General features: G+C 43.2%; 1 protein-coding gene and 2 pseudogenes across 2 annotated transcripts; all 3 read left to right on the forward strand.

Annotated features, from left to right (window-relative positions):
• The first annotated feature begins 33,253 nt into the window (after positions 1 to 33,253).
• LOC147429367 (uncharacterized) lies at positions 33,254 to 37,126 on the forward strand (annotated as a pseudogene).
• Positions 37,127 to 38,856: 1,730 nt separating this feature from the next.
• LOC147429368 (uncharacterized) lies at positions 38,857 to 98,871 on the forward strand. 2 transcript variants are annotated; one of them, XM_086495557.1, is made up of 6 exons: positions 38,857 to 39,074; positions 74,664 to 74,763; positions 76,009 to 76,242; positions 76,350 to 76,463; positions 97,831 to 97,963; positions 98,048 to 98,871. In XM_086495557.1, the coding sequence occupies exons 1-6, from the start codon at positions 38,952 to 38,954 to the stop codon at positions 98,532 to 98,534; spliced, it is 1,191 nt and encodes a 396-aa protein (XP_086351683.1). In that variant the 5' UTR covers positions 38,857 to 38,951; the 3' UTR covers positions 98,535 to 98,871. The 2 variants fall into 2 exon arrangements, with proteins under 2 accessions (XP_086351683.1, XP_086351684.1); XM_086495558.1 differs by having other exon boundaries at positions 97,834 to 97,963.
• On the forward strand, positions 45,962 to 48,404 carry LOC147429369 (uncharacterized; annotated as a pseudogene).
• Positions 98,872 to 144,179: the final 45,308 nt, after the last annotated feature.

Genomic DNA, 144,179 nt, shown 5'->3' on the forward strand with positions numbered 1-144,179 from the left:
GCATCTATTCCCCATTTCTCAAACGGACCATATGAGATGATAGGAGTCTGTGGCTCATAGGTTAGTGTGCGATCACTGGCCACTTGACAAGCCTTGCATGTTTTACACCAATGATGTACATCCGTGTTCATACTAGGCCAAGAGTATCCTACCTGTAGAATCTTCCTACTGGTGATATCTAAAGCAAAATGACCGCTGTAGACACCATCATGGCAACTTGAAATTACTTATGTGATCTCACTGGAGGTTGGCACTCGCCTGAGAATCTGATCCTTGCCCTTACAATACAAGTGGTCGTTTACAAGGCGGTATCTGGTAGCCTTCCTTACCAGCCAATGTTTCTGGCCTTTAGTGAACCCTTTCGGACATTCTTTTGTATCTAGAAAGCTAATGATATCAGGCATAGCATCACTACCTTGAAAGAGGGGTAGTTTCAGTTTGATTGCTCCTATGGGAACGTCTTGTGTTCTTTCCTTGGCTAGAGCATCTGCCTCCTGATTTTCTGTCTTGGGGACATGAAATAGTTGCACTGCTTCAAACTTCCTTAAAAGATCCTTAACTTGGCGTAGTTGACCAAGTAAAACTTGATTTTTACAAACCCAGTGCCGTTTATTTTCTTTATCAAAAGTAAGGCATCGCCAAAAACATTTAGGCGCTGAATCCCTTGCAAAATACATTACTCTAACCCAAGAATTAAAGCTACATACTCTGCTTCATTGTTGGAGTGGGAGTGTAATAGCTGTCCGATGGAGATTACCCTTTCCTGTTGCTCATTGAAAATGACTATGCCAGTTGCAGACTGGTCCACTGTTCTCTTGTTTGCTCAGTCAAAGAAAAGAGAGTGGGTTCTTTCTAGCTTAGGACTTTCTACCATTGGTGTCTCTTCTTTTGCTTCCGTGTTGACCTTCAGCTTCTTCTCATAGTGGCGATGAATAAGAATACCTGCTAAACTAGCCCTGGTGGAGTTTTCTACTTGCATGGTGTAGTCAAACGCTTGTAATCTAACCAGCCATTTAGAGATCCTAGATGAGACATCCATGTGTCGCATTACATACGGAAAGACCTCCTCCATTGTCAGAATTACAAAGGGTCTAGGCAGAAGATAGGAGTGGAATTTTGTGGTAGCAAACATTAGTGCGAGAACCATGTGTTCTACTACGGTGAATCCCTTTTTTGATGGGATCATGACACGACTAGAGAAGTAAATAGGATGCATGAAAGAAGTTTTGAGGGTCCTTTTGCATTAGTACGGCTCCGAGTGTATCACTTCCTACACTAGGGTTCATAAAATTTCTCGTCCCATATGGGGAGTGAAATGGTGGGAAGCGTAGCTAGGATTTGCTTCACCACGGGAAATTGCTACTCATTTTCTTCACTCCATGAGAAGACATCCCTCTGGGTGACTTTTTGTAGAGGGAGAACCACTTGAGATAGCAAATGGATGAACCCGCTTAAGTATCTTACCTTCTAAAGGAAAGAAACCAACTGCTTAGCTTTGGTGGGTGATGACAAAGATACCAGAGCTTGAATCTTGCTAGGGTCAGCCTCAATCCCTTTTGCTGAAATTACATGGGCAAGGAGAGTGACTTTGCTTTCACCAATGTGACACTTATCCACGTTGAGCTGGCCACCCAAGAATTTGGTCAGGCCATCATAGACTTTGCTCAAATGGAGGGAGCATGAACTATAGATGCAAAAATCATCTATGAAGACCCGTATTGACGTTCCAAAGTATGGTTGGAAGACAAAGGTCACATAGCACTGGAATGTGGCCGGAGCGTTGGTGAGGCCAAAAGGCATCACTCTGTAAGCAAAGCATCTCCAAGGTGTTATGAAAGTTGTCTTTTTCTGGTCTTCTTCCACAATTTTAATATGAAAGTATCCTGAGTAACCATCACATACTGTGTAGCGCTCATGACTTGCCACTTCATTGAGAATTTCATCTTGGAATGGGAGGGGAAAGTGATCCCTCTTTGTGGATGCATTGAGAGGTTTATAGTCCACACAAACTCTCCACTTGCCATTTTTCTTTGGTGTGACTACTACTAGAGAGACCCATTCTGAGTCTTCGACGGGGTAAATGAAACCTGCCTGAAGCAAATTCCTCACTTCTTTGAGTAGTGCCTCTTGTTGGATTACCCCAAGTCTTATGAGATTTTGCACTACGGGTTTACTTCCTTACTTGAGTTTTATGCGCTGTTGTACTACTGTGATTCCTGTGATCTTATCATAACCATCAATGAACAATGTAGTGAAGTTACCTAGCATGGAGACATACCTCTCCTCATCGGTTAACTCATTGGAGAGCATCCGAGGTAACTTACTTGTATCCTCTAAGGATTGCGTACTTGATGGTTCCTCTCGGTTTGTCGACGGTGCTTCAGATTGTGTCAATCTTTTCGGGTCTTTAAGGATGACCCCCATCACTTCGATGCTACTGTCACTCTCTTCAATTGTTGTTGTCTCTTCTCCTGAGGTGGACGAATAGTCACTAGTGGACTAATCTTTTGAAGCCTCCAAGATCATGTTGCGTTGCTTCCCAGTCCTCATGTCGTAGAATATGGACTTCCCTTTAGCGTTATTCATCTGGATCATTCTGGTACTCCAGTCTTGCTTAGCTTCCATAGCCATGAGCTAGGGTCTCCCAAGAATGATAGGGTAGCCCTCTGCTTTGTGTGGCATGACAAAGATGTCTACCTCCACTTCTGTATAGAATGCCTTTACTTTGACCGCATTCACAATGCCTACACATTTCACTCTTACATTATTTGCCATTTTGGCTAGGCAAGGTGCCGGCCTACTCACCTCTAGGCCTAGATGGTGCATCATTTTTTCACTCATGATGCATATTTGCGTGCCACCATCTATGTAGACGTTTGAGATTCATTGCCCCTTGATGTGGGCATCCATGGTTGGTAGGATGTTGTCGAGATCCCTCCCAGAGATAGCCCCAGCTATCCTTGGTCTTGATTTCCTTGTACTTACCATCTTCGTCCATTGCCTCCTCATCCTTGGTGCAAGGTGGAGTAATTGGGGCCAAGTTATCTTCGGGCCCTGCATCAGCACATCTTGAACTAAGTCATAGGGTTTAGCATACTCACCTAGTGAAAAATCCACGATGTCTATCTTCCGTCACGGCTTAGATTCCTGCTTGCTAGACTCGCCTTTCCCTTTCATTTTCTCTTCTTTTTGAGAGGCTTCTTCGTGCCTGGCACGCTTTACTCCCATGGCATCCACTTCTTCTACTTTTGCTTTCCCTTTGTGATTCTCTCGAGTTGGTTCTTCTACCTTTGCCTTCCCTTTAGCTTCCAAGCTAATGACACTTACTGCTTGGTTTATAGCAGGTGGTGGGGGTAGCGGTGGAATAAGAGGTTGTGGTTGTGGTTGTTGTACAGGTGGTCGAAGGATTTGGACCGGTGGAATCAGCCCTGGTTGCCTGGGTGGTGGTGGTCTTGCCCTTGGCGGAGAGATCTGGTTATGTCTCCCTCCTCTATTGAAATTCTGGCTTCTTGGATGTGGGCAGTAGTACATGCCATGGCCGTCTTCCCCGCAATTATAGCAGTGGTACTCTTGGTTTTGCCTTCATTGTCCTCTTCCTTGTTCTGGATTTCTGACAGGTGCATGCCCTTGCTGCACCAAATGCACGGATAAACTCTCGAGTTGGGTAGTGATGAGACTCGGCAAGTCTTGCTGCTCTTCTGATGCCTCTTGTGGTTGGGCTCTATGAACAGCTGTTGCAGTCACTGGGGTTAGTCAGACTAAGCTAGATTCCTCTGACTCATTGACTCTTGCTTGCATGTGCAACTTCTTGTCTTTAAGGCAGGCTACTTCTACTGTCAACTCATATGTTGCAGGAAACCTTCCCTTCACCTTCTCCTTAAGCGGCGACCATAGGCCAACAATGAAACGGTCCTTCTTTAGGAAATTAAGCGCTCCTTCACCTTCCTCTAGTGAGGCAACCCATCTCTCCCACAAATCCACAAACTTGGACTCGTAGTGGCATACTCTAGCAGACCTCCCTGCTTTAATTCCGTCAGTAGCTGCCATAGCTTCTCCGAGGTTGTGCCTCCACCAAACCTCTTCACAAAGGAAGCACGTAACACATCCCATGCATTTTTGGTAGTTTGGGGCAAAGCATTGTACCAAGACTTGGCCTCTACTTTCATCAGTAGAGGAAAAATTCGAAGCCGTGACACGTCGTCATCCTTGTTGGAAACCACACAAGCGATGTCGAAATCATCCAGAAAGTTGGTGGTGATGTCTTCTCCCTTCTTTCCACTGAACGTGGGGAAAGGAATAGTTGCCATGGTAGTGACTCAATAAATTACAAACTTTTTAAAAAAAAATTAATGATAGTAGCAGCTCATTGCGGCTTTTTACAGGGTTGGGCGGATAGATTAAAACATGATAAAGATGGAAACATTGAAGGAGTGGTGGTAATCCAATATGGGAAGAATGATAGGGTTTGGGGAGCTAAGGATTTCTCCTAGCACCGCAGCGTCGAACAAATACACAATCTTTCTGTTGGTAGAAGATCTTCCTATCTACATAAATATTCACATGCATATGCTGCAGATATCTAAACGGGAATGTCATTGGCCCGTTTTCCATTATGCACAAAGGGTGGAGCACTTACTTATACTCTTACCGTGCCGGGGTTGATGAGTCGGCACATCCACAGGAGGTCGTCGCCTTTCATAGGCTCTACTTTCCTTCGTCGCTTAGCACGCACGGGGTGATGGCGACGCGTCTGACTACTCCCAACCTTTTGGCTAGCAGCAACTGCAGAGAATTACCGTAGTCGGCGTGTTGCATGAATTCCACTCCATTCAGCTAATTCGTCTTTAGCCCACTGGGTTTCACCCGTGGTGGAGAGCTTCTTCAGGATGAGCTGTACGGGGAGAGAAGGAAGAACCTCTACCCGTTTTCCAAAACAGTGAGAGAAGTAGCCGAACCACTCTTCCTTAGGGCATGGGAACCTTCTTACCACTTCTACTTCAAGATTGTCGAAATGGACTGGCAGTACTCGCATGCGTTGTGCGAATCGATAGGCAACCTTCCGCCGCTTAGCCTCGTATGATCTTCTCTTTGGCAAACTGGGTACGACCCGGTTTTCTGAACTTGAAGCACTCGCTTGGCCAGATGCTTCTTCCTTTGGGGTCAGTGTTTCCAGAATGGCTTAGCCTTTCCTTACCTTTGGCTTGAGCAGCCCCTTTAGGCCATTTTGGAGTAGAGGTTATACCTTTGATTGCAGTTTCCTTAGGAAAGAGAGGCCTTACTGTTTTCTTTCCTCCTTTGATATGGACGACTTCCTCGTGGTGAATGTTGATGTAGACAATTTCAGCCCCTTTGCTGCCTTCGTTGCTGGCACTCATTGATAGTGTGTTTTGGTTAACAGTAGTGATAGCACTTCATAGGCCTCCCACCTAATGCTCTCAATTTGTGGTTAGAACGAGCAACACGAGATGGGAGCTTACCTCTTGAATACTGACGACACGACAGCCTGGCAATAGCACTTCAATGAAGGCGGCTAGTGCCTCCTTAGTCTCCTCCTCTTCCGTCCTCCAGTTAGAGAATTCCTTCAACCATTCGTCCATGATTGATGAGGTACGTTGCTTTCAGCATTGTAAACTGAAGGTTTCTTAGAAATCCTCCTCAGTGGGGGCACCAAATGACGAGCGCAAGGCGCGACATGAACCCCGACGGCCTCTAAAATGCTGGGAGGTGATGCACGCCGCAAGCCGGTTGCGATGAAGCGAACAGGGGGCACCACCTAGCTTTGAGCGGCTAGGACGCAGACAACGGTGATTTGAAATATCACGGATTCTACACACACACACACACACACACACACACAGAAAAGACAGGTGATGAAAACCCTCGGGGGTGTGAGGGAGAATTATTCTCTTGCAATATTTACCGCAACCTTATTTCCGGCGAGGTGTCAAATCATGGTGATAGAGAGATAGAGGGAGAGATAGTGAGCCTACTTGGTGCGTTCTCTAGAGATGACTCACCGACACGAAAGCTTGCTAACATGAGTGTGTGTGCATCGACCGTTGGAGTCGAAATGTAGACATAGCTTCTTCACATAGTACAAATTCCCAAAGTAAATCGCTACACTACCTCCCCTCTCTCGTGGTGCAAATGTTGCCAATCCCTCCCACCAAAATACTACCAAGTGTTGAACTCTGATGAACTTCCCCCCCCCCCCCCCCCCCCCCGATAGTGACCTCTCAGTGCCTTTTTATAGGTGTTGACTGATTTAGATTAGGATAATCTGGTGTGATTAGGGTAATCTAATCAGGGGAGACAAAGCAAGGCGGTGGGCCCTGGGTGGTCGACCCTTGCTTTGTCTTGGGAAATATTATAAGGAAAACCTCTAGGTGGGCCTTTGTGACCATCACCTAGAGAGATGAGAATTTACAAATTTGGGATTTTTTACAAGGTTTGGTTGAAACCGAAAAAAATGACGACAACCTACGGTTTTTATTGAAGAGGGCCTCGCTAGTGCATCGATGTAGCGCATTCGTCACTTTCGGGGTCGGCCGGGGCATGCCTTCAACGCCTTTGCTTGTTTTGGTGTTGGTGTCGCGAGATTTGGTCGTCTTGTTTCTTTTGTCGATGTCGATGTCGTTCGGTTTCTTTTTTGTATTTTTTCTGGTGTGTGCGTATACGCGTGCGTGCATATATATGAGTGTGTGCCGTGTGTGTGCGTGTGTAGGCGGGAGAGTGTGCGTGGGAACGATGGAGTGCTATATATATATATATATATATATATATATATATATATATATATATATATATATATATATATATATATATATATATACTTATTTATTTATTTATTTATTTATATATATATATTTTATGTTTGCTTGCTGCAGAGAGCGGCGACGCAGAGGCGTGAGTGAGAGAGGGAGAGTGTGTGCGAGGGGTGTGTGTGTGTGTGTGTGTGTGTGAGTGAAATGGGGGTGAAGTGTGGGTGTGTGCGTGTGTGTTTTACCAATGCGCCCACTAGGCCTGCTGTGAGAGAGAGAGGGTGAGGGAGGTCGGGCCAGCATGCGTTGGGGAGTGAGTTGGTGAGGGATGGGTGTGTGTGTGTGTGTGATAGAGAGAGAGAGGTTCCAATTACTCTGCTACGACCGCATAGGCTAGAGAGAGAGAGAGAGAGAGAGAGAGAGAGAGAGAGAGAGAGCGAAAAACGGGCTGATGTGGGTCACACAGAGAGCATGGGAGGGAGTATGAGGGTGATGGTGAGGATAAGAATTAGGGAGAGAGAGAGCGTGCATATGCGGCTGTGGGCGATAGAGAGTGCACAATGGCGGGAGAGAGGATAGGCCCGGGTGGCCCGTAGCCGACAGAGGGCGAGAACGGGGGGGTATAGTCAACAGAAAGAAAGGGGGGGGGGGGTTGTGTACTTGTAGAGAGAGAGAGAGAGAGAATGTTGTGGCGGGTTCCCACCGAGTGAGAGAGAGGGTGTGAGAGTGTGTGAGTGATGGGGGAAGGATGTGGATAAGAGGTTATTGAGAGACGAGAGTGAATTGAGAGAGAGAGATTATGAGATTCCCTCCTTTGCCTGCGGGGCCGCTCACTCAAAGGGAGAGAGAGAGAGAGAGAGAGAGAGAGAGAGAGAGAGAGAGAGAGAGAGAGAGAGAGAGAGAGAGAGAGAGAGAGAGAGAGAGAGAGAGAGAGAGCTAATGGGAGGGGAAGATGGGGGGGGGGGGGGGGGGGGGGTATAGGCCGGTGGTCCGCCAGAGCTGGGAAGAAAACAAGGGGGGTATAGGGAGGAGAGTGAGGCCAAAGGGGTGTGGACGAGAGGGGAGATGGAGGGGTATATTATGGCGGCCCGCTAGGGCTGGGATATGGACGAGCAAAGAGAGAGAGAGAGAGAGAGAGAGAGAGAGAGAGAGAGAGAGAGAGAGAGAGAGAGAGAGAGAATATACAAAATGCGTGGCGGCCCGCCAGAGGGGTGTGACAGTGGTATCCAGTCTTATGCGCGCACCGGGCCCAGTGATACAGTAGCAGAGTAAGTGAGAGAGAGTGAGTTGACGGAGCCGAGCAGTAGGAGAGAGAGAGAGCAGGCCCCGGGTGCTAATGGAGAGGTGTGGCCAAATTTGTGGCGCCCCGCCAGTGGTTAAGCCTAGAGGGGTGGTGAATGTTAAAGAAACCTCCTTTTTTTTTCCCTCTTGGTAATATACTCTCCCCTTCTTGGGGTTTGGTTCTCGCGGTCGCGGTTTCGAAAACCGGCCATCAACACATTGCATCTTGTAATAGTTTTACACACTTATTCATGTTGAGTTGTGGATGTTACCCTTGTATATCGGTTGTGTAGCCATATTTTGGTAGTCCCAACCATTTTTTAGACTTGATCGAAAGATAGTCATTTGGCTAGAGTCGTGTCTGCTAAGCCTTTAGAGGGCCATGGTGGGGTTTTATTGGAGGTGGGGCATTCTTGAATGTTGAGATACCTTTGGAGATATAGGTTTGATGGAGCACCCCTTTTTAGAAAGCTTCACCATAGGTTATGTATAGAAAGCACTAGGTGCATTTGATGGCATATTGGCAATCTATTTAAGTTAGTTTTTGATGGTTTATGCACAATTTATCCTCTTGTCAATGTATGGTTGACTCTATGCAATATTTGGGTTGAGATTTTTCTCTCCATATGGAGGAAACTCTGTTAGATTTTTCTCGCAAGTCTAGTTTATGCGTTTTTGGGTATTTTGAGCTTGTTTTGAGTTGAGATTTTGCTCCAGTTATAGAGGAGATTTTACCAAATTCCCCTAGGACCCTTGCCATAGTTTCTTGATCTTCTTGCTATGGTATTCAACTCTTGCAGTTATGGCCTTTTCTTCTGAGAAAGACATTTACAACATGCGAAAGTTTGATGGCACACTTATCCATATGGAAAGAGAAGATTCAAGACGTTTTAATCTAGAAAGGTCAATTAGAGACACTCGTTGATCTCCTAGAGGGTGATGGCTACACGGCTAGATAGTGGAAAATGCTTGATGCCAAAGCTAGGTCCACTATTTGTCTACACCTCATAGAGTATGTGTGCTTCACTATCATCGGTGAGGCTACTTCTAAAACCCTATGGGAAAATCTGTGCAGTACACATGAGAGTAAGAGTGCAAGTAAAAATTTACTTGATGCAAAAGCTATTCGAGCTTCACAGGAAAAAAGGTAGCACCATTTCTGAACACTTAAATGCATTCCATGTACTTTTCAGTCAAATGACATCACAAGAACTTCATTTTGATAAAGATGTGGTCTATATTCTTCTTATGCTCTCTACGTTCCTCATGGAAAATTTTCTGCACAACTATAAGCAACTCTGCACCTAAAGAAAAATTGGTCTACAATGATGTGGTTGCTAGTTTTCTTAGTGAAGAGATTCATAGAAAATCTAGGGAGCCTACTAAGCAAGGTGATGCACATGTTGCTAGTGGCAAAGGATAGAGGGGTCTCACTTAAAATTGTGCTAAAAGCAGGGATAGTGGGAATTCTTGTAGTGATGAAGAGGGTAAATCTAAGATTGAGAGGCTCAATATGGTAGTATCCTAAGGCTAAAGATGTGCTTAGGGTCATAACTCCCTCATATGTTGTAGTCTTAGCCTAGATGCTCTTGTTGTAGAAGTTTCTAGCTTTGATCGGAATTAGGTCATAGTTTCTAGAGACAATTCATGTGATACTTCATAGAGAGTAGTTCTCTACTTATGCATATTCACGTGGCATAGTGAAGCTTCATGATGCTTATGAACTTGGGACACATGGTGCTGAGAAGATAGCTTTGCATAATGGCACGAAGTTCATACTCAAGAAGTCAGACATGTCCCCAAGTTAGTAAAGAGTTTAATATCCACTAGCTAGCTTGATGACTTGGACTACACAATAACCTTTGGGAATGGTTCATGGATGATAAGGAAGGGAAATCTTGTTATTCTTAGAGGTCCAAAGTTTGAAACACTCTATTCTCTATTTTTCTTGTGTGTAAAAGAGGTTTTTATATCCATAGTTGAGCTACCATCTATTGAGTTGTGGCATAGCTGGCTAGGCCATATGAGCCAAAAGAGAATAAACACATTAGCACATTTTGACTACTTACCTATGTTAAGTTTTTATAGCTTTTCTATGTGTGAGCATTGCATCTATGGCAAACAGACTATGAACACTTCATCGGCCGTTTGCAACCAATAGAACTTGTTCATAGCAATGTTTATGGTCCTATGCTAACCAAATCTCTAGGACGAGCTAGCTATTTGTGAACTTCATAAATGATTCCACTAGGAAGTGTGGGGTTATCCTTTGCATCATAAGGATCAAGTTTTCTCTTCTTTCCAAAAATTCTTAGCATTTGTAGAGAATGAGTTTTGCATTAAGCAAAAAATCTTGAGGATTGATAATGGTGGAGAGTATTTCTCCAAGGAATTTGAGAATTTTAGTAGTAAAAGAGGTAAAGAGGCAGGGTACTACTCCTTACACACCTATTTAGAAAGGAATTGTAGAAATGATTAATAGAACAATTCAGGATTGAGTCATAGCTATGCATTCTATCAAAAATCTGACTTAAGATTTCTAGGCAGAGGCAGTACTAAACATAATACATATCACTAATAGGTCTAATAGTATGCCATTGAATTTCCAAATTCCAAAAGAGTTGTGATCTAGAAAAAAGCCACACTATGATCATTTATGTGTCTTTGGATGTGAGGCATTTGCATATTTGGCTAAGAATCTTTTAAAAAGTCTAGACCCAAAGTCACACAAGTGTATTCTTTTTTGTTATAGTGCAGATGGAGAAATGGGATATCATCTCTCGCACTTGAAATCTCATAAAGTCTTTGTAGTTCACATGTTATCACCAATAAATTGAAGATGCATCAGAAATCTCATAAAATCATTTGTAGTTCACATGTTATTGCCAATGAATTAAAGATGCACAAGAAGCCTATCAAAGAGGTTGAGTATAGAAAAGTCACATGCCTTGTGATGTATTCTACTTTTTTCTATGAATGACAAAAACAAATCTTCCACAAGCTTCAAAAAGTTGTGGCAATGTACTAATAAATTAGGAGCTTTTTTATAGCCCATAGACATGATAGACTTGGATGCTTTATTAAGATTGGTCATAGAGGTTTTAGGCTAGTAGGTTTATGACCTTGCATTAGCCTAGGGTCATAATTGATTTCTTGTGTTTCATGCATAAAATTGAAATTTCAAGTGGGCTAATCTTCATGATGGTTTAGGTGTTTTTCTGCTTTATGTTGTTTAGTTTTTGACTATGATTGACCCATCTTATAGAAGCAAATTCACTTTGCATGATTGTTCATTGTACTTCATATTTTATTCACCCTTGTTGGCCTTTCATACTCATTACTTGTTTTATGTTTTGCAGCTCAACATTCCTCCATGGACGTGCTTTCACCCATGTCTCCGTGCTTTGCTTTAGTGGCACACGAGGACGTGCATCAAATTAGGACGGGGGAAGTTAACAGTGGCTAACACATACTACACCGATTATGCACCAAGCTAGAGATGTGCTATGGATGTGCACAATATTTTCTATTCACATTGTATAAGGTCTTGGGCTCATTTGGGAGTTCCACATTGTATATGCTAGAGGTCTCAACTTAATCCCATAGTAGAAAGGCTTATGGTGCATGCCTTTATAAGAAAGCCTTTTATGCAAAGGGGCTTCATTCTTGAGGATCCATTCTTGAGTAGTCATTCTTGAGAGCTCTCTCTTGAGTGGCCTTGGATGGCCTAGCCTTGAGCTTAATGCCCATGATTAGAAGGCTAGTGCAAATCCTTTGTAATTAGAGAAGTGATTAGTCTAATCTCTACTTTCTTTATTAGTCTTAATTCTTATATATTCCATTATGTCATGAAGTAGTTTCATCTTCTCATTATTCTAGATTTGAGTGGGTGGTGATGACTTCTTGATTATTAACCAATCTTATCATTCTATGAGTACTCAATTTGTGATATTTAACATGTCTAATTAGGTTGATTAAGTGGGTTCTTAATCTTGTGATTAGAGTATGTGCCCTATGGTTTGCTCATGTGTGAATGGGTTTAATGAGACTCAAGAACCATTCACCCTTGTGTGTGTAGCTTTTTATTAAGTACCTTGATTGGCATGTGGTGATTGGAGAGGCTAACACCAATACAATTAGTGTGTACTTGTCAAAAGAGTTCTTTGAGATTCAAGTCTATGGCATGTTGGACTTTGATGGGCTTTATGTGTGTAGGTGATGCTTGATTGATGATTATGGTGCGATTATAGTAAGTGATTCATGGCTAATCTCTATTGCATTAAAAGTGCATTCTCTTGAATCCTCTCATTCAATATATCCAATAATGCTCATGCCTCCATGGGTTGCCGATCCATGGATTGATGATTTTGTTGGTCTTGGGTTGTGATTAGGTGTTGCTACGATGACCCCCAACATAGAACTTTTGCAAGAATTTGACTTTGACATTATTTATCATCCTGAAAAAGAAAACATGGTTGCAGATTCACTCAGTCAAAAACTCTTTTTGAGTCTCATATCTATACCCAACAATCCAATCATTGAAAAGATAAGAAAGTTGCATCATCTGATCCAGATTTTCAAAGGAAATTTAACCTTGTTCGATCTGGGGATTCAAAGAATATACCTTCAATGTTACACTTCTCACATGATGGACCTTGTCTCTATTATAGAGATAGGTTATGTATACCAAAGGACCCTAACTTAAAGAAGGCTATCTTATTTGAGGCCCATGACCGCCCTACTTTAGGACACCGAGGATATGCGAAGACTCTCAATGCCGTACGAAAAAGTTTCTATTGCACTGGACAAATGGCCGATGTTCTACGCGATGTTCATCAATGCTTGATATGCCAAAGGATTAAAGCTGAGAGAGTTAAACTTCTCGGTAAACTTCAACTATTAGACATTCCCCAAATGAAGTGGGAGTGTATAGTATGGACTTTGTCATTGGATTATATACAATATAAGGAGGATATAATTCACTTATGGTAGTTTTTGACTTACTCAGTCTCTCATTTTTTATCAAGAAAACCTTCAACGCCTCTGATATTGCACGACTATTTGTTAAAGAGATTTTTAGATTGCATGGATTTCCCAAATGGATTATAAGCAATCGAGATGTGAAGTTCACTTCAAACTTTTGGACCTCACTCTTCAAGGCAATTGGAATAGAATTAAACTTTAGTACCGCATACTATCCTCAATCAGATGGTCAAACAAAGCGAGTCAACCAAGTCATCGAAGATATTCTTAGAGCTTATTACAGTAGAGAGCCTAAACGATGGATTCAATTTTTACCTCCACTGGAGGATGCTTACAATGCTTCTCATCATCAAAGCATTGGTATGACCGCATTTTGTGCCTTCTATGGTCAAGAATGTGTCTCTCCACTCAAATTTTTTGACCCTATCATCAAAGTTGAAGTGTCTAAAAAGATGCTTGAAGAAATGGAAAATCAAACAAAAGCCATCCGAAGGATATTCAAGCAAATCAAGATCGTCAAACGGATAGTAAGAGATCCGAAAGAAGGTTCAAAGAAGGTGACAAGGTTTTTCTTCGGATTCATCCAAATAGAAGTACCTTATCACTTGGAAAGTACAAGAAGCTTATTCCACGTTATTGTGGTCCTTACAAAGTGATCAAGTGTATAGGAACCCAAGCTTACAAGTTGAAGTTGCCAGTTCACATCAAAGTCCACGATGTATTTCATGTAAGCTTATTAAAACCCTATATTCCCAGTGATGATCAGCTCCTCAACAATGAACAAATTGTCATGCCTGCTCAAAACATCTTGGAGCTCCAACCTTCTAGAATTTTGGAGTCTCGAGAGAAGATTCTTCGATATAAAGTTCTTAGAGAACACCTTGTTTAGTGGCAGGACTATCCTGAAGAAGATGCAACATTGGAAGATGAAGCCACCCTAAAGTAGGACTATCCTCACTTTTTCTCGAGATGAGGACATCTTGAATCCCTAAGTTGGGGAGATTGTAATGTACCCATAATTTTTCAATAAAAACCTATTTCATTTACTTGACAAAAATGTTTAAGGTTCGCATTTTGTTAAGTCATAGAGCGTTCTAACGGAATGATCGGATCAAAAATCGGACTTTGGAACTATTTATTATGGCTCTTACTCACTTGGAAACAATAGGTTGATATGGTAAACTTAAGCCTCAAGTCTATTTCTAAAGATAAGAGATGACCCTCAAGAAAGAAGGAGTATTTTTAGAGGAGGAGCAGAAAGAGTACTTTTAGGAAAAAAAGGAGTATTTTTAGAAAGGTAAGAGAAGTAAATCAAGTTTATAGCTTTTTTTCTTGGAAGCCAAGCTTCTTCTAAAATTAGAGACTCAAAATTGCGCATAGCAATACGTGTTCAAATTATTTATTATTTATTTTTTTATTAAAATAGCCACGACCGCATGCGAACTTACTTCTCTGCTTTTCGCTATTCTTAGCTTGTGATTTTGGCCTTGAGAGCCTATATAAATATCCCTCTCCCTTCACTTTCAACACACACACACACAGAAGTTTTCAGAAGCGGTAGTTCTCATGCCTTGACATCGGAGTTACCTTCTCTCCCTCAACTTCTCTCCCTCAAGATCTTACCCTCAATCCATCTCCCTCTCCAAATTCTTCTCTACCGTCGGCGCGTTGCCCATCAAATTCTTGAGTTCTCTCTTTTCTCCATCTCTTTCGTGATATGACGGCCCCGAAGCGAGTGACTCAAAGCTCGAAGGACATTCATGTCGTTCCACCTCCAAGGAAGGTGCAAAGGAAGGCATCAACTACTCCAAACGTAGCTCAAGCGGAGGTATCGACTGCGAAAGAAGTCGTAGCCGTCCAACTTCAACCACGAGAGGTAGTGGAACGTGTTGCTAATCCGGTAAGATGAATTTATAATTCTGCATCGTTATACATGATGATCGGTAAGTCAAGCTTAGGAATTTATTTAAACTGTCCAAAAAACATGATTATATGAAAGAAAGAAGCATTTGACTTCATAGAGTAGTGAAAGAATTGTTTAATTAATGGTTACTGTTTGATAAATTGTATCTCTTTGATATTAGAAGTTAGTTAATCATGTTTGAGAAATCACTTAAAGAAAACAATTACTGAAAGAATATCTTGTTTCCAGATGGAACTCGCAGTTAGCGAGATGATTTCGCGGTTAGCGGAGAATAACCTGAGTTTATCATCTCTCTTTTTGTCTCTTGCGATTAGCAAGATGCCTTGCGGTTAGCATGATGCCTTGTGGTTAGCAAGATGTTCCCTTGCATTTAGTAACTGGGGGAGTTTGCGTATTTTGCGGTTAGCGAATAAGTAAATCCTTTGCAAAGGCTCTATTGGTTAGACATAGAAAGTCCACGGGTAGCGGCAAACTCTTAAGCATAATTGAAAGATTCATTTCTGTTAAATTATCTTCATTAGATCATGTTTGAGAAATGATTGTTTTGATGATATTTGAAGGGCTGGATGAAAGAACCTGTGCCTGGAATTAATAAAAGAACATTGTTTGTATATGTAAAACAACGTGGTAGTAATTAGAAAACAAGAAGAACGGGTGAGTGCGGTGTGGAAAGTGGGAGACTAGTATCATTCTACGGACGGGTGGACCCGATTAGTCGGGTACTTTTCACAAGATTTCTAATTAGTTTAGACTAAGTCTCATGTCATATTTATGGGGTATGGATGACAGCCGTGCTTTTTAAACGTGGGTAAAAAGGCGTTGTTTATAGATTCTAAATATGTCAATGGGATTTCATTTTTATGTTAGGAAAGTAGCTTTCAATAGAATCCTATTTATCCACCTGACTTGTGGTGTATGACCCTTATAACCACGAACATGATGGATAGAGGACTTCCTCTCTTCTGTTGCTCGTATCTCTATCTTATGGAAATGGAGTAGGGTGTTGTCAACGGAATTTGAGAATAAAGGAAAGCCATCTATCAAGTCGCCCCAATATTCCCGGGGTTGTGGACTTCACAATTGACCTTGAACCACAATATAGTGCAGCAAGCTGCTAAGCATCCAGAGCAGCCGCGCTTCACAAATAAAAACGAAACGATTTCTTGTTCAGAGTGGGAGCCCGCAAGAGATGGCGGGCCTAAGAGAGTAGGTGGTCGATGATCCAACTTGCCATATTATCCATCACCATCGATCCACAACTTTCAAAACTTTTTGAAGTAACCCTCCGTTGTGAGGGTTCGTCATTATCCGTGCACGTGCATGTAATATACTACTCTTGATCACAAGCTGGAGTTGGGCTTCATAGTGCTACGTGGCTTTCAAATCTTGAAGAAGAGTGAGCTGAGGTTCATGATTAATGCATTCACAGAGAAGTGATGCTAGCAAGAATGGAGGGTGCAGGTTGGGTAGCCGAGACACTCATGAGGGCCAAGGGAATTCTTGTGGATAAGCATAAGGATTCAAAAACATAGCCATAGCTTTCTGCTTCTTCAAACACCTTAACTGATTAAAGAGCAAGAGTAGCAACCACTGGGGTAGAAGAGCTCAAAAGGCTTAGGTGCAATGCAAGTAGAGACCTACAATGGCCTGAGCAGCTTGTTATTTAAAATTCATCTCGTTGGATGTTTCTCATGTTGGGGTCTTAAACTTCGTGGAGGATCTTCATGATTGGTAGCAAAGGGTGAGTTCCATGGTTGGATCTCAATGCAGGAGTTGTTGAAGCGTTAGAATGTGCTAGGTAAATACTCTCATGGACACATATGTATATTGATTGTTGTGCCCTTTGCTAGGCATGATGAGTGTCCTAGAGAAGTTGCCTTTATCGAACATTGTCACTTGCTATGATCTATTTTGAGGCTAAAATGCCAATAGACTCTTTTACATTCATGTAAATCATTCAACTAATGCTTGTGTCTATTGGATTTGTGTTGTTCACATGGAAGGCAAAGTTTGTGGTGAGTTGCAGCTTGCCCATTCCAAAAAGTGCTTATTAAGTATCATACTCTTTGGTAATCCTCTCATTAATATGTATGCCAAGTGTGGTGCTCTGCATAGAGGAGCTGGGCAAGGCTAACAAGATCTTAATTATTTTGAATAAATGTGCCATGATGACATTCTTGTAATTGAGATGGCCTATACTTGTATCCTTCAACCGTATGTTGGGATTTGGCTCATGGAATGGGGAAGCATATCCATGATGAGACTTCCAGGAAAGGTTATCTTGACGTTAAGGGCAGCCACTTGCATTCCATTCTCTTCACATCCATGAATGAGGGTAGTGCTTTTCATCTAGTGCATGCCATATTTTTCCCCCCTCATGTTATCAAAACACATATGGCCTCATCCGCTAAAACGCAAATACTTTACACATTGAGCATATTGACAACAATGATTGCATTCAGTGAAATACCTTTGTGTTACATTTTCACAATCTAGTGTAGACTTTCCTCATGCCACACTAATATTTGAAGATATTGTTAGTGTAATACGAGCATTAAAAAGCTCAAAAATAGTGTTTCAATTTCAAAATCTTGAAAACAAAAGCTTGCAAATATAAAATTACCGATGCAGATTATGCGGGCTGCAAAGATAGCAAGAGGTCTACATCTGGCTAAATATTCATAATTGCAGGAGTAGCTATTTCTTGGAGGTCATCTTTCCAAGATTGTACATCTAGGCTTCCACTACTACAGAGGCCAAGTATGTTGCAACATTAGTGCCAGCAAGGAATCTACATGGTTGGCATATCTAGTGGGAGACTTAGACATTCATCAAAGTGTTCCAATTTTGCATTGTGATAGTCAGCAGAGTGCCATTGCTTTGGCAATCATCTTGTGTTTCACCTCAAGTCAAAGCGCAGTGAGGTGAAGTATCATCTCATTTGGGATGTGCTGCCAGATAAGCAGTTGGAGATTTTCAAGGTCCACATTGATGACAACCCAACAGATGCTACGGAGAAATTTGCACATTGCATCAAGTTAATGAATGTAGGGTGAACACAATGTACAAGGGTGGATGAACACAATTATACAGGGTGAAGTTGTCACGCTTCATGATTGTACATACTAACTTGTCATAGCCACTTATGGCCACATTGGCCTTTAAGTGAAAGATTGTTGGGGTAAAGAGCGAGTGGATGGTTCCTTTTGTATGACTTAACCCTACACTGGTCTTTAAGTGGAATATCTTTGGGGTAAAGAGTGAGTGAATTGTCATAAAATTTAATAACCAGCTTTAACCAAATGATTTTCTCATGTTAAACTGATAATTTAATATGGAAAGGTAAAGGGAAACAAGAGCTAGAACATAGATATGTGTTGTTAGACCTAGCTCATCACGGGGCCAAAATGAGAGATGGTTACATCTTGACAAGGGCTCAAAAGGAGATGGTCTACTAAAGAACAATGTGTAAATAATGGAGCTTAAAAGACCTTAAGGATAAATTCATTAAGAACCTCCGAAGTCTAGTATTAAAAGTCCTTAGACCTTATGGTAAGCTAGGCATGTGCTTGAGGTGCTTGATGACTAAGGTGCTTGTCATGCTTGAAGGCCAAAAAGCTTGTGGTGTGCAAGTCAACCATGATCCCTACAAAGGAGGGGGTGAGCCCTAAAGGTAGGGGCCTAAGAGACAACACACACTCACTCACTCAAGACAAACCCTTTCCACAAGAGGCAATAAGGACACATGTCAAGCACTTACCCATGTTGCCCTCGTGGTGTGCCTAAATCCTATTGGATGACCTTTAAAGGGGTCCAATGAGAATAAAGTTTGATAAACTAATTATCCAAGAATTTTTCAAGCCCTCTCTCTCAAAGGGAAAAGGAGGACACTTGTTCAAATGCTACCTCTATTGCTAGTTGTGACTAAAGCTTGTGATTGGCTAGGCTTGGCATGAGCGAATGAGAGGCAACGTAGTGCAAAAGGAAAGAGGGATCGACCTAGGCAAGAGGAGGCTCCCTTTTTGCTCATTCTTTCCCACACACACACTCTCATTGTGTGAAGCAAGAACTTAATCTCCTTCTCCAAGCTTGAGAAGTTGAGAGCCTACACCAACACCTTTGGCTATGGAATGCAAATCCAACCAAGAGTCATGCTTCAAAGCAATACTTGCCATCTTCTTCATCTCCATTAATATGCTATGCTATGATATGCTCTAAGAGTAATGATAGGTGAGAAGACTATTTCTTTCTCATATGCTACTTCCTCCTTCTCTTCCCTTCCCTCACTCCCTGCTAGCTCTCTCCAACTTTGAAGGTGTTTGAGGTCTTGGGATTGAGGCCGGTGACAAGTTAATGTTTTTGGAAGGTAGTTACGGGCATCGAAGCTAACCATCTTCATTGCACCAACAAGGTCTCAAGGAACACAAAGCATGTATTGCACCAAGTCTCTCTTCATGGGAGAATCTATAATACAAAAGCCTTTTGGAGGGGGAACCGGCTCCAAGTAAATCCGGTCCTCAACTATTGTCAATTTCTCTAATTCTCTCTCTCTTTTACAAGTAATGTTCATGCCAAGCTAACTAGGTATTATGGTTATTTTGCTATCTAGCATCAAATACTCTTCTTATGCTCCTGAATTCTCTAAAGAAATGCTACTCTCAATGTTATTAGTCCAATTCTGTTACATTGGTATCGGAGCTAATGATTTCTCTTTTCTTGCTTAAGAAGAGAGGTCATTAAGTTTTCCATGAAAGGATGGACATGTTCATTGCAAGAGCGTAAATAGGACATGGATTTATTATCCCGGTTGAATAGAACTTAGTTCGAGGTACATCGTTTGGGAACTATAGACTTAATAACAGAGTCTTTCAAGGCTTGCCTTTATTGAGCTACTAGAAAGATCAACAAGAACCATAATCAACCGAGCAATGTTAGACCCTCTCCACTACTCTTTGCAATCAATAGTCTCTAAACCATGGGTGTGGCCTACGAGCTAATTTTCAAAAGTAAAGAAGAGTAGAAACTAAAGTTTTGAGTTGTCAAAGCACAAAGTAACATAGATATAAGTTTAGTTAGCATAGCTGACAATAATAAAAAGAGTAGAATGAATATTGACACTTTGATTTTTCAAATGAAGCTAAAATGCCACAGTGTTTGTGAACTATCTTGTTACTAGGTTGCAACAAGCTATGGGCAACCCTGCCTTGCAAGACAAAGTTAACCAACAACTTCGCACTCATGGGATTCTCCAAACTCCCCAAGTGGAGAGAGAGCTTAGGAAGCCTCTTGTAAAGACTTCCAAAAGAAGACTCTCTCCGGTGAGAGAAGAGGAAGAATTCTATGAACGAGAAAAAAGTGAATCTCAAAGTTGCTATGAAGATGTGGCTCCATGAAGGTGAAAGCAGTTTGATGCGGCCTTTGGAGATGAGAGCTTCACATAATTCTCTAAGCTACATCATGTAGCTATGCACTTCCAAAAGTCTTCCCGACAATGGTGGGCTAGCCTCCATGGCAATGGTGAAGCTCCAAAGACATGGAAAACTCTACAAGTTTATATCATGAAGAAATTTCTTGCAAGAGATACCAAAGATAAAGTGCTCACGGAATGGCAAAGCTTGAAGCTACTCCCCAACGAGTCTATCCACAAGGAGGTAGACAAGTTTTGGGATTTACATCTCAAAGCTATAGTCTTCCAAAAGATAGACTTTGCCAAGAAAAAGCAACAATTTTGTGTGGGACTACCTGAAGAAATGGCCAAGTATGTCAACTCTCAAAGGCCTAGGACCATCAACGAAGTCATCTACCGCAACCATAACAACAACAACAAGACCAAGGAGAAATAAGTTTACAAAGGTAAAAATAAACTCTCCCCTGAAGAGCTAGAGACTTTTCACAAGGATCATAAATGTTTCAAGTGTGGGGAGCAAGGACATGATTATTGTTCTTGCCCCAAAAATGATGCACGCAATGAGACACCTAGAGCTTCTATGGTCGAGGCTCCAAAAGAAGATACTCATCGCAAAGGATCATCCCTTTCCTATGCTTTGGGAAAGGTGAGGGAGCATGCTGTCTTTATCCTTTTTGACCCTGGCTCTACTCACAACTTCATATCAACGGATTTGACCACTAAGGTGGACATACAAGCTTTTGAGATGGGAGATATTGTGACTGTTGATGGAGCTTTCAAGGGACAACAAGCCTCCGTTACTCCCTTGATTGAGAAATTGATCCAAAACTATGTTGACAAAGATGACTTTTTCATCTCCCCTTCCAACATGAGGATGTTATCCTAGGGGCACCATGGCTCAACCGCATGGCTGCCAATATGAAGTTCCCTGAAAGGAGGATTTATTTCACCTATAGGAAAAAGAACATGTATATAGATGCTAATGAGTCGGGTCATACTTTACCTCTTGTAAATTCACCTGCTTTTGATAAGTCAATGAAAAGCTCAATTTTTGCGTATATGATTTTTGTCAAAGAGTCCACAAATGATCCTAATGTTTTACCAAATCAAAGTGCTAAGAAGAGTTAGAGTTGTCTAATTTTCTAAATAGATTCCAAGATGTTTTATCGATGACATCCCTATGGAGTTACCTCCAAAAAGAGGAGATGATGACCATACAATAGAGCTTCTACGTAGGAGCTCACCGCCTAATTAGCCTCCTTATAGAGTTTTTCAAGCTCAACAAGAGGAGATTATGAGGCCAGTGCATGAATGGGTAGACAAGGGGCCGGTGAGGCATAGTTTCTCTAGCGCAAAAGAAAGACGGCACATATCGTATGTGTGTTGACTATACAACACTAAATCTGATTACTATCAAGAACAAATTTCCCATATTGCGGGTAGAAGATCTGTTTGATAAGCTACAAGGCTCTACCGACTTCAATAGGATTGACCTTAAAAGTGGCTACCATCAAATATGGATAGTCAATGAAGATATAGTAAAGCCCACATTTCGTACAACATTTGGTCTTTATGAATATCTTGTCATGTCTTTTGGCTTGACAAATGCTCCAGCCACTGTTTGGCGGACGAAGCAACAGGCGGCCGTGGCCAGAAGGACCATATTTTTCTGAGAAACCCTTGTAAAATTCTTTTGTAAAGAAGCATCGCTAAGCCGGGAAATTGTTAAAAATGTATGATTATTCTTATGGGAGCAATTTTATATTAGAGAGCCAATTTGAAGATTAGGGGCTTATGGCCGGACAAGCCATTTTGCAAAGACCTAATCTAGAAATGTCATTTTTTGTAAGTTTTGGATAATCTTTTTGAATGGAAAACTGAGAAGACAGCGTACGTTTGAGAGCTCCTTCTTGTTCAAACTTGTAATCTTCGCCAATGCGGCTACGGTAATCCAAATTCAGTTTTGATTATTGCATTGTGTTCCTCTCCTCTTGCTCTTTCATTCAAGTATAATCATTCAAGATTTGGTGTAGGTTTTCGACTACATGTTTGAGGCTTTAAATCGCTGTTTTGAATGTTTATATGCATGTTTTATGTCGTTTCGACCCTAGGAGGGGCTTTAGGGACCCTAAAACGACCCATTAGGATCAACTGTTCGCTGTTTTTGTTGACTTTGGTACGAACGATCGCGATCGTTGTACCTCTCCTGAATGTTGTGACAGTGATAGGATATGATTCTAATAGTCCCCTAAAGCTTCCCTTCAAGTTTCGTGCGATTCCGAATAGATTTGCATGGTAAACGGGCATGACGACTGTAGAGCTGGGTAGAAGGACATAGTCAGATTACTTGGCGGTGATGCGTTTGATTTACTTGTAGAGTTAGTAGTTGCATCTCATCGAGTTCACTTCATTAGGCGTGACAACCTAGTGAGTTTCCATGCTTCATCCGAGTCCCTTCATCTGTATTGATAAATATGTTGATGCTTGAGAGCTATGCTATGGACGTCCGTCGCGGCGACCCGCAAACATTGGCGCCATTGCCGGGGAATGCACCTTAGGTGATGAGTGACCGAGTGCGCAGTTAGACTCCTTAAAAAAGATCAATCCACAAATCCATTTTACACCTCAGTTAGGCTGCTAGACAACGGTTTAGAGCCTAGTGGAGTCTAGAGCCAGGGGACCGGCCAGATCCTCTCTCAGGAGATTTAGGGAGCTGTGAGTGAACGTGCTAAAAGCATTTTTGCTCTTCAATTTCTCTAATTCGATTGAGTACTGAAATCTCACCCGAAATCCGTCGTGTTTGTTTTGTTTGATTCAATTTCTTATGTTTTTTCAGTTCTGTACTTAGGAGTAGGATAAGCAAATCACATTCCAATCAAATTTGGGGCAAAAGTTAGAGTCGAAAAACCAGAAAACCATAACCTTGGCCAAAAAAGCCATAAGACTCTGAAATTCTGAAAATCTGACCAAACAGGGTTAATATTGATTCAAATCACAAAGTGGTAGCACAAAACACTAGGAAACACTTGTCAGAGGGAGCATACAAAATTTCATCAGATTTGGCTCAGGTACTACGATCGTGATCGGTGTACCTCAGTCTCAGAAGTGTACAAGATTTGACATGTGCCTTCCTGATAAGATTCTAAACAAGTTTGTCTAAAGCAACCACATCCAAAAACATCAAAAATCAAGGGAATCGGGCCACTTGGGTAAAACTAGCCTGACAGACCCAGAAACTGTAAAATCTTGACTTTTGGTGATCCAAATGCAAAAGACTTTGGGGATAGCCTTAAAACATCAGTGTCTACAAGCATGCCAAATTTGGTCTGATTAGGGCTCAGAAGTACGATCGCGATCGGTGTACCTAAGTGCCAGATTTTGTCCAGATTTCATCTGTGGAATCCTCGGGTATCTACAAACATAAAAGCCTAAAGGACCTAGAGCCAGAAACCTCAAGATACCTGTCAAACCACATGAATACAGATCTAAGTCAAAAATTGCTAAACTGGCTTAGAAATTGACTTTCAGTTGACCAAAATACATCAAAACTGGGAAGGAACCATACAGCGGGATAGCCTGTACACAAGACAACCCCTGGTATCTTCCAAATCCCAAATCAAACATCAAAATCCAGTCAAACTGATAAATTTGGGAGAAACAGGCACTTCCAACCAAGAAATGGTAAAAACTTTACTTTTTTGAGTCCAAATACAAAAGTGTCTGGCAGGTAGTCTTAAAATAGCCTAGTGAACAAGCTAGTAAAGTTTCATCTGATTTGGGCTCAGAAGTACGATCGCGATCGGTGTACCTCTGGCCCAAATCCCAGCTCATTTTTGACCTGTTCATAGACCTAGGTTATACAAGATACCAGGAGTTGTCAAAACTCAAATTGGACATACTGTCAATAATCTGCAAGCAAAATTGTGTTGAGATCATTTTGAAGTGTTGAATATGCTAACAGTTGGAATGATACAGTGATCTCATAGCCATCCAGTGTATTCATTTGCAGAGACCGGTCAAGTAACAGTCCATGCAGTCGCCGGAATTGGAAGATCTCTCCATCTCCATGTAAGAGGTTTGGATTCAGTCAGTAAATCCCACTTTCTTCATGTTTTTGAGATCGGGAAAACAAATCAACACCAGATACCTAAATTTAGCGGATCAACGAGTGCCGCGTCAACGGAGGAGAGTGTAAACCAAGGGATAGTATGACCGTTAGAGCCGATCCTTGAAGAAGTCATTTCCGATACTTCTTCAAAGAGATCTTTCGAGTACTCCACAGAACACTTGGGGAAAATAAAACTAAACAGGAGAGAAAACATGGCGGCAGGACCATCAGACCCCTCGGCCACACTAAAGCTATTGTTCATCAAGTATCAATATGACAACAAGCAAGGTGCCAAGATATACAAAGATGGTATGGACCGCTATTGTGTAAAAATAGAAGATAGACCAAGCGAGTTCAGGGACTTAGTGCCTGTGAGCTATAGCGGAGATAGGTACCTAGATGACGAGGGTATCATGTATTTGGTAGTCCTAAATCCTAACATTGTAGACAAGTGGGGATTGATGGGCACAAAAGCCAAAATAGACGAGGAACATGAGGAAAGAGCTCCAACAATGAGCTTACCGAATGCGAAATTAAGGCGAGAAAACGAAACGATGCGAATCAACACGGATAATGTCTACTTGGGATTATACAAGTATAATAATGGAGAGCAAGATCTCTATTATAGATGCGAGGAACCCTACGTCGGAGAGATGATTGAGCGGAAAAGACTTTATGTCTTCACTTACACCGAGGGAGCGAAAATGAAAATTGCCGCATATGACAAGTATAGAAGACGATATGCAGCAATCGATAAAAAATAATTGGAGGGATATACGTACTTTGGGGGACCAGTTCGCCAGTACTATTTCACTCCAAGCCCTCTTAGACCAGCACCTACAACTGTTGTGCCAGAATCATTGACCACAGGTGGAGGGAGGACTCATGTAGCTGATTCTTTGAGTCGACCTCATTATTCGATGCCAAGCCCCATGGGAATGTTACATTCCAGAGAATCGATGTCTACAAATTGAGGTAGTACGGTTCCTATCTCTACACATACGGCTGTAGGTTCGACATTTGCAGCCATCCCATCACATTTGTCTCCTAGTAGTCGATTTGGGGCAGGTGAGCCAACGAGAGCAACCTACGACCTCCCCGAGACACGAGAACGATTAAGTTGAGACATGGGAGCAATGAGATTGACCGCAGACCATATACGGATCAGGCCATCTCAAGTAGCGAAGTGCATGCCAAAGAAGTATAGCGGCTCGGGGGATCCATATGCCCATGTATCGCTTTTCAAGCAAGTCTTAAGAGCGGAACAGATCACTGATTTCCATACTCAATACGAGGGATTCGGGCTGACCTTGGAAGGGACGGCCTTAACATGGTTTCAACCTTTAAACCCTGAAACTTGTCCAAATATTAAACATGTATTGCGCGAGTTCGCAGAAGAATTCTCAAAACGGGGTATAAAGCATAATACTGTATCACAGATATACGCTTTTAAACAAAGGGAGAATGAAAAAGTGAAGGAAGCAACCTTGAGATTCAAGCAATACATTGAGAGGTGCCCGAGGAGAGAATTACCGCAGGACGAGAGATTGTCTATGCTCTTCGTCGAAGGACTTAGGAATGAAACCTTGAAAAAGGACCTTCACTTGAAGGCCTGTAGCACGTTTCAACAGGTTACAAGGGAAGCGTTATATATTGTTGATAACTGCAAAGCATATGGGGAGGTGTCAGAGGATACTGATTCAGTAACCAGTGGCTCTTCATCGATTAAAAGCGAACCCTCTACCAAGAAAGATGCCCAGGCATCCTTGATGTCGATAGCTGATCAATTGATAGAGGAGGTAACGAAGAGAATGCAGCAACATATGAGATCAAATCCGGTGATGAGAGAGCCTTAGACGAGGAAGTGTGACACATGTGGGGGGGATCATCCGACACCGTGGTGCACTCAACAGCCGAAAGCACCAGTTGCAAATGGACGAGTATTGAAATGGTGTGCCATAGAGCAGAAATGGACGAATCGTAGCACTGAAGAGTGTTTTTATAACAAAAATTATGTGAGGGAAAGACCATATGGACCTCCAGCGGGACCATCCCAACCACCTCCTCCAAGGTATCAAGTTGGACCAAATATGAATCCGGTAGCAGGAGCAGACAGACCTCAACCTGTGTTGGGTCAACAACCTCCATTACCACAGGTAAATAGGGCCATGATTAGATACGCTCAACCTTGTGAAGCATCACCAGGAACGAATAGTACACTTCAAGTGTCTTATTACGAGGAACCGAATGAGCCTTACGCAACCGAACCCGAATCACAAATATACGCAGACGAAGCATATCAACCGTGGAGAAATAGCGAGGGTATGGCACCACCAACGTATGTAACACAACCTTCGAGAGATCAATATTTGGTAGACGAGAGAACGTTAATGTTCATTGCGAACCAGAATTACAAACCAAGAGGGTATCCTAATAGAGCAAGACAACCTATGGGACCACCTCCTCAAAATCAACCACCAATTGGATAGTGCTATAGCTGTGGAAGTACGGATCATTGGGAGCGCATCTGTCCTTTCAAAGGCAAAAGAGTGAAAATTTTTGGGTTTTGCGACAGATGTGGCGTGAATCACATATTACCAGTTTCTTTTTCATTTACAGTGGTCGAATTAAATTCTTACACTGGTGTTTTCGCAACGTCTCTATAGCTGTGATCCTTCATGTTGATTTTCGTTATTAGCTCTTCGTGCCTTAGGTAGATTTGATCGTAACCCCAATCTTGTATCATTTTGAGTTGATGCATGAATGGTCGTCCCAAAATAATGTCAAAGTTGTTCGTTTTTCCGAAATCCACCACGGCAAAGGTGTGCTCATAGTTAATTCCACACGAAGTTATAACTATTTGGTCCAGGATCCCCAATGGTCTCTCTAGATACCCATCTGCGAGTTGCACTTTCATTCTAGTTTTCCTGAGAGCTGGACGGCCCCACTTCTCCCAGATTTGCTTTGTAGCAATCGCCACTCCCGCTCCAGTGTCTAGGATAGCTATTGTTTTTATATCCTGATATTCAACAGGTAATGTTGTGTTACCCTCCTCTCCTTCGCAGTAATCTCCGACCTTGTTTATGGGCACTGGTTGGGGTTTGGGTTGACTTTCCCGTTTGTTCTCTTCTCCCGTAGGGTTTGTCGGAAGAGGAATCTTTACTCCCTTGTGCTCCAAATGTTTCCCCATGTCTTGCCATAAGTGTGGTCTGACTCTCAAAAGTTCGGACAACGTGATTGTGCATGTTATAGGTGTCGACATCATATCTTGAAGACTCTTTGAGTCAACCATATGTGGGATAGTTCTCATCTGGGATGGAACTAACTTTATCTCCGATTGTGCCTCATGTTCACCTATAAATGAAGGCAGGGTTTTCAAGGATTGGGCTTTGCTTTCCACCGAAATTTCCGTTTCCGCATCCCCATACAACGATTGTATATCGGCTGGATAAAATCCGTTATCCATGTTAATTTCAGGAATTGGAGCAGATTGTAACGTCGCGCTTCCATTCTTTCTGTTTCTAATGGTTTCCCATAAGTGTTGTGGTCATTGTTCTTCAACTTCTGGAATTGGCATCATCGTCATTGATTTAGCGTCATCAGTCGTGTTTGGCACAACTCGATGATCCAGCGGCAATACTGTTTTAGGTCTGGGTTTGTTTACTTGTTTTGGTTCATCGATTTTTAGTTTTTCTCGCTCTTTGTGAATCAATACTTCTTGTTCTGGGTTTCTAGCTATCTCAGGTTCCATCAACGCCTAGGCTATCTCAATGAGGTGTTTACACATTTCCAAACGTTTCGTTTCCACTTCTGGTTGAGGATAAGTCAACCATCTCTGCTCTAAGGTTTGGTTTGTTTTTAGCATTGCTTCGTATGCTTGTAATAGAGCATCTAACGGCTCTAGCACTTTGTCAACCAAGACTGATCCTCCTGAGGACGCTTTCCTCGGCTTGTTGTTGACCTCAGTTGTCTTACTCTCTCTCTCTCTCTCTCTCTCTCTCTCTCTCTCTCTCTCTCTCTCTCTTGTTTGAGTTGCTCCTTCGTTTCATGCAACTCGTTTTGCATGGCAATTTGCGTTTTCAACCTTCTCGTTTTCATCCTGTCTCGTTTCGCCTTCCAGGATTTTCGCTAGGTTCTCACGGATAAGCTCTCATTTTCCGTGGGTATCGGCAACTCGACCTTTTCCTCCATGGACTCATTTTTCCTTAAGTCCTTGGCTTGGGCTCTGGTTATCGCATTGATTTGGATCATGGGATCGGTTTCTCATCCGCTGCTAGCACTTGGTACCACCCCCACAATATTCATAGTCACTTGTATGTACTTCAATGGATGAGAAAGAGCCGGATCACTATGGAAAATTACTTTTACACATGTGTAATAGCACATGTATGCTCATTGCCAATGGTGTATCTTTGTGGAGTGGAACCAATGGATTTACATATAGAAAACATAACGGGGATAGTGTGATTGACTATATGCTACTCTCCGAAACCATCATGTATCGCATAAAGAGTTTTATGTTTGGCCAATGGACCCCGGAATCAGACCATCGGACCTTAGGTATTGACCTTTCATGTGAAGAAGCAACTAAGCATGATAATCTCAGCCAAAGGGAAGAGAAATTATCAATATGTATGGATTTTAAACGGTCACCAATGTACATTGAAATGGTTGAGCAAAAGTTATAGATGACAAAGCCTCAATATGATGCACCATTGGAAGCTAAATGGGAAGCTTTCAAGAAAGTTATTTGTTCTTGTGCCAAAGAATGCTTTGCCATAAAGCATCTCCATGGTATCAACAAAGATAGATCACGCAAAAGGTGGTTTGATAAAGAATGTCAAGATGCTCGAAAGTCCTTGATAAAGCTTGATGCAACTATGGACAAAGACAACTATCAAAGTCATTTGCATACATACAAGGCATTGATTCAAAAGAAGAGAAGAAGATGGGAAGTAAAGCAAAAACTTTTTCAAGTCCAAGAAAAGGCACATGCACGTGGAATATTTTGAAGAAACTTGAGGGACAAGCGGGTTGAGAATTTTGATAACTTGAGTCTTGTGGATATGTACATACATTGTAGGCAATTATACGAGTAAGAAAATGCTGAAAAATGTTATTTTATGGTTCACTTCCATGTATGCCCTCTTTTTTTACTATTGAGGATGTATGCGGTGGGCTTGAAAAGTTGGCCACTCGCAAAGCGGGAGATCTTCAAGGTATCAAGCTGGAAATGATCAAAGTTAAGCCTTTGCATAAAGGAGGGGATTTTAAAAATGTAAACAACTACCGGACTATAATGATTGGGTCTCTTATGGCAAAGTTGTTTGGGTGCATAATGGAGATGAAATTGAGTGATTGGGCTGAAGAGAATGACAAACCTGCAAAAGGACAAGCGGGTTTTCATCGATGCCATAGCACCATTGATCATCTTGTCACTCTTCGTATTCTCATGGAGGAAAGTTGATTGAAAGGGAAGCGATTGTATTGTTGTTTTGTGGACTTTAAGAAAGCCTTTGATATGATTCCACGTAACAATTTGTGGAGAAGGATGGAAGAACTCCAAGTGTCAAGTGAGTTTATGCTTGCGGTTTCTCGAATCTATGAGAAGGTGATTTGTCAATTGCGCATGGGAAGAGGAATTTCAGAAATTTTTGTAAGCACTATTGGGGTTAAACAAGGATGTTCGTTGTCACCAACTCTCTTTGGTCTATGTATCGATCAATTGGGACAAATAGTACTTGACTTTTATGCAAGAAGAAGGCATTAAAGAGGTCACTATTTGCAATGTGGTAATCGTGCTTTTGTTGTATGCGGATGATGTAGTGCTTCTAGCACACACTTTAGAAGATGCACAAAAGCTTATGGTTGTCCTTGAGAACTTTTGCTTGCAGACTGGGCTGATTGTTAATGAATCCAAAACAAAGGTTATGCTTGTGAAAAACCAACCATAAGGAGAAGCCATGCATCGTGTACAACAATGAGACACTTGAAGTTGTTGAGAGCTTTAAGTACCTTGGCCTTGAGGTTCCGTCCAATCACAAGTGGCATGAATGTGCTATGCATCGTTTGGAAGCAAGAAAGAGAGCATTGTATGCATTTGAGAACATGTGTAATGCTGGAAACATCACGTGTTGGGTTCTCAAGAAGTAACTTTTTGATGGATTGGTGACACCGGTTCTTCTTTATGGAGTTGAAGTGTGGGGCGAGAGCATCTCAAAGTCTACTTGGAAAGAGTTTGAGAATATCCAAAAGTGTTTTCTTACAAACTTTCTCCAAGTTAAGACACAAACACCATGCATGCTCCTACTTCTTGAGTCGGGATCTCTTCCAATTGAGGTTATGGGCATGAAATGGGTTGTGGAGTACATGATAAAGATGCGTCAAAACCCCTCACATCGACTTCCTACAATTGCATGGGAAGCAAGCAAAAAAGTTCAAAAGATGCATAAAAGCAAGATTTTGAGCATGGGATGGATGCAATACATAAAGAAGTGGTTTGGGAGATGGGATGCATTACACTTGCCAGATGACGCTTCAATTGACTCCCAAGTGAATGAAGCTTTTCTACAATGCCAATGTATTACGGCTTTGGAGAAATCTGGTGGGTCACGCTTTATACATTACACCACCCATATTCCCCAACTATAAAACCATGTTCTTTGTTGAAAGAGGAAATTGTACTCACACTTACATGCTTGAGCCTATCCCCTTGTCAGTAATATGCACTATCGCAGCCATTCGGCTTAGCTCCCATTTCCTTCATTGCGAGACAGGGCATTGGGGCAATGGAAAGGAGTCAAACCGACTGCACATTATGCTCATTGCAAGTTTGAGAGTCTGAGTACCACACACTACTAGAGTGCTCAACTTTTGGTCACATCCGAACTTGCTTCTCTCACATTTTCAGCCATGACTTAGACCTACACACTTTCCTCTCCCAGCCACAGTGTGGTCTCTCCATTGCAACTCTCATCACCACAATATTGGAGCATCAAGAGTCACTCATCAGCCATACACATAGTACATCACATATAACTTTGGTCCCATAGGTCACATTTGACCTCCAAGGACGATAATAAAATCTCTCTCTCTCTCTCTCTCTCTCTCTCTCTCTCTCTCTCTCTCTCTCTCTCTCTCTCTCTCTCTCTCTCTCTCTCTCTCTCTCTCTCTACACAGCTCTACTCGTCGTTTCCCTCCTCAACCAGCAGCGCGTCAGACCGTCAGACCCTGTCAGAGCTCGCGTCAGACCGTCAGACCGTTTCCCTCCTCAACCAGCAGACCGTCAGACCCTGTCAGAGCTCGCTCTGAGCCTTGCGCCGACTGCCTGCACTGTGGAGCCGACAGTTCGAATGCCTGCAATGTGGAGCCGTCAAATGCCTATAGAGTGGAGCCGATTCCCACAATAGGTCTGCTCCGCTCTCTGCTCAACTGAGGAGTGTCGATCCCCACTGCCTACTCAGTTCTACATCGTGGAGCCGATTCCCACTGCTCGTCAACTCTGCAGCGTGAAGCCGGTTCCCATTGCTCGCTCAGTTCTATAGTGAGGAGTCGCTCCCTGCTCAGTATTTCCCGCCTGGCTCCACACTGGTGCCGATTCCCACCTGCCCGACAAAGCCACTGCTCTTGTCGGACAGTTTTGGTGTCGACCTGAAGTTTCACTCCATTGCCCATTCCAGTAGTGGAACAATTCGAGTGCACATCAATGGCCACTCGAGCCTCGTCTCGGGGGAAGCTAACATTTTCCGGGGTTGTAGCAACGCCCCCAAAAATAGATAGCATCGCCCGTCTTCAAAATGAAGTCGAAAGACTTCGCCAGGAAAATGAAGAGTTGAAGCAAAGACTCGTTCTCATCGAGTCTCGGCTCACCACAATAGAGAACTTCAAGAAAGAAGGGATGGAACAGATGGAAATCAAGTTCAATGCAACAAAAGCGGAAGTAGAAACCACCCTCGCGAAGAAGGTCAAAACTGAAGTGCAACATGTCATCTCCCGCAAAGTTGAAGATCGTGTAGTATCCACGCTACGCGAACAACAACGACAAGACGATATCGCCCTCAATGTTCGCATTGGCGGGCTCCCAAGCGATTGGAAAGGAGAGGGGGACCCCAAGTTTCACAAGGCCTTTACTCGCATCCAAACAACAACTCCCATGATACAATGGGATTCAACAACAATCACCACTCTTGCCCACGAGCATCGCACCAACCATGCAATTCTTACCTTCAAAACCAAGGATCGAGTCAAGCTTCTTGAGCAATCCAGGCTTATCAAGGACACAAAAATTTGGTTTGCTGAAGATCTCACACCCACCCAACTCAAGCAGAAAAAGGCCGAACTCCAAAAGATGCGCGAAGCGTGCATAGCAGGGAAATGGGCAGTTTATCGAGGAGGTAAAGCCATCATCCAGGAGTTCCGAACTCCCAAACCGGCTCGTTCCCCCTTACCTACCTCATCTTAGGTTTTTTTCAGTCCACCTTATCTTTTTTCTCCACCCGTAGATGGACCCTCAGTCCTTAAATGATATGTATCAAACGGAACCCCTTGTAATGTTTTGTTTTTGGTCCCATAGGTCATATATGATCTCCGTGGACGATAATTCAATCTATCTATCTATCTAATCTATCTCTCTCTCTCTCTCTCTCTCTCTCTCTCTCTCTCTCTCTCTCTCTCTCTCTCTCTCTCTCTCTCTCTCTCTCTCTCTCTCTCTGTGTCTAGACTAGTTTACAAATAAAGCAAAGGTTTTTTTCAAGGGACAAATCCCAAAATGGGACTTGCATTAGCATGAAATGACAGATGAGGTGGTGGTGGGGTCGTACAAGTTAGATGCAAGAGCCGATTACCAACAGTTGGAAAGTGGGGTGGCATCAGTTGCAGTGCAGGCCTGGAGCGTTGGGACACGGCCATCGCCAACATGGGTGAGATCCAAAATAGTGTTGACATGTTGCAATGCCTCATTCTCAATCAGACAGTCTACAAGGACAATAGGCCTTCTCACTTGCTTCCTCTAATGCCAACCAAGCTCGTCATATCATGGCTTAGAAAAGGCAAATTTGTGTTCGAGAAAAGGAGTTTGATTCTACAATTTCCTTAGCTGCACTCACACGTGTAGAGAAGAGACTGACCAAAATAGCCCAACGTGCTGCAAAAACTCGTGCCTAGAAAGTTCTTCAAGAGCTTGATAAAACCACACAGATTCTTTCAGTTGCACATGGAAGAGTTGTGAGTTAAGCAAGAAGAGCTACCGAATAAGGATGAAGAAATCAAGGCTTTAAAGGCAATGGTGGAGGAACTCCGTGGTAGCTCTTTCCCACCTAGGACAGAGGAAAGCTAGTTTTATGTGCAATTTTGCAATGGTTTTGCGTGAGCTTGCGTGTTAGCTTGCGTGCAGGTTCTGGGATACATGGTGCCTGTATAGAGAATGTGGGATCTTGCCCAATGACGTCAATGTACATTGCAAGAGATATGAGATCTAACCTCTTTGTTAATGTCTATCGAGAATGGAAAACAAGAACATGCTCTCTCCCTCTCTCTCTTTCTCACTGCCGAGAGAGAGAGAGAGAGAGAGAGAGAGAGAGAGAGAGAGAGAGAGAGAGAGAGAGAGAGAGAGAGAGAGAGAGAGAGAGAGAGAGAGATTGAAGAAGAGCAAGAGAGAGGGGAGAGAGAGAAAATGAAAAAAAGCTTGGCCAAGAGCTTGCTCTAACAAGGGGCGGAGCAAGCTTTTGGCACGAGCTATGAAACATAAGCAAAAAGAGGGAAAAAGCCCACTCCAAAGCTTTCTCCAAAAGCTCGTTGTGCATCAATACCCTATGGCTATAGTAAGAGGGGGCATGGTATCTGCATATACTGGGTTGTGATGAAATGCATTAGAGAAACACTTCATGAACATATCATGCCCACGAAGATATTCACCATCCTTCAGAATAAATAGCAACAAACAATGTTAGCATGATTTTGTTGAGCAATCAACAATTCCCCGGTCCAATACACTCAAACAAAGAATACATACTTGGCTAGATAGAGGAAAATAGGTAAAAGCCTCTTCAATAAGTGTGAAAGGTGATATCCAAGCTCTATTTCAACAAGAACAAGATAAAATATGAGTTATGACCTTGAATCCAAGCACCGTACTCTTCGCATGCCAAAGCTTCACATGTACACAACACCTCACCGTTGTGATGATCAATCAATGCTGCATGTTTTTTTTATAATGGTGAGCAAAAACAAACAATACCTCATAAAGAAAAGGCTAAAATATATCTCGCGCCTTTGCAACAACAATAAAAAACAAGGCCCTGTAGGGATTCACGAGGCTATGGAGGGTGACGGTGGATGACAAACATGGTGTGAGATGGAGTGTGCACATCAAAGAAAGGGAAAACCAATGAGAGTGAGAGTGAGAGAAAGGCTTTGACACAAAAGAGAACACATTATGAACTGATTTTTTTAATGATTATTGAAAGACCTTATACATGAAATATATAGAAGTTGCATGCCTATTTTAGCCACCCTTTTCCCATGCAAACTCCACAAGGGCTGGAGTGCCTATCCATCTACCAACATGAGTGTTTGCCACTTGTTAAGATGACCAAATGACCAAGGCTTGAAAACCCAACCCCCCCCCCCCCCCCCCCGACAACAACATCAGGGTGTGTGTACTTCCCTCGAACAACAATCAGAGTGGGGACAACAAGAGCTGAAACCAAACACACAACGGGAGGTCTTACCACTTTTTCATGTGGAAGTGTTTATACTCGTACAAATCTTCCATGAAAGTAACTAACAATTAACAACATAAAACAAGGCTTTGACAAAAAATAGATGATAGTGTTGACAACAGGCAAAACCATAACAAACCTAAGACACAAAAATAATATTCTAGACTTGATAACAATATGCCTCACTGTAAAACCGGGCATACACATAAATGGGAGGTCTTACCACTTTTTCATGTGGAAGTGTTTATACTCGTACAAATCTTCCATGAAAGTAACTGACAATTAACAACATAAAACAAGGCTTTGACAAAAAATAGATGATAGTCTTGACAACAGGCAAAACCATAACAAACCTAAGACACAAAAATAATATTCTAGACTTGATAACAATATGCCTCACTGTAAAACCGGGCGTACACATAAACACCACTTTCAATACTACTTTGACAACTTCGAGAGGGAAGTGACATCTATTCTGGAGAGAGCTTCCATATTCTTATGTCCTATCATTGATGTTATCTTTCATGCATCGATCAAGTAGGTAGCCATTAAGCTTGGTTGCAAAACTTTCATGCCAAATCTTGGCATCACAAACCAAATCTTGCATCTTCATGGTTCCGATCAAAATTCTCGTATAAAACACAACAATTTTCAAGAGATTTCTCTTCCATTTGATTTTGAGAATGGGTCTTTGAACCACGTACCACACCATAAAGTCACTAGAGTTTTGTAAAAGCGGATGCAACATCAAACTTGCAAACAATAGAGGGTTCTGGCAGCTTTTTGAGATGCTATAGACAAGTCTTTGACTTGTCCTCGAAGACTAGTTGTAAAGCATTTCAACTTGCACACTTGCCGCTTTCAAGATTTATTGTAGCGTGTTGGAATGCTTGAAGGGGTTATTATCACCATCGCTAATAGCGTTTTGAAACGCTTACAAAGTCACCTTTGTGGTGTGTGCCTAGGAGATGAACAAAACGCCGTCGACAAGCCTCGCCTCTTTTGGTTGCATTTTGAAACGCTATATGCTCTTTGCCTAGGAAGATGAAGACGTCTAGCTGCCTCTTCTGCAAAAGAATAGACAACGTTTTGATATGCTGCTATGTGTCATCGCCTAGCTTTGTAGTAGCATTTTTGACATGCCCTACCAATTCCACAAAATGACAACATTTTGAGAGGCTTCTCGTCGACTAGCCTTGCTGCAACCACCACTATGAGTGTTTTGAGAAGATTTGTCTGTAGCTCTGCAGCACAAGCCCTAAGGCAGCGTTTTGAAACGCTATCATTGCTTAGCTATTGCCCGCGACTGTGCCTACCCTGGGCTCTGATACCAATGTTGAGATTTGCGGGGCTCTGGAGGGTGATGGCGGAGGACAACCATGGTGGGATGGAGCGTGCAGAGCAAAAAAAAGAAGAAGAGGAAACCAAAAAGAGCAAGAGAAAGGCTTCGACACAAAATAGAACACACTATGAATTGATTTTTTGATTGATTATTGAAAGACCTTATACATGATATACATAGAAGTTGCATGCCTATTTTAGCCACCCTTTTCCCCTGCAAAGTCCAAAAATATTGGAGCGCATATCCGTCTACCAACAAGTGTGTTTCCCACGGGTTAAGACGACCAAATGACTAGGGTTTGAAAACCCAACAGGTCCTCGTGATGAAATGAGCACTTTTCTTTCAGGGATAACGTTGCAACCACATGATGCATATACATGTATAAATGAGTATATCCATGTAGCTTAACAATAAGCTCAGAGACCTTCTCTTCATCTCAATAAGCTCATCCTCGTGCTTAGGGTAGAAACAACTTTAGAACAACTGGTCAGTTGTCATGCTTCAACATTATTGTCTACTACGATGAGTTATGTTCATTCTCAAATTAAAAGGATCGAGTATTTGTGATAATTTGAATGTTTTTTTATCTGAGAAAGGTTTGAATATAATGATACAATGTATCAAGTCCAATGGAGGCCTCATAAAAAGTCAAGGCAATTACTCTTGAAGGCCTCATGTATAAAAGAAAATGACAAAACAAGTCAAGAGTGGTTGGATAACTTTTTATACTTGTAGGGACATATATTACCAGCGCACATACATTAAATTCCCTCAAAAGTAGATTTATTGCATGGTACAATAACTTAAAACTCCCAGAAGACTGTGTCGGACTAAAGTTATAAAAGTGAGCTTGCTTTTAAAGTTAGGATGGCGGACCATAAGTGATCAAAGTGTCACTATCAGGATGAAGCATGACATTTGGACAATGAACTCAAATGAAGGAGAATACCTATTGCATAGATCTCCTAAGGACAAAGAAGACTATTAAGGCATAAAAGCATAGTTTTAACATGAAACTTTTGCATTTCCATAACAGAAAGATTTATGCAAGAGACCTTGGGAAGAGGTTAGCTTCTTGACAAACCCACAATCATAAACATAGTTTAACAGTGAGCTACAACCAACATGAAATAGACGGGAATGAAACAACCCTCCCCCAAAGAAGTACTTTTATTGTTTGTTTATTAACACAAAGGGCAAAAGTACCACATAAAAAAAGCATCCTAAGTTACGATTGGAATTTGTAACATCGTAACATAGAGGTATTCCTACAGTGCCATAAACTGGCTACCAAACAATTGAAAACATGAAACAAAGTTTGATTGCATAATTTCAACGTCCAAACAACTGATTTTGCCTATTTGAGACAAAATAGGAGATTCCAAATTAGAAGTAAAAGTAGAACTAAATACTTATACCCATTTTACTGAGATTTTGTAGGCATGGAGTCAACAATAAAATTCAATGTGGCAACCTTGAAACCTTCTAAACTCCCACAAGCTTTAAAGAGAGAAATCTTGGCAAAAGAAGCCCAATACAAAACACACGACAATGTACTTGAAGTAATTGGTGCCATGATGGATATCTTTGACCCCACAAGCATTCACTATCTCTTCTTTACTAATTGAAGGGCATTTTATATTTCCAACAACAAGGTGATAGTCAGCCATTACTCAATGGCTGAGCACCACTATAAAGATGCATACCTACATTCTATCATTGAACAAATTGCTTTCTATAGCTAAGCACAAATCATATGTGAATTTCTCTCATGAGGTCAAGGAGCATTTGCAACAAAACGAAGGCACCAATGTTGCGTCCAAAGCAAAACTATAGCAAGGTGGGGGACGAAAACCATTAAGAGACGAGCACCACAGAGAGGTGCAAGCAAGAGGAGGCCTTGGAAGGAAGCTTACAATGGTTGCCCTCCCTCTACAACTCTATAGCGTAGGGTTCGACACAACCTTAGTAGGGGTTCAGACTTGGAGAAAGAGACTTGCGTAGAAAGGAGAGGAAGTAGGGAGTGGAGACCCTTTGTGTGCATGAGTCTAGAGAGAGAAAGAGCTAATGGTTACCTACACCAAAAAGTAAACAAAATAAAGGAATCTTCTTAATAAAATAGCTGGCTTTGGTTGTGGGGTGTATATTAACCATACACTCTACCTTAACTTATCATCATTAGGTTTTATAAAACTCAATCATACCATTTACTGTTTGTGAAAAATCACTCAAAAATAGAATTCTTGATTTTTACATTATTAAACTCAGGCCAAGCCACCAGCACAGCACAAACCCACACCCCCCCCCCCCCCCCCCCCCCCCCCCAAACCCCTCCACCCCCCGCCAAATGGGCAAATCCACCATTCAAATCGAGTTAACTCCAAACTAGCTCAGAAGTTTAAATTTCGTCTATAGAACGTTCGCACCATGCGCATTCTGAGCTGGAACGTGAACGGGCTTTACACCACCCTCAAGGATGCTGCGGTTCGCCATTCTTCTATCTCCAACTACTTCTCCAATGTCCTCAACGCCGACATCATCTGTTTCCAGGTTCAGATTTTCTTCTTCAGCGGGATTGTAAGGTGAAAAATTTGGCCTTTGTGATGAATCTGAGGACGCTAAGCCGTGGACATAAAATGAATGCAAATGATAAACTTGAAAGACTAATCCTTGTGGTGTACACATACAAGGTTCAAGATCTCTGGCAGTGTGATCGATAACAAGTCCCTTATGTGGGAGTTCAAGGGTTTCATATAGGGGTCGTGGATGAAGTGGGTTACATTCAAAGCTGTCTTCCAGCTTCACTTGCATTCATAGAGCTTTGGAAAAGTTGTAGATGTTTTTTATTTGAGTTTACTGGTCTACAACATTAATTGTCGAGATTAGGGAGGATAAAACAGAGAACCATTGATGGCATTAAGGTGACAATCACCACTTAATTACACAATGGAGATTGGAATAGAGTGTAAACACAAAATGATCACTAGATTGAATGCAAGGTGGTTCAGAACGTACTGTATATGGCGTATATGTATGTATTATACGTTGTTCCGTACAAGAAAATTATTATGTATGTAAAAATACGTATTCTTGTACTAAATTTTTAGGACATTTTTAACAAAAAACAAGAGAGAAGGCAACAACTTATAGAGATATTCAAAGACATGTTTTACAAGACAACCACATACTCTGTAACTACGACAAGAGACTTCAAAGTTAAGACGACTTTGATGATTGAACAGGAATATCAAAGCTGAAATGAGATCTGAAATAACAGTGAACAATGAACACACCAATACTGAAAACATCAAAGTACCATAGGTGATAGCCTAAAGGGCCCTGGCTATAACAAAAGGCTCATCATAGAGCGTACAAATGTCATAAATGAAACCATTCTACCCAAAAAGTAAGTGTATATAGTAGCAGAGAGCACTCAATAGCTAGCTAGCCCATCATCCATGTGATGGCCTCATCCTCAAAAATCATCATCAGATGCAGATGAAGACTCCATTGAAGAGACCAAGTTCCCATCTGTCAGGACATTGCCCTCTTTGTCGTACTCTGGCTCTGCCATCACGGACACCTGTGCCTCAAGTTCCCAACTTTCACAGAGGATGCCGACGACCATGTCCAAAGGTTTGTTTCTCTCTGCAGAGGTCATGGCCTCAACCGCGAAGACGCCTACTTAGTACTCTTCCCATTACCTTGGATGGCTTAGCAGACAAGTGGTACAGTCAGTTTGCAGAAAACCACTTTACTACTTGGGCCACATTGAGACAACAATTCTGTGAAGCTTTCAGACTAGGGGACTTCCAAGAGAAGGTTCTGGATGAGTTAGCCAACCTGATGCTTTAGCCCAAAGAGACTTTTGGAGAGCTCATGACCAGAACAAAGTCTTTGGTCGCCAAGATTCCTCAGCAACCGGGTGAATTCATGGTTAAGAAGTGGGTGGAGAAGGCTCTTTCCAAAACGTCTCAGCAAAATTGCGGGAGAATCTCCGACTTGACGCCACCCCGGAGGAGTTTGTTGCAACTGCTACTCGGATAGGAGTGAGGAAGCTGTTCACCGACTCTCCTAAGGTAGAAACCACCTCAGTCCTTTTAGAAAGTCACTCTGATCCTTTGACCTCTTTACGTAGAGAACTGGAAGCTTTGAAGTTACAACGAGCTCTTCATGAAGAGAGATCATACTCTCTTCGGCAGGAGAAGCTTCCACAGCAAGAAGCTTTGGACAATCTCAAGCGCGAGCTCAAGGAGCTCAAAGCTCATCAAGAGACTAATACTATGGTTTGTGTACCTCCTGTTGTTCTCTTGGGCATCCTCCGTAGGAATGTCCGCTCCGAGCTTACTGTCACTTCTGTGAGAAGTCAGGGCATGATGACAAAGAATGCTACTATCTGACAGGATCGAGACAATTACAACAGAGTCTCGCTCCAACGCTTCAACAAGGCTTAGCTCCTGCATCCCATATGGTTTCTGCTTATGGTCAACAAACCCAAATGCCACGTTTGCTGACAACCCCTCCTATGCAAGGTATGCAGAGTACTTTTCCCTCTCAGAGCTTTTATCATGCCCATGCTCCCTCATCCTGTCACGTGACACATCCAACCCTATGTGTCCGTGGACAAGCTACAGCATGACCAGGGTTCAGTTCCGTCAAGTCAATCTAGAATAGGAAGTGATCTTGCACTTTTGTGAGTTTGTTCGCAGACCGTGCATGACCAGTCACTTAGATTAGATGCATATCCTCCGGTTGCACACAGCATGATCATCAGCATTCTCATCAGAATCCATCAGAATCCATCAGAGGAATTTTCTAGTGCATTAAACCTATTTCCCCTATTTTTGACATTTTTCACTTCTTTATTAAGCGACTTTTGTTGGGAACTAGGTAGGGCAATTTTGCTAAGATAATATGTAAGCAAACCAAAGCTAGCACTTTCTGGCAGAAGAGGCAGCAAGAGCATTGCTCACAGGCAACTTCTCAGTAGGACCCCAAGTTCTCTAGCGTTTTTGCATCACAGCAGAAGAGCTAGCGTTTTTGGACAAGAACCCAGATCAGCCAGCGTTTTTGCATTGCAGAGCAGCTTTGGCATTAGCAGACACAGCAGATCCACTTGACGACAGCAGATCAGCCCTAGCGTTAGTGGATTTCCTCCAGCAGCAGATTTTCAGCCCTAGCGTTTTTGCATCAGCATCACACTTCAGCGTTTTGCAGATTCACTGTGACGGAACCAGCGTTTTCAGTTTTCACCCTTTAGACACAGCAGAACAAGTCCCGAACCTCGCAGATCTCACCTTCCCGCAGCCGTTCCTCGCCGCACGGTGGGATCCGTCGAAGTTTGCAGATTCAGCCACGTTTTCAGCGCGTCGTCGTCGCATCATCGTCATCGACATCATCACCGACATAGAGTCAGAATTCAACAGATAAAGATTGCAGATTTCAGCCATTAGCACTTTCATATTTCAGCCGTCTCGTCGTCGTCTACATCTTCGGCAAGTCCAAGCATTGTAGAGATTTGTGCAATCAATAGTAGTCCGCTCTCGCCATAGAGAGTGGGGCCTTTGGAGGAGGGTTTGACAACATTCTGGTGTCGTATTCTCTTCTCTCTCTATCTCTCAGTCTCATGCACTTCCATTCACAGTGTCCATTCACTTTGTTTGTGTCCATTGCACTTTCTCATTAAGAACGGAAGGCTCTCCCTTCCATAAGTAAAAGGAACCTTGAGCACAGTTTGGAGCACTCATCTTGAGCAAAGTTCAACATTCATTCCGCTACACCTTACACATCCCCTCAGTTTCTACGCCTCCACCTCCAGCTCCATGCACCAGGAGCAAGGACCACCTCCCCCTTCGACTCGCCCATTGAATTGACCGATTTTGTGCTACAGATAGGGGGAATATGGACATTACCAAAGCGAATGCCCCCTGCCAGAAGGGTCCCCTCCCTGCCGTCATTGCCCTGAAGCGAAGGATCACTACAGTAAGGATTGACCTAAACTTCGTGCATCCACGGCTTTGAACCCAAGTCAAAGGCAAAATGAGTTTACCTTTCCCAAGCTCAATCTGATAGCTGTTAGCACCATTCCTCAACCGCCCCCTTCTGCCCATGCGGTTACCCCTCAAGATAAGCTGCAGTTGGAGCCAGTGGGCGTCCTCACTCGGGCCCAGAGAGTCGCTCTCGGTCTTAGCATTCCAATAAGTTCAACTCCCCCACACATTCTCACACCAGTGGATACCCTGCCTTCAACTGTCGATAAGCCATCCCCCAGTGCCAAGCAAGAATCCAAATCTTTGCTCTCCAATATTGGTGAAGCCTTCTTGGAAGCAGTTGCCAATCTACAGAAGATCAAGGTCCCCGAGAAACCACTGGTAGAAAATAATAAGATTACAACAGAGACAATCTTGAAGAACACCTTCCAACAAGTGACCCTCTATGACATGCTGCGGCTAGATGCGAGTTTTAGAAGTGACACCATTGCTGTTATTCAGTCACTTTACCCCAGAGCAAGTCCTCACGGCGGGCACCTCCCAATGCGACCATTAGAGTCATATATGATATCCCATCCTGCTGCTCCCCTTACTGATTATAGATGCACTCGTCTAACCGTGTCCGTCTTGGGGTGGCAATTCTCAGGAGTGATAGTGGATGGTGGATCTAGCATCAACCTGATGCCCGAGTTCACTATGTTGGCTTTAGGTCTACAGCCTACTCGCTGTCACAAAGTGATGATGTGGCTGCCAGAAACCCTAATCTGCAGAAACCCTAATTTCTGCCAAAAACCCTAATCTGCAAAAACCCTAATTTCTGCCAGTAACCCTAACCCTAACCCTAAACAACCTGCAAACCCTAATTCAGCAGAGTACAATGCGTTGACAGCAGACACGTGGCAGCCAGGATTTTCCGGCGCAAAATCCACTGACAGGCTGACGTGGCAAAGTGTACGGAAACTTGCTTTTTGCGTAGCTTGCTGATGACGTGGCAGCGTACGGAATCCCTGAAATTACGCTGGCTGTTTTTGGGTAGCTTTTGGAATAAATCGCTTTAAATTGGAGAAGCGTTTCACTTACTGTTTTTGGGGCTTTGCTCTTGGGCATCCCTTGTATCTTTAAAATAGTGGGGAGGGCCTCACTTCTCAGAGCATCTGGACGCAGAGTCTGAGAGTGAGACCCAACCACTCTTGTACTTTGAACTCAGATTAATACAAAAAGAAATACCGAAAGGAGCGCCAGTCTTTGGGGCCAATATCTCTAGGCACGGAACTCCGCCGGGCCAGTGTAAATCAATTGTGAACCGTGAACTGTTTTGAAGTGGTTATTTGGTGCTGTCGCGGTCGATTCTTGACTTGGAGTGTTCAAGTCTATCACAGTGGTATCAGAGCATGGCCGATTTCTCTTCTACGGGAAATCCGATCCCAAATTTTTTATCCGCGGCACCTATGGCTTCACGCAAGGATCAGTCGACTCCCTCTGCATCCGGAGATGCGGGAAGGGATCACAACGAAGATTCCGGCAAGGAGTATGGCCCGCCTCAGCCTACTCAGGCGGAGCGACGAGAGATGGAGCGTCGTCAATTGATCGGCGATGCAACAAAGATGATGCTCAATTTTGCGAAGGACCCAAAATTTGCAAAATATATGAGTGAGACTTCTTTTTAGGAAGTGGACGAGCAGTGGCAGAAAACCACAGAACCACCCCCGAAACCCGCTCTCAAGAAACCTTCTGCTCACAAGAAATATTCAGAGAAGGAATTAGAAGAGGTGGTTGATGCACGTATTGCTCAGCTTTTTGACACGCAAAACAAAGCTAAAAAGCACGGCAAAAAGCCGAAGAAAGGCACTGACTTCCCGGGTTATTTGGGTCGTTAGTCGACATTTGATAAGGCAAAGAAACAGAAGAAGCGTGTTCGATTTGAAGAAGTACCCAATTCTTCTTCTTGTTCTTCTTCTTCTTCTGACAGTTCTTCTAGCTCTTCTGACTCGAGCGAAGAAGACAGAAAAGGCAAAAAGCGAAGCAAGAAACAACGCTTCGGAAAGGGCAAGAAAAAGGCAAAGAAGTCTCACTCTCGCCCAGTGAGTGACAGTTCTACAGAGGACTCGTCTACAGACAGTTCAGACTCTGACGACGGTAACTTTTATGCAAATAAGAAGAATTTTTATAAAGCCAACCAGTATGACTTTCTGGAAGACAAAAGCAAAAAAGTCCAAGAGTTTAAGAAAGGTGGACAGTCAATTAAATTTGACACGTTTTTCGGATATAGAGATGCTTCGAAGGCTTTGTCTTTTATACAGCAGTTTGACATCGCTTTCGTCGGAGGACGCTACTCAGAGCACTCTAAGATTCGGAGAGCTGCCTCTTACTCTAAGGGGAATGCTCGAACTTGGTGGTCCACGCTTATTTTAAACAAGACTGCGCCAATTAAATGACTGAAATTTAAGAAGCTTTTTATTTCTTCTTGGCTGACTCAAGAGTATGCGATATACGAGCTGCTTGGAACCATCTTCGGACGACCAAGAGAGATACAGTGGACGCTTATTGCGAGAGATTCGGGAGCTCTTTTCTACCCGCCTCTTCATTCAAGAAGATCTCGTTCAGAGAACAGATTGAGCGGTTTACCTTGGGTCTACCTACAGAGATCCGAGATCACTGCTTGGAACAGAAGTCAGCTTCTATTCAGGAGTTGATGAGTCATGCGAAACGGGATTTTGCCATTCACTATGGCAGTCTGACCTACCCCACCGATGAGGTCATGACACAACGAGCCGAACAGACTTCAGCAAATGAAAGTAGAAAGAGAAAGAGCAACCTAGAAAAGAAGGATGCACGACCCAAGCTTACTCCTAAGGAGAGAGCTCGCTTCATCAGGGTGGGGAAGTGCTTTGGATGCGGGGAACATGGACATATCTCCGCGAAGTGCCCTAAAAAGGCAGAGAAAGAACAGAATGACAAGGACGACGAAAGGCTTGAGAGTTCGAGAGCAGCTGAGGAACGCGGAAGAAAAGGCAAGATGAAAACAGGACTGGTTCCAGATTGTGTGCATAGTTTTTTTCATACGCGTCCGATTGGGCAATTGGACTTCCGGGCGCGTCCGTGTATGATTGGCGGATGGTTGCCGTTTCCGGACGTGAGCAGGGCGATTTTGACGAGCTTGCAAATTTCCCCCCAAATTGTCAAATGTGCCCCAAAACGTCTCTGCGCGAGTTTTCTAAAAACTGCAACGCTGCCATTTCTGCACACAGTGACTCGATTGAGGCTTGAGAGTCGAGACCGCGAGCCGGGAGCCCTACCCACACACTCTCCCGCGCGCGGCTGATTCTTCACCTACGTCCTTTGTTACCCATGGGCCGTGGGCTGCTCCTGAGTCTTGACTCGTGAGGCCTCCACTTTGTCAAGGTTTGCAACTTTGCAGTGTGCACCTTGCAAGTTTGTAGAATCCAGATGGGCCGAGTGAAGCGTCCTGAATGGCAGTATGTAGAACAATTGAAGCCTCAAAAGAAAGGGCAATTTACATGTAAATGCAAGTATTGTGGGCATACTTGGGACGGTGGTCCCTCCTGTATTCGTGCACATTTATTGCCCCTCTTTGGCTATGGTGTAGGCCCATGTGACAGTGTGCCAGAGGACGTCAAAGAGGTGGTCACAAGGTTGCATGTAGATGTACAGAATGATGGGAAGGACCCAAATGCATTTGTAGATGCCTTGGTGGATGATTTGGGAGGTAATGCCTCTCTATCTCAAGGAGGTGCCTCAGGCTCAATGAGTACACATGCATCAGGGAGTGCTCATGTAAGTGCCACTGGGACTTGGTCTTCCAAATCAAATGTGGGGTCCTCGAGCAAAAAGAGGAAGGTTGCACAAGGGCCTTTGGCAAGTGCATTTAGCTTGCAAGCACGCAAGCAAGTAGATCAAGCCTTTCGCAGGTTTTTTTATGCAGAGGACATTCCTGAATGGAAAGTGCGGAGTCCTTTCTTTTTGGAAATGGTCAAGGCAATTGGACAAGTTGGTCCATCTTATGTGCCTCCCACATACAATGCTTTGCGCACCACAGAGTTAAATGATGAGGTCAAATGCATTGGTCATGAGATCATGGGTGTGCACGAGAAATGGAAAAAAACATGGATGCACAATTGTATGTGATGGATGGTCTGACACTAGATGCAGGTCTATCATTAACTCTCTTGCATGCTCTATACATGGTTCTGTGTTTTTGAAATCTGTGGACACATCTGGGGAGATAAAGACATCAGAATTTATTTTCAAGCAGCTTAAGGATGTGATTATTGGGGTAGGACCCTCCAATGTTGTGCAGGTATGCATGGACAATGCAACTAATTGTGTTGGGGCCGGGCAAATGGTGGAAGAGAAATGGAAACACATTTTTTTCACGAGATATGCATGCCATTGCTTGGACCTCTTGTTTGAGGATATTGGGAAGCTCCCTTGGCTTGCAAAAATTCTTGAAGATGCAACAAAGGTTGTCACATTTGTCACAAGGAAGTCCACTGTCTTGGCATTGTTTCGAATGCTTAGCAAGAAAGAATTGTTGAAGCCATCGGCCACTCGATTTGCCTACTACTTCATCATGTTGGCTAGTCTTGTGGATGAGAAATGTATGCAAGGTGTGCGTAGGCTTATGATTGATGCAAAATTTGTGAAAATGAAGGCATCCAGGACTGGAAAGGCCATAGTGGTCTCGGACATTGTGTTTAATGCATCCTTTTGGCAAGAGGCAAAGTTGATTTTGAAGATTTGTGCTCCCATCTTGAAGATACTTCGTTTGGCTGATAGGGAAGGAGCCACCATGGGGCTTGTGTATGAGCTTACGGATCGCATGGTTGAGCAAATTCAAAACATGCAAGGTATTGATGCGGCAAGGATGCAAGAGATCAATGACCTATGCGTTGATAGATGGAATATGATGCACACACCATTGCATGCTGTGGGATATTTGTTGCATCCTATATGGCGAGGAAGAGGACAATTCAATGATAGTGAGGTTCATGACGGGTGGGTGACATTTTTGGATAGGTATACCAAGGGTGATTTGACCATGTAGGGTACCCTCATTGATGAGTTGGACACTTTCCTCACTGAAAGAAAGTCATTTGCTCATCCTATTGCAAAGGATCCAAAGAGAATGCAAGAGGGTGTAAAATGGTGGGAGACTTTTGGGGCTTGCACGCCCACATTGCAGACTCTTGCACTTAAGGTGCTTTCTCAAGGGACATGTGCCTCTCCATGTGAGAGAAATTGGAGCACCTTCTCTCTCATTCACACCAAGAGAAGAAATAGGCTACTTCCTGCTCATACCGAGAAGCTTGTCTACATACTCACCAACTTGAGGCCCTTATGCAAGATCAAAGAGGGCGGCTATGAGAGAATGGAGGTGACATTGGAGATGCTTAACAAAGAGAAGGATGAGGAGCGTTTGCTTGAGTTGCAAGAGATTCAGGAGGCTATTGCACAGAGCACTGATGATGTTATGGAGTCTCTTCCGATTAGCATGCCCACTGATATTGGGACTTCATGCTCCGTTGCTGAGGATGAGGCTTGGGATGAGGATGAGGATGAGGATGATGAGGGTGATGATGAGGATGATGATGATGAGGTGGCCTTTGATGAGAGTTAGAGCTCATTGCATTTTGCTCTAGCCTCGGTCTTGACTCCTCTTAGCTCTACTTATGTTTTGGATTCACTATTTAGCATCGAGCGGCTGGACTCCACCCTCTAGGCTCTATTTATGTTTTGTCATTTGAATTTTGGAGTACTCAGTATACAGTCTTGTTGGTTTTGGAGGCTCCATATTTTGCCATCTCTTGCTTTGTTGTAGCCTCTAGTATGATCATGATTCATTGATGTATCTATTGATCAGAGATCTTGATCTGTTTCTTGGCTCCCGACTCCTTGATCTAGCTAGATTCTACATTTTCTATGATGTTTTAATGCATTATGTGGCTTTGGGTTGCTCTTTAGAGTTTAATGTTTTAAATTTAATTGCTATTTGTTATGATATATACACACTAATTTTTTAGTGTGTGTATATATATATATATACACACACTAATTTTTTAGTGCCGTATGGTATTCCACGTATGGTATCTTCGGGGGGTCTGAATTGGGCTTATATCGGGCTTCCATACCCGCCTGAGTGAGACGCATGGTTGACGTATGAAAAAACTATGATTGTGTGGGTACGGATCCCAACACCATGGACGAGAGTATAGAACTTTGCCGAGCTTGGGGCAAAGTGAAAGACCAAGAGGCCCTTATCTTTTTTGATGGAGGAGCCAAGGCCAACTTCATTTCACTGAAATTGGCAGCACGGCTCGAGATCACTCCCGATCAGATGGGACCACTTCCGGAGGCTGTTCTAGCTATAACTAAGTCAGACTTTGTAAATAATTAATTTATTTACGAGAAAAGAATTATCTAATTAGTTGTGTGCACACCAGAATAGACCTAGCAGTTCTAAGGCCTCAGGTGAGCCTAAATGCGGGCTAGAACACCTCAGAGGGACCTTAGCAGAAATTACCCTGAAGCCCTAGTGATTGGGAAATCGGATCTTCAGAAAGGGGTAAGCAGTAGCCTCAGATTTTAGGCCCAGAAAAATACGCGCGTCAGTACAAGCACATGAATGAGATGGGGTCCTTAGAACAGTGACCTTAAGGCTAATAAAGCTAATAAAGCCTTAGGGTAAGTTTCGTGAAATTAAATTTAACGGTCCGTGCCCGGGCGGGCGGCCGGACAAGTGTGAACAGGTAAAGGCGGTGCAGTGCCCGTGCGGCATTGCGCCGGCAGACCTTTGGTGTTCTCATAAAAGAATCATTGGTAGCAGTTGTTAGTTAGTTGCACATTTTCTTAATTAATGAGCTAGAAGTTTTTAAAGTCAAAAGTTGAATGGTTTTTAAGTTTTTAAAGTAAGTGTGCCAAGTGGCACACTTACCAATGCAAACTAACTCTCTCTCACTCTCACTCTCACCCTCTCTCTCTTCCTAGCGTCCCCTCTCCCTTATGGCTATTTAGGAGCCCCCCCTCCCCCATTTTCAGGGCTGGCAGTGCACCTACCCCCCCTAATGTGAGCGTGCTCTACGCGGTGGAGCCCTCCATTGAAGCTTGAGAGCAGCCCCTTGCGACATATGTGGTAGCCTTGTGCTCCCATTGTCAAGAACAAGGGATCTCACAGTCATAGACACCTTCTGGTGAAGTTTCATCGCGAGAAGCTGCCGTAGACGCTCTCTTAGCAGAGTGCGGCTGCTGAAATTCTCTGTTTTCAGCCCCTAATCACCTCGATTAGGGCTGTTTTCAGCAGATCAGCCATAGAAATTCTCTTCTCTCTCCTTATCCTAAGTCTACATCAAGTTTGGCGCGATTCCATCGCGAACAAGACCTCTGTTTCGGCGTAGGGGTGTGCACAGGTAAGAATTTCAGGTTATGTGCAGAAAATTACAGCAAGCATGTGCGTGTGCATTTTGCTTGTTTCTCTTTTGTGTTCGATGCATGAATGAATGAGCATGAAGGCAACACATAACGGAAGATGGACTCTCCTCTGTGAGAGCTTCCGATGAGCTGTTTCGGAAGATAGACTCTCTTTTCGAGAGCTTCCAACCAGTCTCGCAGAAGAGGGGAAATCCCCTAAGCAGTAAGAAAGTGGAAACACTTTCTCAGTCAGTAGTCAGAACAGAACAGAAGAAAGAATAGAGGACGAGCGTATGCCCCGTTCCTGTGCTTGTAAAGATTCTCCCTTAGTAATAAAGATATTCTCTTTATGGGGGGGGACCAGCACATCTTCTGGTCCCCAATGAAGTGTCAAGTTTTCTCGCTCCCTCTAATTCTCTTGAGTATTTGAAGTGCAATTAAACGTCAGTTTACGCTTCCGTATTTTTGTGACAGTGGTATCAGAGCAAGGTCCTCTCTCTCTTCCTGAAGGGATTGACGACTCTTGGCAGACTGCAGAAATGGGAGGACGCGAGATAGAGTTCTCTCTCCTTCAACAACAGGTGGAAGAGTTGGAGAAAGCTCTCTCCCATCCAGAAGTCCAAAAGATTCTCCATACTCTTGAAAAAGGGAAGGAGAAAATGCCGATGGGGTCGGGAGAAATTCCGCAGAACCCAAAGGCGCCACAACCAAGAAAAGATCCTTTGATTGGAACTTCCCGCATGCACGAGAGGCAGAAGAAATCTCCAGAACGTCATGTGCGGTTTATTCCAAAAGTTCAAGAGTAGGATCCCCCTGATTCCCCTCAGTTCTCTTTCATGAAGGATCTGGAAGACATAGTTTCTCCGGAGGACATGTTTCTCGACGATCCGTCGCAGCAAGAAGTACATTCAAGGGAAAGGACTCCTGTCCCCAAGGAGTCTAAGCATAGAAAGAAGGAGCACCATAAGAAGAAGCACCACAGGCAGAAAACATTCAAGTCGGGAGATAGAGATGTGAAATTCGACACCTACAATGGACGGCGTGATAATGACAGCTTTGGCTTTCATCCGCCAATTTGAAGTTGCATTTGCTGAAGGGAATTTTAAAGAAAGATCCAAGCTTTGCCATGTTAGTTTGTACTTGAAAGGCACCGCCAGCAATTGGTGGTTAACCCTTATTCTGGAAGATCGCAAACCCCAATATTGGACCGCTTTCAAGAAGGAGTTCTACGCACAATTCCTTTCTCCAGACTATGAGAAAGAGGTAAAGAAAGAATGGGATCGACTTTCACAGTCAGAGAACGAAACCGTTCCACGCTATGTGGATAGGTTTTGGGACGTTCTCTTGAAAGTCACTCCATTCAAGAAGATTGACGATTCGGAGAAGATGCGCAAGTTTGAAGCAGGTTTGCATGAAGCCTTGCAAAAGGGTATGAAGCTTTACCCTCGAGGTAACTTGCAGATACTTATGGAATCAGCCCGCATAGCTGATGGAATACATGACAAGGGTACTCCCAGGAAGATGGAGCAAAGCACTTACCATGCTAAGCAGAAGGCTCTCCATGAGCAGCCTACCTCTTTTACTTCTTCTCAAAAGAAGAAAAGAACCGCCTCCGAAGCAGAAGCAAAGCCAAATCAGCCCAAGAAAGGGAGATATCTCTCTCCTGCTGAGTTGCGAACATACATTAGTGAAGGAAGATGCTTCAAGTGCGGACAAGTTGGTCATATGAAGGGTGACTGTCCTACCAAACCTCCACAACCACCCTCTTCCAATGCAGTCCCAGATGTACATGGAAATACAACCAAGGATGGAAAAGAAAGAACTCTTCTCAAAGCATGGGGTAGTATCAACAACCAGCGGGCTCTTATTTTGTTTGACCCTGGTAGTACAGACAACTTCATCTCTACCAAGCTAGCTGACGACCTGAACTTGCAGCCCAATCGTTTCGGAGTCTCTATTCAAGCGCAATCTGCTTTCAAAGGGCAGAACTCAAACTCTACTCCAATCATAGGGAAGTTGAATCTAAAGGTCGACGACTACAAGGATCAAGAGTCTTTCTTACTAGCTTCACTTGAAGGATGCGATGTTATCTTGGGAATGCCTTGGCACTACAAGATGCATCCCATTCCTGACTATGTTCAGAAAACCTTATCTTTTGCTCATAAAGGAAAGGAGTATCTTGTACTTGCAGATGCAGGTGATTGGCGTATTCCTATCGCCAATCACATTGCCATCAAGAAAGAAATGAAAAAGTGTGTTTCAGCGTACTTGATTTTTGCAATAGAGAGAGATGTGTCTGTTTCACAACTTTCTTCCTCTTTAGAGCAAAAAAGACTTAAGTTAATAGAAAGATATAAAGATTGTTTTGCAGATGAACTTCCAAATGAACTCCCACCTTCGCGACCTGAGGATCATACAATTGATTTGATCCCAGGAAGTTCTCCTCCAAATCAGCCCCCTTATCGAGTTAGTCTAATGCAGCAAGAGGAAATTCTCAAGCAGGTTAACGAACTTTTGGAGAAGGGCTTAATAAGGCCTAGTACTTCTCCATATTATTCACCTGTCTTGCTAGTACAGAAAAAGGATGGCACATTCCGTATGTGCATAGACTATAGATCTCTAAACAAGATCACAATCAAGAATCGATTTCCAATCCCTCGGATTGACGACATTCTTGATAAGTTACAAGGAGCCAGTGTCTTTAGTCGCATAGACTTGAAGAGCGGTTATCATCAAATCCGCATAGCTCCTCAGGATGTGCATAAGACTTCATTTAGAACAACCTTCGGGCTGCATGAATTTCTAGTGATGCCTTTTGGGCTCACTAATGCACCAGCTACATTCAACAGAATGATGGATAGAATCTTCCACTCATACAGAAGCTTTACAGGCGTTTTCTTTGATGACGTCTTAATCTTCTCAGAAACGGAAGACGAACACTATAAGCATCTCGCCTTAGTGTTTGAAGAATTACGCAAACACAAATTATTTGTGAATGCCAAGAAGAGTGAGTTCTTTCTAAAAGAAATCCACTATTTGGGCCATATAGTATCTCACAACCAGGTGAGAATGGACCCTGATAAGATTCAAGCAGTTGTAGAATGGCCTACGCCAACTACAGTACATGATGTACGAAGTTTCCTTGGCCTCTGTTCTTATTATCGGCGTTTCATTCGAGCTTTTGCCGCGATAGCAGGTCCCCTCCATGACCTGACAAAGAAGCGGATTCCATTCCATTGGGGGTCTGGACAAAAACAAGCTTTCGAAAAGCTTAAGTATCTACTCAGTCACGGACCCGTTCTCACCGTCCCTGATCTTCGCAAACCTTTCGAGGTATATTGCGATGCATCTGGAGATTGTGTAGGAGCAGTTTTGAACCAAGAGGGTCACGCGATAGCCTATGAAAGTCGGCGCCTTAAAGATGCAGAGTTGCATGCCTCCATATACGAAAAAGAGCTAATGGCAGTAATTCATGCTCTTTCCATTTGGAAACACTATCTATTAGGAGCTGATTTTATTATCAAGACAGATCATCAAAGTCTTCGCTACTTTCTCACACAGAGAAAGTTATCAGAAAAGCAGATGAGATGGGCCAACTTTCTTTCAATGTTTCATTTTCAGATTTTACACACTTCTGGGACAAAGAATGCAGATGCAGATGCTCTCTCCAAGTGTCCAAAGATCAATGCACTAACAACAATTTATCATGAGGAACTAAAATCTCTCAGCGAGATGTATCCTCAAGATCCAGACTTCGCCACAATTTGGGTAGATCTTCAAGCTGGTCACTCAAAGCCACCTTATTCTATCAGGGATAATACACTCTATCGTCAACAAGCAATATGCATAGCTCAGCCCTTACGACAAAAGGTGATGGATGAAGCACATAATTCTCCTTATGCCGGGCATCGGGGAATTGCTTCCACCACTAGTGCCCTCGAAAGGTATTTCTTTTGGCCAACACTCCGTGCGGACATTGAAAAATATGTACGTGAGTGTTTAGTCTGCCAAAAGGTAAAATATGACAGACATAAAGTTTATGGCAAGCTTCAGCCGCTCCCTGTGCCTAACACGCCATGGGAAAGTATTGCCATGGATTTTATTACGGATCTTCCTCGATCCAAGAATGGAAATGATGCAATCTGGACTATAGTAGACAGATTCAGTAAGCAAGCCCATTTTCTTCCAATAAAGAAGACGATCAAAGCTGATCACATGGCTAGAATATTTCTAGCTCAGATTTTTAAACACCATGGATTGCCAAAGACTATTGTCAGCGATAGAGATCCCCGCATGACTAGTCTATTTTGGCAGGCATTGTTTGAAAACTTGGGAACTAAGCTTGATTTTTCATCAGCTTATCACCCTCAAACAGATGGTCAAAGCGAAATCGCTAATGCCACTGTTCTAGATCTCCTCAAGTGCTATGTTTCGGAACGACAATCCGAATGGGAACAGTACTTACCAATAGTTGAGTTTGCGTATAATAATACCATACATTCCTCAACAATAAAGCCCCCTTCGAAATTATTTACGGGAAGCCACTCTTACTTCCTATTATGGTGACCAAAGAAAACATCTTCGCCGCAGATGAATTTGTGCGCAATATTGATATTGCCCATCAACAAGTAAAGCAAGCGATTCTTCGTACTCAAGAGCAACAAAAGAGAAAAGCAGACAAGCACAGAAGGAATCTCAATCTTGAAAAAGGACAATATGTCCTGCTTCGGTTTGAGAAAGCTAGATTGAAAAAGCGGGTCGTCAAAGGGAAAGTTGTCAAACTTTCCCATAGATTCTACGGCCCTTTCAAAATTACAGATAAAGTCAATGATGTGACTTTCAGATTGGATTTACCTTATAATTGGCGAATCCATAATGCTTTTCATGTCAGTCTCCTCCGACCCTATGTTGGACCTCCTCCAGTGGCGCCCGTACAAGAAGATCCTCCAGAAGTCGAAGAGACTGAGGAAATCCTTCAACCTGAACAGATAATACACCACTCGGAGAGACAACTCAAGTCGGGGAGTCTACATCGAAAGTATTTAGTCAAGTTTAAGAATTACACTCCTTTAGATGCAAAGTGGATGACTGAGTCCGATCTCAAGGACTACCCTGACATCTTGCACAGTTATGTTGACGCTCTACAGTTGAGGTCAACTGTTTAGAACCAAGAGGGATGTAACTAAGTCAGACTTTGTAAATAATTAATTTATTTACGAGAAAAGAATTATCTAATTAGTTGTGTGCACACTAGAATAGACCTAGCAGTTCTAAGGCCTCAGGTGAGCCTAAATGCGGGCTAGAACACCTCAGAGGGACCTTAGCAGAAATTACCCTGAAGCCCTAGTGATTGGGAAATCGGATCTTCAGAAAGGGGTAAGCAGTAGCCTCAGATTTTAGGCTCAGAAAAATACGCGCGTCAGTACAAGCTCATGAATGAGATGGGGTCCTTAGAACAGTGACCTTAAGGCTAATAAAGCTAATAAAGCCTTAGGGTAAGTTTCGTGAAATTAAATTTAACGGTCCGTGCCCGGGCGGGCGGCCGGACAAGTGTGAACAGGTAAAGGCGGTGCAGTGCCCGTGCGGCATTGCGCCGGCAGACCTTTGGTGTTCTCATAAAAGAATCATTGGTAGCAGTTGTTAGTTAGTTGCACATTTTCTTAATTAATGAGCTAGAAGTTTTTAAAGTCAAAAGTTGAATGGTTTTTAAGTTTTTAAAGTAAGTGTGCCAAGTGGCACACTTACCAATGCAAACTAACTCTCTCTTACTCTCACTCTCACCCTCTCTCTCTTCCTAGCGTCCCCTCTCCCTTATGGCTATTTAGGAGCCCCCCCTCCCCCATTTTCAGGGCTGGCAGTGCACCTACCCCCCCTAATGTGAGCGTGCTCTACGCGGTGGAGCCCTCCATTGAAGCTTGAGAGCAGCCCCTTGCGACATATGTGGTAGCCTTGTGCTCCCATTGTCAAGAACAAGGGATCTCACAGTCATAGACACCTTCTGGTGAAGTTTCATCGCGAGAAGCTGCCGTAGACGCTCTCTTAGCAGAGTGCGGCTGCTGAAATTCTCTGTTTTCAGCCCCTAATCACCTCGATTAGGGCTGTTTTCAGCAGATCAGCCATAGAAATTCTCTTCTCTCTCCTTATCCTAAGTCTACATCAAGTTTGGCGCGATTCCATCGCGAACAAGACCTCTGTTTCGGCGTAGGGGTGTGCACAGGTAAGAATTTCAGGTTATGTGCAGAAAATTACAGCAAGCATGTGCGTGTGCATTTTGCTTGTTTCTCTTTTGTGTTCGATGCATGAATGAATGAGCATGAAGGCAACACATAACGGAAGATGGACTCTCCTCTGTGAGAGCTTCCGATGAGCTGTTTCGGAAGATAGACTCTCTTTTCGAGAGCTTCCAACCAGTCTCGCAGAAGAGGGGAAATCCCCTAAGCAGTAAGAAAGTGGAAACACTTTCTCAGTCAGTAGTCAGAACAGAACAGAAGAAAGAATAGAGGACGAGCGTATGCCCCGTTCCTGTGCTTGTAAAGATTCTCCCTTAGTAATAAAGATATTCTCTTTATGGGGGGGGACCAGCACATCTTCTGGTCCCCAATGAAGTGTCAAGTTTTCTCGCTCCCTCTAATTCTCTTGAGTATTTGAAGTGCAATTAAACGTCAGTTTACGCTTCCGTATTTTTGTGACACTAGCAACACCCGGCAGGGACGTAGCAATTATACTTGTCATTGGCAAATTTCGGTTGCATTATCAGGGGTATTTGGGGCATGGGAACTTTTACATAACGCCTTTGGAAGGTTGTGATGTTCTCTTGGGAATTCCCTGGTACCACAAGAACAATGCCGTGGTCGATTATCGGGCAAGGAAAGCGACATTGACTACAGAGAAGGGCAGAACCATTGTACTTGACATTAAACTGAAGGGCGAGTCTTTCCCTATTGTATCGGCTTCGGCCATTTCTAATTTAATGAAATCCAGTCTGTTTGTTTACTCGATCTTTATGAAAGAATAGAGTGATGAGGATAGGACAAATATGTCTAAACTTGATAAAGAACGCCAAGATTTTCTCCACTCTCACGCCCACTGCTTCTCAGAGGGCCTACCAGGCGAGCTACCACCTGCTCGTCCTGAAGATCATACCATTGATCTGATACCTGGAAGCACACCACCGAACCCGCCACCTTACCGTGTGAGCCGAGCATAGAATGAAGAGATTATGAACCAAGTGAAAGACCTCTTAAAAAAGGGTCTTGTCCAGCCTAGTACTTCACCGTATTGCTCTCCAGTGTTGTTGGTTTTGAAGAAAGACGGATCTTGGAGAATGTGCATCGATTATAGAGCTCTCAACAAAATCACCATCAAGAACAGATTTCCGATTCCTAGGATCGATGATATACTCGACAGATTACAGGGATCCTCGTGCTTTAGTAGGATTGATTTGAAGAGTGGATATCATCAAATCAGAATCGCGCCGGGAGACGTCTGCAAGACATCTTTCGGATGGCTTTTGGGTTATTTGAGTTTTTGGTGATGCCTTTTGGCTTAACCAATGCTCTTGCGACATTTAACCGGATGATGGATAGGATTTTTCGAGAGTACAGGCTATTTGTTGGCACTTTCTTTGACGATATCATTGTTTTCTCCAAGAATGAGGCAGAACATAGAGATCTTCTGCTTCAGTTCTTTCAAACATTACGAGATCACAAGTTAGTGATTAATGCAAAGAGCAGTGAATTTTTCCTACCAGAGATACAATTTTTGGGACACATTGTCTCAGCAGCAAGAGTGCAAATGGATCCGGCCAAGATAGAGACTATCCATGATTGGCCCGATTTGAAGAATGTCCATGAAGTTAGAAGCTTCCTGGACTGTGTTCGTACTACAGGCGGTTTATTCGAAAGTTTGCAGAGGTTGCTTCCCCTTTGCATATCTTGACACAGAAAGAAGTCCCTTTCTCGTGGGGACCCACAGAGGTGACTGCCTTTCAGACTTTGAAAGAGAAATTGACTACGAGACCAGTTTTGACTCTCCCGGGCTTGCAAAAGTCTTTTGAAGTATATTGTGATGCTTGTGGTCATAGTCTGGGTGCGGTCTTAATGCAAGAAGGCCATGTCATTGCTTATGAGAGCCGATTGTTCTCAAGGCCGGAAATGACAACACAGATTTATGAGAAAGAGCTTTTGGCAGTTATCCATGCTCTTACTCAGTGGTGGCATTACCTACTCGGAGCGGATTTTATTGTCTTTATAGACCATCAGAGTTTGCGCTACTTCTTGTCACAGAAGCAGCTATCGGAAAAGCAGATGCGGTGGGCGAACATCTTGTCAAAGTTTCACTTCCAGATTGTCCATGTTCAGGGACAAAAGAATGTAGTGGTAGATGCTTTGTATCGGAAGCCGTTGGTTCTGGCTATTTCCGCTATACATCATAGGAGCTTCGAGGATATGGTCAACCAATATGCCACAGATTCGGATTTTGCAGACGTTTTCACACGGATACGGGATGGGGAGACAGTAGCGGATATTCCATTCTGGATGGCTACTTGATGAGAAAAACCATGTTGTGCGTTACATAGCCGTTGAGGGAAAAGGTTACGACTGAATGCCACTGTCCACCTTTTACGGGTCACCGCGGCATCGCTACCACCATGAAAGGGGTAGAGAGATACTTCTTTTGGCCGAGACTCAAGAAGGATGTGGAAGAGTTTGTGCACAGTTGCTTGGTATGCCAGAAGGTCAAGTTTGACAGGCATAAAGCACAGGGATTGTTACAGCCTTTGCCCATACCCACCCGCCCCTGGGAAAGTATTGCAATGGATCTCATTTTTTATCTCCCGAGAACACAGAGTGGTCACGATGGTATCCGGACTGTTATTGACAGATTTAGCAAGCAGGCTGATTTCATTCCAATGAAGAAAACTGTCAAGCCGGATCACTTAGCGAGACTGTTTGTGGCCCAGATCTTCAGATTACATGGCATGCCTGAGACGATTGTCTCCGATAGGGACCCCAAATTTACGAGTTTGTTTTGGAAGGCAATTTGAGAGAACATTGGTACGGGGTTGCAGTTCTCGTCATCGTTCCACCCGCAGACTGACGGGCGATCTGAGATTGCCAATTCAGTGGTTTTAGATTTATTGAAGTCTTATATCTCGGATCAGAAGACTCAATGGGACAAGTATCTACCTTTGGTGGAATTTGCCTACAATAACACGATACACTCTTCGACGGGAAAGGCGCCATTTGAGATTGTTGAAGGTGCTGCGAAGGTTCCACCCTTCCTAAGCACGAAAGATAAGATTTTTGAAGCTAATGAGTATACCCGCGACTTAGACAGGGCTTTTGCCAAGGTCCGTGAGGCTTTGCAGAAATCTCAAGAACGACAGAAGAAGGCAGCGGATCGCCATCGTCGCGATTTGAAATTAAAGGAGGATGATTGGGTGGTCTTACATTTTAGAAGGCACATTTGAGAAAGAAGAAAGAAAAGGAGAGGCTTTTTCCAAAGCTTAGTATGCGATACTACGGACCTTTCCAGATCTCTGAAAAGATTAATGATGTCTCTTTCTGATTGAAACTGCTGGACACTTGGAGGATTCACAATGCATTCCATGTGATTCTCTTGAAACCTTTTAAAGGTGATGTGCCTGATGATGGGGAGCCTGATGAGCAACCCGAAGTGGAAGAAAACGAGGAGATCCTTGTTCTTGAACAGATTTTGGCACATAAGGATACAAAGAATAAAGGTAAAGTCCAAAGGCGGTTCTTGGTTAAGTTCAAGAACTATCCTGCATTGGATGCGAACTGGATGGAGGAGGAGGACCTAGCAAATACTCCTCAGATTGTGAAACTTTACGTCGAAGCTTTTGGTTTAGCATAATCTACTCCAAATGGAACCCAGAATTCAGCTTGGCCGGAGATCTGGTGCAATAGGATGCACAAGAGGGGAGTTAGTCCGCTCCTTTGTCAACAGATGCCTCGATTTTGATACTAGAGTCACTAATGTCTCTTTGAGCTTCAGGGACACTGAGAGCTGACAGTCTTCTGTTGTATGACTTTATGAAATGGAATTCCTGAATATGAAACTGATTTGTTCTTGACTTCTTTTTAAGTGCAGGAACTGATAGACGAAATGACTGCAACATTTTGGTCTCATTGATCTCGAATAGACAATAGGGGTTAGTCAATCGGGCATCGATGAGGTCCCCACTGGATCTATATGCGATTGCTAGCTACATTGCCGATAAGTCATTGTCTAAGATCCGAATGAATGTTGAATGTCATGTGATGTCCTATGATGTCTAGTGATGTCCTGTGATGTCGTGTGATGTGACTGTCGATCGGCACATGTGCTAGATGTGTGTTCGTAGTGCGTAGGTACTAATAGTCAGTGTCTGCTAAGACGGTTTATGGCCTCTGTTTGTTTTGCAGGCGTAATCGAGGGCGATTACAATGCTTTCAAGAGGGGGGTATGCACAAAGTGATGACGTGGCTGCCAGAAACCCTAATCTGCAGAAACCCTAATTTCTGCCAGAAACCCTAATCTTCAGAAACCCTAATTTCTACCAGAAACTCTAATTTGCAAAAACCCTAATTTTTGCCAATAACCCTAACCCTAACCCTAACCCTAAACAACCTGCAATCGCGAATTCAGCAGAGTGCAATGTGCTGACAGTAGACATGTGGCAGCCCGGATTTTCCGGCGCAAAACCCGTTGACAGGTTGACGTGGCAAAGTGTACGGAAACTTGCTTTTGCGTAGCTTGCTGATGACATGGCAGCGTACGGAATCCCTGAAATTACGCTGGCTGTCTTTGGGCAGCTTTTGGGATAAATTGCTTTAAATTGGAGAAGCTTTTCACTTATTGTTTTTGGGGCTCTGCTTTTGGGCATCCCTTGTATCTTTAAAATTGTGGGCAGGACCTCACTTCTCAGAGCATCTGGATGCAGAGTCTGAGAGTGAGACCCAACCACTCTTGTACTTTGAACTCAGATTAATAAAAAAAGAAATACCAAAAGGGGCGCCAGTCTTTGGGGCCAATATCTTTAGGCACGGAACTCCGCTGGGCCAGTGTAAATCAATTGTGAACTGTGAACTGTTTTGAAGTGGTTATTTGGTGCTGTCGCGGTCGATTCTTGACTTGGAGTGTCCAAGTCTATTACACTCGCCCTGCTCCCTTCACAGTTACATTGGCTGACCAGAGGACAGTATACCCAGTGGGCATAGTGGACAAAGTGCCTCTGCAGGTACAGGACTTCACATTTAACTTGAATTTTGTTGTGGTTCGTCTTCCCCAGGTTGAGGGTGGATTTCCTTTGCTCATCGATAGACCATGGCTACGACACACTAAAGCACTTCATGATTGGAAAAACGACTCCATGTAGATACATATTCCCGTCTCCCCAATGCAACCCATTCGCCTAGAAGGAGGCATGGATCACGTCTTGGAGCATAGTTCTTTGTCCCTAGAAACCAGCCTTGAATTGGAACAACCTACTCCACCTGACGGGTCATACGAAGATTTGCTACAGTGGTTGGATGCTACCAAATCTATGCCTTGTTATGGAGTCTCTGTTCAGTCTTTGCTTGAGGGTACACCCTCTTCCAATGTTTCCACAATAACTAAACCCAATGAGCCACCTGAGCCAGCTCAAAGGGTGGAAGGTCACAGAGATTACTCACCATGCACCCTTGGTGGAAGCCTTTGGATTTGGTGAGCCTATGAAGAATCATAGAAGCGGAAAGAAATCTCCTCTATAGGAGTTCACCCCTATAGGAGCCCTACCCACCCCCTCCCTCCCCCTCTCTTCCCTACCCACCCCTCCCTCCCTCTTTGCCCCTACCCGCACCCCCTCAACCCTGGCCCCTCCCTACTCCTCTCTCGCCCTTACCCTCCCCTCTCGTCCCTCACCACCACCCTCACCCCTCGCCCCTACCCACCCCCTACCTCTCTCCTTGCTCCTACCCACACCCCCTACCCAATCCCTACCCACCAGTGTTCCCAAGCATTTGCTTTAGTGAAGTTTATCAGGACACAAAAACAGAAAAACCAAAACGAAATCCGGTTAAATTTGGAGGATTTTATTTTCACCTGGAACGACTTTCTGCCTTTTAGTGACATTTCCACTACCCTCTCCGTTTTGGGCTTCTGCTGCAGACTTGGGCCTTCTTAAATTTCTACTTTCTATACATCCTATCTCACTATGGCAGGTTGCCGTCCTTCTTCATCATATTCTACAAATACCGACATTTCATCATGTCTTCTCCAGAGTCATTAGTCGGGTTGATTGCAGATTTCCTGCTAGTTTCAATATTTTCTGATAGTTTCAGTGTCCTCTCTAGTTTTAGTACTCTATGCCAGTTTCAGTTCTCTCTCACTTGGAAGGTGCGTGGTCTTGTGGCGGGCAACCTGTAGCAGGGCTACAGTGTCACTGGCACATGACAGGCAGTTAGTTGCAGTTGGGCTTGAGTTCACACTGGATGAACTCTCGCCTGGGTAGTGACACGTGGCAAGTGTTACGGATGGTGGTCTAGTGGACACCCGGGAAGATCACCACCACCTCAATTTGGAGATAGGCTTAGTTGGATTGGGATATCTGCTAGCCGTTGGTGGCTCTTTAGGAGATACATATGTATGGTTGGTTCCAGTGGTCGAGATACGATTATCCACTTTGTATGGAATAATGTCACGTGACACATCTAACCCTATGTGTACGTGGACAACCAGGGTTCAATTCAGTCAAGTCAGTCTAGAATAGGAAGTGATCTGGCACTTTTGTGAGTCTGTTTGCAGACCGTGCATGCCCAGACACTTAGAGTAGATGCATATCCTCTGGTTGCACACAGCATGATCATCAGCATTACCATCAAAATCCATCAGGAGCATTTTCCAGTGCATTAGACCTATTTCCCTATTTTTGAAATTTTTCACTTATTATTTTTAAGTGACTTTCATTGGAAACTGGGTAGGGCAATTTTAGCAAGCAAGTATATAAAGAAACCTAGCGCTAGCACTTTCTGGTACAAGAGGCAGCAGGAGCACTTGCTCAACAGGCACCTTCTCAGCAGGACCCCCAACAGAGGAACCCTAGCGTTTTGCAGCAAGCAAGGCCTATCATTTTCAGAAGAAGACAAATCAGCCAGCGTTTTGCACTTGCAGTTTCTTGGCGACAGCAGTACCCAGATCAGCCCTGGCATTTTTGCATTGCAGAGCAGCCTGGCAACAGCAGTACAACAGATCCCTAGCGTTTTTGCAACAAGGACAAGAATTCAGCCCCTAGCGTTTTTGGTTTGTAGATCAACCTCAGCGTTTTTGCAGATCTTCGCGACGGAATCAGCCCTACACTCAGCGTTTTCAGTTTTCAGCAGTGAGTTTCCGTAGTAGAACCCCCAAACCTCGCAGATCTCACCTTTCCGCAACAGATCCTTGCCGCACGGTCAGATTCTGCGAAGTTTACAGTTTCAGCCCGGAAAACGCAGATTTCAGCATCTGCGTTTTCAGCGCGTCGTCGTCGCATTGTCGCCATCGACATCGTCACCACATAGAGTCATAATTCAGCAGATAAAGATTTGCAGATTTCAGCCTTAGCATTTTCAGATTTCAGCCCGTCGTTGTCCTCATCGTCGTCGACATCGTCGGCAAGTCCAAGCATTGTAAAGATTTGTGCAATCATAAGTAGACCGCTCTCGCCATAGAGAGTGGGGCCTTCGAAGGAGGGTTTGACAACTTCCTGGTGTCGTATTCTCTTCTCTCTCTATCTTTCAGAAGCACCTTCATTAACAGTGTTCATCACTTTGGTTGTGTCCATTGCACTCTCTCACTAAAGGAACGGAAGGCTCTCCGTTCTGTAAGTAAAAGGAACCCTTGAGCACAGTTCGGAGCACTCATCTTGAGCAAAGTTCAACATTCACTTCCGTTGAACCTTACATTGGTATCAGAGCTTTGACAGTGTTCTATATCACTCAAGGAAAGAACCACATAATTTTTTTTGCTTGTTGCGGTCGCACGTAACCCAAGTCCTCTTGGGCGTGTCGATTCCTAATTGTGTTTTTGAAGAGTGACAGGAAACCCAAGAAAGAAGGGCTTGTCCAACCTCCCCTTGTGCTTGTTTTCACTCATTGAGAGCGGACCGTGCACTTAGCGGCCGGCCAATCGACGTGAGGTGGGAAAAAGCAACCTTGGTGTGAGTGCAAGGCCGCAAAGGGGTGCACCCGCGGAAAAGAGCAGAACTCGGGTGAAGAGAAGATCCTTCTCTAACACAGATTGCTAAGTGCACGGTCCGCTCTCAATGAGTGAAAAGAGGCACAAGGGGAGGCTGGACAAGCCCTTCTTTCCTTGGATTCCTGTCACTCTTCAAAAACATGATTAGGAATCAACACGCCCAAGCGAACTTGGGTTCGTGCGACCGCAAGAAGCAAAAAAAAATCTTGTGATTCTTTCCTTGAGTGATACAAAACACTGCCAAAGCTCTGATACCAATGTAAGGTGCAGCGGAATGAATGTTTGAACTTTGCTCAAGATGAGTGCTCCGAACTGTGCTCAAGGTTCCTTTTACTTAGGGAAGGGAGAGCCTTCCGTTTCCTTAATGAGAGGGTGCAAGTGATCACAAACAAAGTGAATAGACACTGTGCGTGAAGGTGCTGAGACTGAGAGATAGAGAGAGAAGAGAATACGACACCAGAATGTTGTCAAACCCTCCTCCAAAGGCCCCATTCTCTATGGCGAGAGCGGTCTACTATTGATTGCACAAATCTCTATAATGCTTGGACCTGCCGACGATGTCGACGACGATGAGGACGACAACGAGACGGGTTGAAATCTGAAAATGCTAATGGCTGAAATCTGCAAATCTTTATCTTCTAAATTCTGACTCCATGTCGGTGACGATGTCGATGACGACGGTACTACGACGACGGCTGAAAACGCAGATGCTGAAATCTGCGTTTTCCGGGCTGAATCTGTAAACCTTGCGAAAACTGACCGTGTGGCGAGGAACTGCTGCGGGAATGTGAGATCTGCGAGGTTCGGGGGTTCTTCTACGGTGTCTAAAGGCTGAAAACTGAAAACGCTGGTGGTACTTGATGTTCCGTCGCGATGATCTGCAAAAACGCTGAGGTTGTGATGCAAACCAAAAACGCTAGGGCTGAAATTGTCTTGTGCTGTCGCCGGTGGTTCTGCAAATGCAAAACGCTAGGCTGATCTGCTGTGTCGTGGTGACGTTGGGGCTGATCTGATGCAAAAACGCTAGGTCTTCTGTGGAGAAAACGCCAGAGTAGTCGCGGGGGTTGGTCTTGCTGAGAAGTTGCCTGTTGAGCAAGGTGCTCCTGCTGCCTCTTCTACCAATTAGTGCTAACCTAGGTTTGTTTATATACAAGCTTACTCAATTTGCCCTACCTACTTTCCAACAAAAATCACTTAAATTAATAAGTGAAAAATGTCAAAAATAGGGAAAATAGGCTAAATGCATTGGAAAATTCCCTTGAAGGATTCTGATGGGAATGCTTATGATCATGTGGTGTGCAACCAGAGGATATGCATCTACACTAAGTGTTTGGACATGCACGGTCTGTGAACAGACTCACAAAAGTGCCAGATCACTTCCTATTCTAGACTGACTTAACTGAACTGAACCCTGATCATGCTGTAGCTTGCCCACGGACACATAGGGTTGGATGTGTCACGTGACATAAGTGATCTGACACTTTTGTGAGTCTGTTGGCAGATCGTGCATACCCAGACACTTAGAGTAGATGCATATCCTCTGGTTGCACACAGCATGATCATCAACATTACCATCAGAATCCATCATGAGCATTTTCCAGTCCATTAGACCTATTTCCCTATTTTTGACATTTTTCACTTATTATTTTTAAGTGACTTGTTGGAAACTGGGTAGGGTAATTTTAGCAAGCAAGTATATAAAGAAACCTAGCGCTAGCACTTTCTAGTAGAAGAGGCAGCAAGAGCACTTGCTCAACAGGCACCTTCTCAGCAGGACCCCCAACAGAGGAACCCTAGCGTTTTGCAACAGGTAAGGCCTAGCATTTTCAGTAGAAGACAAATCAGCGAGCGTTTTGCACTTGCAGTTTCCTGGCGACAACAGTACCCAGATCAGCCCTAGCGTTTTTGGATTGTAGAGCAGCCCGGCAACAGCAACAGCAGATCCCTAGCATTTTTGCAACAAGGACAAGAATTCAGCCCCTAGCGTTTGTGGTTTGCAGATCAACCTCAGCGTTTTTGCAGATCTTCGTGACGGAATCAGCCCTAGACTGAACGTTTTCAGTTTTCAGCAGTCGGTTTCCGTAGTAGAACCCCTAAACCTCGCAGATCTCACCTTTCCGCAGCAGATCCTCGCCGCACGGTCAGATTCCGCGAAGTTTACAGTTTCAGCCCGAAAAACGCAGATTTCAGCATCTGCGTTTTCAGTGCGTCGTCGTCGCATCGTCGCCATCGACATCGTCACCACATAGAGTCAGAATTCAGCAGATAAAGATTTGCAGATTTCAGCCTTAGCATTTTCAGATTTCAGCCCGTCTCATCGTCGTCCTCATCGTCGTCGACATCGTCAGCAAGTCCAAGCATTGTAGAGATTTGTGCAATCATAAGTAGACCGCTCTCGCCATAGAGAGTGGGGCCTTCGGAGGAGGGTTTGACAGCTTCCTGGTGTCGTATTCTCTTCTCTCCCTATCTTTCAGTCTCAGCACCTCCATTCACAATGTTCATCACTTTGTTTGTGTCCATTGCACTCTCTTACTAAAGGAACGAAAGGCTTTCCCTTCCGTAAGTAAAAGGAACCCTTGAGCACAGTTCGGAGCACTCATTTTAGGTGCAGCGGAATGAATGTTTGCGCTTTGCTCAAGATGAGTGCTCCGAACTGTGCTCAAGGTTCCTTTTGTTCTTATGGAAGGTAGAGCCTTCCGTTCTTAATGAGAGAGTGCTATGATCATAAACAAAGTGAATGGACACTGTGCGTGCAAGTGTATGAGACTGAGAGATAGAGAGGGAAGAGAATATGACACCAGAGACGTTGTAAAACCCTCCTCCGAAGGCCCCACTCTCGTCGGCGAGAGTGGTCTACTATTAATTGCACAACCTGGTACAAACTGAATGCATGTGACTGATGCAAGTCTACGCTAGATCGATGACGACGACGGAGATGGCGAGACCGACCTAAGGGCTGAAATCTGACGCTTATGAACTGCTGTCCAAAAACGCTGCTGACTGAAATCTGTTATAGTTGCGGGAAGGTGAGATCTGCGAGGTTCGGGACTTCTTCTGCGAGGGCTAAGGGTTGAAAACTGAAAACGCTGGTGTTTCTTGAGGTTCCGTCGCGGTGAATCTGCAAAACACTGGGGTATGATGTAGATGCAAAAACGCTAGGGCTGAAAATCTGCTGCTGTCGCCGGTTGTTCTGCAAATGCAAACTGCTAGGCTGATCTGCTATGTCGTGCCGGACTGATCTGTTGTGCACAAAATGCCAAGGCTAATCAGATGCAAAAACGCTACGTCTTCTGTTGAGAGAAAACCCTAGGGCTACTGCGGGTGTTGGGTCTTGTTGAGAAGTTTCCTGTTGAGCAAGGTGCTCCTGCTGCCTCATCTACTAGAAAGTGCTAACTTTGGTTTGCTTATATATTAACTTAGCAAAATTGTCCTACCTACTTTCCAACAAAAGTCACTTAAAAATAATAATTGAAAAATGTCAAAAATAGGGAAAATAGGCCTATGCACTGTAAAAATGCTACTGATGGGATCTGACTAGAATCTGATGGTCATGCTGTGTGCAACCAGAGGATATGCATCTAATCTAACTGTCTGGACATGCACGGTCTATGAATAGACTCACAAAAGTGCCAGATCACTTTCTATTCTATACTAACTTGACTGAATTAAACCCTAATCATGCTGTAGCTTGTCCACAGACACATACTGCAAGTCAAAGAAAGACTTTACAAGGATATGCAGGAAGAAGGTTCAAATGCTCTCCACCCCAAATGGAGAAAAAATTGGCTCAAGAAAAAGTCAAGGTACCTCATTCTGTTTACAAGAGCACCTGCAGCAATACAGAAAGACCCTACATTCTGTCCCATACCAAGGGTAAGGACATGGCAGGCACACATAGCATTAAAGAAGAAGAGGTTGACATGGCTCAATTACCAACAACTACCAGCTCAGAGCAGGAACTAGCAACGGAGGAATACATGGTGAAAACCTTAACGGGCGCCACGAACTTCTTCAGGAGCCTCCTGACCTCTCATGTGCAATGCTCTATAAAATTTGCAGAATGCTGCTTACATGCATTCATGTTCACTTTGTACAAGCATGCTTTATTTACATGTGGCACTTCCAAACATCCCAAAACCTCTAAAATATCCCTTTGGGGTGGTCCGCATCATTTCCAAAAAAACTATCACGTCTTTGTATAGCTCTTCATGGTGATCCTTGAGGATAAATTATTAAACATAATATTTGACATATCTGGAAATATCTGACCATTAATTGTGATAGCTAGGCTTATGAAGGCTCAACATCTGGCTGCCAATGGCTGATCAAACTGCTGGTAAGTCAATGTCTATGGGAAATGCTAGGGCTGGATTTCAAAACACTAATGGAGGGGAATGTGCATATCTTTGTGATGAATGCTCCATGGAGGATACATGCAAGTACTACTGCACGGTTGATGATAAATATCTTGAACTTTCTCCTTCTGCTTGATGTCCTATTAGGTGACCCCAAGGGTTCCTTTTATACTTATTTGGGGTAAGTCGACCACAAGTTATAAATGCTGTATCCAAATAGAAATCCCTAATAAATAAACCAAGTCACTAAGGCTGAATCCTCTAGAAAGGTACCTGCAAGACAGTGGGTCAATGCATGCACATGCTCGCACACCAGATGCTTCACAGTTCCAACTTATACGAGATGCAACCGAATGAGTTGTTAGTCCTAGGCTCCGACAAAACAGCTATGGCTCTGATAACTGAGGGCGTCATGTACAATCAATCATGCAAAGAGGGTTAATGTAGAGGTACTAAGTATCTATTGAATCTGTCTGTACCTCAGGACCTGCGAATAGGCTTACAATGGTGCCGATAATCGACCTCCTAGGCTTTCCTTTTCTATTGGTTGGCTCTGGAGACTGGGTGTAGTAGCATGTCTATGTGGCACATAGAGCATGGGTGCATGTGACATTTAGCCAATGCTTCTCTCCATGCACTTCCGTTGTGCTTGGTTGCTCCTGGATTTGACATTGCAGCTTTTGGCAACATGGTCTCTTCCAAGAATATGGCTCCTTCTATCCTAGCCATTGATTTTTCTTGACTTGTTCTTGGTTGCCTCATCTTCTTAAAGCCAAACTGGCCCTAAGACAAATCAAAAGTACAGTAGTCCATGTCTTTATGTTTGATTGAAAAATTAAGGGTGAAGATGGTGTGCCCATAGGATGGCTAATGATGACATCGTTGTCTCGCCCATGTTTAATTCTTTCTTATTTTCAGACAATGTCAAAGCTTATAGATGAATGTTTGTGCTATTCTTTGCCAAGGTGGGTCCTCCAACAATTGATTCATCCTTTCAATTTGTCCGTCGGACTCAGTATGATCAGGGGATGACATACTCAGCTTCGTCCGAAGGTGAGCAAACACATCTCGCCAAAATCTCCTAGTGAACCTGGTATCCCGATCATTGACGATGTGAGCGGGATGGAAACACACACAACGCCTCTATAATCACCCGACACACACTCTTGGGATGATATACACACACACTATGGGGCACCACTCGGTTTACACAACCCACCTGGCCGAGATTGAAAACACACCGATGGAGTGAGAGGAGAGAGGCTATCCATTTGCCCAACTCAACACAGAGACACACACACACACACACACACCCAAAAAACTCAGCTCAAAAAAGGAAGATTTCCTATGTTTAGATATAATTGAGCTTGGGCCAACACCAATGGGGCAAATAGCTCACACAATATGGATGAAATATGCCGGATACAATCATAAATTTGAACAGAGGCTTTGCTCACAGGAGAAACTTACACAGCCAAAACAGTAGGAAAAAGTGAGGAATTTGGCAAAATGGACAGCGCCATTGCGTGCTGAGCGGTCAAAAACCCCAGTCTACAATATCACAGTGCTCAAATCCGACCTCGGATGAGCAGTTTATGGCCAAAACAGGCTCCAAAAACAACAAAGGCCATGATAAAGAGGTAAATTGGTCCTCAACACAAATAGCTCTCCATATATAGCTTCTTGGCACCTGTCTTTCCATAGAGGCTAATCGTATCACGTCGCCAATCTTGAACAGCTCCCACTGCACGTAACCATGGTCTGCCAAGTATAATAGGATATGCTCCCGACCCCGCTGGCATCACATGAAAATCAACCACCGCCTTTGCATCATACGCCTCCACTTCTAAGCTCTTTACAACACACAAACATTTTACTTTCTGATGGTTTGCCAATCTGATCCGAAAGCCTGACACCCGAGTGACTGTAAGACTCATCTTCTTAATGCATGAGTGTGTTATGCCACATATTTGGGCTCCGCCATCAACATAACCTTGTCCTAGATTTTTTCTTTTGTGTCACACATCTACTATTGGGCAAATGTCTGGTAGCTCATCCATCGCCAATACCTTCACTGAACCTCTCTTTGGTTCTTTCTCCATTGGGTTAACCATCCTCTTCCACTGTCGCTTTAGCTTAGGCACCATCTCTAAAAGCTGCCTAAAAGTAACATCTGCTTTCCTGCTTGCCAGATCCACCTTCAAGTCATAGCTTAATTGTCCATCCCCTAGTGGAAAATCTGAAACATGAAACTTGCGATGAGCCCTTCTTTTCCTCTTGGCCTTGACATCCTCGTCTTCATGGCTCTTTCCCTTCTTCTTGCTAGGACTTAGGGAATTTCTTCCTTTCTTATCCTGTGTGGTCCTCTTCCCAATAGGCATCACTAATGTATCCTCTAGCTTTGTTGCCTTCTCCAAGGTGACTACACTTATCACTTTTGTCTTTCCCTTTTTCTCTTGGATTAATCCACTGGTTCCTTCTTCTCCTTTAATTTCAATGCCATAATCATTTGACCTGGCTAGCACCTGTCTTGGCAAGGATACATGTCTCCTCCCATCCTTGGTGGCTTATCACATTGCGGGCTGATGTGGCCCAACTCTCCGCAATTATAACACGTGGGCGTCTGCCTCCAGAACCTACCATTGCTTTGTCCAACAACATTCCTAGGTTTTTCTTCACCTCCTGGCTGATTTGCAAACCTCCCCCGACCTCGATTATTTCCCACATTACCTAGCATGTTTAGGTTGAGATTCTTCATTAAATCTACCACTTGCCTCATGTCTTGCCTTAGAGTTAGCCCATCATCTTGCACCGTTGTAGTGACCACTGCTGGCATAACCTGAGGAGTAACAGAAACCACTGGTTCATCATGAACCTCTGGCATGCGACCTTGGAAAGAATTCATAGGCTGAAACTCAGGTCTCCTAGGCAAAGACTCTACTCCTAGCTGACTCATTCTTCTCAGCTTCCACTCTTTGTTCCTCGCTACATCTAGTGTATCTTCATATGTCCTAAGCTTCTTTAGCTCCACTCTCCAACTTATATTCTTCCAAAGACCAGCCAAGAACCTGTCCTTCTTCATCATGTCGGGTGGGGGTACTTGTGGTGCTAAGGCCTTGCACATTCGCTCCCATACCATTGAAAACTTACGTATGTACGTATCTACTGGCTCACCTTCCCTTTGCACTAAACCCTGTACTTCTTGCCACACTTTGTCAGGATCTTCTGTCTTCACAAACTCCACTTCCAATCCATGCCTTAGATTGTCCCAACTTAATCTCACAGGTGGATCTGCCGCACGCAACTCCTCTTTAAATGCTTTGGACCAAACTCGTGCATCACTCTTCAAATAGATTTGGAGAAGACGTAACATCTGTGCAGGATCGTGAATCTGATTGCTAATGCAGGCAACCTCCATCTTTTTCAAAAAGTCTTCCACATCTTCATCACTTCTTCCATGAAATTCCGGATAAGAGAAAGCCATGGCTACTCAAGTTTTAATGCGTTGAGAACCCCTCCTAACACAGGTGCAAGAATCCAAAACTTTTTACTGACTCAATCCCCAAAAACTTCAATAGAGCTCATATTTAGATAAGGACAAACACATGCACATCAAATGAGTTTTCATAGTTAATCATTGGAATTACAACAGGCAAAGGGCATTCCAGTATCTCTCTTAATCTTCTTGGCCCGAACATAAAGACTATGCGCTGCTGGAAAAAAATCTTCCTGCACACATGAACATTTATCTGGATTCTTTGTGTTAAATGAAAATGAGTGAATTGAGGTCCGTTTTGATCATCCATTAAAGCCAACCATGCAGCTCCCAAGAAGGCACACCTGACTTATCTTCTGATTTTGCCAGAATTTCAGCAGCATAAGAGCATAAATGGCTCAAAAGACCAAAAAACCAGCCATCACAACCTGGAAAAATTTTGACAGAGTTTCCCCAGAAGTAGAGCACTAATAACCCAAAATATAGACTATATATGTATGCATAACCTGTCAACAATAGAACTTGAGCATCAAGTAGGAATCACTAGTACATAGCCTATGGCGAGGTCACGAAAAGGGTGCTCCAGCCACCTGTATCACCGAAAGGATCTCACATTTGAGAATCCCCCAACTTATAAAACCTCACGCTATCGACCCTCTTACGAAAGCTTATGCAAATCTCGTATAGTCAAGTCTCAGAAATGACTATCTTCCAGACCAAGTCTCAAAGATGGCTTGGACTGCCAAATAAAACCAAGTATGGCTCCACAAAGGCGTACAATGGCAGTGTCCACAAGTAACGTACAATACAAGACAATGCGCTCCCACTTGCCATTGTATCACTCTACTCCAGCTACCTGTACCTGTGTGAATCACCTATACCCTGTAACCTGTAACCTGCAGCCTGTAATCCCGAAGCTGAAGTTACTCGAAGAAGATCCTCCGTGGGGACGCAAAAAGAATGTGAGCGGGATGGAAACACACACAACGCCTCTATAATCACCCGACACACACTCTTGGGATGATATACACACACTATGGGGCACCACTCGGCTTACATAACCCACCTGGCCGGGACAGGGAACACACCGATGGAGTGAGAGGAGAGAGACTATCCATTTGTCCACTCAACACAAACACACACACACACCTCTCCAAAAAACTCAGCTCAAAAAAGGAAGATTTCTAATGTTTAGATACAATTGAGCTTGGCCCAACACCAATGGGGTAAATAGCTGACACAATATGGATGAAATATGCCAGATACAATCACAAATTTGAATAGAGGCTTTGCTCACAAGAGAAACTTACACAGCCAAAATAGCAAGAAAAAGTGAGGAATTTGGCAAAATAGACAGCGCCATTGCGTGCGGAGCGGCCAAAACCCCCAATCTATGATATCACAATGCTCAAATCCGACCTCGGATGAGCAGTTTATGGCCAAAACAGGCTCCAAAAACAGCAAAAACTCAGTTGCGGCTGTTCCTCCTCTTCTCTCCACGTTTTTCTAGTCTTTTTCTCAGGTTTTTCAGTGTCCACACTTCACTTTATCCCTTGGGCACCTTTGGCCTTTTAGTTGACCTCAAACAGACCCCGAACATGCCAAAAACTGGCCACTGCATTTTTGTCGCCCTTCTGCATCCATCCGCACATCTGGCACTCAACTTTTTCCAATAATGCATCCCGCAACCACGTGAAGTGGCCCCTAAATATAGTCCTCATGATGACCTTTCTGCATAATCATGACAAGAAAACACCCACGTTGTGTCCTCGCTTATCCACGTGCAAGTATTGACCCCATTCGACCTCCTGATGCCACTAGATGCCATCTGACGCACCTGCTTACCTCATGGCGTCGGCCCGCTGGTAGCTTCCTCGAGAAGTTTTACGCGCTACCAACTCATCATTATTATAGAAAAAACACATTGGTACTGGTGACAATGAAAATCGATGTACTATGTACACGCTGTCCTACCTGTACACATGTGGGCCCCACGCAACCACTTGGCTCTGGAAAATGGGCAATTATTTATTTGATGCACCATGCATGTGTATGTACATATGCGCAATCACTTCTTCCAAAAAACTCCTGACAACGATATCGTACGGCAAACCATATAGCTTATAAAGCTGGTCGACAAATAAAACCGCCAACTCATGGCTTTTTACTATCGACTTCTTTGGTATAAACTTTGCCAGTTTTCTGAGTCGATCAACCACAACCCAAATGGCATCGTTGCCATGACTAGTATTTGCAAACCGACAATAAAATCCATAGAAATACTCTTGCCACTTGGCATTCTTGGCTTGTTCACAACAGGCTCTTTGAGAGGTGTCATCAGTTTGCAGGGATTGTAAAGTGACAAAGTGGTTCCAAAGGACAACAACAATGAGCATGGTTGAGCTTGTTAAATTCAAGTGATCATGATGATAGCTGTGAATCCTTTCATTTTCTCACGACATTTTACTTGGACCTCTGAAGCTTATCATAGCGTGAAGTCATGAAGCATATAATTTTGCGATTTGTCCGTCAAATTTGGCTATCTATGTCCTAACTGCTTTGATTTGTCTAGGTCTATTGCTCATGCATGCATTGAGGAGCTTCAGTATAACTGATTTGATATTTAAGCTATCAACTTGATGTACTTTGTCAGGAGGCGAAAGTTCAAGAAGAAAAGCTAGAGAAATGGATGGCATGTGTGCCAGGCTATGAGTCTTTCTGGGCCTTCAGCAAAGATAAAAAGGGATACAGCGGTGAGACTTCAACTAATGTTTCTTATAGTTGTGATTCGTGAACTTGTGAGAGAGTTGGGCTTTGCATTATTGTAAAGTAACACCCATCATTAACCAGCAACAGTTTTGTTAGCTAGAGCTTTTTGAGAAGCAGCATGTTGCTAGGAAAATGTAAGTGCCAAAAAAAGCTCAGATTCAGAAATATTTTCTCATTGTGGTACTCTGGTACTGGAGGTAAGACGATGCTTGGAAGGTGACCTTGCCATGAGAAAAATTTTGCTGGCTGAATTTAGCTCCAATGACAGTCTTTGTGGCAAGCTAGGAAACATGCTATCTTAATTCCTTTATGGCTGATCCCAATCTTTGGACAGACCCTTGCACTATCAATGCTTTACTAAAAGGTTATATCATTTGTGTTTCAAATATAAAAGCATACAAGAGAAATGAAAGTACTTGTATGGAAGGCTCAAACATAGAGCAAGAGTTTGGCAATGAGCGGTCGAAACTGCACCCACATCTTGCAAAAGTGATGTCAATTAAACGAGCATTTGCATGCAATACATAAACACCTTCTGGAGCTCATCATAGCGAACATAGATTGATTGACGAAGCTGAAGTAGATGCAGCTGTTGGTAGTCTGGCATTGACCCTTTTACTAGCTGTATTCCTCGAAGAATGCAATTATTCTTCACGTTGATCATGAGCTGACTGGAAAGATCTAAGGACACACTCTTCTTATTTACTCTTGTTGGCGAGTTACCACACCTCTCTTCTCTTTTGTTTCAATGTTCAGATATCCAATTCAGAAACTCTTTTGAAGTTATTGTGACCAAAATATGATTTAATGCACAAATGCAGTTCAATCCAAAACTCAAGAACACATCATGAGGAAGGCACCTCAAATGACCTTGACCTCTTCTACAAAGAACCCTCAACAAGAGTATTCAAAGCAGTACCAAGCCTAGTGCCGACCCAAGTTGTAATTGAAAACACCTCCCAAAACATGAAGTTAATGCACCGTTTTCAACCTCCACACCCTTTGCTCTCCCCACAAGTTCTAACATAACAGTAGAATGTGAGAGCAATATATTGTTAACGGATACATGGTCCCTGAGCATCCCCTGTCCATTTGTCAATGGGTGGCCTTTAATACAGATCAAATCAACTTAGTTCTTTAATGTCAGAACCTTTGAATTCAGAAGAAATCTTCAATTGCAGAGGAGCTTATATCTAAATTGCATGTCGTTTTGTATCTTTGAATTGCAGGAGTTGTTACCTATGTGAAGGAGGAACTTTCCCCTTTGGATGCAAAAGCAAACTGGCTGGGGGATTTTGATGATCCACTGCTTGAAGAATTTTGCAATGAAGGACGTATAGTTGAGACTGATCATGGAAGCTTCATATTGATCAATGTCTATACACCAAATGCAGGTGATCGGGAGCAGGGACGCCCACGTGTCGGTTTTAAAATGAGCTTCCTTAAGGCTTTGAAACGAAAATGTAAGCCAAGTGATTCTCATTGAATGCATGCTTTTATCCAGGGGTTTAGCTGCTCATTTTCTGCGATAGCCAGTAGTTGGTCAAAGCAACTTTCCTGTAAATTTCAGGTGATGAACTTATTCACGCTGGCAGACATATTATTTTGGTAGGCGACTTGAATGTCCCTCACAAGGACCAGGATGTACACAGAAGATGGAATATCAGAGAGATTTATTCGGCAGGTATGGCTTTTAGTCAGCTTCAGCTTCACTTCACAGTGGTGTGCTGCTTGTGTGCATTTGGGTATGTAATTTTCTCTTCTCTTATGTAGGTCATATGGACAGAGTGTCGTGACTGGTCAATAAGCATAAATAGCTCCTGTTTTAGGAAGCTAGAGTTGCCAAACAGGCTGTGCATGAGCTTTAAACGATTGTGGAATATACGTATTGGCAAGGAAATCCTATTACAAGCCCTTGGAATAGAGGAACACATTCCATGGAGAAAGCCATCCTCTTTCTTGATCTGAGAATACACTAAAGCATGTGTAACAAATACTTGTGAACTAGATCATGTAGAACACATATATGCATTATCATTTGTACTAATGGGATGGCTTGAGGTCTCTCTTCATTATGCTTCTTTCTAGAGTATTTTGAGACTTTTAAGGCAAATTTATTAACGTCCTCTTATAATATGTGCAATGTTTGTGGCCCTGGCTTAAAACGTTTTTAATAAAACCCTTGATTGTCGTATGACCAATCTCTTGCCTCATTCTCTGATTCCTGAGAGAGTTTCTGGAAATTCTCCAGAGCAAACACATGTCTAGAGGAAGCGATCTAAAACAGTCCAATAGTGTTTCCTATTGTGAAATGCATGATTTTTCTAAAACTCTGCAGATGAAATGTTCATCCCCATCCAATGGTTGTCTCACTTACACATGCTCGATTCTCTGATATCTCCGTCTTTCATTACGAAAAATTGATGAGGACAACTATTTCCATCAATATTGATTGGTAAGTTTACTATCCCCAATGTTGGCATTGTTGCTCCATTTGCGGCTTGTAAATCACGTGTGGATTGCACGAGGGGTTCATCTGTAAGCATCTTGTAAGTGGAGAAGTTGACCACATTGAATCTTGCTCCTGTGTCAATCAATGCTCGTTGATATCTGCCATGTGGAAGTCTGACATTGATGCGAACATTGATTCCTATTTTTCATTGCTCATCAGTGTGAATTATCGAAAGAGGAATTTGATCCGTATCTGCTGGTTGAGGAAGTCTTTGTTGTTGTAAGTTTTGTTTCGTTTAAAAATCCTGATTCTGGCCTCCTCCTGCACTTGAGCTTTTGTCTCATTTTCTTTGTTCTTGCGCTCCTTCGCAGCGTGTATTTTGGCAAGCATTTCTGAGGTTAGTGGTAGGTTGTACTTCTTTAGTCTGCAACCACTAATCCAGTTAGGCATTTCCCCCTCCTTTAATGTCGCAAGTTTAATGGCACCACTAGATGATATGTCATGAATCACATAGGGTCCATTGCCTCGCTTTTTGAGTTTTCGGGAATGTTGTTTCAGGGGTGCCACTCCACCTTAGCTAGTGTAGCTCTATAAGAGAAACCATCCTTAAGCATTGTCCTCTGTGTGCCACTACACCTCAGGTAGTGTAATGCTATAAGAGAAATCGTCCTTAATCAGCCTGCTATGCCAGCATTTGGTGACATACACCTCGGTTGAAGGAAGAGTATGATTATATTTAAAATGTCATTCTCAACAAAAAGAGATCGACCAAAACTGACGACATCGATTCGTCCCTTGCTCTAGACCTTGGTTCGGTAAGATTCGTGCTGGAGATGTCTATGTGACTTAATGGAGTAGTATCACACATGGTAGACACAAGGAAACTAAGATCACATCTTGGTCTGATAATCCATATCGAACTCCTCCAGATGCCTCAAATAGACTAGCTGTATAGAGATGCAATTTTGGAGTCATTCATCTCTCAAACTCATACAAACAATAAGAATTTCCAAGTTTGATGAATTTACACTGTTGCAATAATAGATTTTACGTGTATAGGCTTTGTGCAATACATAGATGCCAGCCAAATATCTCGGGCGTGCTAAATAGCAGCACCAAGCAACAGTCCATGCTCCTCAAACCTGTTGATCTGATGACAAGGGAGTGGGTGGTCCCTTTTACACTGGCAGTCATTTTATTAAAGTAAATTCTTGAACGTGCTCATGGTTTTGCAATCGTAGGTGTAGCAGGCTACAGTGTCACAAGACATGGACGGCAGTTACAGTTGGCCTTGGGCTTAAACTCGGTGGACTCTCACCTGGGCAGTGAGACTAGTAGTCCAGGACACGTGGCAAACAGAGGGAATGGTAGTTGAGAGGACATTGTGGCCAGTTCACCACCACCATAGTCCGAAGATAGGCGTAGCTGTGTTGTCAAAGATATTTGGGTTAGCCGCTAGTTTCCCTTTATGTTTTGTATATATACTCAGTTGATTGGTAGTGGGAGATCTATGAGTCATGGGAGTCCAGAGTCTTGTGTTCTCAGTCTAGCACTTGCACATCTGCAACCTCCCTGCACAATTGGAGCCTTGACACCCCCACTGTACCTTGGCTTGGAGCTGAGTGTGCTGCCAGCGAGAGTCTGTATCTGTTCTTTGAGTATAGTCAAGCTTCCATTTGGGTTTGGAGTCTACTGTTGTGTCATTCTGAGTGCAGTCTTGCTTCATTTCATATTGTTCTACAATGTTTGATCTGTGTTGAGTGAGATTTCTTGCATGCTGAACTGCACAGTAGAGAGCACGACATAGATTTATTGCTACAAATGCTCCCATTTTTGGCACGGGACCTCATTTGAAGTCTCTGCTGCTAAGCTACACATTCAAGGAGCTAGCTGATCTAGTCTCTTGCGTTGGCCGTGTCTATTGGTCTAGTCCAGTCTAGTCCACTCTCCCCTTCATCCAGCCTGGCCTAGTCCGATCTAGTCCACTCTCGCCCTTGTTGAGCTTGGTCTAGTCTAGTCTGGTCTAGTGGGTTTAGTCTGTCCAGCAAGTTCAAGGGTCTTCTTGCCCATAGGTTGGATGGGTCTGTTGCTGCATGACACACACAAGGCAGCATGAAGACTGACCAAGCCCCCTACTCATGCATTTGCTTCAACCAGCTCTTCACCACTCTCATCACCTCCTCCAGCATACTTTCCACCACCTGTGTTACAACCGGCTCGTGAGCAGGCCGCAATAAAGGAGCTGACAAGCATTCTGGCCAAGGGCAACATAAAGTTGTCGACCTTCAAGGGAATCTCCACAGAGGATGCAGGCGACCATGTGAGGAGGTTTGTATCTCTCTGCAGAGGTCGTGGCCTCAACAGCGAAGATGCATACGTAGTGCTCTTTTTGTCAACCTTGGATAGCTCAACAGATAAATGGTACGGTCAGTTTGCCGAGAACCACTTTACAGATTGGATGACACTAAGGCAGTGCCAGATGTGCCTGCTGGTCGGAAACCAGCCATGCCAAAATTGCCCTGTGGCACCCCAAATTGGCCGTGGTTGCACTGAAACCCTTGCTGCATGCCAATGTTTTCATACATGGGGTTTGGCATCATGCCTTGCATACCCCCAAACACTGTTCCTGGCATATATTGCTGGTTTCCAGGCGCACAACCAGCCATGCTCTGAAACACTGATCCACCCCCAAAATACCTAGGATGTACCGTGGGTGGTGGAAAAACTTGCTGCATAGCTTGGAAAGTGGTTCCCTGTCCATTTAATGCAACATGCGGACTCTGAAAGGTGGCTGGCTGAAATGGTAAAGCCCGTGGAATAGGCGTCCCAACCACTTGTTCGTGAACATAAGGAACTTGTCTTGCAGCCCCACGTGACTCCGCAACATGTGAGTGCTCCTTGCCTTGCTGGGACGCACAAGGGACCTGGGCTTGAGCCTCAACAGGCTCTACTTCATGAGACGGTTGCCTTGTCTACTGTGGCATTGACGGCGCTTGCAAATATTCCATAAACCTAGGATTCTGCACCAACCAAGAGAACACATTTACAACAGCAACCAACTGTGTCCTGAACGCATCCTCGTCTAGTTGCCCAATCATATACTTTTGACCTTGTGGAGCATTCAAATAAAAAAAGGTACAGACAGGGGTGGCCGTGAACTCTCGCCAACCTTAACATTGGACGAATAGCCTGTCTGTCCTGTGAAGAGGAACCCTCTTCCCTGGCGTCGTTTGTCCTGTCATTATAGTGTAATTCCAAGTTCCTGTGCTATGTGTCTTTGCCGCAAATCAACCAAGGCTCACTCTTTAAGGAAAAAGTGATTCTGCCCTGGCGACGGAACCATGAAACTGGCCCGTAGGCGGTAGACTTTAGCTTTCACCCGAATCTTTACTTGACTTTACGATACAAAGGAAAACTTCACGAATAAACCTGTGACTGGAATTAACACTTCAAACAAAGCACAGCTTGGCAGCTAGAGTGCTACCAAGCAGACAGTGACACCTTGTAGGCCCCAAAGATTGGCGGCCCTTTCGGTATTTCTTTATTCTTATAAAAACTTGGGAGAAAAGTTCCTATGAGCTGTCCCACTTTTACCGGGCTGAAAATGGCCTACTCTAGCCCGATTTCGGTAGCATAACCGCAGTAGGAGGCTTCATAGACAAAATCCCCATGCCATGGTGATTTTTCTGGCGCATACGAACACTTTTCCCAAACTTGGTGAGAATTTGCAGCAGCTGAATCCTTTGTTTTCTGCCTTGAAAATGCACCAGATTACTTGTACAGTGATCCCAACGCTTCCCCGAAGCTCCAAGGGTATTAGGGAACAATTAGGGTCAAAACCCTAAACCTGCAAAAGTACACAACAAGCTGTATTTCATTGTTTTGGGCTACGTTTCGCGTGCCGGTCCCATCCGTAGCAAGCCCTCGTACTCTGGTCTCCCGCACCCGTAGGGTTACTTGCCCTTTGACTCGGACGAGATTTCTCGCGTGAAATCTCTTCTAATTCACTTGTACCTGCGGGGGATTAGCAATTAGCTAATCCAATACCTGGACAAGAGGTTGTTGCCTTGGCATACGCGCATGAACCCACACAACTGTACATACAAATGGAAATCCCTCGAGCGGGGCATTACGAGTCTGTATTGAAAGGGGGAGAGAGGTGCGTGAGAGAGGAATCATCGCGCTACATAAGACAAGGGAGAAGGCAAGCTTTCTATTAGAGCTGTGATCACCTGCACCCACTACTCACACACGCAGTATTTCACTTATGAAGTCAAATCAGCCCTTCTCTCAATTTGGGTGCCCCCTCTTGATGCAAGACTGGCCAATTCATCTGGTGCCGCTATGTGTCCACTTAGCCTCTTTTGGTTTAAGTTCCTAGTACCCACCAACTTATAAAGTGTAGCGCAGGGTCTAAATGAAACCCTTTTACTGCTCGGATTCTAGTGTCGACTGGCCCGACCATCTCGTGGCGACCTGCCCTTCCGGATTGCGGGTGAAACTCTCGGCTGTCGTCCGTTTCACATTGGCCACACAATGTCCAGCCATTTGTGACTTCAAAAAGAGGGTCCCCAAAATTAAATAAAAATCAAGGGAAAGAAACCAACAACTAAGGTTAGTGGTTGCCACAGCCTCGTGATAGAATCTTCTACAAGAATACCCTCTTAGACCTTATAGCCACTTTTGTGAAAACACGAACATGAAGATAGAGATCGTTTACTACCTAAAGGGATTGCATCATTTACAACAGAGCCTCGCTCCTACTCTTCAACAAGGGTTAGCTCCTGCCTCCAACATGGTCTCCCCCTATGGCCAACCAAGTTACATGCCCACTTTGTTGACTTTCTCAACTATGCAAGGGATGTAATGTACTTTTCCATCACTAGTTTTATCATGTTAACATTCCTTTGGCCCCTCAAAGCTTCTACATGTCAGCTACTTTCTTTGTGTTGGAGCACACCCTACAACCACCACACTCCCTTGTCCATCCAGAGTCTCCTCGTTGCTGACATTGCCTAGAGCCTGGATCATGATAGCAAAGATTGTCCAAACAGGTTGACGCTTGTGCCCAGCAGATGATTCGATACTCCAAGGATTCACAATATGCAAAATTTTTGGCCAAGTACCTGCTTGACGAGATACATTCCAAATGGCGTTCAATTATCAAATCACCTCTGAAGTCGGCATTAAAGAAGCCAACTACACCTAGGTCTCCTGCCAAGAAGGTGTATTCAGAGGATGAGTTTGAAGCAGCAGTAGAACGACGAGGCCGAGACTCATGAAGACCAAGAATTGGCCCGCAAAGCAGAGTCGAGAAGCAAACTATCGAGGCTACTTGGGTTGGAAATCTACTTTTGAAAACGCCAAGAAGGCAAAGAAACAAGTTAGATGTGAGGATGATTCCAGTTTGTCCTCATCTTCTTCTGATAGCTCTGACAGTTCTTCTACCTTCCAGTCCAATGACGAGGGAAGAAAGGGCAAGAAGAGGAGAAAGATCAAGAGACATAGCAGAGGCAAGAAGAAGGCAAAGAAGATTCGATCCTATAGAAGATCTCGGAAGTGTTTTGACGGTTCAGACGAGGATTCCTCTTCCTCGGACATGTCAGAGTCTGATGAGCCAATGTTCGCAAAGAGAAAGCAATTTTACCGAGCCAACTGGTATGATTTTCTCGAGAATAGGAAGAAAAAACCCAAAGATTTTAAGGAGGGCAGGCAAGCAATAAAGTTTGACACTTTTTTTGGCTTCAAGGATACTCAATATAAAAAAATACCGAAAGGGGCGCCAAGGTTTGGGGCCAATACTCTCTTGGGTGAAATTCCGCCACTTCGTGCCGCGTGTTGTGTCTCTCTTTTAGCTTAGTTGTTATTGAAGTGCTAAAAGTCTGTTCAGTTCTATTGGCACGTGGTCCCCGTCTTGTGACATCGGTTTCATTGTCAGGGGTATTTGGGGCATGAGGACTTCTATATCATGCCTTTGGAGGGATGTGATGTCCTTTTGGGAATCCCTTGGTTCCACAAGAACAATGTGGTGGTCGACTACAGGGCAAGGAAAGCAACCTTGAAGAATGAAAAGGGTAGAGAGATAGTACTTGATGTAAAAGTGAAGGGCGAGTTAGCCCCACTTGTATTGGCTTCGGCCATCTCCAGATTAATGAAATCCAGTGTGTTTGTTTACTCGATCTTCTTAAATGAGATAGATGACAAGAAAATGTCAAATTTGTTCGACCTTGAGAAAAAACGACATGAATTTTTGCCAGCTCAGGCTGACCGTTTCTTGATAGGCTTATCAGGAGAGTTACCTCCTCAACGCCTTGAAGATCACACGATTGATTTGATTCCAGTAAGTATGCCACTGAACCGGTCACCTTACAGAGTAAGCAGAGCCCAAAATGAAGAGATTATGAACCAAGTGAAAGAATTGTTGGAAAAAGGATTGATTCAACCCAGTACCTCACCATTTTGTTTGCCCATGCTTTTAGTTTTAAAGAAAGATGGATCTCGGAGAATATGCATTGACTACAGGGCTCTCAATAAAATCACTATCGATAACAGATTCCCGATACTCAGGATCAATGATATATGGGACAGGTTACGGGGTTCTACTTGTTTTAATAGAATCGACTTGAAAAGTGGCTATCATCATATCAGGATTGCTCTTGGAGATGTATACAAGATCGCATTCAGGACGTCCTTTGGTTTGTACGAGTATTTGTTGGTGATGTCTTTTGGTCTCACAAATGCTCATGCAACCTTTAACAAGATGATGAACAAGATTTTAGAGAGTATAGGTCATTTGTGGGCACTTTTTTTGACGATATCATCGTATTCTCCAAGAATGAGGAGCATTGACAGCACCTGGTACAGGTATTTCAGGCTCTAAGGCAACATCGGTTAGTGGGGAATGGAAAGAAGAGCGAGTTTTTCTTACCAAAGATTCACTTGTTGGGACACATCGTCTCTGCGGAGGGTGTCGAAATGGATCCGGCTAAGGTTGACACCATCAGAGATTGGCCAGATTTGAAGAATGTTCATGATGCTCACAAATTTTTGGGTTTGTGTTCTTACTATTAGCGGCTCATTCGAAAGTTTGTGGAGATTGCTTCTCCTCTACATACTTTGACACAGAAAGGGGTTCCTTTCACTTGGGGATCATTTGAGATTGCAGCCGTCAAGACTCTCAAGAAGAAGTTGACGACTGGCCCAATATTGGTTTTGCCAGACTTGCAGAGGTATATTGTGATGCCTGTGGTTGCAGTCTAGGAGCAGTCTTGACGCAGGAAGGCCATGTTGTAGCCTATGAGAGCAGAATGTTTTCTAGACTAGGACTGGTTGCACAAATCTACGAGGAGCTGTTGGCAGTTATCCATGCTCTTACTCAGTGGCGACACTTTCTACTCGGAGCCGATTTTACAGTATTCAGTGATCATTAGAGTTTACGATATTTCTTGTCTCAGAAACAACTTTCGGACAAGGAGATGCGGTGGCCAAACATTTTGTCACAATTTCACTTTCAGATTGTGCATGTTATGGTAGCTCAGTATGCCACATATCGGGATTTTGTAGACATCTTTGACCGGTTGCACAGTGGGGAAGTAGTTATGGGCTATTCACTCAAGGAAGGCTATTTGATGCGGAAGAATTTGTTGTGTGTTACACAAGCACTGAGGAATAAGGTTTTGACAGAGTGCCATTGTCCACCTTTTTCGGGCCACAACGGCATAGAGACCACCTTGAAAGGTGTGGAACGGTTTTACTATTGGCGGAGGCCCAAAAAGGATGTGGATGAGTTTGTTCGGAGTTGTTTTATATGCCAAAAGGTCAAGTTCGACAGGCATAAGGCACCAGGACTTTTGCAACCTTTACCTATACCTAGCCGACCTTGGGAAAGTATAGCAATGGATTTTATTTTTTATCTTCCCAAGACTTAGAGTGGGCACGATGGCATCTGGACAGTCATCGACAGATTTAGCAAGCAAGTTCACTTTATTCGAGTCAAGAAGACGGTTAAGCCAGATTATATGGCTAAATTGTTTGTCTTGCATATATTTCGACTTCATGGCATGCCTCAGTAACTGCATATCTAGTGCAAGTTACAATGTAGCCCTGTTATAGGTTGCCCGCCACAAGACTACTCACCGTCTCGAAGAGTGGGGGTAAGCTACGTATTGATTGTGCAAGAACACTAAGAACACTGGTGATATGTACACTGCCTACAAGACTACTCACCGTCTCGAAGAGTGGGGATAAGCTACGTATTGATTGTGCAAAAACACTAAGAACACTGGTGATATGTACACTTCGTACATTTTATTGAGCATGGAGTGGGAGAGAAAAGTAGATATCTTTGATAGGACATCGACTATCATGATGTTGGATTTTTGAGAATACTAAAGTGGAACCATCAGAGCTTATAGAAAGAGAAACATGCGGCAGCACAAAGGCCACATCAATGAGTGTTGTATTGGCATCTTTGAGTGAGAAAAATGAAGCTGGATTGAATGAGCTGAAAGAGAGAGGAGTGGAAAGTGCTAAAGTGGAGGTTCTGAATGGGGAATGGGTCAAAACAAAGCCGGACCTTGAGGAGGCCTTAACAGCAACCAAGGTTGCAAGAGATGAGGAGACAAGCTTCATGCATCTTTAGTTTCCCTGTAGGAATTCGACCAGTCATTGCTAGGTAGGGGCGAGGAGAGGTTGATAGGGGCGAGGGGGGGTGGCTAGATAGGGGCGAGTGAGTAGGGCCTAGATAGGGGCGAGGGGTTTGGGTAGGGCTAGGTGGGTAGGGGCAAGTGGGGTGTGTTGGGGGGTGGGGTATGGGGGGGGGGGGGGGGGGGGGGGGGGGGGGTATATAGGGTGGGCCGGGGTGAGTGGGTAGGGGCGATGTTGTTATCACTTTAATGTTAGCCCAAGCATCTTGTAGCTCTTTTGTTAGCTCACAAGGTACTCCAAAACCGGTGTAGTGTTCATTTAAAAATTCACAAACAGCATCTGGTGGATGAAGCTTAAGCTGACTTGTTCGAGGATTTGAAAGAAACATGCCCTCTGTGGCCCTTGCAAGAAACCCCCTATGCAGATTCCAGACAAGTGGATTTCTGAGCCGTGCAATCACTGGTCTTACTAGAAGTTATATAAACCTATCTTTTTCAAAATCATCAGTTCTCGACTCTTCTGCCAATTTGGAAGAGGCTAGGCTTAGCTTCTAGGGCATAGTCCACAACAAATATGACTGTGCTCAGCATCTGCAAGGGTGATGTAGGAACATGGTCCAGCAGCACCGTGTGATCCCACATCCATGTAATCGAAAGAACAGGCTTGGGTTGTCAGAGTCACCCAAGTTGTCTTCTTTTACCTGGTCTAGAGAGGGCATTTTTGAAGATTTCTCTATAGGTGGAGAGGTTGCCGCTTCTTGGAGCATAGAGACAACATGAGCTGGTGTTTGATCAGTATTGAAATTTTGTAGCCATCCTTGTCAAAGGGTAGTTCATTAGACACAGAGGTGACCTTTGCTTGGTCGGAGAGTCAGACACAAAATAGGTTGGGGTTTGGGCGAGTTCCTGTAGAGGAGACTGCTTTCCTCTTCTGTGATCCTTTATAGGCTCACCAAGCCCAAGGGCTTCCACTGTAGGAGCATCTGAGTCATCAGCCTCAATGACCTCAAGACTTCTTTCCTCTTCTATGATCCTTTATAGGCTCGTCAAGCCCAAGGGCTTCCACTGTAGGAGTATCTGAGTCATCAACGTTGATGACCTCGACACTCACGCCTAGGCTAAGCTGCACACTGGGGCGGTTGTTGTAAGGACATTGGAAGATGGGGTATCCTCAGGCAAAGATTGAATAGAGACCACATAACAAGGGATAGACTTGGTAGATTCCAACCACTCAAGCAAGTCTTATTTTGGCCCGCCAAGCGGAGTAAGTTGTTCGAGTTCTGGGTTGGACTCTATGGACAAAGAAATATGATGCTCCACTGGATCCATCCACCCTTCAAGGCGAATGGGTTTCATTGGGGATCTAGGAGTATGAATTCACATCGTGTTATTTCTCCAATCATGTAGCGCTTTAGTGTGCCGTAATCATGGTCTACCTATGAGTAAGGGGAAGCCGCCCTTGATCTTAGGAAGGTGAATCACAACAAAATCCAAGGGGAAGGTGAAGTCTTGTACCTACAGAGGCACCTTGTCCACTATGCCCAAGGGGTAGACTCAACCAAGGTAACCGTAAATGGGGTGGGTCAAGTAGGCTGGAGACCTAATGCGACCATAGTGAACTCAGCCATCAAGCGGATGCCAGATCCACCATCAACCATCACCCCAGAGAATTGCTGCTTGAGAATAGACACGGTGAGATGAGGGCTTCTGCAATCAGTGAGGAGAGTAGTAGGATAGGAGATAATGTAAGACTCTGATGCATGCACAGGAAGGTGCCTGCCACTAGGCCTTGCTCTTGGGTAGAGAGATTGAATAACTGCAAGGGTGTCACTTTGAAAACCCGCATCTAGCTGAAGCATATCGTAGAGCGACACTTGCTGAAAGGCGTTCTTTACGATATCCTCTGTTGTAGGTTTTTTTCTTTGGATCAATGCCTTTTTTGGTGCCTTGACCTATTGGAGGTCAGCTAATGCTTCCAAGAAGGCCTCATCAATATTGGAGAGTAGAGAAATTGGGCCACCCTTGGCACTAGTGGATGGCTTGTCAGCTGCTGGAAGAGGTGTAGTTACTGGTGAGAAAGGTGATGGAAGAGTTGGACTTGTTGGCCAAGGGCTGTCCTCTGTGCTTGAGTGAGAACACCAGCGGGCTCCTCTATCCGCTGCAACTTGTCTTGAGGGGCAACCACATGGGCAGAAGCTAGAGGCTGAGGGATGATGCTAATTGTAATCAGATTAGCCTTTGGAAATGTGAATTTTGATTGGCTTTGACTCCAGCTCCAAGATGTGGAAGCGCACTGCTTTGGACAATCAAGGCAGTGTCAGCAAGGAGGATACCCTTTGGGAAGAGGACATTTGCTTTGGAGTGTCCATATTCCCCATATCTGTAACACAAAATGATTGGATGGTCGAGAAGATTTGAGGGGCTAATGGAGCGTTAGCATGATAAAAACTCTAAGATGGAAAAGTAGCTTGCATAGGAGGGGTAGTCAGCAAAGGAGGCATAGGGGGAAACCTTGTTGGAGGCAGGTGCCAACCCTTGTTGAAGAGTAGGGACGAGACTCTGTTGTAGTTGCCACAATCCCTTTAGGTAGTAGCAATCTTTGTCTTCATGTTCAGACTTTTCACAGAAGTGGAAGGGGGCATTCTTGTGGAGGATGCCCTGGAGAGTGACATGAGCTACATCAGACCACAAGCTTAGACTTCTGCTGAGCCTGGAGCTCTTCTAACTGTCTCTCGATTTGGTCCAAAGCTTCTTGATGTGGGGACTTCTCTTGTCGAAGAGAGAAGGACCTCTCCTCTTGAAGAGCTCGTTGTAATTTAGTGCTTCGAGTTCCCTGTGTACAGAAATCAAAGGGTCAGAGGCTTCTATGAGAAGTGAGGCGGTCTCTACCTGAGGGGGGTCTTCGAATAGCCTCCTTATCCTGGTTGCTTCAGGTTGGAGAGTCTCCTGTAGCTTCTATTGAGATGCCTTGGGGAGAGCTTTCTCCACCCACTTCTTGACCATGAATTCTCCTGATTACTGGGGAAGCTTAACGACTAGCGACTTTGTTCTTGTCGTGAGTTTGAAAAAGTTTCATCTGGTTGGAGCACTAAGTTTTCCAACTCATCCAAAATCTTCTTTTTTTTTTTTCCCTCCCGAGAAAAAGATCCTTCTTATTAGTTAATAAAACTGCCCATAGGGCTACAACCACCTCTACTAGAGAGGGCTACATCAACCATAAGGGGAGACTCTCCCAATGAAAAAACAGCATATGTACAATGAGGGCTAGATCAAGAGATGGGAGGAGGGAAAAGCCACACAGGTCGATGGTAGTGCCATCTGAGCTCACCCCGGACCATGGTGAAGAAAGGCCTAGGGCGCCAGAGTCGAAGGAACTCCTCTCTACGCTCTCGCATGCGGTTGGAGCTGCTCTGAAGTCTCTCGAACTGTCCCCTGAGAGTATGGATCAACTCCAACCAAAAATCTCGAATAGTCTCCATTAGTGGCACAAGGCGAGCCTCGAAGATGCGGCAGCAGCGGGGCCGCCAAATGAACCAGAGTGTCAGGCCACAGACGAGCTCCCAACACCCCTCTCTCACTTTGCACCACTCCTGTGGGGTAAGCTCTGTAGCAGGCTGGAGTGCAGGTCGACCCCCCTATATCACTATCATCTTGCTGGTGGAGGATAGCTCAAACTGTATTGCAGGGCCCGTGAGAGTGGACCAAGCAGCTGCCCCCCAAGTGTACTGTCGTGCTGTAGAAAGAGCTGGCATCAGCCGAAAGACCCGAAGCCAAACCTGCTGTGCCATAGGGCAGCCCCACAAACAAATGACGCTGACTCTCCAAAGGATGGTCACAAGCTGCACATGTTGCCGAAAGGCCACTATGTACTAGCCAGCTCCTCACTACTGTAGCTCTATGTGCAACTAGCCACTGGAACAGAGTGACTCGCATCGGCTGTCTGGCGTCCACCACCTTGCCCAAAAGACTGACAAGAACTCAACTGTTTAGACCCTCCTGCTATTGAGGTGCTGCAGTAGGACGAGCCTCTCTCTGTGCTGCCGGTATGTGACGTCCCAGTCGAACAGTGTACTGAAACAAAGGGACTCCTGGATGGTTGATTGAGGAGAAAGGGTCCCTCCAAAACCACTCTCCAGGATCCCACTGCACTTGTGCCAGTGGACAGCTCTCCCAAGCCCAAAGCCTCCAGTGGCCTGTCTCAAGAGCTGCTATCGATGACACAAGTCCTCCCGTAGATGCCCATTACTCGGATCCTCTGAAAACAACATTCTGCAACGTGTGGAGCCTCTACTAAGACTCTGTGTAGTCAACCCTTGCCCTCTATCTCGAAGAACATGGAGGGTAAAGTCTCTGAGCAAGCTCGAACTGCAATGAGGACTTCTAGTCGTGTGAAGGCCCCCATCCATCTAGGAGTTGCTGTGTGTAGAGGTGTGAGCCACTCAGCTCGTACTGCCTCTGTGATGTCCTGACTCCTGACACATGCTCTGCACCCCTCTCATGCCCTGCAGCTGGATGCTCTGTAACTTCTCTGGCAAACCTGAGAACTGAAGCCAGTCACCTAGAGTGCGTGCTGGACCCTTTGCCATTGGACCCCAAGAAACATGAGGCCTACTACCAACCAAGTGGCCTCTCTGAGTGCTGACCATGGGGTTCCAAACAAGGGGCTGTCTCAAGCGCTCCTCTGTGTAGGTGGGCTGGTGCTGCTCCAGGCCTCTCCACAGCTGCTCCCAAGAGCGAAGCAGGCTCACAACGAAACGATCCTCCAGTCTCCTTCTCAGACCAACTTTGCGCATCTCTGTAAAGATCCATGTGATGGAAGGTCTCCAAGGGCCTCTTGCTTGAGACACTCGAGCTCTAAGCCGCTGAAGCAAAAACTCCGTCGAGGGCTCCTCCCATGGGAGCAGTCCTCTGACCACAAACTTCCCAAGAAGGGCTCTGCTCTGCTGTGCTGGGTCTATGATCCCCAACCCCCCTTGAGAACAAGTTAGAGTGATGACCTGCCATGCTACTTTGGCTCGGGCTATCTGAGTATCGCATCCTGACCAAAGAAAGTTCCTGATCAGCCTCTCTACCTGGTTGATGCAGGAGCTCGAGAAGATCCAACAAGATGTAATATACCCATAGTAGCCAACAACACCTGGTTGGCCACTACAACTCTGCCTGCCAAAAAGAGTCTTGCCAAACTCCAATGTAGCAACTTCCTCCTGATGGACAGGAGGAGGGGAGCAATCTGCTGCTCAGGAGACAAGTCCAAGCCAACTTGACAGCCCAAGTAGCGAACTGCAGTCCCTAGGGGAATCCATCTAAAACACCTGGCAACCAATCAGACGTAGGAGCACTACCAACCCAGAAAGCCACTGTCTTCCTCCAGTTGATCAAGGCGCCTGATGCACAACAAAAAGTCTCAAGAGCCTGCTCACGCCTGTGCAAGTTGGCCTCCTGGCCCTCAAAGTATAAAGCTGAGTCGTCTGCAAACTCAGCATCCAATACTTCATGGCCCCAAATAGGGAGCGCTAAGCCACGTACACCAACCTGCTGTGAAACCAAGAATCTTTTCATCGCCTCAACATAGAACAGATGGAGGAAGGGGGCTAGAGGGCAGCCCTGTTTGACCGAGCGAGTGAGCATGAAACGGTCTCCTCTACTTCCTGCCAAAAGCACTTGATTGTGTGTACGTCTGTAGAGAGCTGACACACCTCTGATCCAAGCATCTGAGAAGCCCATCCTATGTAAAGTACCCTCTAAGAAGTCCCAATCAACTCTGTCGTAGGCCTTCACAAAATCGAGAAGTATCACCAAATCCTCACCTCGGAGGTGCGCGAGGGCAGATGCCTCCCAAAATGTGAAGATGTTGTCAAGGATACTGCGCTCCTTGACAAAATCTATCTGGGTCCCATGTATAATGGTCTCTAGAAGTGGTTGAATCCTCAAACTTAGAGCCTTGGCTAGAATTTTGTAGGCTGAGTTGAGGATGGTGATGGGCCGCCATTGTCGAATCTCATCCAAGGAGCCACCCCCCTTGGGAATGAGGTAGATCAAGCCCTCACTCATGCTGTTAGGCATCTCTCCTGTGTGCAAGATGTACTGAAATGCGCCGCAAAGGTTTGAGCCAGCAAGTCCCAGTACTCTTGGAAAAAATTGATAGTCAAACCATCCTCACCAGGACAACTACCTCGGGGAAGTGCTCTGAGGGCCGCATGTGGCTCCTCTAGCTGGAGAGGCAGCTCAAGCCTCTGGCGCATCTCCTCAGTCACAAGACAAGGCATCAACGCCCAAACCTGCTCTCTGGATGCATCCTGACGCTCTGGCTGAGGCTCTGTTGACAGCAGGTCACGATAAAAGTCAGTAGCATCTGCACGCATATCCTTTGGCTTTGAAGCAACTGACCCGTCAGGTCTCCTCAACTGGCCGACACAGGTGTGCGCATGACGAGGTCCCACTACCTCAAAGAAAGGCCTAGTCACCCTGTCACCCACTTGAGTCCATTGAGATGCGTGTCGATGGAAAGCAAACTCATGATGCCTCTCCTCTATGCTGACAAGCTCTTGGCAAGCTTGCTGCAACTGCTCCTCCAACCAAGGACTGTTTGGATGCTGCTCCTGCATCCTCTGCAAGGAAGCAACGCCCTGTCGGAGACGTTGCTCCTCCTCCCTCGTTGTAGCCAGGCGGGCCGTAGACTCCTGTAGAAAGAAATGACTAAGCTGAGCAAGTCCAGAGGCCACGTATCAGCAGGAGAGTCCTGCGTGTCCAAAGAGCCACCACTCGCTCTCTGAGCTCAGAGTCCAACAAGATCATGTTAGGGATGCGTAGCATCGTGCTCCCCCTCCTTTGTCTATCTGTCACCGTGAGGATCACTGGTGCATGGTCCAAAAAAGATGTCCCAGCCAAGATGCAACCTGACCCACCCGAGTCACAAATGTGGTCACTAGCGTAGAAGCGATCTATCGGAGATAGATTTACTCCTCCCACTCTGCGGTCCGAGCGAGAGAAGGCCACGCTGTCTGGGGGCCTCACAAAGCCAGAGTGCTGCCAAACATCTGAAAACCTCAAAGCCATACATAGCCTCTCCCAGGCTGCCAACTCAGCTCCGTGCACAATAGCATGGCTACCTCCAATCCTGTCAGAGCGATCCTCCAACCTCTATCCCTCTAGCTGCAAGGAATAGTACATGAACTCTGAAACAAGCTGCCTCAAAGTCTGGTGAAGGGTCGCTAAGAAGCCGTGTGAAGTTGTAGGCAAAGAAATCCGACCTGAACGAATGTCGAAACTCGTCAGTCCACAACTGCTGCAAAGGGAGAGGTCTGCACCAAAAGGGGGGTATGCAAGAAGGGCTGGCCCTCTCTCGCCAAGCGACTTGTGCAAAAGCGCTGCCAAGAGATCTCCTAGCAGCCGAAGAAGGTCCTACCTCATGGGTCGGTTGCGGGGTAGGAACGGGGGGAGATGTGGAAGTAGGGGGGGCTAGTGAGGAGGGGCTATTGAAGGTGAGGCTGAGGTGGAGGGTGGAGTTGGGACCTCGTCCTCTAAAGAGGGTCGAAATAGTTCCCTGTGGGAACCCACCGCTGCTGGCCTCGAGCCTAGCGACCACCCGGAGGGCCAGGCTGATATAGTGGCCCCTGTCGACGTTGACCACGAACCTGCTGCCAGCCCTCCTCTGCCTCAGCCCCAGGTTCGGAGGGTGAGTCTGCATGAGTACCTTGTGACTCCATCTACTGTTGCTAGCCAGCCCTAGGAGGTTGGGGCTAAGCTTGAGGTGAAGATCGAGGCCTCCTCCGTGGACATGCCTTCACAAGATGGCCCATCTGACAACAAATGAAACATTGATTCGGGAGGCCCGAATACTCCACGCTCTGGCAGAGCCAACCACCACTCACCCGAGGTAGTAGAATGAATGACCTTCGGGAGGGTGTGGGTGTTCCGAACCAGAACACGTATTGTGGGAATGCCAGTTGTCTTGGCAGCTACAGAGGCTGTTGTGCGAGGTGTCTCAAGAACAGTCCCAATCTCTGAGCCTATCCTGGATAGGAGCGGAAGGTACTCCCTCCTCAGGCCGGGGCAGCGGACTGAGATGGGAATGTCTGCCTCCTCGACAAGAACGTCGGTAGCTGGGTCGAAACCATGGCGCCACTGTTGAAAACGAGCTGGAACTGCTCGGATGGCTAGGGTGCTCATCGCAATGACCTTGGACACCATCTCGGGGGTCTCAAACTCTATCAGGTAATAGCCACGCTCGAGAAGCTGAACGTCGAGGATCTTGCCCACCTCTGCTAAAAGGCGGGCCTGGAGGAGATCACACACCTCTTCTTTGCTGGGTCTGTTGCCGAGAATCTTGCAGATAACAGAGGTGGCGTGAAGGCGCGCCACCTCTGCCTCTAAGATCGCTTGCTCTGTCGGCCAAAGAGCGAGTCGGATGGAGGGTTCCGCAGGGTCGGGCGAGGGGGCTTCTGTCAAGTCCCTCTGTGGCGGGGCAGAATCCTTTATTTGTGTCTACTGCTGCACAGGAGTGTGGAAGGAATGAAGGCGAGACCAAGCCCTGCTGGAGAGAGTGCACCAAAAGCGAGTGAGCACAGTTGGGGGAACCCGTCGAGCAAAACCGGAGGGGTTCTCAGCTGCTGGCAGCAAGGGGGGCAGGCAGTGAGTGTGGGGCCAACGGGCAGCAAACGAGGGGGGCCGGGGGGGCGCTGGCGACAAGCGAGGAGGGGGGGAAAGCTCACGAGGGCTGCGGCAGCCAGCTGGGCAGTGCTACGCAGAGCTGGGGCAGTGCGCAGGTAGGGAGGAGGGGGACAGCGATGGCGGGGCGCAGCGATGGCGAGCAGGAAGTGATGGCGAGCGGGTAGCGAGCACTTAATTATAGCCCAAAACCTTCTTTTGAAAGCTCCCTGGTCTGAAAGCTTCATAGAACTGTTGCCTTAGTGTTGCCCAAGTTGTAAAGTCGTCCTCTGCAAACTGACTTTACCATTTGTCTGCTAAGCTATCCAAGATCGTGTTGAGGCCACGACCTCTACAGAGAGAGACAAATCTCCTAGCATGCTCCTCTGCATCCTCTGTGGAGAGTCCCCTGAAAGTCGGAAACTTTATGTTCACCTTGGCCAGTATGCTTGGCAACTTCTCCAAGCTCAGAGCCTGTTGTAACGTAGTTGGTGGAATGTGTATTGGGGGAGGGGACATGGGTGGTGATGACTCAGGAGTTGGTTGAGGGAGATGCTAGAGAGGGTAGTGGAAGCGGGGGTGGGGGACTTCTACTTGGTAAGAAAGGTGGACGCTTCCTACGGTAGTATTGCAGAGGACTTTATAGTGGGCTTTGTTGATCTTTAGACTGCCTTGTATGTGTCATGCAGTAGCAACCGACCCACCCAAGCTCTGGGCATGAAGACCCTTGAACTTGTTGGACAGTCTAGACCCATTGGACCAGACTTGACTAGACTACTCTAGCTAGACCTTGGCGAGAGACTAGACCAGATAGGCCAAGCTCAAGGAGAGTGAAGACCAGCTAGACCAAGTTGGACAAAGGCAAAGGTGGACTAGACCAAGCTAGACCCGACGAGTTCAGACCAACAGACTAGGCCAAGTGAGAGACTAAACCAGCTAGCTTTTCGACCATGTACGCTTAACGGAGTGAGACTTCAGTTGAGGTCTCACTGGGCGTGCCAAAAATGAGAGCACCTGCTGTGGCAAGAAATGTGTGTCGTGCTCTCTACTATGGTTGCTCCTCAGTGCAATATGCAAGAAACCTCACTCCAACAGATTGTAAACACTATAGAGCAATGGAAAAGAGCAAACTCAAAAGACACAACAGCAGACTCCAAACTCAATGGAGCTCGACTAACTCATGGAACCATTACAGACTCTGGCTGGCAGCACACTCAGCCTCAAGTCAAGGACTCACAGGTACAATGGGGGTGTCAAGGCTCCATCTAATGCAGGGAGAGCGCAGATGTGCGGCGCTAGACTAAACACAAGACTCAAGACTCTAGACTCATAGAACGTCTAGGAAGCCTTCGACAACTAAAACCAACTGAGCATATATACCACTATAAAGAGCAGCCAACGGCTAACACAAATATCCTTGACAGTCCAGCTATGCCTATCTCCAAACTGTGGTGGCGATGAACTGGCCACAGTGTCTAGTAGACCACTCCCTTTGTTTGCCACGTGTCACTGCTCAGGCAAAAGTCCACCCAGTTGTGAACCCAAGTCCAACTGTAACTGCCTGTTCCATGCAAGTGACTGTAGCCCTGCTACAGCTTGTTTGTTTGCGAGTTTGATGTTTTTGGTATTTGTGTCTCTTTGTATGTGGGGGCAGGTCCTCTGCCAAGTTCTCCAGCAGTCTGGTCTCCATCAAGTTTGTTTGGGTCCATCTTTTGCCTTCTACAGGAGCTCGATTCTGTAGTCATCAGCAGCAACCTTCATCAGATGGACTTATTTCTTAAGCATCTGATGATTCCTCCTGGCTTTTTCGAGTTGAGAGTTGTTGGTGCTTTGATTTTGGAGATGGGTTGCTGGTTTCTTGTGGTTGGCGTGTAGCTTCTTCATCCTCATCCTCATCTTCTATTACCCTGTCCTCCTTGTTTGCCTTTGGCCTTATGATGGCAAGTGATGCTGGTTGGAGGGTGCCTAGATTGTGGATTATTCTTCTGTGGGGCAGCTAGTACTACCCTCACCAAGGGCGTCAAGATCTTTGTAGGTCCCATGAATTGAAAAAAGGACATATCCTTGGGTTTGTAAGTGCTGCTCCTCAGGAAGAAATCTGTCTATTGCCTCTGAATGGGTCCTCTGTTGAAGTGTGTTGAACTCAAAAATAAAGAGTGTCTGTGTCTGTTTAACACTAGCAAGGAAAGCCCAAGGCATCTCTGATTAATGTAATCCATCATCCTCGACAGAGGTTCAAAGCCCTATCTGAAGAGAGAATGAGATTGTCCTGATATCTATCTCATAGTGTTTAGGGCATTGACATATGTAATGCTCCTATGTCTCTAGCTCTAAGTGGCGTAACTGGCATATCTGCTGCTCTAAAGGTATCCGCCACTTCCTGACCATATGTGACTGGTGCGGATGCCCTCACCCAGTGTGTAGTGGTGTTAAGTATCATCACCTTGGTCTTGCTAAGGTTAACAAAAAAGTCCTTTCCTGTGCATAGCTCCTTAATGCATCCAACTATCTTTATAGCCCTGGCAAGTCAGCAATGAGACATTAACAAGGAGTCTTGTGTACCCCAGTTAACGATTTTCTATCTACCATCAAGGTCCAGGTCGCAGGGCAGAGAATGTCGGCCGTACATCTACTATCCATACCTGGCCAGAATTTCTGCCCTACACCATCAGATTTCTGACACATCAGTGGGGCCCATAATCTTCAGACAATCATTTCCAATGATTGTTGGGACACATCAGCAGGCCCGTAATCATTGTGAACATTGCCTGTGCGCACTGTCCTCTTCGCGCTGCAGGTCTGTGTTGCACTGCAGGTCTGTGGCCCTCTCCCCTGGACAAAGTCTTTGACTGACCTTCCCCCTTGGAATCTGTGCTCCCAGACTGGCTCCCGACCTCCGTCGGTTGCCAGCTGGTCGCTCAGATTCCAGGGGAAAGGTCAGTCAAAAGACCTTTCCCTACACCATCAACATCTTGTCAATTTCTGTGCATATATAACAGGAAAGAGACATCCCCAATATCGATGCATGCTTGTGCACAACCTTTCATAGAATGTTTTTTATCTTTGTCAATTTTGCATTGTCCCACATGTAGTTTAAGCTTCCTGCTATGATTTTATCAAAGCTGAAACAGTGCCATTCATCTGGATTTGCATGTTTGTTGGCTTGCATTTGTTGATTCTGTAAAAGACTTTTGTGAAGATGTTGGTGTTGTGATGACATGTTTATTTGTATGCATGTATTATTTTGGCTCAAATCATGATCCTAAGATTTTTTCTCATTGGTAGTGCTAATGCGATTTCTGATGCAGAAGAGCTCAGTTTCATGGATGCTCTATTTGATGAGTATGTTGACTTGTTTCGCAAGTTCCACCCCAACGATGAGGATGTGTTCTCGGTCTGGAATCAAAAAAAGGAGGCAAGGATACACAATGAAGGATTGCGGTAAAGAGTTATTCTGAACGTTGTGTGTCCCCTAGTCTACTGTTGTCTGTTGTAATATGTTATCATTTGATGGCAATATTGCAGAATAGACTATGCTGTTTGTGATCAAGGGTTTTTGCCCCATGTCTCAAGTACAGACATTATCAAGATGTACCCAAAAAATTGGAGTGATCATGCTGCTGTACTGACAACTCTCACAGAGCAGCCCATCTTGCCACCTCACCCCAAGCCTGCTATTAGCTCAAGTAACATGCAGAAATTTATGACAGACGCTCGGCAAAAGCGCCTAACATCGCTTTTCTCTCCATGCCTTTCAAGGGAAGCAAAGCAAGAAAGGCCAGTTAATGCTGATGATGATGAACATGAACATGATCCTTCGGCAACGGTTATTGAAGAGTCTGTGAAGCTGGATATGGTCAATAAGAAAAGGGAGGGGACGCCATCTCTGGCTGAAAGTCCAGCTTCCAAAACCCAAAGGTTTGATCTTACCTCTACAACCTCTAGGACTCCACCAAATCTTCAAAAGAATCAGAGGAGTCTCATGTCTTATCTTCAGAGGGGTGATGGATAGTAGAAATACTATCTGCATCTTCAAGTTGAGCGACGGAGCATTGAAGTAATCGAAGCTGTATCTTGCTAGCAGCCTTTCCTGTCTTGTACATGTAAAACTTATTAGCAACATTAAAATGTTCTGCCAAAGCTAGTAGAGCATTCGATGTCTCTCTCATACCCTCCGTTTCGGATTTTTAGTTCTTTTTGGCTGTAAAAGCAGGAGAAAGAATATTTAGAAGAGAAACGAAATATACAACCAAGAGCCCAATCAGGCCTTTTTGTATAAGTCTCTATGCCCCTCTGCCTTTTGGAATTGCTTGGGGAGCTCAATCTAAATGCTTCAAGCTTATCCTCTCCTTAAACTGAACAGAAAATTATTGCATGCATGCGGATGTACTCTCCCGCCCTTTGGCAGTGCATTTAGCTAAAGGCTGCGTGTAGAAGTTTATGGGAGTAAGAGAGCCCCTGCTTGGCTCTGCTAACCTTATCAAGCCACGTACCTAGGGGCCCTGTGGGCTTGTTTAGACATTGTGACTGCACTTGTGAAGGCTGGGTGTAGAAGTTTATGGGTTGTAAGAGAGCCCCTGCTTGGCTCTGCTAATCTTATCAAGCCATGTACCTAGGGGCCATGTGAGCTTGTTTAGACATTGTGACACAACCTGCGAAATTGGAGTTTCAACAGGAAATAAACATTTACAGGTTTTGCAAAACTGATAATTTTGTATGGAATGAGGTTATCACGGAAGAAATTAAGAATTATTCACGAGTTTTGTATGATTCTAGGGCTATCAGATCTTGGTGAAACCATGTTGGCAATCACTTTTTCCAGTATATTCTCAAAGATTCTACTGTGGTCTTAGCAAGGTAGACTTCAGTTATGCAACTGAAATCTCTTGCAAGGAAGGTCAGCCGATCATGCGAGCGTTCGCTAGCCAAATGCAGTTCTGGCTGGATACATGGCTTAGTATGTTGTCAAGCCACTCCTGTATGTCCTTGTTGTCAAGCTCTTTAAAGTACAAAGCAACCGTACCACGGTTGCTTCTTGCTGCTCTATGTGATAGCAGAACTCCCAAGTGATAACATGAACCCGTTGGTAGATCGTCCATTAGATGCAGCATTGAGCATCACAATGTAACAAGCCTTTTGAGCCTATGGAGCTTAGAAATCAAAGACTTCGTCTATGAGGGTGGATGAATGCAAGGTTGCCTTTCTTTGCAGAAACTTCTACACTCCTGACTTTCATGTTCCTGGTTCTGGCAAGAACTTGTTAAGAGTTCTAGCCAAATGTATTTTCCCTTATATTTATGTGTACTTTTGAGGTTCATTATCACTGTTTGACCCTTTATTGGTTCTCTAAACAAGCCTTAATGAATGAAAGAATTAGGCGTACATTTGACATATTCTTTGTTTTTATAGTTTATAAACTATCTCCCTTTAAGAGCATTGTATGACTAGCCATTCTTGATTTTAGCTTGCAAAATACTCCATTTAAATGCCTCATGTGACTTTTTATAATTCTTTTGTTTTAGAATGCCAATGTGAGCCTCACCTGTTTCGATTGTTCACAAGACAAAAGCCTCCATGTACAGTCCATATGTAAAAGTTGCCTTTGAAATCTAGGTATCTTTTATGTTTCAAATTTGTCAAAGGGAGCATCCCTCGAACTGATTTGCTTGTATATTGAACTTGGAGATTTTATGCCTACATGAGGCCTTATGAAACATGGAGGAGCAATTGTGGAAGGTCGGATAAAGCTTGTCGATTAGTGCCACACAAGAAGTTTTTAATGGCATACCCTATTTCTTGAAAGAGGGACATTAAATAGGCATCATCTAATGTAGGCCATTGTGACATATCTTGACACTTGCTCTATTTATAAAGGAATCCTTTTGTTGCTCTGGATAACATTCACAACCCTATGATCCAGGTTAAGAGGGGGGAAAATGTTAGTAGCAAGCTAATCCGGCAACGCAATTTTCCATATTTTAAGCTCATTTTTGTAATAGTCTCATTCTTGATGTTAAAACCTTGTCATGTGCAATATGTAACTTCTGATTTCAGGAATGTAAAGTCGGTAGTCGGGGTCAAGAGCTTCCGAATTGTATTTATTCCAGGTAATCCCTAGCTTCCACTTATCAAAAATTGAGTCAATTTCACATTTCAAACTTTATGTCTAAAGTATAAAAGCCAATTTTTTGTAAATAATAAGCTACAATGTTTCTACGAAGCATTGTGTACTCTCCTTCTTTCTCAAGCTCATAAGTCTCTCACGAAGGGTCCATTTGAAGTGCCATCTGTTTCATTGCGTTCACATGTGAAAGCTCTTCGTGACTATGTAAGTTTCTCATGATAAAATTGTGTTTTTTTTTTGTGGCTAACCTCCTTGTAAATTTGTTCATAACTCAAGATTTGTATAACCAAACTGCACTTTATGCATAGGAGGGGTGTTAGGGCATGATTGCTTAGCTCTAGGGTGCATTCGGGATTGGAAATAGTTAGTTCAAATTTGTCCTATAGATAATAAGAACAATTTTGGTAAGTGGTCAAAGGTGAGATTTGAGACTATAGGTGGGTGTCTTTAGTCACTACCTAGTCATCTTACAAGTTTGATCACATTTGGACTTCGTTTGTTTAATGAATCAACGAGATTTGCATGTGGGTGTCGTAGTAATCTTTTGCTACATGACATCCAGTTAATTGTAGCTTCGGGTAAATAGGGATTGAGTGTGGTTTCCAAGAACTTGACAACCTCTTGTAACTTTTATGCACTAGTCAACTCGACTCCATCCCACGGTGTGACATGTATGTGCGTGGTTTTCATTGTCTCTACAATAATAAGATAGCGACGCTTGGCAACCAGCGAGCACAAACTCATGGATTTTAGTCTTCATGTATAGAGATCTTCCAAATCTTTGTGAGAAATTTCTTGATGAGATGCTCAAGTTGTGCCTAGGTTTCTTTTCTTTGGGTTCCACCTTGTGACTATGAATACTTTGCATTGCACTATCTTGTGTTTATGTTGCTACTTTTGTCTGTGATTTTAATCTTCATGTATAGAGATCTTCCAACTCTTTGTGAGCAATTTCTTGATGTGATGCTCAAGTTGTGCTTAGGGTTCTCTTCTTTGGGTTTTATCTTGTGGCTACAAATACTTCGCATTGCACTCTCTGGTGTTTATGTTGCTACCTTCATCTTTGATTGCTTAAACGCAACATTCAAAGAGTTACATGGATCTCTGTTTGGGAAGAGATTCATGACAATATACATGGTTTGAACATCTTTCCATATGTTGTGACAACTCTTAGAAACCTCAAGAGGACTTCTTTCCTCTTCTTAAGAGAAACCCATAATGCTCTTTGAGCTACTCATGCTATTTAGATTACTTGACAAACTGAAAAGTAAGAGCTCTCCTTCTCCAATTAGAAACACTAAAGAATAAAATTTAAGTACTCTTTGCTTTCATTTTCTTTATATTGTTGTTGACTATGCAACAAAGTTAGAAATCTTTTTTTTTTCCCCTTGCTTACCTCAAATCATCTCTTGATTGAGAAAGATCTTTGAATTTTGCCTTGCGATGATGGAGTCTCTTAGATTGGATGGCTCCATAGAAGACGAGGCCATCCTAGGTGCTTTGATACCAATGAAATAGTAATTAGATTTTACTTCCTTTAGGCATAGAATCACCTTAGCATATGTTATATTTTTGGATGTATAACCAAGTATCATTTCACATACATATTCAAACTAGCATGCTAATAACCAAAATTAAAGACAAGATTATTAACATAAGATGTCACTAGATTGAGGGCTAGATTTTATAAAGTTAACCCTCTCTTAACACTATTGGTACCAAAGACACTAAAGAATTTAAATAAAGTGATACATGAAATCTAGAAAACATCTCAAGGAATGCTTTTACAAACTTATAAAATGCTACATAAAGTACTCCAAAAATTATAGTCCGTTACTTTTATACACAAACTCAACAGTAACTACTCTCATAAAAAGCACGTACGCAAAATAGCATTCAAATTTTCACAGAAACTTGCATTCTAATCTGAGAAAAAAATGAGCAGGATGCATGCAATAATCCATGGTAGCTACTTATATATGTGTGATATTTTTGTAATTGTCATGTAATTTTATTTTTCTTTGTGACTAGAATTAAATATGGAAAGTCGTGTGGGTCAAATCCGCAATGTTTACAATTTCAATTAACAACCACATAAAATATTTTGTTCATTTAAATTTGCAATATCTAATGATGAGTATATACTAGATCTATGATTCCATTACACGAGATGATACTATTTGATGGTTATGCAAGCCACATTTGGCGATTTATGTCAAATCCCAAAAATTGCACTTGTTGTAGTTCTTATTTCTTTATTTATAAAATATTAGCCTTAAAATAAAGTCCACTTTTGGATTTTTCCATCCATATAACTTATTTGTATACAAATACCTCATACGGACATAATTGGGGAATTTATATATACACTTTCATTAGTTTTTCATAAAAGTGTTCGTTTTGCAAGAAATTACGCACTATAAATTTTTTTTAAATGAGCTTAAAGCACATGATACTTGTGAGTTTCAAACCTTGAAAAATGCTTAATGGATGGGTATTGGCCTATAGACACATTATAGACTTTAAGTTTTTTCCCATAACCTCATGATGTTAATGAGAAAGAGGCCTTGAAAGACCAAAATTTTTCTCTTTCTCAGCGTTTTCAAGGTTTGGGTTTTTTTTTATTACAACAAAAATCTAGACTCATAACTAAGTTATGAAGCTCAATTTCTTCGTATAATAAGTTTTTTCCTATCCATACACCTCCTAATCTATGCAAAATCTTATTTTGATGAGAAATTATATTCAATTTATGAGAGCTTTGTTAAAATTGCACTATTTTTTTTTTTTAATGATTTTTCCATCTTAAAACTTATCACCATAATCTTAGTTTAGTATTACTTTTGTCAAATTTAAAATTTGGCTATGTTCTTCACCTCATAACTGACCTAAAATATGAACGTGACCTATAAATTTTAATTCTAGCTTCACTAAATAATTATGATAAGTTGCTGAAAAAGCAGGACACTTTAGTGTCTCAGGACATTTGAGTGCCCAATTACAGAACTAGTGTTAAAAGGCGTTTCATTACTCATTCTCATGGATCTCTTTACGACAAAAAAAAGCTTAAGTACACATAGGACCGTGGAGGCTATAATCTTTATGACTCAACCAACTTAGCGGCTTCCTTGATCATCATATATCATTCCCCTCTTCTTCAGAACATCAATGAATAATCAATAAAAGTATATTGCAAAGAAAAGTAATGGAATCCTTAGAGCTTTGGTTATGAGCTTGATAAAAAGAATCTCGATAGCATAGTATGGAATACTAGTAGCAAGTTTCTAAAATTTTAGATAGTCTTTGATAATCCCATCAGTAATCTCATAATTTTTTATAGTCTCTAATAATCTCGTCAGATGACCTCTGTAACGTCATAATTAGCTTTTAAGATAGTCTCTAAAATTTCAGATAAGTCTCTGATAATTTTAGACAGTCTCTGATAACCCCGTCAGTAATCTCATATTTTTTTATAGTCTCTAATAATCTTGTCAGATGACCTCTGTAATGTCATAATTAGCTTTTTTAGCTCATGTCATTGATATGGACGCCAATATTTGCATCGCAAGGAGAGCATCGATATATGCATTGATATCTATGTTGCTTTGATGTAATATCAACATATATTTAGATGTAGATATAGCGTCTGATAAAGATACAGCATTACCATATATATCAACATGCATATTGATGTCTGTAGGTGAAAAAGATTGGGGGTGGTAGAACCAAAAGGCTCTGCTACCCAATCAACTCTTGTAACCACTTCTAACTATCAATGACAGTAGTAACTTGAAAAATAACAACATAACTTGAAGGAATTGATATGACACGAAAGTTGAAAAGAATTTGTTTTTCATTGATATAAAATCGTTAAATGCATTGAATTGACAATGCAATATTTATAAATATTCGCATATAGTGTCAAATGTTGCATTAAAAAAAATGAGAGAATGCCTCAAATTGAAATGAAAAATATAGATCGTGTTAAATGTTGCAGTTAAAATGGGAGAACCATGTCATCCCCAATAGATACATATATGTATGAATGTGCTAAAAGAGAAACATATGATAGTATATGAGTGTGCTACTCTGGTGAAGAGGTCTCATCATGCTACAAGGGCATTTGAGTCAGATTTTGCAAATAAAAAAGAGACAATACATAAATTTTAGATAACAAAACTAATAAAACACATCGTAACTTTAATGGAATTAGTGTTCAAAGTTTATGTATCTTACTTCATTGGGTCAAGATCTCAAAATTTCCATGAACGCATTGAGACCATGGTGTGCACCATATCTTTGCTCGAATTGGTTACGCTTTGAGTTGGTCATCATCCAATATTTAAAGTAAATGCAAAAAGAAATTAGATCGAGCAATTAAAAATTGATAAAATGCTAACCATAAAAGAAATGCAGATTTACTTACAAAATCACCCTCAAAGCTCACCCATTTATTGTTGCCTAAGTGATGCAAACTTCCTTACTCCACGAAACCTTGCTGCATCTTTCTATTGGCTCCACTTGTTGGGGTTTTCACGATACTATTTTTTGTAATGTTCTCCATTCTTCCTTGTCGAGCCAAGATGACTTTTCTTTTTCAGACTAACGCTTTGTACACTTTTGAGTGCTTGTGCGGTTGTTGCACATCATTGTGTTTGTGGAGAAATGATTCTCCACATCCTCCATACAAAGAAGATGTGAAGCATGTTGATGACCTTCTCTTTGTGGTGAGTTGGCATTTCTTTCCATTCTTCATGAGATGTGGTGATGGAAGACCTGTAAACAAAAGCTATGCATGGCAGTGTTTACCTTTCTATCATTCTCATTGGTGTGTATCTCACTGATAATAGGGTTTATGGTGTAATGGAGCTTGTTTATTGTGTAAGGGAGCTTTACCTGCATATTGCGATAATATTGAAGGGTCATGGCAAGGGTCTCAAGAGAAGGGTATCAATAGAAGTCTTGACAGAGGTGAATCTAGGGGTGGCATCAACTTCAAGCAAGGGGTGTCAAGTGGTGTGTCCTGCAATGTGAGGTGAGATGTATTCAGTTGTGTGAGGTGAGGTGTGTTATGGAGTGTGAACCACGGAGTGGCCCGGCGTCAAGGAAAAGTCAAAGAAGATGGCAACTTTGTACTAGGTGGTGTGGGAGCACTAAGAGAGGAGGGAGGTATTGACGCTCAATAGTTGCAAGGACGTGTGGAAGTATGCGCGGTGCTACAGTCACAACATCTGCCTCCTCCACCACCACAGTGTCAGACCCATGATGACTCACATGAGCACCAATTGGAGGCAAATAACTTAGAGCTTTGTGGTCACTATAAAGATATAGATGGTGAAGGAAATGGTCGGTGTGATGTACCAACACTATGGTGGTAAGGAAAAGGGAGTGGTCGATGTAATGTGTCAACATTATGGGATGGTGATGGGGATGGTCTTTGTAATGGGCCAGTGCCCTGAGATGGGACATGGTGAATGTCCTCATACCATCTCCTCTGTGTGGGTGGCAGAGATGCTAAAAAGTCATTCATGCCCCCTTACCATAGCCCCCCATGGGTGAATGTGTAAACAATGAAAAATGCGCAAAAAGAGGAAGAAACAAAAATAAGGTACAAGAATGACATCTATCCTACATAATAAAGTTGAAAACCATTTTGCTTCAAACTCTAAAAACTATCACAACTTTATATTGCATCAAAATTTTACACTTATTACTGAAACTTGTGAAAAAGGAAAATATATGCTTTCGTTGCAATAGAACATATGTAGCTAGTTACAACGGGAGCAAGAATGCTCAAATACAATGTATTGGCACTTTAAGCAGCCTCTCTCTCATTTTGGCACAACTTAGCATAAATCCCTTTATCTATGAAGAGCTCTCCCCCTAAAGACACATCGTCTTACTCATTCACTGCTATCTTTGCATCTTCTTGTACGTTTCTTTTCCATTTTTCTCTGAGTTTTCAAATGCGTGTAGGTCTGCATTTTCCTCTCATTCTTTTGTAGAGCTGGGAGATTGTAGCCTTCATAGACTCGTGCACTTTGCAAGTCTACCTCAATGACATACCACCACATCGGTTGCAAAATATTGGGATAAAGAATCACCTGAAAAAGAGAAACAACATTGCATGAGATCTAGCCTAAAGATGCAACTCTATGGGATTCTTATGGAATCACATCAAAACATTGCAACTCTCATTAACAAGATTTAATCCATTTGCACTTAATTAGCATCCCTTGATTCTAAAGTAGATGATGAAGATAAAATTGTCATCTTTCTCAAGGCACTTTCAATCGACTATAATCAAATTGCAACATACTAGAGGAGAAGGATCCTGCTTCAAAGTTTGAAGATGTTTTCAACTCTCAACTTCTCAAGCTTGGAGAAGGAGATCAAGTTCTTGCTTCACACAATGAGAGAGCGTGTGAGAGGGTGCGTGGGCAAGAATGAGCAAAAAGGGAGCTTCCTCTTTCCTAGGTCAACCCCTCTTTCCTTTTGCACTACCTTGCCTCTCATTCGCTCATGCCAAGCCTAGCCAATCACAAGCTTTAGTCATAACTAGCAATAGAGGTAGCATTTTGACAAGTGTCCTCCTTTCCCCTTTGAGAGAGAGGGCTTGAAAAATGCTTGGATAATTAGTTAATCAAACTTAATTCTCATTGGACCCCTTTAAAGGCCATTTAATAGGCTTTAGACACACGATGGGGGCAACATGGATAAGTGCTTGACATGTGTTCTTATTGCCTCTTGCGGAAAGGGCTTGCCTTGAGTGAGTGAGTGTGTGTTCTCTCTCATGCCCCTACCTTTAGGACTCGCCCCCTCCTTTGTAGGGATCATGGTTGACTTACACACCACACGCACCTTGGCATTCAAGCATGACAAGCACCTTAGTTATCAAGCACCTCGAGCACCTCAAGCACATGCCTAGCCTAAGGTCTAAGGACTTTTAACAACACTAACTTTTGGATTTCTTTAATGAATCTATCCCTAAGGTCTTTAAGCTCCGTTATTTACATATTGTTCTTCAGTAGACCATCTCCTTTTGAGCCCTTGTCAAGATGTAACCATCTCTCATTTTGACCCCGTGTTGAGCTAGGTCTAATAACACATATCTATGTACTAGCTCTTGTTTCCCTTTTACCTTCCCATATTAGTTTAACATGAGAAAATCATTTGGGTAAATCTAGATATTAGATTTTATGACATTACCTCTCCTTTAAAATCATAGTCATCCTCGACTATGAGGTAGAGAGGGTAAAAGTTTTAGTCATTAGTTTAGATTTCTTAGCGGGTAGAGGATCCCATTTTACCCTAAGACATCATTCTAGAATGGATGACTAATCCATTTGGTGCTTGGGAGACTCGGGTGCCGCAAGCATGTCTGCTCTTTAGTCCATATCACATTTCCAAAGTAGAGTGACAAATTCTACTTGGTGTTTGAGAGATGTCGTCATCACAAACATGATTTTAAGCATGCATACTCCTTAAATTTGTGTACAATAAAAAAGAATACTAGTCTTATAAGACAAAAACATTGTTCATTTAAAAAAACATTTACATTTGCTTACTCTAGTATAGCATTGTAAGAATTGACAAGGTTCAATCCTTAAGCTGTGTTCCTTGCATCCATCTAGCATCTTCAAAAGGATAATTTTTGAACTTAATAAGATATCGTTGGATATCTTACCATGTCTTAGTACCTTGTCTTCATGTCGAAGGATGGATTTGGGTTGGAGCACCTCTCCTTAATCCTGAATCTCGAGCGGGTCCTCAATTCTTGGTTCTCTTAGTGGCTCTCCTTTGTAAGGCTTAAGTAGGCTCGCATGAAAAGCATTGTGTATGAGCCAATGATTGGGAAACTTTAGTTGATAGGCCATCTCGTTGATTGGTTTTAGGATTTGAAAAAGACCATAGTATCTTTTTGCTAGCTTAGCATAATACTTTTGGTGGCCCGTAGGATTTTTGCCCGTCGTTTGCCTCAATTGAGCCTCAGGAAACTTGAGTAGGACCCAATCATTTTCCTTGAAAGTTAAGGCCCTTCTGTGCTTGTTAGCAACAAATTTTCTTCTTTGTTGTGAGATGGATATAGCCTCCTTAATCTTTTGAAAATATTCTTGTAGGTCTCGGCTATACTCATCAGTTAGCAGAGATCTTCCCATGTACCTTAAGTAGCAAGGGACTTTTTGGTCGTCCTTCTATGATTTCAAAGGGTGCCTTCCCTGTAGTAGTATGGACAATGTTATTGTACACATACTCTACAAGAGGTAGGTACTTCTCCCATTGTGAGTGTTTATCTACTTCCATGACATAGATCTTGAGTAATCTAGGATCGTAAGGTTAGCTATCTCACTTTGGTCATCCATTTGTGGGTGATAGACCAAGGAGAAATTTAGCCTTGTATCTAGATTCTCAAAGAGACCCTTCCAAAAATTATTGGTCATTCGAGGACCTCTATCTGACACTATGGATGTTGGCAAGCCATGGTGTTTGAAAATCTGTGATATGAAGAGGGGGCCATTTGAAGTGCCTTAATAGTCTGTTTGACAGGTATGAAATGTGCTTGTTTACTAAAATTGTTGACTATTATCCATATTCCCATATTCCCATGGATAGACTTGGGTAATCCAATGATAAAATCCATGGATATACTCTCCAATGGTGAATTAGGAATTGGAAATGGCTGGAGTAATCCAAGTTGCTTCCCTAAATACTTGGTCTTTTGGCATACCACGCATCTTGAAACATACTCTTGTATGTCTATTTTCATGGTAGGCCAATATAAATACGTCTTTACTCCTCAAAGAGTAGGTTGACTCCCACTATGTCCCGCATAGGGAGGAGTATGGCATTCATACATTACTTTCTCACAAAGAAAGTTAGTAACACATAGCCTATTGCCATGGAGAAGATAAACATCCTTCAAGGTCAATGGTTCTTCTTTCTTTCCTAAGGCAATGGATGACATTTTATCCTTGAAATCAGGGTCAGTAGTATATTCATCTATCATAGAAGATAGATCATTGTGAGTTGCTATAGACACTGCATTTACTTTTGGTCGTCGTGATAGTGCATCGGCCACTTGAGTGTGCTTGCCAGAAATATGAGCAATATAAAAATTAAATTGTGAAAGAAATTTTGCCCACCTCATTTGTTTGTCAGAGAGCTTGGTTTGATCATGAAGTACTTTTCAAATTTTCTTCAATCAGATTGTCCAGAATGTAGGAACCGTAGTCGCAGCGAATGGATCTATTTTCTGTTGTCGCTAGAGCCATGACTATGGCAATGTGCAGGATTGGCTCTGTGTAGCGAGGAGGCTTTTGAACTCTGAAATGCTGAGATATCAATCTCATCGGCAATTCCAGCTCTCCGTAGATCATGTCACTGTATTTGTATTTGTTCCCCTTCGCTTTGAGGAATGCCTTCTCATTGTCCAGTGACTTTGTCTTTGCTAACAAATTGTGTTGCCCTGGGAGGAAATGCAAGGCTTCGTTGATGATTTCCTTCGTGATCTTTACTTTAACCTTTGACCCTATTTGTCTGTGAGCATTGCCTGCCCATCATATTGTATCGAGCTCATGAGCTCGTGGGCCCTCATGTAATCTGTTCCCCATGGCTGTAATCTGAAAAATTGTTCCAAGTGTACCGCTTGCACAACCTCTATTACTTCCGGCCTTTGGTGGAGATTCCATATCTCCCGTGGCATGATAGTTGTCTTTACCAAGTCACCATCCGCATCCTTAAACTTCGAGATGAAGATGTGGGCAGGGATTTGAGCCAGTATCTCATCCGAGATGTGAGCCTTCTCATTTGTGGCGAGCTCCTCCACTTCATATGGTGCTGCTGTCCACTGCCTACCTTTCTTTGGGCGAGGCATTCTGTGTCAGGAGAATCACAAGCTGTCAGGATTTTCCCTTCGTAATCAATCGCATTTAGACTTTTAGTAAAAAACAGTTCAAAAGTTAAAAATGATCATAACTTGAACAAATTTCATCCATTCTTGTCCATATTTCACCAGTGGGACTAGGAAGACTAGAGCTATGACTGATAAAAATCTGAGCCAGCTGAGGTACACCGATCGCGATCGTAGTACAGAGGCCAAATTTGGATTTGATCATATGAGTGGGTTGCTGATAGTTGGAGGGTCATTTTGGTCCACTCTGTGTGTCTTTTGAACCACTTTTGAGTTTACTGGTCCCATTTCTGGGTTACAAGGGAGTTTTGGACTAGACTCTGATTTTTTATGAGTTTTTGATGTCCAATTGGCTTGAAACTTGGATGGTGACTTGAACAAGATGTGTACAAGGGATAAGATAGGTTTTGGTCAAGTTCTGAAGCTTAGGTACACCGATCGCGATCGGTGTTCTGGGCCTGTTTTTGGTGAAAACTAGATGGTCATGAACTCCTATGCTTGCCTAGCCCACTGATGATTTATTTTCAAGTTTGGACTTAAAATGAACAATTTAGAGAAATTTTTCACTATTTGACCATATTTTACTAAGTCTAACCATATTTGGTTTTCCTGATGAATTTTGGTTGGATCCTGGAGTTAGTTGAAGTTAGTTTTAGAGCTCCCACTGCTCCCATAATGTTCTGTTACCATCAGCCTACTCCATTGTCTGATTTTGACCTTATCAGGCACTTTATACCCTGTCTTATGAGGTTTTCCAGATTTGGGCATTTTTCAAGCATTTCTTGGATATCCATGTGATGTTTGAGCATCCTTAAATGACCTTTTGGTTTTGGCATTGGATCGGCTCCAATTCTAGCTTTGTGTGATGATTCGAGATTGAAATTACCATATTTGTACTTGTAGGAGATTCTGAGATCCATTTTGAGGTTATCTGCAACTGTCCTGACTCTTAGTCGGACAAGTGTTCCTTCCAAGCCATCCACCATCATTTTTAACCAGATTTTGGTAGTTGTAGGTCAAATTTTCCCTTTTTGGTTGTGTTTGACAAATTGAGCCCATTCCACGAGCAAAATTTGTGCATTTTCCTTGAAAATTCAAGAGAGTGTACTTTTAACTGAGTTCCAAGCATGGGCCAACTCAAAAGTTGCAAAACCTACATCTGGGGGCACCGATCGCGATCGTACCATGGAGGCCAAAATTGGTTTTGACACCAACAGGTTGTAGGCGAGGCTGAGGGGAGGTGTTTTGCAAGATCTGTCCCAGTTTTTGTTAGGTAGGTACACCGATCGTGATCGGTGTGCCGCCACCAAATTTGGTTTTGACCACATGTCTTTGTTTTTGACCTTGTGGGGAGCACATTGATGTGTTCTGTGGCTGAAAAAAGTTTTGTATGGATGCCTCTAAGGGCCCTTGACCTCTTTGACCCGATTCGACTTTGATTCGATCCCTTCGCCTGTTTGTGCAATGATTCGCGCTTGCATGCATAATAGACTTGGTCTTTACTTGGTAGGGAACATACCTGTGAAATCTGGTGTGAAATTCTGGCTCCGACTGTCCGTACGGGGCAGAAACGTGGCAGCTCGCTCTAGGTCAAAAAAGCTCTCTCCTTCTCTCTCAAAAGGTGAAAATGAACAATGAGCTAGAATTTGGCCTACCTGACCTATATCTTCCCGAGATTTTCATAACACAGGGTTGATTTTTCTCACCATTGATCCTGATTTAATCTGCATACCACTTGTGGGTCGAACCGTTTATCATTCCGGCGTTGTATGACAGTTTGATGCGATTTTGGCGAAATGTAGTCATGATCATTGAGGCCGAAATTTGACATCTTCAGATTAGCTTCATATCTTCCATGCTTGATAACCTTATCATGATACTTCGGCGTTTGCTTCCAGACCTTGGTTCCGACAGTCGTGAGCGAGAATTTTTTTTTTAATTTTTTGATGTTTTATTAACGAAAATCAAACACAATAAAATGAAAATACTTATTAACTGGCAAAAATTAGCCAAAATTATTAGACTCACCCCTAAGCATATATTTTTTCTAGAAGCATCCCAATGCTCCGGACTTGTCATTACAGCTTATTATTATGCTAGTCGGATGATACAAAAAAACCGCTAGAAATGTCAGTTTTTTATCAAATTTGTTCAAAACTGTCCTGACTCTTAGTCGGACAAGTGTTCCTTCCAAGCCATCCACCATCATTTTTAACCAGATTTTGGTAGTTGTAGGTCAAATTTTCCCTTTTTGGTTGTGTTTGACAAATTGAGCCCATTCCACGAGCAAAATTTGTGCATTTTCCTTGAAAATTCAAGAGAGTGTACTTTTAACTGAGTTCCAAGCATGGGCCAACTCAAAAGTTGCAAAACCTACTTCTGGGGGCACCGATCGCGATCGTACCATGGAGGCCAAAATTGGTTTTGACACCAACAGGTTGTAGGCGAGGCTGAGGGGAGGTGTTTTGCAAGATCTGTCCCAGTTTTTGTTAGGTAGGTACACCGATCGTGATCGGTGTGCCGCCACCAAATTTGGTTTTGACCACATGTCTTTGTTTTTGACCTTGTGGGGAGCACATTGATGTGTTCTGTGGCTGAAAAAAGTTTTGTATGGATGCCTCTAAGGGCCCTTGACCTCTTTGACCCGATTCGACTTTGATTCGATCCCTTCGCCCGTTTGTGCAATGATTCGCGCTTGCATGCATAATAGACTTGGTCTTTACTTGGTAGGGAACATACCTGTGAAATCTGGTGTGAAATTCTGGCTCCGACTGTCCGTACGGGGCAGAAACGTGGCAGCTCGCTCTAGGTCAAAAAAGCTCTCTCCTTCTCTCTCAAAAGGTGAAAATGAACAATGAGCTAGAATTTGGCCTACCTGACCTATATCTTCCCGAGATTTTCATAACACAGGGTTGATTTTTCTCACCATTGATCCTGATTTAATCTGCATACCACTTGTGGGTCGAACCGTTTATCATTCCGGCGTTGTATGACAGTTTGATGCGATTTTGGCGAAATGTAGTCATGATCATTGAGGCCGAAATTTGACATCTTCAGATTAGCTTCATATCTTCCATGCTTGATAACCTTATCATGATACTTCGGCGTTTGCTTCCAGACCTTGGTTCCGACAGTCGTGAGCGAGAATTTTTTTTTAATTTTTTGATGTTTTATTAACGAAAATCAAACACAATAAAATGAAAATACTTATTAACTGGCAAAAATTAGCCAAAATTATTAGACTCACCCCTAAGCATATATTTTTTCTAGAAGCATCCCAATGCTCCGGACTTGTCATTACAGCTTATTATTATGCTAGTCGGATGATACAAAAAAACCGCTAGAAATGTCAGTTTTTTATCAAATTTGTTCAAAACTGTCCTGACTCTTAGTCGGACAAGTGTTCCTTCCAAGCCATCCACCATCATTTTTAACCAGATTTTGGTAGTTGTAGGTCAAATTTTCCCTTTTTGGTTGTGTTTGACAAATTGAGCCCATTCCACGAGCAAAATTTGTGCATTTTCCTTGAAAATTCAAGAGAGTGTACTTTTAACTGAGTTCCAAGCATGGGCCAACTCAAAAGTTGCAAAACCTACTTCTGGGGGCACCGATCGCGATCGTACCATGGAGGCCAAAATTGGTTTTGACACCAATAGGTTGTAGGCGAGGCTGAGGGGAGGTGTTTTGCAAGATCTGTCCCAGTTTTTGTTAGGTAGGTACACCGATCGTGATCGGTGTGCCGCCACCAAATTTGGTTTTGACCACATGTCTTTGTTTTTGACCTTGTGGGGAGCACATTGATGTGTTCTGTGGCTGAAAAAAGTTTTGTATGGATGCCTCTAAGGGCCCTTGACCTCTTTGACCCGATTCGACTTTGATTCGATCCCTTCGCCCGTTTGTGCAATGATTCGCGCTTGCATGCATAATAGACTTGGTCTTTACTTGGTAGGGAACATACCTGTGAAATCTGGTGTGAAATTCTGGCTCCGACTGTCCGTACGGGGCAGAAACGTGGCAGCTCGCTCTAGGTCAAAAAAGCTCTCTCCTTCTCTCTCAAAAGGTGAAAATGAACAATGAGCTAGAATTTGGCCTACCTGACCTATATCTTCCCGAGATTTTCATAACACAGGGTTGATTTTTCTCACCATTGATCCTGATTTAATCTGCATACCACTTGTGGGTCGAACCGTTTATCATTCCGGCGTTGTATGACAGTTTGATGCGATTTTGGCGAAATGTAGTCATGATCATTGAGGCCGAAATTTGACATCTTCAGATTAGCTTCATATCTTCCATGCTTGATAACCTTATCATGATACTTCGGCGTTTGCTTCCAGACCTTGGTTCCGACAGTCGTGAGCGAGAATTTTTTTTTTAATTTTTTGATGTTTTATTAACGAAAATCAAACACAATAAAATGAAAATACTTATTAACTGGCAAAAATTAGCCAAAATTATTAGACTCACCCCTAAGCATATATTTTTTCTAGAAGCATCCCAATGCTCCGGACTTGTCATTACAGCTTATTATTATGCTAGTCGGATGATACAAAAAAACCGCTAGAAATGTCAGTTTTTTATCAAATTTGTTCAAAACTGAACTCTAAATAATGAGAAAACACACACATTATGTACATATATACACATTGGACCCCTTAATGGCCTTCACTATTGCTAGATTCATCAGATTCATCAATTACTCTCCCCTTCCTTGTCTGAGTCGTCCCGGACGAAGAGTGGTGCATGTGCATGGGTTTTGAATTCTGTGTCTATGCATGGCCGTGTAATGTGGCCCTATTCTGATGGTTGAGACAATGCATTGGGTAACGACATGATATGCAAGATGTGGGAACTAAACGTAGTTTTCAGTGGCTTTTGATGGCGAGGGTAGCTGTTTATGGAACATGAGAGCTTGCAGTTGAATTGATGTTTCCTTGATTGTGGGTGTTGTGCTGGCAACTATTTTTGGAACCCATTTATATGTGGTTTGTTGCTTTACAGATTCTGCTTTAGTTTTCACCGGTTTCCAGTGCCATTTGGAAGATTGAGGCTTCTTGTTTTGAGTTTTGGTTTTCCTTTCGAGCTCTGGCATTGAAACTCTAGTGTTATCTTTTTTTGGTTGCCATTTCCACTTTGAAGTAACTTCTGAAGGTTTTGGAGATGATGCTGCTTTCGTCTAGAGTTTGTCCTTAGGTAGCCATATCTTGCTCGGTTTGTTGGTCAGCAATGATTTATTTATCCAGACCTTCTGAATAACCTTTGGGGGTGTTTTTGGCTGAATAGCCAGTTGCTTATTGTCGATGGGGATACTTGGCCACGAGTGATCTGTTTTGGCGAATGGAGTCATGTACACGTTAGAGTCGTGTGTGTACCTTAACGCATGTTCTGACCATTCAGTGACTGCATTGTACGTTCTCATCCATGGAACTCCCAAGCATATTGATTCTTTGATTTCTCTGTCTTTCATGATGAAAAATTGACGAGGACAACTATTTCCAGCAAGATTGATTGGTAAGTTTACTATCCCCAATGTTGGCATTGTTGCACCGTTTGCTGCTTGTAGATCACGTGTGGATTGCACGAGGAGTTCATCTATAAGCATCCTGTAAGTGGAGAAGTTGACCGCATTAACTCTTGCTCCAGTGTTAATGCTCGTTGATACCTGCCATGCGGGAGTCTGACATTGATGCGAACATCGATTCCTGTTTCCCATTGCTCATCAGTTTGAATTATAGATAAAGTAATTTGAGCCGTGTCCGCTGGTGGAGGAAGTCGTTGTTGTTGTAAGGTTTGTTTTCTTTTTAAAATCCTGACTTTGGCCTCCTCCTGCGCTTGAGCTTTTGTTTCTTTTGCTTTGTTCTTGCGCTCCTTCGCAGCGTGTATTTTGGCAAGTATCTCTGTGGTTAGTGGTAAGTTGTATTTCTTTAGTCTGCAACCACTAATCCAGTTAGGCATTTCCTCTCCCTCTAATGTCGCAAGTTTGATGGCACCGCTAGATGATATGTCATGAATCACATAGGGTCTATTTCCTCGCTTTTTGAGTTTCCGGGAATGTTGTTTCAGGGTATACATTAAGATGTAATCCCCAGTAGCAAATTCCTTGCTGATAACATGTTGATCAAAGAATGATTTCATGTTTCATTTTTGCGCATAGATTGATGCAACGGCTCTCAATCTAGTTTCATCCAGTTTTTCTAGGACATCTACCTGATTGGATAATTCATGGCCCGTCCATTCTAATTGTTTAGCGACTCGAACCGTGGGAATAAGGAATTCAAGTGGTAAAATCGCTTGAATTCCATAAACCATGTTGAATGGAGTCGTTCCGATGGATGTTTTGTAAGCTACCCAATATGCCCATAAAGCTGAATGCAACTTTTGATCCCAGTCAGCTCTCGATTTGCCGACAATTTTGGTGAGAATTGTCACCAAAATTTTATTCGTACTTTCTGTGTTTGCTTGTGGGTGATAGGGGGAGGACTTCTTGTGAACTACCATGAATTCGTCCAATAGGAATTCGATCACTTCATTGATGAAGTGAGTGCCTCTATCGCTCACGAGCTCAATTGGTAAGCCATATCTGGTGAAAATATTCTCATACAAAAACTGTGCTGTTGTTTTTGCATCATTTCTGGCTGTTGCTTTAGCTTCCACCCATTTTGTTAGATAATCCGTTGCCACAATAATGTATTGAGCGTGCGTTTTATATCCCGGAGGCGCTATCGGTCCTACAAAATCTATTCCCCATTTCGCAAACGCTCTTGCCCCCATCATTGGCCTTAAGGGCATATCATCTCGTGCTCTTGGAATTTTTGTTTTCTGGCAATCATCACATCGTTTCACAAACTCTTCAGCGTCCATGAATAGTGTAGGCCACCATATGCCTGCAATAAGAATTGCTCTGACCGTTTTGTCAGCTGAGAAATGTCCACCAGCTTGTCCGTTGTGTGCTTGCTCTAAGATAGGAATGTATTCTTCTTCAGTCGCACACATTCTCAATTGATTGTCTTTTCCCCTCTTGTAAAGAGTGTCCTCAATCAATACATAGTTTTTTGCCTCTTTCATGATCGTTTTGATTCGTGATCTACTCATCCCCTCAGGCAGTATCCTGGTGTGGTGAGGTATTCAACGATGTAGTTACTCCATCGGGGTGCTACAGACAATCTGAATAGAGTCGCGTGCTCTATTGGCTTTTGAAGCGTGCATTTAACACAAGATTTGACATGCATATGAACACTATGTTGCATTTTTGGCCAATACACACCCATTCTCATCAATCTCTGGTACATCTGTGCATGCCCATTGTGAATTCCCGTTGTTTGTACATGAGCTTGGTTTAGGTAAAATCCCGTTCACTAGATTCAACACAAAGCCTAAGGATTTGATCCGATCCCTGTTTGTATAGCCTGCCATCCAACATTACCAATGATCTGGATGCTGCAATGGTAGATGGTTGTCTTATCATATTCAAAGATCCAATAGTTAGCAAAGGAATTACGTCCTCGCTCCATCTTGGAACCATTTCTATGTTGAAAAGATATGCATCTGGCAAATCATCATCAACTCCTACAGGGTTTTCTCCATGCATCATTCTAGATAAATGATCCACTCTTTGGTGTGTAGTTCCTTTCTTGACCACTACTGTAAAGTCAAACTCAAGCAGTATGATGAACCATCGAACAATCCTCCCCGTACTGCAAGGTTTGTTTACTAAATACGACAGTGCTTGGTGATCAACGAAGAATACAAATTTATTGGAAAGTAAGTAGTGTCTAAAATTTTTTACAGCATAGACCATACCCAATCCCTCCCTCTCAGTTGTTGTGTAATTCTTCTCTGCATTGTTCAATTGTCTACTGGAGTAACTTATTGGAAAATCCATGTTGTTCTCTCCAGGTTGTGCAAGTATGCATCCTATTGCATACGCTGATGCATCCACGTGAATGTGAAAGATCTTTTCCCAATCCGGAACCTTCAAAATTGGAGCGAAAATTAATCTCTGCTTCAACGTTTGAAAATCTTCCTCGCACTCTTCTGTCCACTCAAATTTAGTTATCAGTGCGTAAAGTGGTTTTGCAATTATAGCGTATGAGTAGATAAATCTGCGATAATATCCACAATGACCCATAAATGCCTATACCTCTTTCACCTTTACTGGTCGTGGTAGATCAACAATGACACTGATCTTCTCCATGTCTGTCGAAATCCCGTTTTTGGACACTATATGTCCCAATATTTTTCCCTGTCTTACCATGAAGACGCATTTTTCTGGATTCAAGCAAATCCGATACGGCCTGCATTTTTCGAACACCTTGGTCAAGTGCTCTATGTGCTCCAGTCTTACAAGGGAGTGAACGCATAAGTCATCCATGTAAATTCTAAGAAGTGTCTTAGATATTCTTTAAAAGCATGACCCATTAGCCTCTAAAATGTGGTTGGTGCATTTGTTAGGCCAAAAGCCATTAGCCGGAATGCAAAAATATCCCATTCAGTTGCGAAAGCCGTTTTGTGCTGACCTCTGGCTTTATTGCAAGTTGGTTGTAACCCGAAAAGCCATCTAAGAAGCTATAAGCCTCTTTTCCTGCTACCCTTTCTATTACATGATCAGTAATGGGTAGGGGATAGTTGTCTCGAATTGTAGCAGCGTTTACTTTCTTGAGATTGACGCACACTCTCAACTTTCTGTTTTTCTTCGGGACCACCACAATTGGTGAAACCCAATCGGTGTGCTCAATTTCGTAAATAAACTCTGCCTCCTTAAGTTTATCTATCTCCTCCTTGATCTTTTTGGCAAATGTTTCATTGTAAGTATAGGGACGTTGTCTGCTGGGTTTGGCGTCATTCTTAAGGGGTATCGTGTGTTGACAGATACTAGGATCCACCCCCTTAAGATCTTTGTACGACCACGCAAAGACATCTCTATACTGTTTAAGAGTAGTTACCAAAAGCTTTTCCTCTTCTTCAGTAAGATCTGTGGCAATATATGCAGGTTTTGGATCTTCTCCTGGCTCTGCTAGATCTATTCGTTTGGCTTTTTCAGGACCGTTGTACGATGTACCCGGTTCCTTCAATTCCCTCATAGGTTGTTGCACTATGATTTTCCTATCTTGTATGGTATATTTCTTATAATGGGATGGTGCATCTATCTTGTCAGAACTCGTGTCCTCATTCGTTTCAAAGTCGGTCGTCCGTATGTCTCTGAGGGTTTGCTTGAGCTTATTGTACTCTGTTTTCCTCTCTGTTTTGGTCATTCCAGACCCTGTTTTCCTCTCCGTTTGCGACTTAGTCATCCGCTTTTCGTGTCTGTTCTTCTTGTTGTTTTTCCATGGTTTAGTTTTGGTAAACCGGCTAGTGACTTCGTCTTTGACACAATCCTCAGCTTCGACAAGCTTTAGATATCCCATTCTGTCATTGACAAGAGGCATCGGATTATGCTTATTCGCCCTCCCTTTAAATGTATGGCATATCAAATTGTTGAGTATCATGCTACAATGTTTTTTGTGCGAGCATTCATATCCCCAAATGCAATCATGATGAGGAATGTAGCAACTGGCTACAAAAATGGGTGCTCCTTTTGGTGTCATAATTTTCAGCCATACATAATGTTTGTACTTGTCGTCTTTCACAATTGATATAAAATCATCCCATCATTTCTTAACCATACATGCTACCCCTCCTTGCCCTCTCTGTTGCTTGAGATTCTATGGCTAGGGGTGCTGCCAGAGCTGTGCCGCATGGGTCGTGGCGGGGGCAGGGAAAAGAGAGAGAGAATTTTGACCACATCAATGAATGTACATTGTAATCTCCAAGCCATTAATCCTTTGTGTATCATGCTCTCAAGTTTCAACAAGAAGTACAACATCGGCTTTGCTTGTTAGTTCATCAATGCCAACCCCTGCATTCCATGGGTATCCATTACAATTCCAAAAACTCGGTCTCATAAGCCACGCATCCCTATTTTCTTGAGGAGCTTGCATCCTCCTTGGGCACATTTTCTTCGTGAGAGATCTCCTTGTTTTTCTTATTATTTTTCTCGTATGCCTTGCGACGCATATTTTGTTGCTTAACAAAGCGATCTTCACATACAAAACATTTTGTATCCCTCAAATAGATCCAACTATTATCAAGGATAATCTTTTGTTTGGTCTCGTCTCGCATGGTGCATACAATTGACCGTTCTTTTGAGCGAGGAGCTCCTTGCTTACCCAGTTTATGTGCTCCATAGACCATAACTCCAAACATGCCAAAGTGGGTTTTGAAGAAATCTTCGATAACAATGGCAAGAGAAGGAGGTGTCTTTAACTTCTCTTCGAGAATTCCACGAATAACAATGTTCTTGGAGCGTCGCTCCCATTCCTTCAACTCCTCCACATCCACATTTGCAACATTCTTTGTTTGAACCATAGCTTGCATGAGTGAGGAATTAGGAATCACATTGTTACCAAATACATCAGCCTAAGACTTGTTTGTGCATATATTTTTCATTTCGCATACATCCCGGTTCAAATTTCTCCTCTTTCAATACATGGTCATGCTCTAGTTTTCTCATGTGCTCCTTCAAATCATTCAAGTCCACAAGAGAGCATTTACATTCCTTGACTTCCTCTTCAAGTTGCATCAAACGTGTTGTTTGCATCTCGAGTGTCCTCTTGAGATTCTCATTCTCAACCACAAGTACCCTTAGTGTGCCATTCTCCATTGCAAGTGCCCGTACGTCTTCGCCTTGTTTGTTTATGGTCTCTTGTAATGATACCAAGTATTCCATGATCAAAGAACAAGGTCCATTGCGAGTGTCGAAAGCATTGTATGTAAAATAAGAGATGATAGTCAACTTTCCTGAACCTGTTCAATTCAAAAATGCTACTATAGAAATACCTTCCACAACTCTAGAAATTTTTGTCTTTACATCAATGCGTAGAGGGTGTCGTGATCTTCGATTGAGACTATAGACCACCCAAATCGAAGTTTGGATGAAGAAGTTATGATCAAAAGAGTGAATTGTTGTCTACTAGGTCAAAAAACGGCTACACTGAGAGAGAGAGAGAGAGAGAGAGAGAGAGAGAGAGAGAGAGAGAGAAAAGCTTGCTCCAAAATGATTTTGAGCAAGCTTTTTTTGTTGAATGTGAAACTTATGCAAAAAGAGGAGAAAAGCTCGCTCCAAGAGGAAAAAAACTCCCTCCAAAAGCTCACTCAAAACCCCTACTCATAGCCATAGAGTGTACGGTCCATGACTCTCTCTCTTGCTCACTCTTCCTATGAGGCCAGGGGCTACCTCCACCACATTTCCTTCAAGGCATTCTCTTTCTTTATCTCTCTCCTCTCTCTCTCCCTCTCTCTCTCTACAGGCACACACATACATAATATATATGTGTGTGTGTGTGTGTGTGTGTGTGTGTGTGTGTGTGTGTGTGTGTGTGTGTGTGTCAAACGACAATAAAGCATGAAATTGTGCTTAATAGACTCAACAACAGTGGTTGATAATGGAACAGTGTTTGATAATGTCTTTGTGAACATTTTACTCCTGTATGAGTTTTAAGGCTTTGTGAGCCAGTAGAAAAAAGTATGGAAGACTTTTATAGTCTTTACCTTAAACTAAAAATTTAATATTAGGTATAGAATCTACCAAGAAAAATTTTGATCGATAGCTCCTATTTCTTGTAACCAACCAAGTCAAAGTACCAAAAAGGCTGTAAAGAGGAATCCCAGTTTGAGGCTAGTGTCCAGACCACCTAACACATGTCCAACCAAAAAGGAAATACTAACAATGGGCCTATCAAAGACCACAAACAATACATAAGTCCAAAGCCAATATCTCGACCAACCCAATTGCCTAGGAAGGCCTTGTGTTTAGGATGTCTGTGTTGTTGTATTGAGATACTACTTACATACAAAAGAAAATTTTGTTCAAAAGACAACTTGCTTTAGATATTAGGAAGGTTGTTTGCAAAAAAAACAATTCTACATTTGACTCATTTTTTGTACAATATGATCATAATGACATCACATTCCACTTACCCTATACATTAGGACCCATCCATATTATGAGGATGAAATACACCTTCATCTTCAAGGTCGGATTGCAACAAAGCTAAATATTTTCCTAGATCAGATAGATAATATAAATTGCATAAGATTATCTTCAAGGTCGGACCTTAGGCAACCACTAGATTATATAAATCGCCTAAGATTATGTAAGCTCAACAATCTTTTGAAAAGGCATTGAAAGGTGGTTTTCATGCAGGCATACTCCATAGAAAAATGGCATTGTAGAGCAAAATATCATGCATATAGCATAAGTTTTTAGAGCTATGATAGATGAGAAGAACCTGCCTCATTTTTATTGGGATGAGGTTATTTCTACAAGTGTTTACATTATGGATAGGACCCCTACTACTGTAGTGCATGATATGACAACTAAAGAGAAATGCAATGGTGAAAATCTTCATGTGTCAGATATCAAAGTGTCTAATTTTATAGCTTATGTGCATGTGTCAGATGAGTGGAGAAGCAAGCTTGACCCAAAGGCTCAAAATGTGTGTTCATTGGTTATTCGCTTGAGCAAAAAGGGTATAAGTGTTAGAACATTGTCAAGGGTGATGAAGGTGAGAAACTTGATTTTTCTAATGAAATAGAAATTTGGTATATTGATGTAAAGGATGATTTAGGGGCTGATGTAAGAGAGGATGTGACCACCAAAAAAACAAGTACATAGGCACAGGTTTTGAGTGGACCACAAGGGTCACCTAGCACAAGTTAAGGTGAGAATCCATGGAGTGGTAGGTTGTGTGAAAGAATGAGTCCTGGTAACTCATAAAATGTATCAAGAAAAGGAAAGGAAAAAGTTGACAATGCCCCTAAGCTACCAAATTTGAGTGCAGGACATGATGATGATGGCATAGCAATGGTTTCAAACAAAGTTTAGATGAGGACTTTGGCATACCCTCTATGAAGACTCTAGGCGTGAGAAGGATGTAAGCAGGGAATAAGACACCTAGAAGTGATCTTAGACCATGAAAAATTGAGAGAGAAGAAACCATGTATAGAGATTGACTTATGACAATTATGTGGCTCATCATTGTGCATATATGGCCAACATTATAGAGGAGGCAGAACCCACTTGTTTTAAGGATGTTGCTAAAGATGCAAAATGGTGACAAGCTATGGATGAGGAGATGGATACCCTTGATGCAAATGGCATGGGATTTGGTTCCATTATTAAAGAAAAAGAAGGCAATTGGTGCAAATGGGTTTACAAGATAAAGCGCAATTTGATGGCTATGTGAGTAGGTAAAAAGCAATGCCTGTGTCCAAAGGGTATACACAACCATATTGGATAGATTGTGTGGAGATGTTTAGCCTTGTAGCCAAGATGGCTACCGTTTGTGTGCTTATTGTAGTGGCTGCAACTTTAGGATGGGTGTTGAAACAGATGGATGTAAAGATTGCTTTCTTGAATGGCAACTTGGATGAGATTCTTTATAAGGTAGCCATAACGTTATGTGAATATGTGTCTACATGACCTTGAATGCAAGTTAACAAAAGCATTATATAGGATAAAGCAAGCACCTAGAGTTTGTTATGAGATGATTGTGGCATCCCTTATCTCTTTGGGCTTTTGGATATTAGATGCAAACCACTCTTTGTATGTGCAAAAGAATGATGCAAGAATTGTGATTATTTGCATCTATGTGGATTAATTGATGGTTGATCATGATAATATGGCTAAAGTAGAGGGTGTATAGACCCTATTTATGTAATAAGTTGAGGTGCAAGATGTATGGGATTTGCATTTATTTTTGAACATCGAGATTATTTGCACACCAGATGGTGTATGGCTCTTAAAAAGGCAATATTCTTTGGACATGTTGACAAAGTATGGTATGGATGATTGTAAGCCAATTGGAATGCCGTTTGATTAGAATTTTAATTTTGAAAATGATGTAGGTTAAGTACTTGAGAATGCTACCATCTATAGGAAGATTGTGGGTAGTTTGATCTGCTTGACTATCCCACGTCCAAACTTGAGTTACGCGGCTGGATTGGTGAGTCAATTTATACAGTGAGGCATACATTGCAATATGTGAGTGCTACTTTGGATCATGCACTCTTTTATAGAGATAATATTGAGTTCTAACTCTATGTTTACATAGATACAGATTGGGATGGTCGCCCATATGATTGTCAGTCTACTAGTGGATTCATGTTTTCACTTGGGAGTGTCATCATCACATGGAGTAGCAAGAAGAAACCTATAATTTCTGTCATAATAATCAATATCTAATTCTCCTAAATGATTTTCTCATATTAAATTGATCATTTAATGTGGGGAAGTGCCAAGGGAGAAAAAGCTAGAATATTGGTTAAGTTAGCAGACCGGCCACAGTAGGGATCCAAAGGAGGGAAAATAGGGATCCAAAGGGGGGGCCATCTGCAAAAGAGCCATGTGAAACAATGGGCTAAAAAGACCCTAAGGTTCAGCCCATTAAGACTTCCAAAATGCTAAGGTTCCAAAATTCAAAGGTTGTGTCCAAAGGTCAACCTTAGGGAAAATTGGATGCTTAGTGTGTGTGCCCAAAAAGTCTTCCTGCATCCCTACATGGGAGGGGGCGAGCCCCAAAGCTAGGGGATGAGAGAGAAAACCACACACACACACACACACAGGCTCCCTTTACACAAAGGGAATGAGGGACACATGTCAGCTCCCTAGGCCAGATGCCCACAAGGTATGCCCAATTCCTATTGGAAGACCCTTGAAGTGGACCAATGAGAATTAGGCTAGAGTAAATCTAGTTTAATTAATTTAAAAACATTTAATAAAAGAAACCAATAAGAATTAAGTGTCCTAGAAGACTATTGGGCAGTCTCCCAAGGGGTCCAATGAGCATTCAGGAGCCCTATGGCTTGCCTGATTCCTATTAGCCAGGAGGCAAAGGGGTCCAATGAGAGTTTAGTTTAATTATTTAATTATCTAAAGCTCTCACAAAAGGGGAAAGGGGGACACATGTCAGAAGGCTATCACTTATGCTGCTTAATCCCTATTGGCTTGACCTGGGGGGGTCCAATAAGGTAAAAGCCGGACTAACATAGCAGCTAGGGCTCGCCCAAGAGAGAGGGGGGGCTGATTTTTGCTTGGCATTCACTCTCACACTCTCACACTTGACCATGTGTGAAGGAAAAATACTCTATCTCTTCCCAAGCTTTAATGGAGAGCTCATCACCTACTCCAAGCTTGTGAGATAGAAGCCTACATCAACACTCTCTTGGCATGTGGATGCAAATCCAACCAAGAGCCAAGCTTCAATGCATGCTCATCTTCTCTACCAAGCTAATTACTAAGCTAAGCTATGCTAATATGAGTGATTAGGTGAGGAGATGTACTTCTTTCTCGTAAGATACTTCTTTTTCCTCTCAATCTACTCTCATACCCTGCTAGCTCTCACCATCTTCGAAGGTGTGTGAGGTCTTGGGTCTGAGAACGGGGATAATTCAAGTTGTGTTTGATTAAGTGTTTTGCTTGGTGTATGAAGCTTCCATCTTCATTACACTAGCTAGTCTTGAAGGAACACAAAGAATTGTATTGTACAATGTCTCTCTTGATGGGAGAAACCATAATACAAAGCCTTTTGGAGGGGGGACCGGCTCCATGCAAATCCGGTCCTCAACTGTTGTCAATAGTTTAATTACTCTCTCTTTTGAACGTATTGTCGATGCTATCTAACTAGGTGTTATGCTTTTTGTTGCTCTCTCCACCCAAGCACTCTTGTAATTCTCATTAGGAATCAACTCTAATGAAATGCCCACTATGTTCATGCTAAATTCCGCTACACAAAAGATTTTAGGCCATTAAATGTTACATTGGTATCAGAGCTCAAGGTTTCTCTTTTCTTGCTCAAGAAGGGAGGTCCTCAAGCTAGCTACAAATGGTTGGTATTATTAATTGCCTGTGAGTAAGTAGAATAGGGATTTTTCAGCCTTGCAGTGCGCCTGCCTTTGTGCAGTTAACGGGGCATCACCGTCGAGAGCTATGGTCTTAATAGTGGAGTCCTACGGGGCTTGCCTACGGCTTAACCACTATTGAGCTATTAGAAGCTTGACAGGAGCCGGTGCTGTTTTGGTGTCGAAAGACCCTCTCTTCTATTCCTTGCAATTAATGGTATTCGAGCCGCGGGTACAGTAGCTTGAGTGCTTTTTCTAAAGGGGTAAAGAGGAGTAGCAACTAGGGCTTGAAGTGCCAAAGTACACCTAAAAAGTTTACACCTAAAAATTGTTAGAATGGCTGACAATATTAAAGAGAGTGAAGTTAATGTTGATAACTTTGATTTTGCTCATGAGCAAGCTACTAATGATGCTTCAATGCTTGTTAATTATCTTGTTTCTAGGCTTCAACAAGCCATGGGCAATCCATCTCTCCAAAGTGAAGTGCAACGGCAGCTCCGTGCTCACGGGATTCTCCAAGCTCATCACCATGACGAGAGAACACCTAGGAAGCCTCCTTGTGAGACTACCAAAAGAGGTCTCTCTCCGATTCGGGAAGAAGAAGAGAATCCATATGAAGGGCTCAAGAACTTACTTCTTGATGATGCATCTCCTTCCCAAAGGAGAACTCAAGAGCCTCCACCGAAGGAACGAGAAAGAAGCGAGTCTCCCGCCACCTCGGCGGAGATGGCTCCACGAAGACGGCGGGCTAAACGCTCTCCATCACCACCAAAGCGGAGAAGACCATCACACTCTTCTCCACGCCATAATTCAAAGAGGGATGATAAAAAGCAAGAGAAGAAAAAGGCGAGAAAGAGGACACCCTCTTCTCCATCTTCTTTATCCTCTTCCTCTTATGAAAGCTATGGTGAAGACGACAAAGATCAAGACAAGAAAAAGGCGAGAAAGAGGTCACCCTCTTCTCCACCTTCTTCAAATTCTTCATCTTCTGAAGAAAGTGATGGTGCAACTTTTGAACCATCAAAAAGAAGAGGCCATAGGAAATCCTATGCCGCATGGAAGAGGTCGTCCAAGCTGAAGAAATTCAAAGAGGGAGGGAAGAGCATCTCTTTCCTTACCTATGATGGTACCTTTGGTGCTACAGACAAAGTTTTGGCCTTTATCCAGCAATTCGATGCGGCGTTTGGAGATGAGGGCTTCACGGAGTCCTCTAAGCTACGCCATGTAGCTATGCACTTTCAAAAGTCCGCCAGACAATGGTGGTATAGCCTACGAGCCAACGATGAAGCTCCACGAACATGGAAGGCTTTAAGAGCTTCCATTATGAAGCAGTTTTTGGCCACCGATGCCAAAGACAAAGTACTCACCGAATGGCGAAGCTTAAAGCTCTCTCCCAATGAATCCATCCACAAATATGTAGACAAGTTTTGGGACTTACAACTCAAAGCCACTGTCTTCAAAAGGTTGGATTTTGGAGAGCAAAAGCAACAATTTTGTGCGGGCTTAACCGAAGAAATGGCGGAGTATGTCAACTCCCAAAGGCCACGTACCATATCGGCGGTAATACATCATACTATGGTGGCCTCGCGAATCAATTTCCAAACGGGGGGTAAAAGAAATAATAAGCCCCCGGAAAACAAGGGTTCCAATGAGCCTAAGGGGAAGGACAATGTCCAAAAGTCTCCTAAGGGCAATTCCAACAAAGCCAAAGAGAAGGGAGTTTACAAAGGAAAGAATAAACTCTCTCCTGAAGAGCTTGAGCGTTATCGTAAAGATAACCGGTGTTTCAAGTGCGGCGAACAAGGGCATGCGTACCGCGCTTGTCCCCAAAAGAACAACCGCCAAGATCCTCCTAGAGCTTCTTTGGTTGAAATCCAAGAGGAGGAGATTCATCAAACTCACCACAAAGGATCTCCTCTATGCCATGCTTGGGGAAAGGTAAGAGAACATGATGCTTTTATTCTCTTTGACCCTGGTTCTACTCACAATTTCATATCTATGGAGTTAGCCACCAAGCTAGGCATACAATCCTACGAGATGGGAGATATCCTACCCGCAGACAGTGCCTTCAAGGGGCAAGAAGCTTCAGTCACTCCCTTAATCGGGAAATTGAGGCTTCATGTCCAAGGCTATGTGGACAAAGAGGATTTCTTTATCTCTCCTCTCAAGCATGAGGATGTAATCCTAGGGGCACCATGGTTTGACCGTCTGGCTGCCCATGTTAAATTTCCTGAAAGGAGAATCTCCTTTAAGTTCAGGGAAAAGGACATGTATATAGATGCTAGGGAGATGGGTAACACCATCCCCATTGTACATACACCAGCTTTCAACAAGTCAATAAAGAGCTCTATTTCCGTGTACATGATTTTTGTTAAAGATTCTCAAAATGAACCTAATGCTTTAGCAAAAGAAAATAAAAGCAACCAAAAGGAATTAGAGTTAACCAATTTTCTCAAGGGGTTTCAAGATGTCTTTATTGACGACATCCCTTGTGAGCTACCTCCTAAACGAGGTAATGACGACCATGCAATTGAACTTCTTCCAGGAAGTTCACCGCCTAACAAACCTCCTTATAGAGTTTCTCAAGCTCAACAAGAGGAGATTATGCGGCAAGTGCATGAGTTAATTGAGAAGGGCATGGTTAGGCCTAGCTCATCTCCATTTTGCTCACCTCTGCTATTAGTGCAAAAGAAAGACGGCACATATCGTATGTGTGTCGACTATAGAGCACTAAATAGGATCACTATCAAGAATAGGTTTCCCGTTCCACGGGTAGAAGACCTATTTGATAAGCTACAAGGATCGACCTACTTCAGTAGGATTGACCTAAAAAGTGGCTATCATCAAATAAGGATAGTTGATCAAGACATTGTAAAGACCGCATTTCGTACTACATTTGGTCTTTACGAATACATTGTCATGCCTTTTGGCTTGACTAATGCACCAGCCACATTTAACCGCTTGATGGAGAAGCTGTTCAGACCTCATCGAACCTTCACTGGAGTGTTCTTTGATGATATTATCATCTACTCTAATTCATTAGAGGAACACAAGCAACACCTCCAGGTAATATTTCAAGTTTTAAGAGAGAATAAACTTTATGTTAATCGAAAGAAAAGTGAATTTTTCTTGCAAGAGATTCAATATTTAGGTCACATTATCTCTCAAGATGGAATCCAAATGGATCCATCCAAGTTAGAGGTAATAAAAGGATGGCCTAAACCAAGGAATCTTCATGAACTAAGAAGCTTTATAGGTATGTGTGCATACTATAGACGCTTCATAGAAAAGTTCTCACAAATTGCGGGACCATTACATGACCTAACAAAGAAAAATGTTAGGTATACGTGGTCTGCTAAGGAGAACAATGCTTTCGAAAAGCTTAAAGAAAAGCTTATCTCTCAACCTGTGCTTACACTACCGGATCTCTCAAAACCATTTGAGGTCCAATGTGATGCTTGTGGTGATTGCCTTGGGGCTGTTTTGCTCCAAGAAGGGCACGCCATAGGCTATGAGAGTCGAAGGCTCGACCCTGTTGAGCAAGCTCTAGGCATATACGAAAAAGAACTCCTTGCAGTTCTACATGCCTTAGACTCATGGAAGCACTATTTATTGGGGACTCCTTTCATTCTGCGAACGGATCACCAAAGTCTTAAGTACTTCATGACGCAGACCAAGCTCTCCGACAAACAAATGAGGTGGGCAAATTTCCTTTCGCAATTTCATTTTCATATTGCTCACATTGCTGGCAAGCATAATCAAGTAGCCGATGCACTCTCAAGACGACCGAGAGTGAATGCGGTTTCCATAGCAACTCACAATGATCTATCTTTAATGATAGATGAGTATGCTATTGATCCCGATTTTAGAGATGTGACTTCAGCCCTTGCATTAGGGAAGAAAGAAGAACCATTTACTTTACAAGATGGTTATCTTCTCTATGGCAATAGACTATGCGTTACTAACTCACTACGTGAGAAAGTAATGTATGAATCTCATGCTCCCCCATATGCGGGGCATAGAGGGATTCAGTCTACCCTAAAGGGAATTGAAACATATTTCTATTGGCCTACCATGAAAGTGAACATACATGAGTATGTTTCCAAATGTGTGGTATGTCAAAAGACAAAATTTGATAGAGGGAAGCAACTTGGATTGCTTCAACCCTTGCCAATCCCTAATTCACCGTGGGAGAGCATATCCATGGATTTTATCTTTGGATTGCCTAAGTCTATCCATGGGAATACAGGAATATGGACGATAGTAGACAGGTTCAGTAAACAAGCTCATTTTATACCTGTCAAAAACACTATCAAAGCCCATCAAATGGCAACCCTCTTCATTTCACAAATTTTCAAGTACCATGGCTTGCCAATGTCCATAGTGTCGGATAGAGATCCTAGAATGACCAGTAATTTCTGGAAGGGTCTCTTTGAGAATTTAGGAACAAGGCTAAACTTCTCTTCGGCCTATCATCCACAAACTGATGGCCAAAGTGAAATAGCTAACCTAACTATTCTCGATCTACTAAAAGCCTATGTAACGGAAGTAGATCAAAGATCCCAATGGGAGAAGTACTTACCCTTAGTAGAGTATGCTTACAATAACACTGTACATACTTCTACAGGAAAAGCACCTTTCGAGGTAATTGAGGGAAGATCAAAAAGTCCCTTGCTACTTAAGGTACATGGGAAGATCTTCGCTGCAGATGAGTATAGCCGAGACCTACAAGAATCTTTCCAAAAGATTAAGGATGCTATCTCTATCTCACAGCAAAGGCAAAAGGCTGCTGCTGACAAGCACAGAAGAGCCCAAGCCTTTAAAGAAAACGATTGGGTCTTGTTAAAGTTTCCCAAGGCTCGATTAAGGCACACGACGGGCAAGAATCCTACGGGCCACCAAAAGTACTATGCTAAACTAGCAAAAAGGTACTATGGTCCCTTCCAGATTCTTAGGCCAATCAATGAGATGGCCTATCAACTTAAGTTGCCCAATCATTGGCTCATACACAATGCTTTTCATGTGAGCCTTTTAAAGCCTTACAAAGGAGAGCCACCTCAAGAACCAACTATTGAAGACCCACCGGAGATCGAGGACCACGAGGAGGTGCTGCAGCCCGAGTCCATTCTCCGACGTGAAGACAAGGTATTAAGAGGCGGTAAGACTATCAGACGATATCTTATTAAGTTTAAGAATTATCCTTTTGAAGATGCTAGATGGATGCAAGGCATACAATTAAAGGATAACCTAAACCTTGTCAATGCTTACAATGCTTCCCAAGAGTAAGCAAATGTACAAAATGTTAAAAATGAACAAAAATTTTTGTCTTATAAGACTCTCTTTTTCTTGATTTGTGCACAAAAATGAAGTAGTATGCATGCTTAGATCAAGTTTGCGGAGACGACGTCTCCCCAACACCAAGTAGAGCTTGTCACTCTACTATGGAAGATTGATAAGACTAATGTGCAGACATGCTTGCGGCAGCCTCAGGCTCTCAAGCGCCAAATGGACTAGTCATCCATTATGGAATGATGTCGTAGGGTAACATAGGGATCCTCTACCCGCTAAGAAAAGGACTCATGCATATGCTTTATCTTCTCTACACCATAGTCGAGGACGACTATGATTTCAAGAGAGAGGTAATGTCATAATAATCAATATCTAATTCTCCTAAATGATTTTCTCATATTAAACTGATCATTTAATGTGGGGAAGTGCCAAGGGAGAAAAAGCTAGAATATTGGTTAAGTTAGCAGACCGGCCACAGTAGGGATCCAAAGGAGGGAAAATAGGGATCCAAAGGGGGGGCCATCTGCAAAAGAGCCATGTGAAACAATGGGCTAAAAAGACCCTAAGGTTCAGCCCATTAAGACTTCCAAAATGCTAAGGTTCCAAAATTCAAAGGTTGTGTCCAAAGGTCAACCTTAGGGAAAATTGGATGCTTAGTGTGTGTGCCCAAAAAGTCTTCCTGCATCCCTACATGGGAGGGGGCGAGCCCCAAAGCTAGGGGATGAGAGAGAAAACCACACACACACACACACAGGCTCCCTTTACACAAAGGGAATGAGGGACACATGTCAGCTCCCTAGGCCAGATGCCCACAAGGTATGCCCAATTCCTATTGGAAGACCCTTGAAGTGGACCAATGAGAATTAGGCTAGAGTAAATCTAGTTTAATTAATTTAAAAACATTTAATAAAAGAAACCAATAAGAATTAAGTGTCCTAGAAGACTATTGGGCAGTCTCCCAAGGGGTCCAATGAGCATTCAGGAGCCCTATGGCTTGCCTGATTCCTATTAGCCAGGAGGCAAAGGGGTCCAATGAGAGTTTAGTTTAATTATTTAATTATCTAAAGCTCTCACAAAAGGGGAAAGGGGGACACATGTCAGAAGGCTATCACTTATGCTGCTTAATCCCTATTGGCTTGACCTGGGGGGGTCCAATAAGGTAAAAGCCGGACTAACATAGCAGCTAGGGCTCGCCCAAGAGAGAGGGGGGGCTGATTTTTGCTTGGCATTCACTCTCACACTCTCACACTTGACCATGTGTGAAGGAAAAATACTCTATCTCTTCCCAAGCTTTAATGGAGAGCTCATCACCTACTCCAAGCTTGTGAGATAGAAGCCTACATCAACACTCTCTTGGCATGTGGATGCAAATCCAACCAAGAGCCAAGCTTCAATGCATGCTCATCTTCTCTACCAAGCTAATTACTAAGCTAAGCTATGCTAATATGAGTGATTAGGTGAGGAGATGTACTTCTTTCTCGTAAGATACTTCTTTTTCCTCTCAATCTACTCTCATACCCTGCTAGCTCTCACCATCTTCGAAGGTGTGTGAGGTCTTGGGTCTGAGAACGGGGATAATTCAAGTTGTGTTTGATTAAGTGTTTTGCTTGGTGTATGAAGCTTCCATCTTCATTACACTAGCTAGTCTTGAAGGAACACAAAGAATTGTATTGTACAATGTCTCTCTTGATGGGAGAAACCATAATACAAAGCCTTTTGGAGGGGGGACCGGCTCCATGCAAATCCGGTCCTCAACTGTTGTCAATAGTTTAATTACTCTCTCTTTTGAAAGTATTGTCGATGCTATCTAACTAGGTGTTATGCTTTTTGTTGCTCTCTCCACCCAAGCACTCTTGTAATTCTCATTAGGAATCAACTCTAATGAAATGCCCACTATGTTCATGCTAAATTCCGCTACACAAAAGATTTTAGGCCATTAAATGTTACAATTTCTCTATCCAGTGTAGAGGCAGAGTATAATGGCGTTACAATGGCAGTGAGGTAACATGGTTTTGATTGCTACTTCAGGACTTTGGAGTATAGGTATAGAGGTTGGTTGTCATCTATTATGACAACCTTATCAGCATACAGTTGGCTTAAAACCTAGTGTTTCATGTGACGATGAATGACATTGAGGTTCATTACCACTACATCAAAGAGAGGGTCTTAGTATGCAAGATCACCTTGAGTACATGAAAATGGATGAAGAGGTTGTAGATATCTTCATGAAGGCCCTTCTTGGAGCTGAGAATTTGTGACGGTTTTGAGTGATTCTTGGTATACACGAGAATGACAATGAGCTTGAGCGGGAGTGTTGAGATGTCAAGATCAACATGTACTACTCTTTAATGACTATCATCAACAATTATCATCACTGGTGTGCATTTATGAATATGTATATCTTTTCCAGTGATACTGCAAGTATACTACACCAACTTAGTCTACCTACGAGAGTGATGGCACACATATCCATCCAGCGCACTCACTAGCAATTCACAATAGACCATTGTACAACATATCCATCCAGCTCACTCACTAGCGAATCACACTAGATTTTGTTGTACTACATATTCATCCATCTCACTCACTAACGATTCACACTAGACCGTTGTACTAGTTTCCCCTTATGTTTTGTTTTCTCTTTTATGCATTGTAGACTTCTTCTCTTGAGTTAGTGAAGAAGAAGAACACGAAGGTTTTGCCTCCATATAGTGTGTGTGTGTGTGTGTGTGTGTGTGTGTCTGTGTGTGTGTGTGTGTGTGTGTTTGATATCCCTTCAAGCAAAAGACAATAAATTATTTATTTAATTTTTGGTACAACCGACCTTTGTAGGAGATTGAATGAGCTCCTAGTACCTGCCACCATCAAACACAAATATCAAATTAGAACGTGGACTACCTTTGATGGGAAGATGGTATCTAAACAATCTATTGTGCTTGTTATGGATTTGACATAGCCCTACACTCCCTCACTCTCCTTATACACATTACAAGATAGGTTTTTAGCCCTGCAATGGGGCAACATTCTCTTGACTATGGTTTTCCTAGGTTTATAGGAGAATGATGGTTCACAACATTCAAGAAAATCGTTTACAGAGAGGGTAGGACTTGAAGCAGTGTTCCACATTTGCTTTTCATTCATCTTTTGTAGCTCCACCAGTTTCTACTTCATGATGTGAGGTGGCATAGGAAGCCATAAATGGGAAAAGAAGAGAGGTATATAGTACTCCAGAGTGGAAGAAAGAGAAAGAAGAAAGGGGGAAACAAGGCATATAAGAGTGGAAAGAGGGCAAGAGAACATGCAAAAAACCATTCCAAGGAAAAGGTTGAGAGTGAGATGTAGAAAATCACCAAACAACGGCATTGGTGGTACATAAAGAGGCTAAAAATTTGATTTTGCATGAGTGGCAAGATGTATACAGGCTAAGTAATTAGCTATGTGTGTGCGTTCTTGATTCCCCTAAAAAGGTTATCTACGCTCATCAACCAGTGTGTGTGGCATTATGCATGTCTCTTGATTGATGACATTATCAATGACGAGTCATTACAACTTCATGTGTGTTTAAATAACATGACAAACTATGTTCGATTAGTAATTGCATATACCAAGTGAAAAACATTAGCCGAGAAAGACTAGGTAAGAAATATTAGCTGGGATTGGGGTAGCGTTAGCAAGTTAGTTTTCATTGATTACCTATGTATTTCCATAAAACTCCCTTGATTGTTTTTTTAACCCGTTAAATAGATTCAATAGAGGAAAAATTAACAACAAAAACATGATAATAAAGGTTAAGGATTGTGAAATTCTAAAAAACTCTTTCTGTTAAACCAAGATGCATAAGATTATAATGGTTTACCACACTATGTATTATCAGTGAGTTTGGCGAGCCAACCTGATTACTAAATATAGTTGCCATCACGTCAATCCAAGGTTCCTTTGCGTCAATGATTTTGTAGCACAAGATAGATGGATGTTTGCCTATCACGTGTGTGTGTGTGTGTGTGTGTGTGTGTGTGTGTGTGTGTATGTGTGTGTGTGTGTGTGTGTGTGTGTGTGTGTGTGTGATGGCACAAGGTTGTAAAGGATTAAGGGGTTGTAGGTGTGCGAGCAAGGGCGTGAGGCTACAACACAACAAGGCCATAAGGCTCCAGGTGTGTGAGTAAATGGCAGAAATCAAGGGCACCAGAGTGAGAGCAATTGTATGATGTGAGTTGTGTGCAAGCAAATGACAAAGATCAAGGGTGCAACATTTTAAGTGATCGCTTTGTGAGTATGAACCAGTTATGTTGCTTTAAAAGTGAGTCCCTAGTTTAAAAATAGAAAATCTCCCTCTAACAATCTATGTGTAGCTATTAAAGACATTGCTCATGCTTAATCCTATGGTTGCTTTAAAGGAGGGGATAGCTTAATAGAGAGATAAATAAGGAGAGAACCCTCTCACTGCTATATTAAGTTCTATATATATTATAGTTTTTAATGATTAAACTTGTGTGAAAATATACAAGGTTGTAAATACTTGCTTGAGTCTGGCGCCATTAAAATTACTAACCCATTTCTTTAAAAAATCATCTCCTTTATCACCCAAAGGCTAGACATTACTATTGCACTTAAAAGTCAATGGTTGACAGGACTATTTATCTGGCACTTCTCCTATTTTTATCATGCATATGAATTTTTTAATCGTTATTTCTATATTGTAAAAAATGGGGGGAAGGGGAGATAGATTTTATATATATATATATATATATATATATATATATATATATATATATATGTATATATATATATATATATATGTATATATATATATATATATATGTATATATATATATATATATATATGTATATATATATATATATATATATATATAGAGAGAGAGAGAGAGAGAGAGAACCATAGTGCGTTTATTTAAGAGGTCCATTAAATTGTCAATAATACATTTTTTATTTTGCATAAAACATCCTACTAGCCAAATTTATTGTCGCTTCCCTGACTCATGGTGATCAATCTCACATATTTTAGTCTTTTGCCAGATGGGTAACTTGAAAAATCCAAAAATTATAGATGTGTACATCTCGTGTGAGCACTTAATAGTGTGAGTGCATTCTAGATATCTCATGTCTAGATGTTTGGGTATCTCTCTCTCTCTCTCTCTCTCTCTCTCTCTCTCTCTCTCTCTCTCTCTCTCTCTCTCTCTCTCTTTGGGCTAGTGTGTTTGTATGTCACAATATTTGTATAATGTGTATTGTGTGTGTGTGTGCGCACGCGTGCATCTTCATGTATGCTTGTGTTGGACGGATATGCTGCGACGGACGTCAGCACAGCGAGAACTCACCTAAAATGTAATGTCAGCTAAGGACGAAGCTCGACCCGCAGGCGCGTGGAAGCAAGCATAAGGTGTCAACCTACACTTGACCGACTCCTAACTAATTCCTACAGAGGTCTCCACCAATTGTCTAAGTCACAGCCTTCAAGAGTGCATAAGAGGAAACTTCCTACAACGCTTTCTAGAGCCGAACACCCATCAAACAATCTCGAACACCAGAGAACTTGAAGGAGACCCTACTAATACCAATAGGTCACTCTCCCTAAGGTCTATGAACCAAAATCCCAACCCAAAACACTTGGTGCAGAAACACGTAGGATGTCTGGCCGAAATCTGCAGGTCTTCGTTTCCGAAATCTAAAGTGGATAATGTGTAGTTATTCTCAATGTGAACGCGTGGATATGTTGCAATGCAAAATCGGACAATGTATGCTCACCCAAATACCCGATGAAGCTCATAGAAGGAACTCGCAAAACCAGACCATACGCGCGCAATGTAGGTATCGGCGCATAGCTCTCGTCGGGGGCAACACGCTGTACTTCTCCGCACCCAATTCCGACCACCGGAGCACACGTAGCGTCAAGATGAAGCTCACACTCTCTCTCTCGTACACAGTACGCTCACTCACAGACTTCAAAACTTGTTTTTAAAATGACAAAAGGGTTTTTTCATTAAGGTCAAAAAGTGGTATATATACCTTACAATTTTTTCAAACCATAAAGTTCCAAAATCAACCATCTACTCAATCTAACTATATAAACTTGGATACAATCTGGAAACTTCTGTAAGTCCCAATATTTACAAGGTGAAAAATCAGGTTTTCCTCAATTAATGAATACTTACAAAAAATAATAATCCTCCGAGTAGTTACTACCGTGGGGTGTGTCTAGCTTCTAACACTCCCCCCCTCCTTGCTCATGTCGTCCCCAACATGGCCTTGGTCTACTGCTTCATCGTATCGTTTCTCGCATCTTTAGCAATGATTCGTACCTGGCATGCAGGTTCAGCATTGTTGGGCCAAAGATGTCAGTATTTATGGTGAAGAACCCTGTATAGAATGCTTCTTCAAAATCCTGGAGGTGATAGGAAGGTAGAAACATTATCCTTTGATACAGCGCATGTATCACCTCCTTGGAAGGCTGACCTGACAGATCGTAGGCGCATCTGTATGTATCCTGGAAGAAGAAGATGCTGTCGGTCACCTGTCCTGGCTTGAAGGTCTCAAACACTGCTAAGATGGTTCTGCAGATTTTCCTCATCATAATGCATGTAAGGTCAGGTGAGCCAGTGAACAATTTTATGGCGCCCGTTAGGGTTTTCACCATGTATTGGACACTTATTCTCTCACCTGCCTTCACGCCCGGCAGCTTTGGGTAGTTCATCCAAGTGGGTTGGCTTCTTTGCAAAATTTCATGTGCCTTCCACGTCCTAATCCTTGGTAGAGGACAGAAGCTGAGGTTGTCTCTGATATTTTTAGGTGCCTCTACCAAGTGGATTAGGTATTGTGGGTACTTTGTAAGCCAGGCCTTCCTCCACTTTGGCTGAGAATCCACAACAAGCTTAACTCCTTTTGGCTTTGAGGTATCTGCATTGTAGAGAGGTACAACTGGCTCTTCTTTGATCCGCTTGTTTATTGTAGCTGCCTCATATTTCAGCAATGGATATGGGAGAGAGGGTTGAAGCCACTCGCGCCTGAGATTGCTGGCGTCGATCTTCTGAATGGTCATAGATTTGAAGACCCTCTGCTCCCACTCCAAGGCTTCCTTCGTGGTTTCTCTGAGCTCTACCTCTATTGCTTTACACAATTTTTCCTCCTCTTCTTGTGTTAGATCCTGTGGCTCTTGAGAGGATCCTGCTATGATTTCCTCTTACATAGGCATGTCCTCAAGATCTGCCACATTTTTGATGTCAATGCTCTCATTGGCGGCTAGCCCTGTGCTCTCTGCCTCTCCTCCTTGCTGGTCTTTCAACTCCTCAATTTGCCTGAGGAGTGTTTGCTTTTCCGCTTCAGCTTCTCCACCCATATTCACGAGGAGGTCATTAAGTTCGGCGTTTACTCTTTCCGCCTCCTCGAGCTTTATCTTCATGCTTTCCACTTCTTCTTGCAGGGCTTTTTGGCCCTCTTCCATTCTCGTTTGCATTACTATAGAACCTTCAGCAATCATCAATCTTTGCTTTTTCTCAAGAGTCAGCTCTTTCTGAAGTTCCTGCATTTGCTCTTCATAGAGTTGGCTCTCAAACATGATTTGAGTCGAGCTCGTAGCTCTGACTCTAGCAGGTGATGCTCGCAGCCTCTGGATGGTTTGATCTTTGACTTTTAGTTGGTCCTTGAGCTCAAGGACTTCATCCAGGCTTGCTTCTTGATCTATCTCTGCTCTTTCCTTGGCGTTCCTCATGGCTTCTACTTCTTTCGTTTCTTCTGCCAGCTGTAGTGTCAGATTATCTCTTTCTTTCTTGGCATCTCGCAATGACTTGCTGAGCTGCTGACACTCTTCTTCAGCTGCTTGTATTCTTTTTGCTGCTTCCTGATTTGCTTCTTCCATTGCTTAGCAGTTTTGCAGAGCCCTTAACAAGCTGGCCTGTAAGTCAGCTTCTCTCTCCTTTTGCCCTTGGCTTTGTGCCTGCAGAGAATCTACTTCCTTTTTTATTTTTTCTTCAGTGGCTTTGAGAGTTGTCACTTCTTTCTCTAAAGCCATGGATTGTGCCCTCGATCCGACTAGCTTTGTCATCACCACGTCCCACTCATTGGAGGGCGGGTGCAGGTCTACCGTGTCTGTAGCAATTTATTTTAGCTCCACTAGCTTGATGCCTTGCATCTGATCTTTAGGCCCTGTCCTCGCCAAGTCGAATGCGACTATGGCGTCTTCGTCCTTCGTATAGCCTACAACTAGCAGGTCCAAAAAGGCATAGTAAGCATCATCGAATCCTTTTTGCTCAGTTTCAGGCTTGGCCTCTTCTTTTGGCTCAGGTTCCTGTCTTTGCTCTTGCTCTTCTGCTTGCCTTTCTTGTTTGTCCTCAGCCTCCTTATCTTCTTGTGGAGGGCTGCTAGGAGGTGGTGAGGGCGGTGGTGATGGTTGTGGGCTGGGTTTAGGGCTAGCTGGTAAAGATGCAGGTTTGCCCTTTAAGTCCCTGTCTGCTTTTGTTTTTCTTTCTCTCTCCTGGCTCTCTTGCTCATCTAGCAGCTTCTACCTTATTTGCTATACTTCCTCCTCTGTGAAAGGGACATGAGGAATGTTCTCTGCTACAGCATCAAGAATCTCAAAATTCTTGATATAATCTTCAAATCGGTCCCTTTGCACTCTTCTGGACGATCGGGACATAGACTCTAGAGATGGCTTCTAGAGTTCGCTTAAATCACCCTTGAGGGCTCTCTCCGCTCGAAAACTCTCCATCAGCCTCTCTAGTCTCACCGCTTTCTATGACCTTGTTTCTTTGGCTGGCACTTGAGTAAACTCCTTCTTCCCTTTCTTCTGCTCGGGCTGTTCCTTGTCTTCTTTTACTCTCAGCCAATCATTCTGAGATGGGGGGTCAGGCCACCTTCCTTTTGTGTGTAGTGCCCCATAAACCACCTTGGTGATCAGTTCTCCTGGCACTATATAGGTTGGATTCTTGTTGCCCATCTTCACTAGGCTGTCATGTATATATGCCGCATAGTTGATTATCTTTGGGGTGCCTTTTGTCATTGCCCAAGTGAACGTTGTGGCAATTGCACCTGGCCGCATCCTGTACTTCTGTGGCCTCTTCGTGCACATGTGGAAGTACTGGTTGTATAACTGGCTCATGATTTCCACCTTTGGGTTGGCAATGTCTTCAAAGGTGTAATTTGCCTTTTTCTCTTTGTACACCTTGACCTCATCCCTTCTTTTTGTTACACTGTCCCCCTCGTTGGAGAGGTCTAGTGCATTGGCTACAACCCGCTCAGTGATTATTATCTCTGTTTCTGGTCTGCCTTGTAAATCTGTTACCCTAGCCACTCCATCCTCTTTGATGCTTGTTACAAACTCCCAGACTCTTTTGATGTCCACCCCTGCCGGTATTGCTTCGAAGTAGTTGTGGAGATCAATCTTCTCCAAGTAGCCGGCCATCTTGCTTCGTACAAACTCGTTGAGTTCTCTCGGCAGCATTGGTAGCTCTATAACATTGCCCTCAGTGTCTTTGAACACTCCCTGGTAAATCTTTAGGTCGTTGGACTCTAACAGATCCTCTTGTATCCAGGTGCTAGTGGGCTTTAGGGTGTTCCACTTCGTCCAGATAATCCTTGATGGCCATTCTTTTCCTCTTTGCTGGTGACTTCGAGGCTGCCATAGATCCTGTTGCACTCAGTAGTCCGAAGTTAGCGTTTTTTCCATATTAGCTGCGAAACTGAGTTTTACCTATCCAAATGACTTGAAAATTGAAAATAGAGCTTGAAAGGAACTTGTGAAGCTGTGCATGTGCTCACAGTGCAAATCTGGCCAAAAAATTTCATCTAGACATCCTACGCGTAGGATGTCTTTTTCATCAGAATTGGTTCATACTTGATATGTAGGTAGTGTAAGGCTCATGGAATGTGGCTATATGCTTGGATTTGAATTTGGATATCAAAAAGTGGATTTTTGGGCTGATTCAGGCTTTAGGTCACAATTTGGGTAGAATGTCCATCATAGGTAGCAATTGATGTCCAAATGGTTTGAAAATTGGTATATGGGCTCATTGCACCATGGTATTGGCTCCCATAATGTCATTCTTTGCACAGAAGGCTAAATTTATGCTGGAGACATCCTACGCGTAGGATGTCTTTTGCATCAAAATGTCATGAAACTTGTTCTGTGGGTTGTCCTTGGCCTATGGAACATGGCCATGTTCTTGGATTTGAATTTGGACAAGATTTTATGCTTGTAAGGCTCTGTGTGGTGTTTTTGGGCTCAAAAAATGTATCTTGAAGGTGTTGGGGGTCAAAAGTGATTAGAATGGCTTCAAACTTGATATATGGGCTCCTGATGATGAGGTGATTGGATATGGAATGATAAAACATCCTTTGCATGTCAAAAAGGTCAATTAGACATCCTACGCGTAGGATGTCTATTTCATCATTTTCTCCTTCTGACCATACAGATTGTTTGTTGATGTGTTGGTGAATATGTTGTGCAAGTTTCATGGGATTTGGACAAGATTTGGTAGGTCTATGGCCCATTATTGCCTCTATGCCCTAACTTTGAGTTTTTTCATGCATATGAGGTCAAACTTGGTCCAAATGTGATGAAACTTGGTGGATAGCTTGTAAATGTCATTCAGAACATGTGTATGATAAAAAATGTTGGGGTTTGTGCCAAAAAGTGTCCTTGATTTTTTCATTGCTGGTGCTCCCAGTGCTTGCCCTTTGCCCCCCTAAGTCCCTTTTGAGCCTAATTTCAACAAAAAAGTCAAATGGATAGAGAATATCTCCCTGTGTGGACTTCAGAGCCCCCGAGCCGTTTTCTGACTTTTGGAGTGCTTTTTGGCGATGAAATTTCTCGATGTTGGTCTCCATAGCTTCCCGATCCCTTGGGGATCCTTGCCGTATGGTTTGTGTCGACTTTGGCTTCACCGGAGCTCCATTTGGCAATTTGTCGCTCTAGAAGCACCCGTGGTTGTGTTTACATACCTTTGATGATTTGTGGTGGTCTACCACCATAGGACTTGGTTGTTGATGGTCTAGGAAAGCCGCTCGTGAACGGGCTTGAGGTTTGGCCGCAAGTGCAATTTGACGCTTTGTGTGTCTAATGCCGTTTCTGAAGTTTAGTGCCGCTTCGGGTTACTTTTTGGTCATGTGGGTCATATAGACTTGTCGAGCATGACGAGATGCTCCTACCCATGAATTTTGGTAGCATTTGGTCGCCGTTTCGTCGATTTCTCATTTGGTGGCCTCTTGCGGGTTTCTGGGAATTAGGGTTTTTCCCGATGGTTTTCTACTGCCTTTGGCCATCCAGGATTGGTCTCCTAGACTAGGGTAAGCTGCCGATGAAGTCATGTTGCTTTCGGGTAGCCGTTAGGCCGCCGTCTCTACTTGTAGGTCTCTACCGCCCGCTTTGTGTGTGACCCCTACGCTAGTTTTCGCGACATAATGACAAACATCCGCGAAAAGCTCAAGGTGGTGAGCCTACCTCTCATGTCTGGAGCTCGTCGGGTAGTCGTACGCATCGTAGAAGCTGCTGGAAGGTCGATCCGCTCTAGGTGGCAGAAGCTCTCTCCACAAAGTCAATAGTGAGAATGAGCTAAAAATGGGGTGAAAATTTCTTATAATGGAGGTCCCCGAACCACTTTTCATGAAATTTGACATGTGCTCCTATCTTCTTGCGAGATGCGATTTAGGCTCAAAAATTTCTTGATTTGGACTCCATTTGCTCTGTTAACCAGAAATTTAGCATTTCGGTCAAAATCTGGCCAAAACACGCTTTCCGCTCCAGTCTCATAATTGCACCCCCACTGTACCATAGGTTGTCCTATAGTCACTGATCATCTCCATATTTTTTGTTTTTCATTACAACTGTTTTTCACCTGCTTTTTGTATTTTTGAAGTTTTTCTATCGAAAATTAGCAAAATTAAAAGGAAAATAGCAAATCAAACCGAGAAAATCCCCAAAAATCATAATAAATCACAAACATCACCGCAACACATTATATACACTCGCATGCAACTTTTATGGCCGGATTTCTCCGTTTTACCAATATTTTGCCTGAAAAATGGCTATTTCTATATATATACACACACCTAGGGGCTTGATTTGGCGTTTGGCCTCATATACCTGTAGCTTCATGCTGTATAAGGGCATATGTACTTGGGTTACTCCAGAAAATTTCGCAATCAAACAACAACCCTTGAAATAGTCGAAAATCATGCCCTTTTTTGTTGTTTCTGTTATTGGTTCCGCATTTGAGAATTTGAGAATGCCTCCCCCCCTCCTAGCCGGAGTCCTCCTCGACGACAAGGTATCGCCTCGGAGTATCTGCCGTGCATAGGTTGAAACAGTTGTGCTAATGCCTGGCCGATTAATGTGGCCCTACTTTATGCATACTCGGTCAATGCATGGAAAAATTAATGTTGTGCAAGAG

This window comes from Adiantum capillus-veneris, chromosome 22 (assembly GCF_014529385.1).
Source record: "Adiantum capillus-veneris isolate H3 chromosome 22, ASM1452938v2, whole genome shotgun sequence".
NCBI classification, from domain to species: domain Eukaryota; kingdom Viridiplantae; phylum Streptophyta; class Polypodiopsida; order Polypodiales; family Pteridaceae; genus Adiantum; species Adiantum capillus-veneris.

Excerpts from the sequence above, each read along its gene's own strand:
- LOC147429368 (XM_086495557.1), top strand. The coding sequence starts at position 38,952 with ATGCGCATTCTGAGCTGGAACGTGAACGGGCTTTACACCACCCTCAAG. Across the intron at positions 76,243-76,349 it reads TAAGGCTTTGAAACGAAAAT|GTGATGAACTTATTCACGCT; the intron begins GTAAGCCAAGTG and ends TGTAAATTTCAG. Across the intron at positions 76,464-97,830 it reads CAGAGAGATTTATTCGGCAG|AAGAGCTCAGTTTCATGGAT; the intron begins GTATGGCTTTTA and ends TTTCTGATGCAG.